The sequence below is a fragment of the Amblyomma americanum genome, chromosome 7, assembly GCF_052857255.1.
Source record: "Amblyomma americanum isolate KBUSLIRL-KWMA chromosome 7, ASM5285725v1, whole genome shotgun sequence".
NCBI lineage: Eukaryota > Metazoa > Arthropoda > Arachnida > Ixodida > Ixodidae > Amblyomma > Amblyomma americanum.
Genome location: NC_135503.1, coordinates 14,448,336 through 14,580,099, shown reverse-complemented (window position 1 = coordinate 14,580,099; position 131,764 = coordinate 14,448,336). Strand labels below are relative to the sequence as shown.

At 46.8% G+C, this 131,764-nt stretch overlaps 3 protein-coding genes and 1 pseudogene across 13 annotated transcripts in view; 2 read left to right on the top strand and 2 right to left on the bottom strand.

The window, feature by feature from the left end:
- Positions 1 to 33,970: 33,970 nt before the first annotated feature.
- Positions 33,971 to 39,396, bottom strand: LOC144096949 (uncharacterized). Its single transcript, XM_077629756.1, has 3 exons — positions 39,382 to 39,396; positions 36,023 to 36,438; positions 33,971 to 34,277 (listed from the first exon to the last, which is right to left on the bottom strand). The coding sequence occupies exons 1-3, from the start codon at positions 39,394 to 39,396 to the stop codon at positions 34,091 to 34,093; spliced, it is 618 nt and encodes a 205-aa protein (XP_077485882.1). The 3' UTR covers positions 33,971 to 34,090.
- A 5,804-nt stretch (positions 39,397 to 45,200) lies between these two features.
- On the top strand, positions 45,201 to 92,147 carry Srrm1 (Serine-arginine repetitive matrix 1). 11 transcript variants are annotated; one of them, XR_013307199.1, is made up of 19 exons: positions 45,201 to 45,293; positions 45,840 to 45,929; positions 46,021 to 46,146; positions 47,706 to 47,876; positions 54,761 to 55,020; positions 56,215 to 56,319; positions 57,570 to 57,683; positions 63,601 to 63,703; positions 66,845 to 67,015; positions 70,403 to 70,500; positions 73,983 to 74,167; positions 74,962 to 75,082; positions 76,582 to 76,726; positions 79,176 to 79,316; positions 81,556 to 81,762; positions 86,112 to 86,252; positions 88,702 to 88,755; positions 89,178 to 89,215; positions 91,025 to 91,160. XR_013307199.1 is itself a non-coding variant. In XM_077631261.1 (18 exons), the coding sequence occupies exons 1-17, from the start codon at positions 45,270 to 45,272 to the stop codon at positions 89,181 to 89,183; spliced, it is 2,208 nt and encodes a 735-aa protein (XP_077487387.1). In that variant the 5' UTR covers positions 45,201 to 45,269; the 3' UTR covers positions 89,184 to 89,215; positions 91,025 to 92,147. The 11 variants fall into 11 exon arrangements, 10 of the variants coding, with proteins under 10 accessions (XP_077487387.1, XP_077487386.1, XP_077487383.1 ...); XM_077631261.1 differs by lacking the exon at positions 88,702 to 88,755 and having other exon boundaries at positions 91,025 to 92,147; XM_077631260.1 differs by lacking the exon at positions 89,178 to 89,215 and having other exon boundaries at positions 91,025 to 92,147.
- On the top strand, positions 71,769 to 73,311 carry LOC144098538 (uncharacterized; annotated as a pseudogene).
- Positions 92,148 to 99,850: 7,703 nt separating the features above from the next.
- The window catches only part of LOC144098536 (uncharacterized), a 35,168-nt gene continuing 3,254 nt past the window's right edge, over positions 99,851 to 131,764 (bottom strand). Inside the window, exons 2-14 of the mRNA XM_077631254.1 lie at positions 123,491 to 123,889; positions 118,582 to 118,677; positions 118,339 to 118,412; positions 117,016 to 117,166; positions 115,748 to 115,816; positions 114,726 to 114,813; positions 107,566 to 107,717; positions 106,266 to 106,364; positions 104,445 to 104,536; positions 103,359 to 103,454; positions 102,584 to 102,658; positions 100,980 to 101,073; positions 99,851 to 100,090 (exon numbers count right to left, since the gene is read on the bottom strand). Coding sequence (XP_077487380.1) covers positions 100,019 to 100,090; positions 100,980 to 101,073; positions 102,584 to 102,658; positions 103,359 to 103,454; positions 104,445 to 104,536; positions 106,266 to 106,364; positions 107,566 to 107,717; positions 114,726 to 114,813; positions 115,748 to 115,816; positions 117,016 to 117,166; positions 118,339 to 118,412; positions 118,582 to 118,677; positions 123,491 to 123,820 — 1,488 coding nt within the window. The 5' untranslated portion in view covers positions 123,821 to 123,889 and the 3' untranslated portion in view covers positions 99,851 to 100,018. The remainder of the gene's footprint in view (positions 100,091 to 100,979; positions 101,074 to 102,583; positions 102,659 to 103,358; positions 103,455 to 104,444; positions 104,537 to 106,265; positions 106,365 to 107,565; positions 107,718 to 114,725; positions 114,814 to 115,747; positions 115,817 to 117,015; positions 117,167 to 118,338; positions 118,413 to 118,581; positions 118,678 to 123,490; positions 123,890 to 131,764) is intronic.

The following is a 131,764-nucleotide window of genomic DNA, read 5'->3' as shown; positions in this document are numbered from 1 at the left end:
GAATTCACTTTGTTAAACTGATGTGAAAACCTCCAGGCGCGCTTTCAGAGAAGGTTATATTGAACTAAAGAGCATCGCGATAAACATCACGGTGACCATCGAGCACGCGGTGATCGAGAACATCAGGGGGAAGAACACATGCAGTGAAACGACATATAATGGCGGCGCAAATTCCGCCATTGTACGGTGTTTGTGGACACTGTATACGCACTGTATAACCATTGTAGACAAAATGTCCCTAACACTGTCAGGTGTCAACAAGGCCAATTAGACCAGGTGTTTGTATACATCTTTGGAACGTATCCCTCACGCACTGAATATTTGAAGTCGACTGGCCTTGCTGCGCGCTCAACTCACAGCCTTATACCATGGCCGCAACTGTAGCGGTCAACTTTACCCACTGCTCGGACTTCAGTTCTGGGCGCCACGGCTTCCGGACAAGTTTGGTAGGCGGAACTTTCGCATTCAGAGAAGAGCCTTGTCAAAAAAAAAAAAAAAACACAGGCGAAAGAGAAGGAACGCGCGGAGCGGAAGGGAGGCTTCTCCTCTCCAGCTCTGTGGCTTCCTGTTTGTCCGGTCGCTCGCGCGGACGACCAAATGAGCCGCCGCATCTATTCCGGGCGGTGCGCATTTTCTTCAAAGCCGCCGCTGAAACTCTCAGGAAATCTGCCTCCTCCTCTTTGGAGGCTCGCACAAGTCCATTTGCATTTCTACAAAACTTGACTTATGCGCTCCTGCATGCGTCAGCTTTCTCTCGGAACAAGGTTTGCCGAATTGGACCTTGCACCGCTTCCCCGCCCCGTCTGTGTACTCTCTCTCTCTCTCTCTCTCTCTCTCTCTCTCTCTCTCTCTCTCTCTCTCTCTCTCTCTCTCTCTCTTTCTTTCTTTCTTATTTATTTTGCTCTTTTTTTTTCTTCTGAACATGTCTCGTTGGCTAGCACATCCTTACTTCACAAACCGTCGCCTTCCAGTGTACCCTGCAGAAACAAACAAAACTAAAAAGACTTAAGAATGCGGTGACCAAAATGAGGAACGTAGCTCGGGAAAAAGTTTTTTAAGAATATGAAAATTTAATTCGTTCTTCCGCCTCCTGTGTGTTTACTTTCATATCCGGTGAGCGCCGGAGATTGGCAGATATTCACAAGATGTTTGTAGCGTCTCGTCAGCGTGCTTTTAGAGGAATGCTCAAAACCCCAACTCTGACATTCTTCAGGGTGGCTTCTTACTCGGGTATGCATATTACTCCTTGGATCTCGACCCGAGAACAGGATGTCTCGTTAGTACGAAAAGACGTAAACTGTCTGGCCAATTTTTTCGGGACCGCCGGCGCGCAGGCGTATAAATGTCACGGAAGCGCATCTTTAAGGTGGCTGTGTTTACATCGCTCGCTCTCTGCACCCATGGTTAAGGTTTAGAACTTCAAGCACGCTCATAATTAACTCTCGTTGCTGTGTGTTGGTATGTTATGCCCATATTATTATGTGTGCTCAGCACAAATTATGAGCAGTGCGATGGAAAAAGATATGGCTCCCCATCATTTTAGTCGTCACTAACGAGGAAAGAATATGACCTTTAAAATTCGTGCAGCACATAATTAGTTCCTCTTTTAGTCCGCGTATGAATCACGACCGATGTTGATAAGCACTTGAAAGGCTGGTTAACCACAGGCTGCATCCCCTTATACGAAACCGCACAGAATAAACGACCAAGAAAACTGAGCTTTGAGACTCCTGAGGCTTTCTCAGCGTTTCCTCCTCTTCATCATATACCGAGTACGCGCGTAAGTGCGCTCCATTTTCGAAGCAATCGATCTCAGAAGAGTTCCGCTTTTAGCCGCTGTACTTACTGTGCCCCTTTTTAAGACCCGTAACGCACACGTACTTAATCGAAAGCAAACAAACACACAACGGTCACTGCACACACAAGTCTTCCTGCCAACCCGGTCCATATTGCGGGCAACCTTTCGCACGCACCCACGGCAACAATATTACACGCTTCAGTTTATTTTATATTGATTTCGGTGCCGTCCGCTTTTGCACGCTTCGTGTAGACCAAATCTCGTGTGATCTAGAAAGGAGTCCCGGGTCCGAGCAGAAAATAATAAAAATAGAATAAGTCGTGATTCGCGCGCTCTGCACGAAACGAACCTTTGCTCGCCGCATGGACGGGAAAGGACGTAGCGTGTCGGAGCTGGGCACGAAACGTTTTGAACGCCTGGAAGCGCGCGGTTCGCCTTCTCCTCCTTCCTCCTCGTACATTCGCCCATACCTTCCCGCCTACCCCCACTCGCCGATCGGCTCCCGCTCACGATGTTTTTCATTTTGTTCTCCTACCTCACCCGCTGCCGTCGGGTCAAGCAGGTGCGACATTATACTTCACATTTGCCGGAGCAATGTCCGCCGTTCCATATGTGGCGTTCCATTCGCTTCCTCGCCTTCAGTTTCTTTCTTTTTTTTTCGCTTCTCTTGCCTTCTTATTACCTTTAGCTACCCGCCACTTTGTTTCCAAAGCGACCGCCATCCGGGGCTTCCGGCACGGCAGCGAATGTGTTCAGCCGAGAACGTTTGGAACGTCAGTTCAAAGGCTGAACTGAGCGAGAACAGAGGGCCTTGATACGCGTAACGAGGACACATAACAAATACGAGACAAACAAAGAACACAGACGGAAGACTGACTGTCAGCCAATTTTTATTTAGCCAGCAGGTCTTCATAACTGTTGTGGGAAACATAAGTGTGCCGAATCGTCTTAGTTTTCTTCCGAGTAACCGGCTTGTGCTTGCTTGTGTAGCATAGCATAATTGTTTAATGAAATCATCTTTTCTTAACTTTTACACACAATTCTTGGTATTCCTTTCTGTGTGTACAACTTTAATGCACGTTCTTACGGCATGTTTTGGCCACGCCGCTGTCAGTCCCATATTGCCTAATGTCAACGTCATAATGCCTCTGCTAGCGTTTAAATACGCTCCCACAAAGTACATTTCGTTATATTTAGCCCTCAGATTATTTTCTCGAACCTATAGCTTATTCAGAACCTATGATGCCCATATTTTTCCCTTGTTTATCCTGTATTGTGTTGCTCAATTTACTTGGCGGTATACTTACTCTGTCCAAGGGCGAACGATTAGTATTTTTGCTCGTCTCTGCTATGGCATGATAACGTCAGTTTATTTTTACGGCAATAGCATTTAAGTTCTCACCTTGCAAAAACGACCCCATGTCTCAGGAGAGTGAAAAAAATTCTCTGATTGGTCGAGAGGGCTATGACGTCATCGTCACCTCCAAATTTTAAAATCTGCGGCCTGGAATGTTCGAGCACTTTTCATTCAATTATCATAGAGAACTAAACTAAACCGACGCACTAATCCGCTTTGATTGTGGAAATACAGGGGGACAAAGCCTTTCGCCCCGCCCGCACTCCCACTCCGCGGATGCAGCGTTCCCGCTCGCTAACCGCGGATGGGGTTCGTGCTCGAAGGACAAAGGGAAGGGACGACACAGCGTGAACACTCATATGCTATTTATTACACTTGCAGTTAATACACAGAGTGGGCCAGCTAGCTGCAAAACATCAACGAGGCATTCCTCGGAAATAGAAGGCTACGTAAGGGCTTCCAGCTTACCGGCTGGGGCAGGGGTGCGACTTCGGAGGTACCGGCGGCGAACGTTTGTATGCGCCGACAGTGGCGGCCGGGTTTTCCCGTGCGCGCCGCATTCTTGGCGCAAATCTGATTACCGAGCATTTGCTGGGGAAGGCGACCAGAGTGCGCGTCTGCTGCGCTCGCTTCGCTGCCTGGAACCAGAAGTCCCGCGGGAAGGCACCACGGATCCCCGTGCGCCTGCCGCGGAAGGTGACGAGAGCGTGCGGCTGCAACCGCTCGTAACGCTGGCCGGATCCCGAAGCGCCTCTCTCCGGTTCCGCAGAATTCCGCGTAACCTACGAGGTGGCGCTCCCGTCGCCGTTCCCTTTCCCCCATGAGGGAGACTTCCCTCCTCGCCCAGCCGGGGGCTGTCCGTCCCGACGGCCGACGATGAAGATGGGCCGCATCGAAATGGAGGGGGGGGGGGGGGGGGGGGGGGGGGGAAACAGGTTCTCCACATGATTCACCCACTAATCTCAACGAAATTCCCTAATCCACCCTCTAATCCCAACTATCGGCCTTAACTCACCCCCTAATCGCAACTAATCCACCTTAGTTCATTTTCTGGAATGGGCCTACTTCTAAATGCTATCACAATTTCTTCTTTGAGAACATGGTTAAGTAGGCCTCCAAATTTTTATTATCTTTTCAGTTACGCATAATCAGGCACATTTTACTTCGTGAACAGTGCCAGCAAGAGCAACGTCAAATCCTTCTTCGTAATTCTATTGTTGTATTGCGAAAATATTTTCTCTACATCTATTCCCAGTCCCGCCACAGCTGTTGCAGCAAGGATGCGAGCTCTTGACTTCGTGCTTGGTCTTCTTTAGTGTCTTCGTTCTGTATTTGCACACGTTTTCAGGTAGTTAAAATGAAAAACTCACTACAAATTTCATAAAGTTTTTATGGGCTTTTTCGCAATTTATGGGATCCCGGCACAACACTATGTCTTCACTATACACCTCACACATAGCACATTTACTCTGCCTATATGCGATGGGTCAGTATAAGTCCGGGATACAGATCATAAAACGAAGTTTTCTGCAGGCCGGCTTTCGCTTTAAAAAAGCTTAAAATAAACCGCAAACCCGTATCATCAGAGTACAGCCGCTCTTCTCGCTCACTGGCGGTGGCGACTCCGGCCCGAGCCTTATTGCCACAGCAAAAACCACTAAGCTTATCTTCCGTGCTAATGATTTCTTTCTTCTCTACTTCAACCTTATACTAAAGAATATTCGTCGTTTTCGACGCCATCGTCTTTCTTCCCACCCCCTTTCCCTTACTTTCTGATTCGTGACGCCCAACACAAAATCATACAGTGCAACGCTTGATGCAAGTGTCTGAAAGCGAATCTCTAGAAACCCACCCAGTGTTTTCACTAAATTGCTGCAGCTCATGCTGCTGTCGTCCGGAGCATGCATTTTCTTTTACAGATAGCGGTAAAAACAATTCAAGCATTTATAGCGACACGACCAGTTGTAAACAAAAAAATTAAGAATATCAATGTATTTGGTTAATTACTACCGATTCGTTATTATACATACGGCCGTATAATAACGGATTAGCGACTGAAAACAAACTCACGCGTTTATAGTGCGTTATAGAGCAGGGCGCACACTGATCGCGGCTAACTATGCAGCAATGTTACCAAGCCCAGAGAACTACCTGTTCTCGCATCAGTGTGCATGACATAATATTCTTGCGTCAACTTTACATAAAACTTGAATAACCACACCAGACCAGATTTTTCAGCAAGGGCACCTACAAGAAGCGCGTTCTTGGAAAATATGGTGGATTTTAGCGGTTATCGCACGTTGCAACTCGAGTGAGTAAAACGTCTAAGCCGAGGGAGCACGAGATTTCTCGCAGCCGCCTTAGCTCAAGCCATTTCCTTTTTAGTCATCAAGCGCAATGAACATATCCTCGGCGCTTAATCTCGTTGTTACTTTAACGACGAGATCCCGGGTCCCTTAAGAATCATTTATTTCCGCCGCCTTAGGCCCGTGAGCATATTTACTGCGGGCCTCTAATCCCAAAGGTAAAGTGCCAGCCAAGAAAAATACTCCCAAAAACAAAAAAGGGAGATGGTTTGAGACTCCGGAGTATATACGCTTCGTTGAGCCGCCGTTTCAGGGATGCCGACGCTTCGCTCCATCGCTAAGCTCTAAAGCTTCGGGGAAACGCATTCGGCGCTTCGGATCCTCTTAGGGTGCAGCACGTAATGTTTGCCACCGCAGCTTTGTGTTCCAGGGCGTACAAGCCTCTTTATATCGCCAGTGAGATCTCGCGCGCGGTCTACCTGTTCGCTTTATACTTTACCACTGCTTTGGAGAATCGCGCTTCTATTTGCCGCCCCGAGGTCGCGTGCGCGTCGACTTTCCCCCTGTGTGCGGCGGTGCATCGTTGCGCAATTGGTAGATCTCAAGCACGCCGATGGCTGTTTCGCACCGCCCGAGAAGAAAACAAAACGAGGACATATGTTGCCGGGTTTTAAAGTGCGTGCTTGATAACAGAGAGAGATAGCGGCGGCGCTGTATATATTGCTCTGGAGTTGTCGTTGCTGGTGTCGGATTTGTCTTTGCAGAAGATAACAATGTTTCCTCGACCGCTTATCAAGATCTAGGTCTGAAATTGTTTAGACAAGGGTGATAAAGCGGCTGTTAAAATATTCATGGTTGACAGCAGATTTGGAGCGAGAGCTCTTGCTCTGCTGTTCACGCAGCCCTATTCGACGGCTGTTTTCATGCGTAAATTTAAAATAAGAAAATGATAAACAAATCCAGAGGCAAGAGGCTGAAATACCGCGCTAAGCAGTATTGGGCTTAGTACCCCCCTGGCCCCCTTTTTCTTACTTGCCCTTACTTGCCTTTTTACTTGCCTTACTTGCCCCCTTTTCCATGAAACCTTCCTGCCACGTATACTTTTTTTTCATTTTTACTTTACTCATCTTTATCATTAAGAATACTGTGGAAGAATCAGAGCGTATTGCGTGGGATTTTTCATAACCGGCCAACCGGAAGCTTTGTTCCAGCATTTAGTTTGAGCTCTTTGTGATCATGCCTTCATGAGACGCTGGCGAGCCGCCAAAAGTAGGAGCTGAACAAGCTTATTGACAATCAATTTAAATAGAGCTGTGCGAATAGTACTTCCTCAAAGCCGAATCAACACGAATAGTGTAGCCCAATTTTTTCTGTGCAGCGGAAAACTATAAGGAGCCAGAATCCAATACGGATTTGTTAGAACCTCATATAGCCCCAGCCGTGAGATAGTAAACAAAAAGCTTTAGTATAGCATAAGATGCAACTGAGATTCTAGGCCACGTCGACGGCAGTTTTGGTAGACCGTGATTAACGCTCCAACCAAGAAACGCAAAACAGTGTGGCGCCATCTAGTAACAAAAGCTCAAAACACTTCAATAGCGATGCCAATGGTGCTTTTATCGAAGGGTGTACTCGAGAGAGCTTAAATCATAATAAAATGCCACGAACACCTGTGAAATAAAAACTACGGGCGATCATACGGTGTGATGCGACAAATCTGTGTAAGCTGTTTGGGTTGTTTAATTCGTTTCTACAATGATCAATCCAAGACGGATTTGTTAGAACCTCATATAGCCCCAGCAGTGAGATAGTAAACAAAAAGCTTTAGTATAGCATAAGATGCAACTTAGATTCTAGGCCACGTCGACGACAGTTTTGGTAGACCATGATTAACGCTTCAACTAAGGAATGCAAAACAGTGTGGTGCCATCTAGTAATAAAAGCTCAAAACACTTCAATAGCGATGCCAATGGTGCTTTTTATCGAAGGGTGTACTCGAGAGAGCTTAAATCATAATAAAATGCCACCAACACCTGTGAAATAAAAACTACGGGCGATCATACGGTGTGATGCGATAAATCTGTGTAAGCTGTTTGGGTTGTTTAATTCGTTTCTACAATGATCGCCATCCTATTGCGACTTTCAATGATATTTCGCCGTCTATTTATCATTCTAGTTCTGCAGGGGCTTCTCGTGCGTGGAGGTGTCTGGAGGGTGGAAGTAAGTGGATTGGCGGTGGTTAGGGCTTTCTGTAGGATGGTGATAGGTGCTTGATGGTGGGTGAGCTGCTGTAGGGGGGGGGGGGGGGGGGGTAGGTTAGTTGGTGGTGGCATCTCGAAGGGGAAGGTGGATGGGCAGTTGGCGGAGACCTGGAAGGCAGGGGTGCGCAGTGTGGTGGAGGATTCTGCGGTGTGGAGATGGGTGGAGCGAAGAGGTGGGTGGATATTGGGTGGTGACCTCCTAGAGAGTGGCGGCAGCATCACATAACAGACAGATTCTGCCAAAGTGAGTGCAGTAATGATAACGCATTAGAAAAACATTACGCACTTGACAACGTACTTAAACATTGTTTTACCGAGATGTGGTCACCCAGTGGAATTAATACACCGATGAGAGCAAGGTTTCACTGCAAGATGTCGCATCTATTTCTTTTATACATTACTCTACATCATTGTTGATTTGATATTAAAGCGCTTAATTCTTACAGCATGAGACAAGATCTTTAAATGTCCGCCTTAATATACTGACACGCTTTGGTCAGTTCTCGGTCTCTTTGGGCTATTACAATTGGCGATTGTATTGTGGGAAAATGAGAATTTGTACAAGCCGGCCTTTGGAAAGTAAGGGGGGGGGGGGGGGCTAAGGACAGCGCATGATGGTGGCGAGTCTGTTTGGTAATATAAGAGGATGTGTGGAGTTCGCTGACCTTTCCGCGAACTCGTTGGTCTTGTGTTCTCAAGGAAAGCCGCTCCAGTGGGGTCGGAAGTCCCCAACAAAGGGGCCCGTCCCGTCCCTGCCTCCCCTTCGTGCGGTGGACGTCCTCGTTTACGCCGCGCCGTCACGGGGATGACCCGCCGGGAAAAACGCTAATGTACAGCTGTCGACATGTGGTTGTTAAGGGGCTGACGAGGTTTCGGGGCGCACGAGATACGGCTGAGTATTAGCCGAGTGACCGGAAACCCACTATTCCTGTAACGACTGTCTACTTCCCTTAACGACTGTGTTCTCTTTGTTGCTGTCAACAACCTGAGTCATCGCCCTCGTCGGCACATGTTTCTAGCGTCTGTGGTGCCGTGGGTGGCGTGGGGAACGGAAGTCGCATTTGTGTTGTTTGTCTATTTGATTGCAACCTCTCCTTTCCCAAATGTTTAATCAGTACTTTTTCCCCAATCTCTGATCAGTGGGCGGACCTTGTTTTCTTTTCCCTAACCACTGATTGGCGAGATGGGTCGTTTGTTATCTTATTGGTTGCTGTCCCCGCTAAGGGCGGAAACAGAGGGTTTAAAACCAAGCGCTCTGGGTTGAGCGGGGCTGAATTCGTCTGATCCACGATTTAGTCATGTAAATAGTTTTCTCCTTGCTTTGTTTCTCCTCGTTTTTTTTACCTATGTTGTAAATAAATAGTTAACCTTCTCCTTTCCTTGAGTAATGTGAATGTTTGCGAGTAGAACCACCGGGTCATCAAGAAACCCCGATTTCATCATCAAGTAGTTTCCTCTCATCGCCACCGGGAAGGGGAAACTCAACTGGATGCATAAGGACTAGGGTCAAGTGCGGAGTTTCTTATTAAGTTTCCTTAATAACAATTTTAGTCGTAAGAGCTTCTGTCCTGAGTGGAGAGTGCAAATACTTTTATCTGTCGCTATAGTTCAGATACAGAATCGATGCGACCGTCCCTTGAATAAGAAAAAACAAACAAACGCAGTGGCCTCCTTTGAATTTTGTCACGAACATATACTTTTACATTTCCTTTCGGGCTGGGTCCCACACAATGCACGCATATTTAAACTTGTGCCTTGCAAGTGTTTGTATATGCTAAATTCTTGACATGTTCGAGCGCATCCTTCACCCATGGCTCAGTAAAGCTTGCCAAAGGCAGAAAGATGGTATTAATATGTTCCAGTAGAGGCAGTTTGTTATTGTTACTGCAAGATCTTTATATTCTTGAACTTCGGTTAAGGACTGGCTATGTACCGTGTAACAATACAGAAGCCGAATTTTTTTACTGGTTGCGTAAACTAGGACAGATTTATCTGTGTTATTTTCCTCCCCGATACCTCGCACGTGTCCAAATTATTACCAAGTCCCAGTTTCTCTGATTAAAGATAACTCAGTTTTTCGCGAATCGACGAATTTTAACAGGGTCGTGGATCACACTCGTGGTGTAATTAGTGAAGATTAGAAAATGGAGCGGCCTGAGGACACCACCCGGCGGTACGCTGGAAGTTATTGGACGAAAATGTGAGTTAAAATCATAATGTGTACGTACTGTTAGCGATTGGTTAGGCAAGCCCTTACAAAAATGCTCTATAGACTTTTTATACGCTTCTTATCGACTCCATTGCCTTCCCATAGATATTTTCCTTTGTTAAATAATAGTTTATAAACTATCTGAAGACAAAAGTTTACTAAAATTACATGGCCATAAATTTATAGATTGCCATTGCATTTGCATTGCCTGTATACACTAGTTTATAGTACTTGTCTATATAAAGTCTACAGACTTTTTGACAACATAGATTGTCTATAAATTGTCTATAGAATTTGTTTTGTCTATAGACTGGTCTGTTGCATTTCTGTATAGAAAGTCAATGGACTTTATTAACAACACTCTATGAACTGACAGTGGCTCTCTAATGAAATTTTTAAACAAAAAACGCGTAACCAGAGAACCAGAAAACTAAGGGCTCGGATTTAATTCAATCTGAAGTTTAGTCTGCCATGTAGAATGCGATCAAAAAGTTTACTGAAGTCTAAAAAAATTACATCAATTTGCCCAGCCCTATCCAGGACAGAAAACGATATGAAAACTCTATTCTATAATTATGTGAAAACGTGTTAACGTAGTCGACAAGTTTAGAGTAATTTTGAGCCTGCACGGTGTGATCCCTTCAGCGGATCGAACAATAAGATATCCGATTCGATATTAACAAAACATCCCTAAAGGAAAGCTTAAAGTAGAAACGAGCTGCCATTTTCGCGTGCTGTCACCTCTAGCTGTGGTCCTCGCTTCCCGAACCATGAAATCAAAACAGTTCAAAGTATAAACGCGCTAAGACGTCTTTGAAGCGCCCAACAGCTCGGGCATATCTTCCTCGCGAGCAAAACCACTGTCATTTACATCCAATTCTTTGCGCTTTATTTCCCCCTTTCAAGAGAGCACCGCCACCTGCCGGCGGTGTAGGTTGGCCAGCACACTTCTTATACCGTGTGAGGTCGCGACCCTTTCAAGGACGAAAACGCCAGTGAGCCAGAGGCCACAAAACGCTTAAGCCCCAAGTGTGGACGCAGCGAGACCGCTGAGAGCGCCTCCAGATGGCTCTGCAGAACACCCCGGGCGGTCGACGTGAAGCGCCAAGGCCGCCGCCACCCCTAACTTCGTGCGCGCCTCATATATAGCGCGCAGAAAAGAAATAAAAAGAAATTACGGCGGCCCGTCGCCCCACATGTTGGCCGTTGTTGACCCTCGCACTAGGGCGTCGTCGGACTTTCCTGCGCTCTAGACGTCCGGGGACGAAGTCGCTGTCAAGATGCGCGCACTCGCGCCCTGCAGCGGCGGCGCTCAGAAGTAGGAAGGGGGCGGAGATGAGGTGGTTGTACAGGTCGCTGTTAGCAGCGGGGCACACGTCACCTTTGACACCCGTCCCCAAAAAAGGGGCCCCGTGATGAGCAGATTGAAGGTCCGCCCGTCTAGCCGAAGACATGCCAGCTGAGAGAAGGAGCGGCTCGCGTACAGACATGGCCTATACACTATACACCCCAGCTTTTTATTTATTTATTTTTATAGTTTGGTTCTTTTCTCGGACCCGCAAACTGCGCCTGCAGGGCAATAGGAAGGACCGTGCACTAGTCATGGTTGGAGTCCAGTATGTATGTATTCTCCAATGTACTCGTGTACAGCGTACAGACTGGAATTCTTGGGGCTCGAACTGTTTGCCAAGCCCTTAGGGACTTTTTCCTCACGCATAACTTTGTGATGAAAACACTACAGCGTCCGATGGCACTCGTGAAGCAGTTGAACATGTTTGCGAACTCTGAAATTCTGGATAAGCATGCAAGCAGAATTTTCCTCTCTTCGCGGCGTCGGATGGTTTTGAAAGCCGTGTGCTTCAGATAGACAACTGCGGTAGTTGGGTAAGCAAAAAGCGTGACTCGCTCTAAATGCTCTCGCAAGTTGATGCACCGTATTGAGCTCGTTGAATCGAACGCTACAGAACGCTTACGTGTCATTCGGTTTTCGCACTAAGTAGACAAATAGCTTGATGTTGCGCTGATTGCAAATGTATGCTTTAAGTCAAGAGGCTATGCATAGCACTCAACGAGCGCACGATACATTGCAGTCGGTCTAATATGCAAGGATGAAAGCAAAACGTACTTGCGTTAACCTGTTCAGGGTAACTGCAAAAGCAACGATGATTTTGCAGTTCCTCTCCAGACACACTCTACGGCACACTCCACAGCAAAAGTGCTGGGGTTTATACTACGCTCGCTATAAAATATTGGGAGACGTTTCAAAAGACTTTTTCCGCGGGAAGAGAGTGTGTTTCTCAAGCACAAAGCAAACAATACGAATGGACTGGGACTAAAAAGAAGGTACGTGTATTCTTGTAACACCGTCTCCGATCGCTTCTAAAGAAAACACAGACATATGGCGGTAACATTTAGCTATAATCTTAGCGAATTTTTCATGTTAACTTTGCAGGCTTCCCATGAAGGGATTATGAGAAAGGAGCATGCGGACTTGTTGAGGGGTAATAAGCTAACAAGATATCATTCATGCATTACCTTTTTAAGCTTCGGGTCGTTTGGTAGGACAGACTATGTGACGCCTGGCTTAAAGGGACACTGACGACAGCGCCTTACTGCTTTCATTCATAGAAGATTGATTCTATGGTTCTTTCTGTCTGTATTGATGTTTGTTCAGCAAAAAAAATTGCTAAGAAAATTAGTTAATCATTTTCGGCCCACTCGATTCAGACGCGTGACGTCAAGACCGAAGAAGACACCGGGATTACAGTTTTTAAGTAAATGGCGGTTTAACTTAGCCTCAGAGATCCGCGTTGAGAGGTGGTCTTGACGCACCAGTTTGCTTGCGAAAACCGCCGGTGGTGGTAACATTTGCATTTCACTTTTTAATCTCTTCTCGCTTATAACAACCCAGCTTACAGTGAAAATAGCCTTTTTGTCATGAAAACGCGGTAATCTCTTTATGCAGGCGAACTTCTGTTAGTCCTGAGTGGCCCTTTAAAGGGTAGTGCTGCTCCGTGCTCTGCAAGCAGCAAACTATGACAGCAGGCACTAAAAGCAGGGTAACATGCGCATGCTAATGTAATCTGTAAATCTACGCTTCCGCTCTTTAACGCAAGCATTGCCTCTGAAATCCAGCAGCTACGGCCAGCTGTAAACGTCGCTTTCTTTGCTACCCGTCTGCCCTCCCCATCCTCCCATTGTCACCGTCCATAGCCACGCAACGAGTAAACGTGTTTGCACTGATGTAAATTGTGCAGCATGAAGAGAACATCCGCTTCCTGTTCACCTAGTTTGCAAGGTGCTTCTCAGTGGAGCCAAAGTCATGGAATTTCGCCAAATGAACAACACATGATGTCTTCAGCTTATTGCGCTTGTATTCGCTGTCGTTATTCTTTGGGTCACGGTAGTTGTTATTAGCATGGCCCTTCCTGTTCCAGCATTCCAGCAGTTTCTTTGAAGACGACTTCAGGATTGAACACACTTAGTGCAATGAATGCTTAAACGAGCAAAATTTATCCCCGATTTTATGTCTTCACCTTAAGTTCCGTCACATGGGCACTTCCAAGGAGGTATAACTATCAGTGGAAGGAGCGTTGCTAACTGTAAACCAGGCTACAGTTTTTCACACGGCTGAGTGCGGCTCAACTATTCCCGCTACGTTATTGGCCGAGCATTTTTTTTTTTTCACAAGAGCAGCAGCACTCCCTTTTCTCAGTTTAAAAGGAATACTGGTTTCCCATCAAGATTTTCATCCCCTTCAAAGAACGGGGTAGTAAGATCTTCCGAGTCGTAGGGCCTGAAGGAGAGTATTTAGGCTCCAAAGATCATCAGGCCACCTCCGGGACGCCTCTCTGTGCCTGCCTTCGCACAAATAAATCCAGACCAAACGCCTTCTTCGGAGGCCTCTTCGTCACAGCGAATGAAAGAGAGCCGTGAGACCTCCCCGGTAATCGGGTTCCGTGCAGCGATCCCTTATCTCGCTTGTACTTATTTCCGGTACATCGCGCTGCAGCCTGATTGCTTTTAAGAGAAATACAACAAAAAGCAAGAGAGGCTGATCAATAAAAATTCCCCTGCCACTATTTGCCTTTCATTTGTGTCCAATGCAAGTTCCTCACAGTCAAGATCGATGTTTTTTCACACGCAGCTTTCCTATGCGATAGCGTCGCCTACAGATGGCGCGTGAAGGCAAAAGCAAAGCTGTTCGGGTCAGCGCGCGTATGGAGAACACCCAACCAGAAGCAATTTGGTCTTCGAGCCATAGAGAGCGCCACACACTATATACTCCCGCGCACAATTTGGATGCAACTGGGTTACTGGTCGATGACGCCGGCCTAAGCCTTACTCTTCCCGGTCTGCCAGTAATTTGTACCAGTTCGTCTTGAGACCGCGGGGGGGGGGGGGGGGGGGGGGGGGCTGAACTCAAGTGTGCGAGCGCGCACCTCACTGTTTGTAACCAGGTGGTATTTTTAGACTGCCGATGACAGGCGCATCTCGCCTTTGCGTTGGTTTGATTCCGGGACCGACATTTTCCGAGCACTTATCTGATATTCGCTGCTCCGCAAAAAAGCGCTGTACAAATATTCAAATCGGAAGCTATACTGCACACTCTTGCGGCGTTGTTTCAACGTTTTAAAGGGGTACAAAATTTGCGCCCTATTTGGAAACCCGAGTGCTCGGACTTCTCTGGCTTAATACTGACTTGAGTTAACCATTTACACGAGAACGAATTTCTAAAAACGAAACACACTGAATCGTTCGATACATATTCCTCTATTTCCACGCATTCTATTTTTATTCTTTTTTAAATATGCTAGGATTTATGCTCCCATTTTTTGGTTTCTCCGTCTACACGAACTCAGCATGAAAGCGGCAAGAAGGTGTGACCAGAACCAGCATATTCTACACAGGCGCGGAGGAATTGTGAACGGCGCTGTGTTAACTTTATAGACTGCCACTAGATTGTTAAGTGAGCAAGCAAGAAGTTTAAAGCAGAAGGTTTGCAGAGCGCAGACAAGACGAGGACGTACAAAATAACCACAGTGGTTGAGACTTGAGTGGCTTCAACGATACATGTGCGTGCGGTTTCTATCCAACGCTTGGCATTTCAATGCGTGTCATGACAGCTGAGCAAGCAACTTGACCGATTTTTAAAAGCAAAATCTTTTCCGGCAGCTCTGGATCTTTTTTTAGGCGAAAGCCTTACTAGCCCCATCATGAGAAAAGCCGGCGGCGTCTGTGAGTATACGGAGATGGTACAAAAAAAGAGGGACGTGCCTACGTCATCAGAAAGTTCCATTAGAGTAAATTATGGTGTATTGCTGTGGAATAATGGTAGATTATGATGAATTGCGATGGATTAAGAGTAGATTGTCTTGAATTAAGTTTGATTACGGTAGATTGTGGTGGATAGCGGTGAATTGGATTGGGGTGGACTGATGGCGGATCATATTGAATTAAGTTGCAGTAGCGTGGATTAAGTTTGATTACGGTGAATTGTGGTGGATGTATTCTCACACACAGCACATTGTTGACAAATACAATGTTATCCGGGTTACCAAACTGTTCGACTATATTTTAGGGAAAGCTCCTAAAAATGAAAAAATAAACAAGAGCTCCTCTCTACAACGTTTAGCCAGCTTACAGGAAAACCGTACTCCTCTATAGACACGCAACACTGAGCGCTGAAAAGTGGAAACATTCCAAATAACGTACGTTTTACAAGCACAGCAGAACAATTTGCCGAGGTTACTAACCAGATTACATCATGAACACTTACAACTTGAAAACATCACATTCAATGAACTTCAGCTGCATTTTAAAAAAATTCTAGGCCGTTTTCCTGTCTTATTCCTGTCGCAATAATAATAATTATTAATTATAATTAACTAATATAACAAATAATTGTAATTATAATTGTATTATGATACTAATAATAATTATGGTTTAGGGGTTCAACGTCCCAAAGCGACTGAGGTTATGAGGGACGCAATATTAATATTTAATAATTATTAAGAGGGAATTACACTGTATTAAGACGCACTATGGTGGAATAAGTTGGATTACAGCAGATTGTGATGAATTAAGTGTGGAGTGCATTGTATTAAGTGGCCGTAGTGTGGATTAAGCAGGATTATGGTGGACTGTGGTACTTCGCGGGTGGATTCTGGAGGATTAGGGTATATCAAGAATGGGTTACGTAGGAATAAGTTAGTTTAGGCTGGATTAAGTTGCATTAGGGTTGATCATGGTGGATTACGCGTAGATTCTGGCAAATGTGGGATGGATTAAAGTGGATTCCGTTTGATTAAGTTGGATTAGGACAGTTAAGTTGCCGAGCTGTTGCTCAGGGACCGATCGCGCGCACACCCCGAAGCCGGTAGCTTGGCACCCTTGGTTTTGTATGAGTTAGTTTTTTTTGTTGGGGCTCCTCGAGAAGCCGCCATCCCGGCGCCGCCGAAATGGGTTTGTTTTGAGACAAACGCGGCAGATGGCGGTAACGACGGTTAACCGGCAGTGAGGAGGCCCGTCCTGGTAAAGTCGCACTCGAGCCGCAAGACGCGGCTGACGCGCGGACCCCTGGGGTTTCGAGAGGGGGTCGCGTATAAATTTATTGCTTTCAACGGCGGACCGGTCGCGGGACGGGCCGGACGCATCGGAGCGGGCAGCAGAAGGGGGGAGCGCGACCAGGGCAGCGCGCGGTTCGGACTGGGTGTTCGGTTTCCCTGAGCTTCCGCTGGCGTTTATAGTGTTTTTTTTTTCTCTATGCTGTAACCAAGTGGGAATGCGCAACATCTTCGTGGAATTCGCGCGGTGCCCGCGAGACAACAACAACGTGAGCACCGGAGTGCTATTGGCCCCTTCAGTTTCGGAACGAAATTCTCGTGATTGGCTACAAGAAACGCATTTCCTGTTGGTTACAAAGAAGGTCCTCAGAATGCTGGGAGAAGGGATTTAAGGGCGAGTTTTTGGTGCCAAGGGGAGATCAGAGGGCAGGTCGCCTGTGAGCGCCCGTGCAATAAAGGCATAGTGTCCCGAAGAAGTGGTCCCGTCTGTTCCGTAACGTGTCGCCGGATCACCGAACCATCAGAAGACATTCATGATCAACACCATCGATCTGTCGTTCACCGACATCGATCGATCAGACATCCATCACCACCCTCATTTCAAAATTAACTAGAACGTATTGTGGGAGATTTAGTATGGAGGTGGATTACAGTATATTAGAAAGGATTACGTGATTAAGTGCGATTCAATTGGATTAGGACGATTAGAGTGCATTAAGAGTGAATTACAGATCACCGAACCATCAGAAGACATTCATGATCAACACCATCGATCTGTCGATCACCAAAATCGATCGATCAGACATCCATCACCACCCTCATTTCAAAATTAACTAGAACGTATTGTGGGAGATTTAGTATGGAGGTGGATTACAGTCCATTAGAGGGGATTACGCGATTAAGTGGGATTCAATTGGATTAGGAAGATTACGGTGCTTTAAGAGTGAATTACAGTGGATTTGTAGGAGGATTAAAAGAGGCCAATGCTTTCACCTTCATAGCACGTAAGCAGTCTTAAGTGCCGTCTGAAATATTTATTTTTTACGCTTGTGTCTGCAGTGGTTGCATGCAGGTGCAATTCAGCTAAACGATTATTCATATACTCAGAGTTTAATTCCTTCATGACCCAAATACACTGAGCAGCCGCATAAATCCCTAATCGCTGGTGTGGTAATTTATCATCATCAGCAGCAAAAGCGCAATGAAGTCCATTGCACGACAAAACCCTCTGAGGTGTAAAAATAGATCTGGCTGCTCAGAATAGTTCTTACTGCTCCTAACCACACTGGCTGTCAAAGTACAAAAAAACAACAACAATGTAAGCAAAAACCGACAAGCACGGTGAGCAACCCACAGCGCTCATGCCATCTACTTCTCCAATTGAGCAAACTGTAGCACAAGCTTGAATCGTTGCTCCATGCATTTCCGGTCATGCGCTCGCTCCCCTCACTTGTGCTTCGTCCCGCTTCCGTTCACGGGCCGTCGTGTAATCGCGCCGGACCCCCGCAATAGCGCATAATCCCTCAGCATTCGCGGCTTTACCTGCGAATCGCATCGTCCTCATCGTGCCACGTGGGGGACCCCGCTGATCCCGGAACACGGCGCCGGAACCACCTTGTGTCTGGACGCAGTCAAAGGGCGCGACCGCTCCTGCACCCCCTCCACCGCATGCGTCACGTCCAGGTAACACCGGCATTGCACGCCTGATGCAACGCGTGCAGCGCGTGAGTCCGGCACTCGGCGACCACGCGCGCAACCCTTTCTGACCGAAGCGTGCGCACGGGAAAGAAGAAGGTAGCGAAAGAAAGAAACGGCAGAAAAGAAGAAGCGAATGAAAGGCTTGCTGCCTGTTAAACCAAAGGCGCAGGGCAACAACAGCAATGAACGCGCAAACCGTCGCGGACTTCTTTGTACGCGCGCACGCGCGCATTACTCTCAATTTCAAGGTGCAGTGCGCGCCAGCTGTGAGCTTTGTATACGTGCACTAACGACGAGCACGTATTGCAGACTCGAGCGAGCGTGAGAAAAAACGGATGGTGCTTGAAAGCACGAAGAAGGTGCACGAAGAAGGTGAATTCATCCGGGAGGCCAGGAAGGTGAAACGCTTTACAGACAAGGAATGGGTAAATAAGTTTTTGCTCTGCGGTGGTCTCTGGAAACACTTTCGCGTCCAAAGTGGTATGCACTGTCCTTTGTTCGAAAGGGTTAACGCTGTGTGAACTCTGCTAGAACTTGTTTTGGTGTACAGTAAAAAATAATGTGCGAGAGGGTGTGCCCGGGTGATCTGGAAGACGTGTTGTTAGCGTCGAAGCTGCCGGCTCCTTACTGTGCTATTTAACGTAACCCTTATAGACTAAGGCGCATGCAAGACTCGTCCCCCACTGACCCGTTTGGCGGCGTGATAGGTTTCTGCTTAAATAGCTTTCAACGGAGCGAAAAGAGCACGGAGAAGGTGGCGCCCGTGGCTGCAGAAACGTGCATCAAATGCTTAAGAGCGGTTTTAAAGACGGGGTAATCATCATCATCATCATCATCATCATTGTCATCATCAACCTGACAGCACCCACTGCACGGCAAAGGCACCTCCCACGTCTCTGCAATTAACTCTGTTCTTTGAGAGCTGCACCCACCGTATCCCCACAAAATTGTTAATCTCATCCGCCCACCCAACCTTCTGCCACCGCCTGCTACACTTGCCTTATCTTCGAATCCACTCCGTTGCTATTAAGGACCAGCGGTTATCTTGCCTTTTCATTACATGCCCGGGATAGTTCTGTCGTAATCGACTGCTGCGTATAGAGCCGTTCAGGGCCCATGCTTCAATCTCACGATGAAGGAGATTGTGAATCAGTTAAGCTCACTTGGTATTGGCTCCTTCACGTGAGGACAGCATCTCTGCGCGAAATCATAGAGCGCCGGGCGGCTTCTTGTTTCCTTCAGGTACACTTCGATTACCTGCCATTATAATTAAAGAAGGGGATATAGAATGCTATATAGTATGTGTCCGTGCTGGTAACACAGTTGGCCAATAGCACAGAGGTTCATCCACAGAACACGCGTTACAGCGCAGATTCGTATAAAGGGAAGCAGTTCGGGCCATTACATTTCCTCCTTGCCCATTCGCGTGACATTGTGCCATTAGCCGTGACTGTGTTGCCAGCAGCAGTCACTTTCAGTAGGGACGCGCCCAGCGGCTTTAACTGGCGACTAAGGCTTTCACTGACGGAAATAACCCTGCAGCAACCATTCTTACCACCTGCCTCTCACACCTTGCAAGGCGGAAATGCATTTTAAGCCTTGCACGCCACACTTTTCATCTACTTAGCTGTAGGTCTGCGCTGCACACTTCACTTGGACAACAATGAAGAGCACATGTCTTTAAAAGCGTACACTGTACGCGTGGCCACGTACAGCGTACACTGAAGGTCTCGAAGGTAATAGGACGGGTTATTCATGTTATCCTATCTTAGAAGAAAATAAAGAAATAGTAGGCCAAGAAGTACAGACTACAGGATACAGCACCTTCAACGGGTAAGCTTCGATTCAGCCGCAGGCGAGCAGTCGATATATAGGAATGCGTTTCAGCAGCAGCCGCACCTATAGCTTCCGCGTGTGTATCTACACTTTTTTTTCTTTTTTGTCAAGAGCACTTGTTGGGGTCTAATCTACAATCGTCTTAGTAAAGATTGACCGAAATCGCTTTCAGAAGAACAGAACCCAATTTCTTGTCAGCTTTAGTTTAGGTTTTACGTCAGAAATGCTTTCTTAACTCACTCGGTTAGAAACGTTAGTAGAGAGCCGCCGCGTTGGCTCAGTGGTTATGGCACTCGGCTCCTGACCCGAAGGGCGTGGGCTCGATCCCGGCCGCGGGGGTCGAATTTCGATGGAGGCGAAATTCTAGAGGCCCGTGTACTGTGCGATGTCAGTACACGCTAAAGAACCCCAGGTGGTCGAAATCTCCGGAGCCCTTCACTACGACGTCCCTCATAGCCTAAGTCGCTTTGGGACGTTAAACCCCCATAAACCAAACCAAACCAGAAACATTAGTCCTTGAATGTGTTCTCCAAGACTCTTTGACGGTACAGTGAAGCCCGTACGTTGCGCAATACTTGTCGCGCCCTCTGTCACGTAGTCCCACCGTCGGCTATCTGTACACACAGTGCAGGTCTGCGGCTGAGTCCAAGGCTTCGCTGCCTGACACCGACGCCGCGCTGACCATCGCGGCCAAAGAAGACGCTGGCTCGGCGGGAGCTTCCCCGCGTACCTTTCCACTTCCGTTTCTCGGGCCTCGGTCGCCGGCGCCGAAATTGGGTCAAGCGAATGTAACCGTGCGTATGTCTGTGCGTGAGTGTGAACGTGCGTTCTGTTGCAAGAGCGTGCGAGGGAGCGAAGCCGTGTTATGCGCTTGGCCTCAAGTGTACACGATTGCCGAAACATCAGGAAGGAGTGCGCTGGATGCGTATGCAGGCACCGCCACCGGCGACTGCCTAATGTGCGCCTGACCCCGCGTAAGCGGCGTCTCTGTGTACATGTCACGGCGGGTTTTATATACAGCGTGCTTTTATATAGTCCGGCGGCCACAGAAAGCAGCGCTTTCTCGCTATGCAGGGTGTACTGGCCCATGCATGACTCACCGTCATGTGGTTCAAGGCGCGCAGGCCTGTCTGTGCTCGCCCATTACTGCATTCCAGCCCGCGCGATTATGGAGTGCCTTTGAACAGGACATGGAGTATTTTGGGATGAGGTTTCCCAAGGTGTATTATTTTCATACAGAGGGAGACGTGCATGTTGCAACCACAAAGGATTATGTGCACAAAATGATGCGCGTTGTCACTCATCACTGAACCCCTCTCCCATGCCTCTATAGAAAGCACATGGGAACAGAGCGGTCTTGCACAGGAAAAGGCACAGTAATCGGCATAGGGCACATGTAAGGACTGAAGCGCCAACTCCAAGGGCCCTTTTTGGGCGTACGCGCTCATCGTCGGCGCTCTTGGCGTACGCTAAAACCGGTCTGCGCATGCGCACTGCAGGAGACGCCAGCAAACCTCGGCGAGGCGCCGATATCTGACCGTGCGAGATATCGGCGCGCACGGGCGCTCGCGTACGCGTCGGAAGCGGGGTCCGGTTTAGAACAATGGGGAACTTGCACTGAAGTTTGTGGTGCCGATTGCAGCGCCATAACACACTGCCCAGCGAGAAGAGCGAGCAGTTTTGGGCAGTACTCTTAGTATTTTTCCGCGCCACCTTCAGGCGCTTATTGGCGTGAGCCTCCGCGATCTGTCGAAGGCGCACGTGCCGTGCGTCAGCTATCTGGGCTACGCCGAGAGAAGCTAGGCAATGGATGCTGACAGCTAAACGTGGGTATCTAATCGCGCAGAATGTGTTATCGCCTTTGCAGCGGCCCAAGCGGCTGACAAAAGCAGTTTTGAGTCACCGAATGGAACAATTGCAGTGCCACCTTGGCAGCGCAGGTTCCCCATAAGAGGGTCGCGGGGCTTTCGGCGGCTCTTCATGGCTTGAAGCTCTTTCAGGTTCCCCGAACTTTTCTTAGCGGTTTAAGTTCTCCTTTCATCGCCCCCAAATCCCTTCTCTCCACGGCTTGAAATTCTCTCTGGCGGCTCGAGAGGGGAAGAGAGCCTGCGCCACGAACATGGAGGTGCATGCCTCTTTTCGACGCCCGTTCCGGCGTACGCCAAGAGCGCCGACGCTGGGCGCGTACGCCCAGGAAGGGCCCTTGGAGTTGGCGCTTTATTCGGGCAGAGAGAGAGAGAGAGAGGAGGAGGAAGAGAGGGCAGGTACAGAAGGGGAACAGGATGCGAGTGCATGCTCTAACACGGCTTTCGGCAGCTTTGTATGCGTCATTACAATACGCCTAATATGCGCACCTACGTTACTGCTTCCGAAACGCTGGCGCGCGAGCAGTTAGTCCGAAACGAAAGCGCGGTACGCATGATATACATATACTACTCCTCATAAGTTCCCTGCAGCGCTGGAAAAGCTATACATCTCGTCCAATCAGGAGAGTGTGCTAAACATGTTCCTGCGCGCCTTATTGTCTGCCCGCGGCTTATGCAGATACGGTTGGAAAGCAGAAATTGGGAAACATTAAGTAGCTTTAGATTAGCGTATGCGCTCTTAAGTACGCTAAACGCAATCATTTTGGCGGGGCGTTACGCTGTTCGTAGCATCCGCATTTTAGTTCTGCCTAGGACTAGTTTTTAGAATGGAGACTACTTTTGTGAACAAACCGACCCTCTTGTAAGCGCCTATGAGCGACAGAATATTAACTGGATCTAAAAAAATAAAGAAAATGAATAGTTCGTGGTTGATGTTGAAGGTGAGATTAGACAAAACCAATGCTTCGTAAAAACGATGAATTTCCTCGAAACGAGGGGACTTGCTTCGAAGCGCGCCGCCTTGTTGGAAATGCTACTGTAGCGTACGCATGTTGCACACGCTCGAGGAATGGCGCACGTAACCCGAGCGTAAATTAAGGCTCGATTCTAAAAAGCGTTTGACGCATGCGCACTTTAATGCACACTATCCCAACGCCTATATGCCCATTTTACTCAATCACTACATTGTGCGGGGTCAGAACGTCGCCTCTGCACTCATCGCAGCTTGTGTAGTGCTGCATTTAACTACTGAGATGTAGTGTAAGAAACAGAACCAGGCATCACCTCCAGCTCCTACATACTTGTACGTGCTGCGGCAGAAATGAGTACAAACTGGCCGTCTAAAATATACGGGAAATGTCAGCGTAGACGTGTCTGCTTACACTCACTAAGGGTGATCGGCGCCGTGCTCACCGCTCATTATCAGCTGCGATGAGCTGCCGTTTAAAACTTTAGCGGAAATTTCAATTTGTAAAATTTATCCGTTGTTTTACGCAAGACAGAGAGCGTCTTTGTGGCTCTCCACACACTCCCGGCTTCGCTTTCTTTTTTGCTTCTGCGCTGAAGGGCGAAATTTGCCGGCGCATGTCTCGCAAGTTGTGCGAGGGGACTTTTCATAAATCGAATTCGCATTAAAAAGAAACAGTGACCTAAAATCCGCAATGTTTGTAAGTACCCTCAAAGGTTAAACTAGAAAATAAATTGGTAAATTTTTCATAAGCGAGCTGATAGCTGGCTTCTTGAAGGTGTTGATAATAATAATAATAATAATAATTGGTTTTTTGGGGAAAGGAAATGACGCAGTATCTGTCTCACATATCGGCGGACACCTGAACCGCGCAGTAAGGGAAGGGGTAAAGGAGGGAGTGAAAGAAGAAAGAGGTGCCGTAGTGGAGGGCTCCGGAAGTATTTCGACCACCTGGGGATCTTTAACGTGCACTGACATCGCACAGCACACGGGCGCCTTTTGCGTTTTGCCTCCATAAAAACGCAGCCGCCGCGGTCGGGTTCGAAACCGGGAACTCCGGATCAGTAGCTGCGATGGCTCAGTGGTTAGGGCGCTCGACTACTGATCCGGAGTTCCCGGGTTCGAGCCCGACCGCGGTGGCTGCGTTTTTATGGAGGAAAAACGCTAAGGCGCCCGTGTGCTGCGCGATGTCAGTGCACGTTAAAGATCCCCAGGTGGTCGAAATTATTCCGGAGCCCTCCACTACGGCACCTAATTCTTCCTTTCTTCATTCACTCCCTCTCTTATCCCTTCCCTTACGGCGCGGTTCAGGTGTCCAACGATATATGAGACAGATACTGCGCCATTTCCTTTCCCCACAAAACCAATAATAATAATAATAATCAGTAGCCGAGCGCCCTAACAGTGTTAATGCCCGCCTCGCCTTTCTGCGATTCATCCGTTTGTGTTTCTCGAATAAATTTTAATAGTAGAGTTTTTCAAACCTGAATTTCGGAAAGCGTGCATAAACTGGCCTTTGAAGAACGACAGCATGCCTTAGAAGGTTCTCGTCAGTTGCCTTAAAATTCGCCTGTGCGTGCATCTTTTCCACGTGAATGCATTTCCAATAGCCAGAAGTCTCAGAGATGCATGCAGTCGAAACCAATTGGCTGTGTTTCACATGCCCTTTGCAGTAACAAGATGGGAAGAAGTGAAGTCACTAACCCGAATTGTTGCAGGTACCTGTCATGTTTATAAGCGTGGTAGGTTTGGTAACCTGCGAATTTGATTGGCTTAATAACTGGGCTAGCGGGCCCGTTTGACGGGTTATCATAGGGACTGGACAAAGTAAGAAAAGAGGTGGCACCTAACACGCTCGCCTCCTGCACACTCATCGTACAAAACCAAGTTAGAGTGAACACGTTGTAATTTAGGTACTGATTATACAAAAATTTTCATTTACTGTAACATTTTAGAACGGTGTTGTTGCAACAAAAAATTACAGAACGGTGCCTCAATACAAAGAGATTCATTTCAAAATTCTTAATTCCTAATCTCTGCTGATAGAAAACCGAGTACTTGGTTTTTATTTCAGTGAAGTCCCTACAGGGTGCGCGAGAACCCACAAATAATGACGTAGCAGAAGATTTTGTGCTTCGGTAATTCTCATCACGAGGTTGTGACACGCGGCCAAAGAGGACCAGGTTTATCCAGTTTTCGAAGCTACCATCGTTGAAGGCAACAATGTTTAAAAAACACACACATAAAATGAGTGCTCACTTTTGTCATCTTGTGTAAACTGTCTTATTTTTCGTCGGATAGAAGAACTGGCACGTGCCTACTCCACTCCAACACCAAAGCATCCAACGTACAAAGCCGGGTGCCGCACGTACTCCCTTTATCTCCAGACCTCGCGTACACACGAGACACTGCGGTGACGCTCGCCGGAACTGCTCAACTTTATGACGCGTGCGCGCGAGTCCCGCTTTCTGCGTGCGATCCCTTTTTTTAAAGCTGTCGCGGCACCGACCTCTATTCCCGGTAGGGCTACACATATATCCACACGCCGCTCGTATAGGAGTAGACACGTGCCGTTTGCATACTCCCATGAACACAAAACACAAACACGCGGACACGCACAGACGAGAGCAGCACGCGGTATACTCATGCTGCGCGCGCATATATGCTCCTCACAAGAAATAAACAAAAAGCAAAAGAAAACAAAGGCGAAATGAAAAGGGGAGAATCTGGGCGAATCCTTTTCTGGAGAACGGCTGCTGGCGTGCGCACAGTGGCACGCGTCGGAAGCTGGCGATGCCGTGCTACGGAAAATGTAGATTCCGAGCCTGGTGCCGCAGCAGGAGGAAGTCGGCCGAATCAACCTGGAACTGACGACCGCCGCCGCACTCTTGTTTTGGGCAACGCGCTCTTTATATTTTTTTTTACGGTCACGCACATATACGATATTCCATGCTCTGTTGCTGCCGCAGAAGCCGGTACTGTATGCGCCAGAGTTTTATTCCTTGCATGTCATGCGCATACTGGACGAATTTGCTCGTTATATATATATATATATATATATATATATATATATATATATATATATATATATATATATATATATATATATATATATATATATATATATATATATATATATATATATATATATATATGTGTGTGTGTGTGTGTGTGTGTGTGTGTGTGTGTGTGTGTACGTGCGCATACAGGCTCTTCTATTCTTGACGCGTACTGCTTTCCGTGGCCCCCGAATAACCACTCGGCTCTTTTTTTTTTTGAAGCGATGTTTATTGCCTCAGGGCATAAAACTACTGAGTGAGAGATGAGTAAGATGCTTAAATGAATGAAAAAAGGTGGGCTGATTTGATGAAATCAAGAAGTGAACGATGATATTTTCTTTCGCCCTTTGTATTCTTGTGTTCTCCTTTAGTTCCTTACTCTACATTATCCAGACTCGGTAATACTGGTAAGTAAGAAAAGGCGAAAGGGAGGTATCCGCCATCAAAAAATAAGGCCGGTGGTGCAGTGTTATCTCGCGACGCAACAGCAACTTCCCCTTCTGTGTGTCTTTTTTTTTTCTTTCTTCTCGTTCTTGAACTTTCGCACAGTGGCCGTTTGGTTTGCCTGCCATCCGCGTGGCCGTTAACATTACGCTCCGTTACCGAGTATAATTCGCGTATTACTTCAAACGCTGACGACTTAACTAGATATGCTTTCTAGTTGTACCGGTTCGAACCAAACTTAACCAAACTTTTGAGGAATCCTTCAGAGAGCCAGCGCATTTCATTTCACACGCAACTTGCTCTCGCAGGCTGCCGCCTAACGTGGAAACCGCAAGCACCCACCTTGCATTATCTCCTTGCCTTCGCTCTTAGGAAAACAGAATCGTCCCTTCGAAAAGGCGTGGAAGGCCGTGCATGCAGAAGAAAACACTGCGGAGTTAACGCAGTCCGCATTCTCGTTGATATAATCGCGGATGGAAAAAGTCGTAGATACCCTCCCTTTACGAGCCTGTGGCGGCGTTCGAATAGGTAGTAAAAGAAAGGACAAGCCAGGAGTTTTATCGGAAAGCTAACTCTTCCACTGAAAGCTCGCCACAAGGAGAAAACTGGCCCCAGCCATCGCAAGGTCTTTTCTTATTATTATGTTAGTTTAGCTTAGGGGTTAGGTGCGTCACAAACGCGTCTCAGCAGGACTTAAAATATAGACAAAGTTAGCAGCAAGACCCTCGGTTGGTGATACAAAATACTATAGCGCAAAGAAACATTGATTGATTGATTGATTGATTGACAGCCACGTCATTTTATTAGAAAACTTTTCTTGCGGCCCATTCACTGCTATAACTCATAGGACACTTCAATAGTGGCTATTTGAGCGTGTCTCCATGGCGTCCGTTCGGAGATGAGTGCGTTGTATGTATTGGTTGTGGCGTATTCTAGGACTCGTGTCGCCCTTGTTGTTGGTCCTCGAAAAGCGTTAAGTTGGATACCTTCTGAATTGAGCGGCATGCATGCTCGTGCAAGGTTCCTTGATTTACGACTTTTGAGCAAGTTGCATGTCAGTTGTGCACATATTAAGGTTAAGGCAAGGATATTCTAACTTTTAGATGCAATGTTTCAGAAACGCTAGAGTGAGAAAGAAGGACATAAAGAACAATGTATTAACGTTTGACAAAAAAAAAGTAACATTGTTGTAACGTTGCTGACCTTTCAGGTTATGTATAAACATTATAACATTATAGTTAGGTCCAAATGGAGAACAGCGTACAACACAGAAGGCTCACGTTGTACTGGCCACAATTTCTAAATACGCCATAGTCCTCTTTACAAATTAGTTTTACGTGAAGCATGCCGTATACATGGCAGCCACTAAAAGGATAAAATGCCGGGAAGCGTACTCGAGATTTATTTCAGACGGCTTTGTTCCGGATAAAAGAAAATGCTATGATACGGATGAATTCTGGCTGAGGTAAGAAAAGACTGTGTTCGATTTCCGGTTCGGCGCTACGACAATTCCCACTCTCACTGGTTCGTGCATCCTTTTTTTTATTTCCGATGAACGAGCAGTTTGTATGTCTGCAAACCTAGCCTCAACGCTACGCCAGCGGTAATTTGACCAGAATCGTTCTTTTTAGCACAATGAACAAGGGTGGGAAGGATCGAAGATTCATTACGCTAACCAGCGTTTCGACAAACTTGTCTTCGTCCTGCCCAGAAGAAAACAAGTCCTCTTGTCAGAACCTTGGCTAGCGAAATAGGGCACTCCTCTCACCTTTTGCTCACTCTGTGCTGTACAGAATTCCGCCTTTTCTGTTCCTTTCCATGTTTCGTTCTTTCTGTAGTTTTGCGATGCGGACCTCATTTAGTTCCTCTCGAACACCGCCACGCGCCCGTCCACTTTCGCACTGTAACATAAGTCTCTCTAGGCTCGTGTATAAGTGACTGCACCGAGAGCAGGCAAAACGTGTTAGCCTAATCACTTATCAATGCTAGCGCACCATGCTGACTTCCAACTCAAACGTGGCGCACCAGTCCAATTTGTTGTACAAAGGGGTCACCGCTAGAGCCTGCAGGAAGACTAAAGGAAGAAAACTGCTCTCCGATTTATTGAACACGAATAAAGCATCAGCATAAATCACTACCTTGAGACGGCGAAAATATCCACTCCACGGAGACGCAAAACAAGGAAAAACAAACACTGAGCGCGGTAGTCACGTGCATCATCCGGTATTTCCGGGTCGCACTCGATTATTCCGCAGTCTTTTGGGTCCTTTCCGCTCGTGTTGCTTCCTGACCGGCAGCTCAGTAAGCACAGGAAAAGAAACGGATAAACAAAACGGAAGCATAGGACAGCTTGCTTTGTTTACTTCCATAAGCCCGGGAAAACCGGCTTCCCTGCCTACGTCCCTTACATCGGCGCTGAAGAAGGCTCGTTTCCGCGACATCTGCTGCCATCTATCGGTGGTCAGAGAAAACTCTGTCAGAAAGGCTCGGGAGCCGATGCTCCATGAAGTGCGTATTAGCGGCCTTCGCACGAAGCACCGACTCACTGGCGTGCCTTTCAGTTTCTAAGACAAAAGGCGTGTCCCGAGGGGTCTCCAGGAACCGGAAGCCTCAATTCCCAAAACGTATCTTGACTACTGATCCGGAGTTCCCGGGTTCGAACCCGACCGCGGCGGCTGCGTTTTTATGGAGGAAAAACGCTAAGGCGCCCGTGTGCTGTGCGATGTCAGTGCACGTTAAAGATCCCCAGGTGGTCGAAATTATTCCGGAGCCCTCCACTACGACACCTCTCTCTTCCTTTCTTCTTTCACTCCCTCCTTTACCCTTCCCTTACGGCGCAGTTCAGGTGTCCAACGATATATGAGACAGATACTGCGCCATTTCCTTTCCCCCAAAACCAATTATTATTATTAGTTGAGCTGCTGCACAGTGCAGCGGCTGAGTACAGACGAGCAACGGGAATTAAAAACTGCGAAGTCTGAAGAATAATGGCCAGCGAGAAATGCATCGGAATAACTCTGTTGTGCTGTTGAATTTTCGTGCACGAGCTCGTAAAGAAATATAGAAAACATGTAATCTGAGGGTTTATCTGCATACAAATTTAATGTACGAAGTAACCAATATCGTTATCTAAGAACCATAATGAAGTGCGAGTGGTATCTGGCTTATTTTGTTTATTCACTGTACATTTGAATGCCAAAGCTTGATCGCAAGTAGCACTAGAACAACAAAACAAAACTAGCGTGCAACTTCGGGAAGAATAATCGACTATTGAGCTGAATGGGCTTCGCTCAAGTTAGTGTTGGTACAAAAAATACTCACAAGCCTTCATCTTCTTTACGCCTGCAAAAATAAGTTCCGCAAGTCCGCAGACTGACGTGTCTGTTCAGTGCGCCAAATGTGGCTGCGAACCGAATGCACTTCAGTGGCGAAGAATTGAGCACAGTACCTTCTCCTGACAACGCGAAAGCACTGCAGGGGAGCGCTGCGTTCATTTGGCTCCTGGCATGAGAGAGACTCTTTCATTGCAGTTAAAATCGTTCAGTATTTCCTATAATGAAATAGCTCTTTAGGTTGACTTGTTTATAGTGGCAATAGTCAATACTATGTGAATGTTTTGTTTTCTTGTTGTTGTAATTCATGGAGAGCCTAAATGGCATATGTTATGGACTCGCACGATAAAAAATCGGCAGATCGCTGCAGTGCTATCGTACGATTGCGAAACGTCCTTAGCTCTGCTTTCACCCTTTCCGCAATAAAACTTCCGCTTTTACAGGTTGACACTGGTCTCCTTTTGCTTCAAGGCCCGTTTTGCTTCTTCATGTGATATTTTATTACAGGTAGCTTTCACGGTGTACCCGAGCATACTTCTTTAGTCTCCGAAGCATGTGCTCCCTTAATACAATATTTTGGGCGAGTTGGTTACGTACTTCCATATTAAGAGCGCAAAGACGGCACAAAGTAAGGGGAGGACACATTATCGCTGTTGTGTCCTCCCCTTCTTTTGTGCCGTCTTTGCGCTGTTAATATGGATGGGCTTCCGAACTTGTGAACTGGCATACAGTAGTGAGGATCATGTATACTGATGTGATATATATGTACCGTGCAATGAACACGTGATAATATTCAATTTAATCTGACGAAAAAAACTAGGTGCAAGCACGACGTTCATGTATCAGCTGCTTGCTTTACCACCACACGCTACGAGGGTAGTATTGAAGTTGATAGAAGCAAGGGTTATAAATGAGCTTAATGGATATAAAAGTTTCATTAATATGAAAATAAGCTGCATTTTAAAAATTACGAAAAGAGAAAGGTAAAAGAATTATGTGCTTTACAGTAAAACCTCGCTAATTCAACCCCCGTTGATTCGGAAATCCGGATAATTCGAACTGTCGGTGCTGCCCCTGCCAACGCGCACCTATGTGTATGGCGTCGGGCGCTCGTTAATTCGGACGCTGGTGGCTCGCAGCGTTTAATTCGGATGACCTCCTGAGTGGGGGCCGTGTCGAGGTAAGACAGGTAGTCACATTAAGTTATCGTCCGAATATACTTCGTGAAGCTGAACCATGCGCGTCATCATGGCATATAGTCTCTCAAGGTAACTTGGAGGATGCTTGGGGTGAAAAGTGGCGCCACCGTCTATGCGAAGAATGCCGCGGGAATTCCGGGACGATGTGGTTTCGTGTTTGGCTTGCCTTTTGTTGGGCTGGAAACTTGGATCCTGGCGTGATACTCTGCCTAGATCTAACCACCGAAGCCGCGATGATTTGCACTTGTGGAGATTGAATTCTTCTAATAGAGCGTTTTAGTGTCCCAAACTATTTTAGCGTGAGTAAATGCTTCGTATTAGGTTCGTATGGAAATTAAAAAAGGGGGTTTCCTTGATGCTTGAGTCGGAAAAAGTAGTGCAGTAACGACTGGATTCGCGTTTTCGGACCAACGCTATAGCCAAACCAAACACGAAACCACCGCTTCTCGCCACCTCACAGTTGATGAAGTTCTGCGTCCCCATTCTATCCCCAAGGCATTTATGAAAAACTCTATGGCTGGTAGTGTCCCTGACGAGCGCGCTACGGCAGGGGTGGCGACGCTTGGAAAGATCTCATCTCAAGCCCGAAAAATATTCCGGCCGCATAGTTTCGTTTTCTCAGCTTCGACGCCAGCCCTTGGCGACGGTGTCTATCGGCCCCGCATCAGCCTAACAGCCGAATCCAGCTCCGCGCCGTTCGCGACGCTGATTGGCATGTCGCTGGTCTTTTGTTTCAAGAGGGTGTCTCTTAAAAATGTCTTTTCCTCCCTTCACTGAGCATGGATTGTCCTCTCTTCAGAGCGCCGAAAATGCGTGCTGGTTCCATGCTGGTCGCTATTGGTGCGGTAAAGGCGCCTCTTGTGAGGAGATGCAACCGCTATCACGTGGTACCGCGAAGGCGGCCGCGGAAGGCGCCGCCTTTACCGCACCAATAGCGACCAGCAATAGTGTCGCCACAGGTCTACGACACTCCCGACAATGCGTCCGCAGCCTTGTATTTCACGCAACTGTAAGAAATCTTCGTTGCCGCGCAGTTATACCACGACAGCGTTGAGGCTTCCGTTCTGCGGAAAATCTAGCGTCGTCGTCGGCGGCATTCTGAACGAAAACTCCCCGGAGAAGTAACCAAGGTGGGCCACCTCGGTCACGTGTCCTTCGGGCGTAATCGCAACCTGCCCACCTATGTGTGAGCAAACTGCCCACCATGACAGGTGGCAGTTAAATGAGTGATTGGTCGCGAGAGGTTGATCGGGAAGAGCAACCTGGGTCTCACAAGCCCCACCTGTCACAGCACCTGCCATCATAGGGCAGTGGCGCATGGCTTAACCACTGCACCGCTGCACCAGGAGCGGTGTGAGGGCTCCCCGGTGTCTATGATTGTAAAATAGAGAATGACCAATCCCTTATTTATGGGCATAAACCCATTAACGCAGAATATGACGATCATTGCCCTGTTCACCAAACAAATTTATTTTGTTGCTGACGGTTTCTAACAGTTTTGGGGCGCGCATTCGATAATTCGTTCATCGGATAATGCGGACGCTTTTTCGCGGTCCTTGAAGTTCGCATGAACAAAGTTTTACTGACTGTCATTCCTGAATAAATTCAATGAATGGTCTGGCTTGGGAAATAAATTCCACTTAATGCAATTTTCGTTCTATGAAGCAAGAATTGGTGTGTGTGTGTGTGTGTGTTTTTTTTTGTTAAGCGGTCTCAGTTATTGAGACAGATAGGATACTGATGTGCATGCCAACAAAAAGGAGGTTTACAGAAGCAAATAATAAATTTTTTTTATCGTACTCTAGACCAACTGGCGCACATCTCTGCTTAAATATTAGCATACTGACGCCATTCGTGCTTTTTATTGCAAAAAAACAAAACAAAAAACGAACGAATGCATTATCGTGTTTTTTTAGAAGTTTCAAATGAAATCATACATTTTGTGTGGCTTTAAAGGCTGCACTCTATCAGAGTGGCTATTAAATGAGGAGGCGTTTAACTAAGTGATACAGTGAAGACTAAACGTCAAAGAGAGCGCACCCTTTTCCGGGCCCTCTTCTGGTTTTCTTTCCTGGAATATAATGATCCCCTCTGCGTTATAATAATCTTGTTAGTGTTGCTGCTGCTGTGTTTTTTGGTGTTTGTTGTTTTAGCTCTTGTTGGTTGCGATAGTTGTCCTGCGTTGCGCGGCTCACGTTTGGCAACACCAGTCACCCCTTGGCTTAAGAGGAAACTTTAAAAAAAATTCTTCGACAAAAACAAGTACAACACATCCTATCAGATGTAAAAAAACTTCTGCGCAGCAAAGACTATATAGCGAGAAATATTAGAAGGAAAACCTTCTATCCTTCAAAGAAAAATCTAAATGCTCATTACATCACGCAGTATTCATCCCAATAAAGTGACAAATTCAGAAATAGTATATCATGACTATACAACATATGACAACACAGGAGATAATGAACGATTGCTTTACACATTACAGCCAAAGTACACTCATGAGGGTAGCTGTGGTGTGAATTACAAAATAAATAAAGAAAAGAAAAGGTCTATACAAGTTGTAATCAACAGGCCGTGCGCCACATGACGGTCTAGAAAACAATAACAAATGTATCAAAAAGCTGATTTCATGCATTGAAACATCTAAGCATTAACAGACGTTCAAACTGCGTGGCTGACCAGGCCCACCTCAATCGGATTGTGCGCCAGTCCCAGACAGACTTTCATGTCCCAACATAGGTAAGGCTTTATGTCCTCCCTTATACAGGTAACGTTATTGAGGCGCTGATCGTCGTAACACTGAGAGGTTTAGTATAGCGCTACCGTGAACCATTACCGCCACCGCCAACCACGCATGCGCATTGTCGACTGGTGGTGGCAGTAGTGGTTCATGGTAGCGCTATGCTAAAACTTTCTTTTAGGCGCAATGATCGTCATCACGTTTTTATCATACTATTTGCTATGTCAACCGTGCACTAAAAAGTCACAGCGGCTGTTGCACTCTTGCCCAGAAGACACGTTCTCTCTAACCCCCCCCCCCCCTTTTTTTTTCTCTCTGCAATAGCTGCACGGGCGGCGGAGCCATCTGTCAGGATCCCGTGGTTTTACAGTGTGCGGCGTGGCCCCCGTCAACGCGTGGTCGTGTCGATGGAAGCAGGTAGATCGGAGGAGAGTCCGCGGAGCTGGTCCTCCATCAGTGGTACTTGGGCGCGTGGTTGTACTCCCAGTAGTGTTCGCCGTAACCACCGTGCTTGTCCCCCCAGCGCTGCTTGGTGCGGAAGTGGGGCCCGTGACGCGTCTCGTGCCGCTCCTGGAAGTGGTACGGGTTGCCCTTGCGGTAGCCGAACTCGTACGTGTTGTAGCCAGGGACACGGGCGTACCTGCGACCAAACGAAGCTCGCTTGTGGCTGCAGGCACTCGCTCAGAATAAGGGCGAGGTGCTTTTAGGCGAAGCCGGCCACGCTACGATAAAGTTCTCACGTATCTCACAGTTACGTCGCTCACATACGGTCCATCACAAGTCATCAGCTAAGCGATGGCAATAAAAACTGTGGGAACCCTAAGTCCTCTTAAGAGTGTAGCGCGATAGCATTAGATTTCACATTTGTAGCAGGTTCTGTTGCAACATGTGTGTGTGTGTTCGCGCCAGTTTCTTTGCAATTTTCACTCCATCAACCGGCATTTTCGGACTGCTAGCTGCACTAGAAGGTATCCGCGATGCTGTGAAGGTGCCGACATTTGCATATACATTCGAAACTTGTTATAACGCAACCATTTATAACGAAATATTACATATAACGGAGGCATGACGATTCCTCTTAGGAGTTTGGCCAGCACGGGCTATAACGAACTAATTGTCGGGTGACTTCAACTTATTTATAACGACGTTCAACAGTACCCTAGTTTTCTTCAGATTTTTTATTTCGCTTATCTGTATACGTTGCTGTCTAGAAACTACGTTTGTCACAAACCGGTGGGCAGTTTGTGATGACGTCACAATGTCGCGTGAATTTTCTCGCTGAATTTTCTGCTGAGAGGCGCTCTCTGCATATAATTTTGAATATAGAGGCTTGAGCTCTTCTGAAGGGATGGGGGTAATTATGATACGCTTCTTCATGCTTCATTACCTTAATGCTTATTCGATAATAAAGAGAGAAAGGGCTCACAACTGAGCACTGGTCTTCCTGACGGTTTGTTCTCCTGCTGCATGGTTTTCTTATCGAAATTTTATGATGACCGGTGACACTCGTCCTATGTTAGAACGAAATTCTGCGAGACATCTCAAGTATATACCGAGCTGCGCGTTGGCTGCATTTCTAGAGTGAAGTCCCGGTACTTCCAGCGCTGGCCACACGCACATAGGCATATCCTGCTCGACACGATGTCAGTTACCCAGAAAGGGACAGCCATTTGTTCGCCTAAAATGGTGGCATCTTACGGTCGCCAAGGGCTTTGGGCGATTTCAATACGGTTTCTTCCTCCCTTAACAGGTACAGTCTTGAGAACGGGCTCTCATAGTGTCGCGTCAATTTCCTGGTCCGCGCTCGCGACTATATTAGGCAATTTCCTGGTTTGCGAAATGCAGAGAACCACTGACGTGGGCCTAGCATCAACCCTAATTGGCAGCGGTTCGTATACTGAGTTCTACCCGTAAGCCGTGCTGGAAATTTGCTTTCGGAGCGGTCGGAGAATGTGCACATCTCTGTCATTTCTAGCACGTGTAGGCACTGCGAAAACGTGCAAGAACTCTGGGACTCTGCAAAAACTCTGTTGAAGCTCGTTTGATCTATCTATACGGCTTTCGGGATTACACCGATGGACACTGGCTCTTGCCCACTCACAAAGAGTAAAATCTTCGGACGGTACCTTGCTGAGCACTATTTCGGTTCCTGAGTACGTCGTGAGTGTTTTACAGATTGGGATTTTGCAGTACGCTTTACTGCATCCCTCTTGCTCTTTTTACATTCCCTCTTCCTTTTCTTCAGTGCCATGCAATGTGTAGCCAGCCGGAGCAACCTTCTGGTTGACCTCCGTGTCTTTCTTCTGTCCCTGTCTTTTTTTTTTTGTGGACATTCGCATGAATACATAATTTTGCAAAGTCAATAGAAATTTTATGTCAACTTACTGGAAGTATCCGCCATAGCCTCCATGGCCCCCGCCGTGACCACCACCGTGACCGCCACCGTGACCACCGCCGTAGCCGGTCGCCGCTGCTGAAGGCTCCGCCTTGGATACCGTTTCTGTGGACATGCCTTGCACTCCGGTTGGCTCGGTCAGGTAAGTGACGCCCGAAGCCGCCGCTGGCCGCAGGGCTGCCTCCGGATGGACGAAGTTGGCAGCCTCCGACGAGCTCGCGTATTGCCTGGAGGGCGCCCCGTACCGCTTGGCGACGGCTTCTTTCTCCGGGTCTGCGGCGACTCGTATCGACTGCGTCAGGACAGCCTCGCCCTTCCAGTCGTTAGCGGCGAGCAGCACTTTGGCCTTGCTTCCCGGGCCGGCGCTGCAGCGGACTGAGCCCAGCGCTACGGCCAACGCCAACGCCTGATGCAGACAAGAAAAACAATGCCAATTTTATTTTGTTCGCATAACCAGTGACAGTTGCCACAACGAAAAACCCCCTTGATTCTCCGCTCTACACCGAGGTGAAGAAGCGAACGCAGTAACTGCCGCCTCTCATGCATGGTGGCACATTCTTAGGCCACGTTCTGGCACATGGCACAGATGGCACATTTTCATTGCTCAGCAGGTGTACGCAACATGGCTTCGCTCTCATTGGTCCTAAGATGATCAGGCGGTGACAGAGTGGGGACGTCTGTGAATATTATGTTTTTTTTTTACATACTACTACTACTACTACTGCAATGGCGATGTAGGCCTCGGAAAACCGCCCTTACAGAGATATTGTTGTGGTAACTGCCAGTTGGGCTTTGTCCTATATGAAGAGCAACGTTCCGGTATAGTAGCCGTCTACACGTTCATTGCATCGTGGGTCACCGGTGGGTCACATCGTGTACTCCTGCTGTGCGGCAGGTATAGTGCGTGGCGCTATGAAGCCGTGGGGCAGCTCAGTTCTTCAAAGAGCCGGTGAAAAACATACATTCCAGGTTGCTGTTGCCGCCTGCTGTCGGTTCCAATAAGCTGGCTTTGCCAGAAGCTTATTGGTGGGCCATGCCCCACCCAGGAAGATCTGAGGGTGGCCCACCGGCGCGCAGCACGACGCACTGATATTGGGGCCCCGAAAGTCGCTGCCGCTGTTAACGCGGCGAAATACTCCGCATGACGATTCCCATAATTGCTCTCCTTTTCCGCATGGCTCATAATGAAAGCATATGGACTGTATGCGGAGTCTCTATACACACTATACATAGGGCCCTTCGTTTACAGATTCATGCACCCCGAACTGATTTATCCTCGAAAATCGGATTAGCCCGATTTCTACCCAAAAATGTCCCCTCCATAGAACAGCAGAAAAACGATGGGCTCGTTATGTGCATGTATGAAAGCACCTAAAGAGCGTACGTTCTCCACGGCACGAAGCTGAAGTCGCCGCACGGAAATTAGCGGATATGCCGTGCTTATTGCCGAGGAGCGTGTTTATTCAAATGCTGACCTTAAACCTTTCTTAACGCTTTTTATTAATGGCATGATTGTATCAAGCTCTATCCAGGTTAAAGACTCCCTGCTCCTCGGCTCTTGCGCATTTAAAACGGCCGCTGTGATGTTTGTGAATATTTTCGCAGTGTGCAAGACAGGCATGACTTGTACCCACATGGAAGTGCTGCGTAGAAGATTGTTATTGTACGCGAAATAATCGTTGTACTTGAGGAAAAAAATCTGGCTTGGTAAGTAGAATTTCAAGGTACCCTGCCATTTCGGTGCTACTTGGGAAATAGTGAGCAAAAAAGGGGACATTTTGTGTACAACACAAAAAACGGACGTTCATAGGAAATTTCCTTTTGCTGCAAAAAAAAGGGGGGACCTTAAAAAAGCTTAATTATGGAATTTTTTACTGACACGATTTTATTTGAATATGGACTAGAAAATTTATCGCCAGATTTTTATCCTCCGAATTCTGGAAAAAATAAAACCTGACAACGAAGGGTCCCAAGTCTATACCGGACAAGCATTCAGAGAAGAAATACAGATGAGCACCTTATGGCGTCATACATATCATGCGGAAGCCCTACGGAATTAAGGATTTGCGGGCGCTGTGTAGTGACGACAAGACAAGGTTAAAGGAAGGGACAAAAAGGACGAGCAACATGGTTGTGGTACACGCAGTAACACGGAGTTCCTTCCTAACCTTGTCAGTCACTATGCAGTGCCCGGAAAGGCTTCTTATGATCAACAAACTATCCCGAACACAAGCTGTACGGAAGGGACACGGAAACCAAACGTAAAACGTAGAAAAGAAGCATGGCTTTCCATACACTTTTCATATCATACAGACTATAATTCATATTCCCACAGAGCCGCCGCGGTGGCTCAGTGGTTATGGCGCTCGGCTGCTGGCCCGAAAGACGCGGGTTCGATCCCGGCCGCGGCGGTCGAATTTCGATGGAGCCGAAATGCTAGAGGCTCGTGTGCTGTGCGATGTCAGTGCACGTTAAATACCACGTAGGTGGTCGATATTTCTGGAGCCCTTCACTACGGCTCCCCTCGTAGCCTGAGTCGCTTTGGGACGTTAAACCCCCATAAACCAAACTAAACCAAACCAAACCAATCGTATTTCCCATAGAGCCCCAACAGAGATATGTGGCATTTACGCATATGTACGCGTCGTCTCGATGCTTCATGTCGACTCCCCACCTCGTCATAGGTCTGGGCACCCCTCCGCAGCAGCGGGTTTCACGCCGTCCCTGCTCATCTTGTTGGGTGAGAGCAGCCCACTGCATACACTGCGCTTAGACCCGTCCGTTTCCGTTCCTCCTCTCTAATCGACACAAATGTTCCCGCCTATTCAACGCGTACTGCAATTCGCATCGTTTTTCGCTAGCCATAGGGCCACAGCACAAAGTGCTTCACTGAACGCAAGGCGGAGTCAGATACCCATTTTTCCAAGCATTTCACCACAAAGAAGCCATGCACGCACCATGCCAGGAGAAAGCTCTTTGTGTAGATGGATAACCGGTGAGGGTAACCGCCTCCACTGAGGATTGATCCCCGGACCTCCCGCATACGAAGCGGATTCCCGAACGACTAGGTCACCGCTGCGGTATTATTACGCCTATTTTAAGCCCCATTTTGGTCTCTCGTAAAGTACTAGCTTGCCATCAGCTTTCCTCGGGGTACTCGGCTCCATAGCTTGCTGCCGCTTGAAACTACACTCGAACACTGAAACGGAAGCTGTGGTGGCCTTGGCAATAATCAAGAACAGCCTGAAAACCAGCACACGCTCTATCCTGAACTATAACGTGGCGGAAAACGTCGCTTGCTGTTCATTACGGGAAATGATTACTTCATGAAGAAATAAATGAGGGTTACCTGAACCACCCTCATAATCGCTGCCAGACACCCTGTCGTTCCTGGAACCTCTGCCAGCCGCACTGATCGCTGAAGTCACTGCGGACTGATCGAGGAAAAGTCTGACGAGCATCTTTCTTTTATACGGGGCCCCATGCTTGACTGCGCGTGGGCACTGCGGCTCACGGCTTCTCCGCGTCGTCCTAAACCGAGCCTGGCTCCGGGGAGGACGGGGGCGAAGGCCTGCATCGATGGTGCATGAAGCTGCCTTCACTTCGCCGCCAGCGGTTTCTGCTTGTTCCCCTTTCTTTTGAAGCGAGAGGAAAACGAGCTCGGAGTTAATTTTGGCATGCGCGGTTCGCTGCTTTCTCTTACAACTCCTCGCTTCGTTCTTTGCGTACAAAAATCGAGTAAAATGTACACGAGAAAATGTCTTTGTACGTGTCAAGTCACAGCGCTTTTGTTTGAGACGAGGAAACGAGGTTGTCGCCTTCAGTTGCATTAAATGCCGTATTAGCTAAGATGAGCTGGCACTCCTATATATACCGTCGAGCGTAATCTGTCGGAAAAAAAGGGGGAGGGGGGCAATTAGGAAATTAGCATCATCTCTCGTTTTATTTCGTTCCCCTCCCCCACCGCGCATGCTCATTGGCAAGAGATTTACAAAGAAGGCGATGTTATTATGTAAACATCCCTTTTATTCTCTCTGTTGTCTCTAGTCTCTAGTCAAACGGATATGCTAAAGAGGACTCCATGGTTATTGAGATGTGGCTCGGAACTCAACAAAATACAATGAATAGAGGCGGATGCAACTCAAGAACGCAGCGGCGAATGTCCCTTCGAGGAGACCCTCCAGCCAATGCTGTTGGCCGATTGTCATGACACCGCGGTTAACACCATTTCACAGATGCACCTTCCATTCACCTGAAATTTCATTCTAGGGGATAAACCGCGACGTAATGAGAACCGGTCGACGCCACTGGCGGGAGGGCCTCCTTTGAGGGCCATTCGCCGCTGCGTTCTTGAGTTGCATCCGACTGTAGGTTATCTTGGTCTGGGAGATATTTTTCTTGTTTCTTTTTTTAGTCCCGATATAATCTATGTAGGTTATCTTTCACCTGATCGATAGTGTGAATAAGGTCTATTGTCGAGTATCCTTCACGAAAGCCTGCGTGATCATTTGATTGATTGAAGTCTAAGTTTGTCCTGATGCTATTAGTGATTACCTTTGTTGATACCTTGTAGGCAACGGATAATAAGCTGATCGGCGTGTAATTTTTCAAGTCCCTGGCGTTCCCTTTCTTTTGGATTAAGGTGATGTCAGCGTTCTTCCAAGCTTTCAGTACGCTAGAGGTCACAAGGTGTTGCGTATTATACAGGATGGCTGGTTTTTCTAGCACAGAAATCCGTAACGGTTGCACAGTCACCATGGTCCTCCAAAAAGTCAGCAACAAAGTTCTAATTAGGAAAGGCGTCACCCAGGGAGACACGATACCACAAATGCTTTTCACCGCCTGTTTGCAGGAGGTCTTCAAAGGCCTGGATTGATAACAGCTGGGAATAAGAGTTAATGGAGAATACCTTAGTAATCTGCCATCCGCTGATGACATTGCCTTGCTAAGTCACTTAGGGGATGAATTGCAAATCATGATCATTAACTTAAACCGGCAAAGCAAAACAGTGGGTCTAAAAATTAATATTCAGAAACCAAAATAATGTGCAAAAGTCCAACAAGAGAACAGCAGTTCACAACTGGAAGCGAAGTGCTAGAAGTGGTAAAGGAATACGTCTACTTAAGGCAGGTAGTGACAGGTGATCCGGATCTTGAGAGGGAATTAGCTAGAAGGATAAGAATGGGTGGAGCACATGTGGACGGTTCTCTCAGATCATGAATGGCTGTTTATTAATATCCCTCAAGAGAAAAGTATATAACAGCTGTATCTTGCCGGTACTCATCTATGGGGCAGAAATGTGGAGGCTAAAGAAAAGGATTCAACTTAAATTGAGGACAATGCAGCGAGCTATGGAAAAGAAAATGATAGGTGTAACTAAGAGACAGGAAGAGAACAGAGTGGGTTATGGAACAAACGCAGATGAATGACATCCTGGTCCAAATCAAGAAGAAGAAATGGGCTTGGGCAGGGCATGTAATGAGAAGACAAGATAACCGATGGTCGTTAAGGGTAACGGACTGGATACCAAGGGAAGGCAAGCGTAGCAGGGCTGGGCACGATATTTTAAAAAAATTATATTCGATACCGATACGCGATACCTCCAAACACTGTATTTTCGATACCGATACGAGATACTGAACCAGAACTGATTTTCGATACATATACTCGATACTATATCGTTGATGCTTCGATAGACCACTGAAATCGCCAATGTTAATAATGCTGGTAATGTGATTTGTTAAGTTAAGAAATTTCTCGTGGTTTTTGGAATTTTTAGTGTCTTTGATATAGCGCACTGTATTTGAAAGGGTTTCAACGAATCCCGCCGCATGGATTTCTTTAAGCTCTGCGGCAGGCGAAGCATGTTTCTTTAAGGTTTAGCACTGGAATGAAGCCATGGTGACGTTCAAATTATCAATCCCTTCAGCAACTTAGCAAAACCTTTTTTTGAAGCTAATGTTCGTCATGCGAACCGGTCTCTAAGCACTTGACTATACATACGAAAAAACTTGAAACTGTTTCTTATGCGCTTCGTTTATTACTGTAGTATTTACCAGTTGCCTCTGGTGTTACCTTCTGCTAAATGATCCGTGTTCCGTGCGCTTGGCAAAGCAGAACAGTTATTTCCCAAGCACTATGTTTAACAGATGTTTGAAGATGAAGATTCTTTGTTAAAGGCTAGAAGAAAAACAACAAAATATAAAAGTGCGAAAAGTTTTTATTAGGCAAAGCATGTTTTGCTATCTTTGTTATTTAGATATTTTTTTTATCGGTAGCAAGTAACAGCATTTCCTCAAATCGCTGATCCGAAAGAGCCCCGCGATGCAGCCGTGCCTTAATTGAAGAAAACGAAAAGGGCCTTACAGGAGCACACGAGCGCGTTGCCATGTTGTATATTATGAACGTGTTTTTATCAACGGATTAGAGTGATGCATATTGACTCGAGGTATAGTTAACGTCGCCTCGAGGTATCCTCGACGTACCCGCCGCGGTGGCTGAGTGGTTAGGGCGCTCGACTACTGATCCGGAGTTCCCGGGTTCGAACCCGACCGCGGCGGCTGCGTTTTTATGGAGGAAAAACGCTAAGGCGCCCGTGTGCTGTGCGATGTCAGTGCACGTTAAAGATCCCCAGGTGGTCGAAATTATTCCGGAGCCCTCCACTATGGCACCTCTCTCTTCCTTTCTTTCTTCTTTCACTCCCTCCTTTACCCTTTCCTTACGGCGCGGTTCAGGTGTCCAACGATATATGAGACAGATACTGCGCCATTTCCTTTCCCCAAAAAACCAATTATTATTATTATCCTCGACGTATACGAAACTGAAGTTTCAATAGCGCCTCTTGAGAACTACGGCTGGTTGTTGCGTTGCTCCTCCGGCCAAGCGAAATGAATGCGTCACCTGATGCATTGTACGCTGCCAGCGCTGATGACCACCTTTACTCGCGTGTGGAAGAGCCTGTGGCTGTTATCGCGCTTACTAAGTGAACAACAAATGTTCTGCAAGCTCCTGAGAATGAAGGAAAGTCTACCATTTTTACTCGAAGCCACCGCAACCTGAAATAGGAGGGAAAGGGTGTTGTTTCTACCATAACTATGAGCCTGTCTCCTCGTCCCTTTGTCACCGAGTATGCAGAAGCACAGCATATAAGTTGCCTATCCACCAAGCAACGAACGTAGGAAGAAAAACGACTGACCGCGCAAACGGCATTGGCATCTGCCATCAGTCTTACAATGGAACATCTTGCGGTCACGAATCGATTGTTGCGCCGAATAACGGAAATCCAGACCTATGTTCTAGGCAGGGGATACAACTGTGTTCTTTAAAATGTATAAGCGACTGACAATACGGGGCAGTGATCTCTAGCCCAGTGCTCTTGTAATCTGAACACTGTGGCACAATTTTAAAGTGACGAAAAAGCGCACAGAATCTTTCAAGCAAACCCTGATTAAAAGCACGATGCCTTCATATACGAAAAACAAAACGAGGTCAGTGCATCTCCTTCTTTCTTTTTGTCCGCATGTAGTCAGCTCTCACGATGCGCTTCCTGCAAGTTATGATTTTTGTGAAAGTTAGCGTGATGCACGGCGTTTTTCTAGCGCATTTGATATGACAAATTCCCGTGTGCGAACGAATGACTTTTTTTAACATATCCGCATGCGCACGTACTATCGGCAGCAGAAATGAATGGTGTGGGAGTTCTCAGAAAAAAAAAAAAAAATCTATCGCTGCCTTGCGACCAAGTCGACTTATATTATTAGCAGGGATGGAGCATGCATGTTCTCATGCCTTCATAAACTCTTAAGTGATCGGCTTGTGTGACTGCAGCGAAATAATTGTTTTCCGCTCACCCTCTTCCCGAAACTTCTGCTGCCAATTGTACCTTCCGTGCAATTACGTTCTTGAACATCCGCTCTCACCAACAAAGTTTCGAGAACAGTCATGAGACGCGACAGGATGAAATACGTTTTGTTGGTGCTTGTCATCCAAAAACGCCCCTCATGTGCGAAACGGTGCAAATGAAACAGCCTGCACACATGCCGCGGCTGTCGATGCTCTTCGCCCTGTTCTGGAGGTCATTTCTCACGCTCCGGATAGTTGTTGCTACAGCTGACAACACATTGGTAGCCGGACGGCTTTAGGACTCGATTCGTGGCGATATCTAGATGCAGAACGCTTTTCAACTCTTTCGTTGGGCAAAAGACCACGCAGCACTCTTGTATACTGTGCGCCATGCCTTGGTGCCCCTGCTGCTGGCACATACCAGAAAGGAGGAGCGGCGCTGCGCGTGCCGAGTACGAGGCTTTTTTTCTCCTCGCCGCGAAAACGGTCTATATCTAGTCGGTCACTCGCTGAGGTAAAGTGTACTAGAAGACTAGTACACTTTAGCTGAGGGATTGAAGAATCGTGCAAGGTTGTCGAAAGTAAACTGAACCTTCAGCTACGGCGGCGGTCTCATGCACAGAGGGGGAGGTACCTTGGAGACGAAACTATATTCTTTTCGTAATTCGACAGATAATGTGGTGATTATTGTATGACTATTATTTATTGTATGCCTGCTCTTATGTTATTATTCATAAGCGGATTGTATAACCATGGGGAATGTGAGCGGAACATAAAGCTCGCACTTAAGAAAATATTCTTATTCTAGCTTATATTTAGCAGATACTTGTGACGAAATAGAACCCGAGCAGGAGAGGGCAATTAAAAAAAAAAATGAGAATAAGAAACTGTGACCCTGAGAAGAAGCACTCATATTGACAAAGCAGTCAAGGAAGAAAAGGAGAACGGAAACCATTTAAAGAAGATATATTCACTTGTAAGAAAATATACTTGCGTCAAAAGCATTATTTTTCACTGAACAGTAAGACAGGCTTTCTTGTAATGCTTACGCTTGTTGTCAGTAAAATAATTATTAATGTTTATTATTTTGATTATTTTCCCACTTTGGGAGCGAAACTCATTTCTGCCACAGCAAGAAAAAAAAAACGCAGAATTTTTTTTACATTTTAAGTAATCACAATATGGAGACGCCGGAATGCAGAAAAATTGTAAATTGTCTTGAAAAATCAGTACTTATTACAAAACTCCTCCTTGACCATTTTTCTGAGTTGTGCAATGAGTGTCGGTTTCGGTTTCGCGTCTTGGGCATCTTGGGATTGATTTGATACTCGGTGCGGCGAATTTCTCGCACCGTCTGCCAACAATGCGTTGTACCTGTCGTCGTGACTGAAAACAATGACCGATGCCGGTTTTTTTCGCGTAAGTCTTTCCACTTTCACCAACAGTTTCCCCTGATCACACGGTCAAGAAATGTTCTTAAAGGTAGTATCGTTAAAATTATTCTTAGATATAAAGTACCGCGAGTAGTGTTGCACAGCCATTTTAGTGTGTGCACGGAAGCCACTAGGCCTAACCACTGAGGCACTACGTTGCGTCGTCGACGTGCCAGCAAACTTATTTGCTGCCTTATCGCTGTCGTGGGCAATCATTGCCTAAGGTTTGGTGTGAGTGAACTCGCACTTATGATATATTACATCAGTATGATCAAGGCTTGGTTCGACCATTAAAGGCTCCAAAATACCAGAGCGTACCGAACGCTCTGAGTACCGCAATGAGCGGGATTCCTGCGAACCGACAACTAAACAGGAGGGGTTTGCTGGTCGTTATGAGAATTTCATCCGACGCGTATGTGGTGCCCAAGTAGGTCCGGCTTCGCAGTGCGCGCACCGTTGCTGCATAATATGCCTGTTGCTTTTGGTTTTGCAAACCTGTGGGTTCTTCAGCACGTAACTGCTTTGTTTACAGGGGACTAGCGCTGAGCAAGATAACCGCTTCACTGACAAACAGAAGAAGCTTTTGAAGCAGCTGAGATTTCACGATGTTCTCACCAAAAGGGTGGGTTGCTCGGCTCTTTCCCGCCAATTATCTTGACACGCGCACTAGAAGCCAAGTGGTTAACACGTCTTCAATCAATGCTGTTATGTAGGTTGACATGACCAAAGTGAACCTGGACACCATCAAGCCATGGATCACCAAAAAGATAACGGAATTCCTTGGGATGGAGGATGAAGTTGTCGTCGAATTTGTCTTTAACCAACTAGAGGCAGAGAAGGTGGGTGACAAGCTGATACAGAGCATGACTATTTGCGGGCACATTTCATTGGAGTTGAGCGGTAGTGTGTCTAGCTTAGTGTATACACGTTGTTATAAGTTCGACTTAATGTTCTGAAAAAATGCATCCTAGTGGAGTCCGATGTCAAATGCAGTGCTTATTGCTTATACTACATATGACCGTGAAACTCTCCTGTCGTCTTGTGATAGAGCAAGAATCTCACAGCTTTGCACGAGTCTCTAGTTTTTAATGAATGAGTTGCCAAGAAGCTAAAATGTAAGGAAAGGTTACGCCAGTAATGCACTAGAGTGTAGGTGTTTTGTGTGGAGGCCAGCCCAGGCAGCTGATGCTTGGAGCAGAGGCAAACTAATGGGGTCTGTTGAATCTTTCAGTCCAACACATTCACAGCTAAGGACCTCTTGCATCCAAACTAAGATTCCTTTGGACCCCAAGTGCCCATGTATGTACTTGTCTGGTGGGGGAGGAAAGAAAAAACGTTGCCCTTACGTAGCCTTTGTTCAGTCTTTTTAGGCTATGTCTGCTATTGGCCACGGGCGCCTCTTGTTTCCGGCCTTCACAGGTGGTGCTCGTCTGATGAGGTGGTAATGGTTCTCTTTCCCAGTGTTGCCTGACTGCATTCTGCACAGGCTCTGCTGTTTCATTCGTGTGTGCTCAGCTTTGACTGTGGCCAGCCAAATGATTTGCATTTTGTTTCTTTTAAGTTTGTTGGAGAGAGGAGGAGCTTTGCATTGTACAGTTTAAGGGGAAGGTACACACAGGCTTGCTTGCTGTGCATTTGTTTACAAAATTAACTTGTGTGCCTGGAACAATAACACGTTAATGATAGCTATCTGATGTATAATGAGGGCATGCTTGATTGCGTGCTTTGATATTGGGCTGAATGGAAGCAGTTTAGTTTCGTGCAAATAAAGTTGCTGGCATACTGCAAGTGTGAGAAAAGTCTGTTCTTCAATTACTTCCAGGCTGCTCTTCTGCCATTAGTGTTTCCAGTGTGTATAAAGCAAGTATGATTACTTATTGATTTATAGGCCGGAAGAACCGGAAGGGTTGGGAATTTATACTGATGTATTCCCCTATAGGGTGCATTAAAGTCCCATTGTGAAAGGTTTATTCTTTTCTTGAAATATTGCACACCATGGAGCTAGTCGGCAATACTGTGGCCCTGGTATGATTGGTTAAACTGCAGTCCTTGCGAAAGTACAACTCTCTTTAATGCCAACCTAGAAGCATTTCTCTACTCGGAAACAAAAATTACCCAAGCATAGCATACAGGTCCTTGTTTTGACCTCCTTGTAAACATAAATTCTGTGAGACTGCACCAGTTCTGCCATTCGGTGGATGAGTAGGGGCAGTGCTTTGAAGTAGCACATTGTTGTGTGTGTCCAGACTTCAAGTCTGAAGTGTAGTTGCCCGACTGCTGCTCTGGTAGTGCACTTTGAGTTACCGTCCGAAATTTTAGGGAGGGTGCTGTTTGTTCTTCCCAGCTCTTGGGAAAAGGTTGGTGACTGTCTTGGGACTGGCCTGTCTTCTATCCCCAGCACCCTGACCCGCGGATGATGCAGATCAACCTGACAGGCTTCCTGAATGGCAAGAATGCCCGGGACTTTATGGGCGACTTGTGGGGGCTGCTGCTTAGCGCCCAGGAGACTGTTGGGGGCATTCCCGCAGAGATCCTCGAGGAGAAGAAGGCAGAAATCAGGAGGCGACAGGTAGGCTTGCCCTCTTGCCAGCCTCCTAATGGGCTGTTAGAGCATTACAGGAAGTGCTGTTGATGCCAGGCTGTTGACGTTGAGCTTTTCTGATGCTACATGCATGCTAGAGTATAGCCAGCCAAATGTCTAGCTGTCATGCATGACTGCTGTCTTTTCTGTGCTCCTGTAGGTGTTTATAAGGGACTTTGTCAGAAGCACTTTAAGACAAAGCAGACTTGAGGAAAGCTGAAGATTAAGCATGGCCTTGGCGAGCCTGTGCTTAGATTTTATCTTTTCGCAAGTTAGCTCAGTCACAAGGTGCAGGAGCGCAGACAAGGCTGTCACGCATGATAGCTAAAGATTTGGCTGACTATACATGCCATATTTACTTGCATAATTTGCATACATTTTTTTCTTAGGGTTTCAAAAAGGGAGTGTGCAAATTACACAAAGATTTCGCACAATATATAAAGTGTGTTGCTGCCTGTGTGCGGACCGCCCAACTCTCACCCTTTGCTGGAGCGAAAAAAGTTGACTCAAAATACAGGATATATACCCCGCCCCTGCCCAGCCCATTTTATGTAGTTCCCCGCAGGAGGGCATGACAGCACATGCGAAGCTTTATGCAGTAAACCCGCAATGATAAAATCGCAAAGCCAGCAGTCGGAGGCAAATGCAGATAACTGGTGATAAGCCAGCACCTTGCATGCGGCCCAGCTGTCTAGTGGCAAACCAAACAGCAAACTGTTCAGCATTTTCGGATTCTGGCACGCACCGGCGGTTCGCAACTGTTCGTCCAGGAAAGCGACCGCCGGTGCGAGTGAGCTGGGTGAATGGCATGCAGTTCTTTTCCTCGCCACTCGGGGTTTTCGTAGCCGCACACGGCAGCATGGCTACACCAACCTTCTCAAGCCTGCCTTGCGTTCGTGCTGGCGGTCTGGCGCAGCAGAGAGTGTAGAATGTGAAAGTGAAAGTTATTTTTTAAAAACCCAGGTGATAAATTAGTGGCGTGCATATTATGCATATATACAGTAGTGAACCTATAGCTTTATTTTTGACATTGTGCTGTGCCTTGCGTGAATTTCCTTGTTTCAGGTGAATTGAGCACTGTTCATGATGTAACTGGGGTATTTCTTCATGTTAGCTAGTGAATGCAGTAAACAGTGCATTTCACGGAACGAGCTGCTCATGCAGTCTGATTTTATACTATATTCTTGGTTTCTGATCATTGTCTGCTGCCACGACTAGAATAAGGGATTGCATGGTTCTTTGAGTGCCTCTTGTATTCACTCCTTAGCAACATGTTAATTTCAGTCATTGTGCTGGTTTTTATACAGTTGTGTACATGCCTGTAGAAAATTGCCGGTGGGTGCAAATTAGCTTTCCGGCTCTTTGAGGAAAGGAAATTTTCTCGCATCTCAGTGGACATGGAACCGCACCATAAGGGAAGGGAGGAAGGTGGGAGTGAACGAATTTAAAAAGGGTTGGCCCAGTGGAGAGCTCCAGAATAATTTCGACCACCTGGAGATCTTTAATGTGCACTGGCAGCGCCTTTGCGGGTGCCTTTGCGTTTCGCCTCCTTGAAACGTGGCCGCTGCGGCAGTTGGTGTCACGTTTAAAGGTAAATTAGCTGGCTTTCATTAGGCTTGCATAGATCGACTTTTTCAATCAAAATAGTCAGCAGCGTCTGAAAGGGTCAAGAGGGCTACGTAGAAGTCAGATTTCTTCAGATTTCAGATGTGCCAATGCTGTACTGATATTACCATACAGTGACTGCCTGTTGAAAAAGGCTAGAATTGTTTTGGAAAGTGCAGCTTTAAAGTCGTGTCTAAATTTAGCCAAGTGCACTTCCTGGCCATCATGCATTTCCAAACATCACTCGTCCAGTTCATTCCTACGGCAGAGTGATGACATGGCACAAGAAGGTTGTTGTGTTCAGACTCTTACTTGGGAAAAGGGATTTTTGTGGATTTTGGATTTGTAATCCAAATTCCTAATTAGGATGCGACTCCAAATAATGAGGCTGAGAAAGTTCACATCATTCATAATTTCAACAGCTGCAGCTTTTATAAGTGATCCGTCATTCTGTGCTCACTCGGTTGACTCGGCATTGCTAATGATTTTCCCAGCGAAGTCAAGACATTGGATGGCTTCTAGTCATTACAGCGTGCCAAGCTTCTAGGTTGAGGAAATTAAAACCTAGATGGTGGGTTTATACATATTCCAAGTATCTCTCATTTGGCACTCTGGCAGGTTAAGCAGCTCTGCATTTGTCCAGTGGCCTGCTGTTGAGAAAAGTGAGCAGTCTTTTCACTGGTAACAAAATAGTATAAGCTTTTGGTTGCAGACGTTTAGTCATTTGTTTCCTGAATTCTTCATGAAGAGGCAGGTAGACCATATTTACTCGTCTTTAGCTTTGCCTAGTCATTGGTTGTTTAATCATAGTATGATAAGGGAGCAATTACCGTATTTACTCGCGTAATGATCGCACATTTTTTCTTTAAAAAATTGACGCAAATTTAGGGGTGCGTTCATTACATGGAGTAAATTTCCCACAAAAAATTTTTGAGCATCGAAAATGCAGACAAGTTGCAGGTCAGACTTCTTACAATAGCTGTCACAATCATAACCAAAAATAGAAGTTGAGTAAGGCTTACCTTTGTAATAAACACACACACTGCGCAGGCACACACATGAACTACACACATGAACACACACATGAACTACACACATGAACTACACATTGCCCTTTATTTTTTCTTATTCAAAACCTTATTCCGAGTCCGAATCCTCATGTCGTTGCTGCACGATTCGTTGTCGGAAACAGCAGTGTCATCGCTGGGGGCATCTTCGTGGTCCCAAAGAAAGTCGTCTTCCGTTCCATCCAGATCGTTGGATATGCCAGTTTTCTTAAAACTCTTGGCCACTACCTGGTCGGGGATACCGCTGCACGCTTCGACAATCCACGAGCAAAGCATCTCCAAGGACGGTCTTCTGATTTTGCCGCTCGGCTTCAAATCATGTTCGCCTGCTTTCAACGTGAGGAAACTTGCCTGTTCTGGGTCTGCGGAAAGCCTGGCGAGTTTTGTTCGTAGTCATCAGCTTCTCATGCTGCTTTTTCCAGTACCGTATTTGAATTTTGTCGACGCCAAAATGTCTGGTGGCAGCACGATTGGAATGCTCCAGCACATAATGAATAAACCTTGAGCTTGAACGTGGCCGTGAAACTTGCATACCGCCTCATGGTGAAATGGCATCGAAACACACACACGATCACACAGCACTCCGCAGACATTCAAAATGGCATACACAAGCTTTCATAGAGCATGGAGGAAGGAAAGAAACTTCATTTCCATGCGAGTTTTTATATTATTTTTGTCAAGAATCATGGGAACGTGTTTGCTGCGGGATGACTGCCAGTCAACCAATAGGCGGCTGCCGCTGTAGGAGTGCGGGACACCAAAACAAAAATGGCGGGTAACAGAGCAAGCCGAACGTAGCGCGGCAAGTTCAGGGTGCGATGATTACGTGGGGAGTAAAAAGAACAGAATTTTGAGGACAAAATTCAGGGGTGCGGTCATTACGCAAGTGCGATCATTGTGAGTAAATACGATACTGGCATCCACCCAAGTGCAGCCGTACGCCTACAAAGGAAAGCTGTACAGCTTCCACAGAAACTTCGTAGTTAAAGAAAAATTTGTACTGGTCCGGGGCTCGAACCCGGGGCCACCGCTTCACCGGAGTAGTCGCTCTACCAACCGAGCTAACCAGGATGTTTTTCATAGCATAGCATGTTGAAAGCCATTTTTGGGTAGTATCCAGAAAATAAGCTTTTTCTTTAGGATTAGTCAATGATTAGTTTTTGCAGAGCCATTGAGAACATCTACAAACATCCTTTTAAACAGCTCATTGTAAACTCTGTGAGCTGTGTTTAAAAATCCTGTGAGGTCAGTGCCACTCCCAGTTGTTGCTACGGTATGGCAACACAGCATCTCAGAGCTTCCTTATTTTTCTAGTTAGGGAAAATGTGTGCTGTGGTAGCTGCTCAGCTACAAAGCCCAAGGTCCTAAGATTGAATCCTGGTTGTGGCTGCTGCATTTCGAAAAAGGAAGCTGCAAGGCAGAGACGTCTGTGTGCTGCGCAATGTCGGTGTATGTTGAGCCTTTAAGCATCAACCCCGAGCTGTACTCGTCATGGGAGATTGCACTAATATCGTCTGTGACCAGTTGCACTTGTCCAGCTCGATGTTGCGCTGCTCCCACCGCCAAAGACTAGTTTTGGCAGGTTTTTCGGGCATTTGACGATTAAAGGGCTAAAGAACCCCAGCTGGTCAAAATTATCCAGAGTCTTCCACTATGGCGTGTCATAACCCATGCGCAGGTGCCTTATTTACCGTATTTTCACGATCGTAGGTCGACATTAATGTAAGTCGACCGCCCCAGATCGCATGCCAGGAAAAAGAAAAAGGCATGCCCGTCTGCAATTTGACAGGTATCGTACATTGTAGGACTGCTCAGATGTTGGTATTGAGAAAAATATTTCTGCTAAGAAAATGATTCTGAATTGTAAAATGAAATAAACATTTTATGTAGAAATATCTAAAAAATTTTACATTTTTGAAGTCTCAACATATGTGGGTTAAGTCAGTTTTCGAAATTTGCATTGCATAAACTTCTGGCAGTTGAACAAGTGTTCTGTTATACCAGCTACTGTCATGTTTTTTTAGAGAAAGACCATTAACCTTTGTCACCCTGGGGGCTTTTATCTCTTCATTTTTAGTTACTGGAATATTGTGAATACTGTTTTCACTGCACTGAACGGAGAAGAAAAAGCAGAATGTTACTAGAATCACCGTCAACAAGTCAGCGTGTAAGTTTATGTAATGGGAGCTGCATGCCCTCTCTGACGTCATGAAACCACATGGAGTAGTGGGACATTTTTGTACTGGTGGTCTCAAGAGAAAAAAAAAAAAAATTCACAGGACGGTTACGATTGTATAACGCGAGATTCAGCGATAGCTGTTTAGGCATTTAGTTTTGGGGATATTTTGAGGTAGAAAAGGTACAGTGACCTCTTATCGCACTGGTGTAATGGTCAAGTGATGCATCCCTGCACTGGCAGGTGGCTGTTCCAAACAGAGCCACCCGTAGGCTTATGCGACCTAGTTAAGGGGGGACACGGCTCTTTGTGGCTGAAAATTGGTGAAAAAAATCGGATCTTTAACCTTTTCGTTTTCGCGATCCTGAGGTCATTGCACAGCTAACTACAAATTTTCGCTGAAAACTACTGCCTAATTCATGCTTTATAGCGTTTATAGCGTTTCTCGCTGCAGCCGCCACACCGGTATCACCTGTTGCGATTGTCGAACTTGTGGCCCGGGGCAGTTGTTCGTTTCTTCGGCGTAAAGAATGGCAGCCATATTGAATGTAGCCGTGAACGAGCTCCGGTCGCTTACCGGACACGGGAGCACAAATGATGACTGACGAAGCACTACATTAAAACTTGTGAAATGTGGCCGGCAGCAGTCAAATGCGTCAGAAAAATGCGTCAGCGAAAGAGGAACCCCCCGTGAATGGCGTCGCATCTTCCGTCGGGTATCGACTCTCCCCGGCGCCGCTGCCGTTCCAAGTGGCGGTGCTGCCTTGATTGGAACAGTGGCCCTTCTATCAACTATCAACGCTCCCTTGAGCACCGAGCGCGCATTTGAAAGTAAAAAAGAAAACGTGTTAAATGCTTGAGATTCCTGTAGTACACGATTGCGTTATCGGGCCGGCAGTAGTCAAATGCGTCGGAGCCAAAGAGAAACTACGCGTGAAGGGCGTCGGCTCTTCCGTCGGCTATTGACACTCCCCGGCGCCACTGCCGTTCCCAGTGGGGGCGCCGCCTTGATTGGAATAGCGGCCCTTCCACCATCAGCACTTGCTTGAGTCCATTTGAAAGTAAAAAGAAAAGTGTTGGACGCTTGAGCTTCCCGTAGAAAGCGTTTGCGTTACCGGGCCGCCGCCGCTTATCAGCAGCCGCAGTCTGCAGCCACGTGTGGGTAGTGTGGGGTGCCAGTTCGCTGCTTATCGATAGCTGCCATCGTCCGCCGCCTGCGGGGGGAGGGAATGCCAGTTCTGCGCATTGAGATAGCAGCTGCTCAAGGCTAGCACCAAGAGCGATGTGACGGAGCCGCGCAGCAAAAATTCATCCATGCTGTAGCATGCCCGATATCTCATGTCCCGCCTTTACTTATACTGCCATGTTTTCGTTTCGATTGTAAGTCGACCCCCCTACTTCGGATTTTAAAATTTTGAAGAATAGGTCGACTTAAAATCGTGTAAATACGGTAATAGGTATTGAGGGGGCTTGAAACTTTGTCTTACTGGGACTTGTGCTTCTCTCAATGTCTCGGCATCTTTGTCTGCTCTCGCAGTGTTGGGAAAGCATTTGTTGCATCACTGATGAAAGTGCATTCGGAGGCATATTGCTGAAAAAGAATGAGCAATTAATGTGCATGGTCACATAAGGTTGGACAGGCATTGAGGGCATACAGCATTTGTTGAATCACTGATGGATGTGCATTGGGAGGCACATAGAATGAACAAATAATGTGCATGATCACTTAAGGTTGGGCAGGCATTGAGGCCATTTGTTTTGAGTCCCTGTGCTTTCTTTCCCTCTGAGTCACAGTACACGACTGCTAAGAGGAGAGGGAAAGTACTATATTGGTTACAAGGCAGCAGCATCATTTTGATAGCTGCTCCGGGGCTGCTTTGATGAAGCTCTTTCTTGTTCAGATAGTAAGTCCTTGCTTTTCCTTTTATCAGGCACTTCACATACGAAAGGAATGAAACCCAACTGATAATTCTTCATTTGACTGGGGTTACTGGAACTCATTCGGAAATCGTTTTATTTTCTAGGAGGAGCAAGAGAGAATGCACGATAGTGCAAAGCGCGCAGAAGAACGAGAGCGTGAGAAAATGGTCGAAAGGGCGAGAGAGGCGGCCGCCGCTTCAATGCGGGACAGGACGCCTGAGAAGCCAAAAGAGCGGCCAAATCATGCCGACACAAAGCCAAGGGAGAAGCCTGTCGAGGAGAGGCCACCGAGGGTGTTTGTCGAGCGAGAACCGGAGCCTGCACCCAGGAAAGAACCAGTGGTTGAGCCAAAGCCCCGAGAAAAGTAAGTTGGCCACCAAACTTACGTCCTTTGATGGGGCTGGAATGCAGATATTAAATTTAGTGTTCCTGTGTGCTGGTCTCTTGAAACTTATTTCTAATTTCCTTGGTTATTCTATTGAAGTCCGCTTCTCTTTGTTTTTGCAATATGATTGCTTCTTAGGTATTTCTTTTTTTTTTTCTCAAGCTCAACATATTTACTCTGCTGGTTATTTTTGAGGCCTTGAACAGCATGCGTCACGACTACCATATTTGCACGATTGTAAAATGACGCTAGGGAGGACACTTTCCATTTCGCTTCAAACTTCCTTAGAGGCGAGTGAGTGCTGTTCAGAGGCTGTAAGGCAGCCTTTGGCTTGCTTTACAGGCTCGCACCTACCGAGCCCTGCTGAAGAGACAGAGAACTCATGCAGCACAATGCAGTGCAACGCAATACCGTGCAATCTGCGATCGTGACTTTGGCGATGTGCGGGCTGTGCATCGCCACTCACTGTGCGCGGTGCGTACCATGCGATCGCGACGTTGGCGATGTGTGAGCAGTACTTGGTGCTCGAGGGTGCGATTGCGGCTCGTGCGTTCGTATCATCCTTAGAGGCGAGGGAGAGAGTTCGGAATATTCGAAATTCCGCATGTTGTACACAATGCACTCTGATCGGGGAATTTCGCAAGTTCGTGTCATCGCAGAATTCGTATCAACCGCGTAAGTATCACCGAGATTCTACTGTATTTAATATGCTCAGCAGCCTTGGAACCGGGCATTGTTAGCGTGGGTAGCGCATGATACAAGGATGTCAGAAAAGCGTTCCTACCTACTTTTCGAACTTGTCCACAGATTGAACCGTTCAGCTTCATGCACTGGCAAAGTTTCATTTTTGAGGAGAAATATTTTTTAACTCTATTTTTACTAATACAGCTCAGGTTGCAAGAATTCGGTGATATCGGGTTTTTGCCAAAAATGAGGGGCCCCTGTCTATGCACAACATGCAAAGTCAGATTTGCTTTTGCTTGCCACACACAGACATCCTGCAAGCATGTTTAGCATGGCACCGGGTCGGGTCTAAGGTTTCTGCAGACTGCTGCAAAGCGGCACACTACTTTGCAGAACAACTGATGGGCATGTGAACATCAACAGTCAGAAAAATGACTGCGTCTACTTCATAGGTCATTTTACACAGTCATCACGCTGGGTTTTCCTTAGGCCTGTCTCGCCCCCTGTGGAAGTGCGGAAGGAGCCTGTGGAAAAACACAGAGCCGAGAGCCCACGCAAGCAGCGAGCTTCACCGCCCAAGGAGCGGCGTCGCAGGTATGGAGCATCGATTTCTTTGAGAGGCCACTAAAGTTGAAGGCAACTATAAAGTGTTAAAAAAAATTTGGCAGTTTTACAATGTGATGCGGCAAATCTGCGACAGCAGGGTGTTAGCCATCTTGCTGCTGCTTGCACTTGGTGGTTTCTATTGCTTCTAATTTGGCCGCACACACCGCTGGGCCATCACGTCTTTTATGCTTTGGCCACTCGCACCACTGAATCCTGGCATGTTGCTGTTCTGATTGCCACTCTTGCCATAGCCACTGCAATTCTGCATGCCAAGCTCGCCAGGCTGTTTCAGTGTCTTCACTAGTGAAGGGATCAGGGGTATTCATCATGAACGCAAGCTCGAACATGGCTAAGCGTTGGACTCGTCGCTGAAGTCTATGGTGTGATGCAACACACCAGACTGGTTTCCTCTTTCCTCTCCGCATCCTCCTCTCGCTGCTCCGGAGCAACGCAGGCACTACCCCTAGTTGAGTTCGGCTCAGCTATGGGTACAGGTGTGGTTTACACAGAGGACACACCACTGGGCCATAATTACTTCCGTGTTAAAATTATACGTCATTTTCTGCCACTCTTTTTATTTCTTGTAAGTGCAGCATGCTTCTCTGCAGTTTGCAAGTCTGTGGCTCTCGCAATCATTTTGCATGCACAGAATGTCTGGAACTACCTGTGGTGGCTCAATCTGAGCAAGCTGTTGATGGAAGGAAAGCATGCTGTAGGGGCAGAATTGCAGCACGCATTCGCTTCTGTGCTATATTCGCAGTGGGGGCTCTAATTTTACACAGTCCTCGTTTATTGGAATCTGCAAACTGTTTTTTAGACTGCTGGCAGCAAGCAAGAAAAGAAAGCCTCGGAGCCACCTTGCGCAGCCGCATCTCATATAGCTGCGTCTCGTGCAGCACTGTCCACTCGCGGCATCTGCTATGGCATAGTTTCATTTTTGCACTGTTGGTTTGCACTGTGCTGCAGCAGCAGTGGACTGCATTAGTAGCTGCAAAAAAAAAAAAAAGAACCCGCCACCTATTTGTATGCATGGTTTTGGCATGGACACAGCACGCCAGGAGCCGCCGAACACGGTGACAGTGAAACACTGTTGATGTGTTGAGTCAGTGGCAAGGTGACATTTGCAACATACCATGCAAAAACAGTGCCACAATTTGAATTCAGCAGCCGAGTTTGTATTGCATGGGTTATTTGTAGCTCACTGTCTGTCTGAGCTGTTGTTTTGTATTTGGCCACAGGTCACGTTCTCCTCAGAGGAGGTCACGCAGTCCACGCAGGCGGAGGTCCCCACACCATGGAAGGCACTCTCCTCCCCATCACCGCAGGAGTCCCGACTCTCGTAGGCACAGGCGGTAAGTTGTACATGCTATTTTCTGTCAGCCAGTGCATATTTGCATATTTGGAGTGCATATTTGTTTTTAGTGTCTTTGTAGGAGCTTTATAGAGAACCATGATTTATTTACGTTTTAAGTCTGTATTTTTGTTAAGGATACAGCTCATGGGGGTAGTTTATACAAAAGGAAGTTCTGAAGTAAACCTCTGTTGTCTGATCTCTTGTGCGAGTGCCACACATAAACCACTAGTTACTGCGAGCAAAAGAAATAATTGTGGAAAAGTTAATGTAAGTTACAGCAGTAATTTATTGACGCATTAGTGAACATATTGATGTATTGCAAACAGTGAAACACCTGCACTGTAGTGCAGCAGAGAGCAGATATTGCTGAAATCAGAATCTAGTTTTTCTTGCTTTTATGCCATGTTTGCATCGGAAGGTGGCGGAAAAGGTTTGGAGAGGATTGAAAGAACTGAACATTGTTGTTCTGGCTCTCATGACCTTTCCACCTTGTCGCTACGTATCCATCGGTGCACTTCTTTCAGCAAACTGTTAGCATGGATGGATAATTGATCGCTGCAATTTCAATGTCAAAACTAAGAGACCAAGACATACAACCTTGTCAGGGGTGACTTTCTGTGGCAGTGCATTGGAATCTGCTAACAGCCAGGTCTTAGCTCCATGTGTTTGGCTCAAATGCCAAAGGCTCCAATTTCAGTGCTCTTTCAATTTTAAGTTACTATGAATAGATATTTGGTGTGTTTTGAAACAAAGTATGCATGCACTGCAGCTATATATTTGTAGACACCGCTTCCATCGTACACAATTTTCATCTACCAGAATCCATAAACTGCATATTTTCAGCCATGCTGTACAAAGAGAAGCAATCGACAGAAGCAAAAGCTTCGAAGTCAACCCACACTATTGCATCTTGAGAATGGTAGAGGCCTGCATGCACGCTGTCTCACAGCTGTGCGCTCACTACTTCAGCATGGCAGTAGAACTGCATCATCAGCTGCAACAACATTCATGCGGTATACAAGCACGCAGTGCTTCATATGAAAAATTTCCTCTCAAACTGGCTGCTGCACTCTTCTGATGTAGTGCTTATGGCACCATTGGATATAACCACGGTTCCAACGCAGCATGAAAAATTCTATGCGAAATATTAACTGCCAAAGCTAAAGGCTCTGACCACACCTGCATTGTTGATGTAATGAGAAGAGAAAATAGCTCCAGAGTGATTGTGTTGATTCTTGTTGAAATGCGGCAGCATTATGGGCACATTGCCAGTATCCAAGCACTAAGTGGGCTGTGTCAGTCACGTGTCATCTGGATTTTCCACTGCTGGCACTTTTAACCAGGTGCTTTGATGAAGAGCAAAAGTGGTAGTCTCGCTCGCATAGTAGCCCAAACTGCCGTTCTCTGTTTCACGTGCCGTCTTGCTGCATTTCTCTAGTAATGCACCGCACTGTGCCCCTCTGATGGCAATCCCAAAAATTGCATTGTATAAGCTTGAAGCATTGCAAAAAATCAAAAAGTAGTACAGTAGAACCCCACTCTTACGTTTTTCGTGGGACTGTGGGGAAGAAACATACCAGCCGGTAAATTTAGTGGCCAGCAAGCGCACGTGAAAAGAATTTGCAGCCATGCCTCGTTAATTCGGAAATTCAGAAAATTGGCCTCCCTGCTCCCTCCGATGAAAAATGTACATCAGTCAATTACACCACACACTCTTTAATTCGGAGTGAATTTGCATGCACACCGGTGAATTTGGACTGAAGACATGGCAGGAGCGGCGCTAAGTCAGTTTTCGAGGCGCATCGCTACTGTCATCATCTGGAAACCAGTGCCAGGCCGGCAACCACCCTCCAATCCGAAACTGAAAACGTATGAGGGGCAGAACTGATACAGTAAAAACTCGTTTATTCTGGCCTCGTTGGTTCAGAAATTCGGAGTGCCACTGGAGTCCCGCCAAATGCCTGTGCAAGTGTATGGCGTCGGAAGCTTGTTTATTTGGATGCTGCAGGGCTCACATCGGTCAATTCGGACAGGCCTCCGAAGGGGTGCCATATTGATATATGATGGGCTCAACAGGCAGTTGTCCAGATATTCATCCACTGGCCTGAATTGCATATTGCATTTTCTCGTGCGCCCCTCTGATCTGCGCACAAAAGGAGGCGTGTTGACGGTCGGCAGATTCCCATCGATAGGCCGAGGGAGTCCGGCTGCATAGTTTCATTTTTGGAACTTCGTCGTCAGTCATCGCCAGCCCGCGGTGACGCCGGCTATCAGTGGTGCATATCAGGGAGCTAGCCAAGCCGCTCATTGTTTGGTACGACGATTGCCTTGTTGCTGATACATTTTTGCTTGTTTTTCGAAGGCGTCTTGCCGCTTCGGCGCCAATGTGCATTTCCGTCTCTTCCATCCGCATGGTATTTCCGTTCTTCCAGTGCATCGCACTCGTCACGTGCTGTTCGCAGTTTGTGCGGTGGAGCCTCCTCACAAGCAATGCCACACGCCAAGAAGCTCCAGCTCTGCCGTTTTGTACACTGAAATAAGCCGCAGAGAACATTACCATTGTGGAGCAGTTCTGCTTCCACCACTTCCTACAGCGTGCACGAATTGAAACATTTGATGGAACTTCGAGAAATCTCGGTCGCCACCATTTTACGAGGAGCGGGCAAGAGAGGGAGAAATACTCTTAACACATGCGCTGCGCGGTGCTTCGTTTTTCTTTTTTTTTTCTCCGCCTCATAGCGCACTTTGCGACAGTCGAGACCAAGATGTACCCCACAAATGCTGGAACGATAGTAGCTCTAAACACTACAGAGAGGAGGTGCATACCTGCCAACCCTCCCGATTCGCCCGGGAGACTCCCGATTTTTGACTGAACTTTCCGATTGTACGACCACGTCCTTATATCTCCCGAAAAGCTGTCTCTGCCCGCGCAAGAATGGTTTTTGGGAAACCGGCCCACAGTATCAGCAACCGCGACATAATCGCCAGCATCACTATCAACGGTCGCACTAGCATCATCGGCTAAGCAGCCAATCAAAGTCAGAGTAGCTGTGGCTGGTCAAATTTCATGCATGATTTCGTGCTTGCTGTTGCTCACTGTACTGTTGCTGCTGCTTGTATGTTTAGGGTTAGCTAGGCCGTCTGTGTGCGGTGCGCAGCAAATTCTTTCATTGTGCTTGATGTCATGGCGCTATCAAAGCTGAAGAAAAGATACAGTATTTACTCGCAAATTTTTTACAGCCCCAACTTTTTACCCAGATTTAAAAAAAATGTTACTCGTATATTTTGTGCACTATGTTGCGCCAAGCCACCAACACGTACATGGTTGCGTGCAAGGCAGGTTTGGGAAGATTGGCGCGGCTGCGTCGCCTAGTGTGGTTGCGAAAGGTGTGACTGACGAGGGCACGAATTGTGTGCCGTTTAGCCGGCTCTCGCGTTGGCGGTCGCTTTCCCAGGCGGTTAGTTGCGCGCACGCCCGAATCTGATACTATAGAGCAGTCTTCTGCTCGGCTTGCCACTAGTGAGCCGGGTCACTCGCGAGGGTGCCGTTTTATTTCGCTCGTTATCTCCTTTGCCTCCCACTGCTATCTTCGAGATTGTATTGTTGCTGACTTATTGCTGTGAGCTGTACATGCGCCGTCATGCCATCCCGTGGGGAACTACGTAACGTGGGTTGGGGGGATCTGTATGCGTGTTATATTTGGAGTCTTCTTTTTTTCTGGCTAGTGAGGGATGCTATAGTTGGTGGCCAGGTCTACATATACAGTATATGTTGCGCATTATGACCACTGTAGTGCTTTGTAGGTTTAGGTCGCGTTCAGAAAATGAAGCCTTAATTTAAAGAAAATAAGTGCACAAATTATGTGAGTGCGGTATTTGCACAACTTTTTGGGATCTTATACTTCTGAATTTTACATAAAAAAAGGTGAACAACCCCCCTTCTCCACTCACTTTCTTTGGCACAAATAAAAAGTCTGATTTTTGATCTCGCCAGGTTGGCAGGTATGGAGGTGTGCTGATCTGTGGCAGCTTCGCTGGCGAAAAGTGTACGCTTCTGAAACGAAGTGTGTATTGCTGTTCATCGCCGCCCCTCCAACGCTGTCTTTATATTGTGCTGAACTGTGAACGATTTGAATAGCTTCATCTTCAAAAAAAAAAACTGGCAATTTAAATAGCACTTGCTCCTTCATTCGGCTTATTTTACTCAGCTTCACTTTGTATCTTATTTTCAATGTTGCTACCCCTAGCGTTATCTGCCGGATCGCATGCTCACTACTCACTCAATGATCATCGAAATTCGCCATGTGCTTGTGGTGCACCTGGATGACGCTCGGAAATTTCGATGGCCATTGGCTCAATAGGCATTGAGATTGCCAATGTGGTGGGGTATTTATCTGGCTTCTGAGGAATAGCTGGTTAGTGTATGCAGTGCAGGCAGTAACTGGCACTAACTGATGGAACGCATGCCAATGCAGGAGATTGTGTCTCTTCCCGTAGTTGTGTTCCAGCGCCATGAGGCCTATTTTTATAACCTGCCATAAAGGGATTTGCAGAATCCGGCATTTGAAACGGAAGACTGGAACCATTGTCAGTCCACCGGAGTACCGCTCCTTCTCTGCCACAAAGCATTTTCTGGAAGCCAAGGTGTTGGTGACGCCTGCGTGTTCACTGTAACTGAATTTTGTGCTTATTGATGTTCATTCTATGCAATTTGTGACCATTTCGTGGTCCTTGTTCATACTAAGCAAGTGGGGCCGTTATAAGTGGGCTCGAGTTGAAAGGGTTGATTCAAGTGTTTACAAAAGAAATTAAGAAAATGTTAATTGCCTCCAATCTCTCTAGCGTAATGAAAGCAAAATGTAATGGTTGCACGGCTTTATGCGAAATGAATTTTAGTGCTCCAAACTTTTTGAACAACACTTCACAGCAGTGACTGTTACGCTGCATCATACAAATGTGTGATGTCACAAGAGGATACTAGTACTATAGCATCCTTTTTTTTTTTTTTCTCAGTAAAAATAAATTCTGTGGCTCTGTCTGGTAACGTTCATTTTATGGCAAAGGACATATTCATTACTGAGAAATTAAATTTACTAAGAAGCATTTTTTTTTTTTCTGCTGCTCGATTCAAACTTTTGGTGGCATCAAGACTAAAACGACTCCGTGGTCATCTTTTGGAAGTTAATGGTGCTGGAGCCTAGCTTCAGGGATTAGCAGCCAAATACGGTCTTAGTATCACTGCAGTTTGCTTTGGAAAACTGCTAGTGGTAACAATCGAGTAGAATATTGATGGTACGAATGTCACGGGGTCATGGAAAATATTCGTGTCATGTGAGGCTTGTATCATCCAAAATGAACTAAATCTGTATGTACAAACACAAGAAATGCATTCACACAGATTCTGGGTTTTTTAATGTGACCACACATCACTGCTTATGGTGTGTACCATATGACTGGTGATATCTGTGTTGATCATGCGCAAGCCATGGGCTGCCGCTCACTGCCCGCATTCCATACTGTATCAGTAGCAATTACGGCTTAGGCGATATGTGGGCATCACTTACTTAGTGCACCAGGGTGTGTGCAGTTGAAGCTTGTGCATTCTTCTGTCTCATAGGGGGGCGGAGAGCGTTTAGAACATGTGGTATTCTGCACATTGTACACAGTATACTACAGCCAGGAAATTTTACAATTCTTAACAGATTTTAAAATTGGGAATTTTTTGTCTAGTTGCCAACAAATTGTGCTGTATCTGTACTTCGTTTGACATTTTCAGCTTATAAAAGCTCCGTTTTCACAAATAAGTGGTCTGTTGTTTCGAACAGTTAGAACTGCAGGCATTTAACAGCTTGATATGTTCAGATCATTCCATTTAAATTAATTTAATGTTTGCTTTTTTGTTTGTTTCCCGACAGGCGTCATTCTGAGACCCCAGCAAGGTCCAGCTCTAGTTCCTCTGCTTCATCGAGTTCAAGCCATGGTTCTGTCAAGAAGGCCAACCCTGAGAAGCAGCAAGCGGTATGAGCATGTGCCACAATCCTCTTGGGAGGGACTGCTCTGGACTGGTGGGCTTGGTGGCTGCTCTGCACGTTACTCGCTGACAACTCTTCACTGGATCCTTCTTTCCTTCTCACCTCATGCTTCTTTGCCTGATTACTTTTTTGGCATTCACTGACTGTAGAGGTGTCCTGAGCTTTGGGACTTGGAACTAGCACCTGGTACGGGGACATTGCTTGCAGCCTGCTTTGCATGCTTCTTGGTTTGAATAAACTGCCATTGTTAACCATTGTGCCTTGGGCCTCTTGATGTTACTTGAGTGGCTAGACAGTGTTTGCCGAATGCGGTTTGCATATGTTATAGTGCTGGAGATGGGCAACATGAGGCATGCAGGTAATTTGCAAAACTATGGTTGTACATTACTGGCTATTGTGCTTGCCTGCAATGTTTTATTGACAGAAGCTAATGTTGGGTTTTTTGTAGCTTTGTGGCCACTGTACGGCAGAAACCAAGTCAGGCTTGATGCATTTTGTTCTGTTTTTGTGTGTCATCACCTACTCTGATGTCTAAACGCTTCAGGCTTAACACGTAGGTCATATGCTGTCTTAAGAAGTATGTATTAAAGCAAGGAAAGAGTACTAATTACAGCACTGTGGAGAAAATCTTACTTGAATCACACTTCCACAAGCGTAGCATTCGTATGTTTGTGTAGTTCAGCTTTGTTGGTGGCTGTTTTGCGTCTAGCCAAGAAAAATGGTGTTGCAGGTGAAAAGACGTATCCGTAATGCAAGGCTGTGTAGGATCTCAATGTTTATTCTTGCTGCGTCATTTAGATAGCTCACTGAACCCTTCCCTTTGGAAGCTATGGTTTAATAATAGCTATAAGCTGAAGTGCAGTGTTTAAAAGGATAGGCTTCTTTCAGTTTGTGCAGTGAGCAGCAGGTAGATGGTTATTGGGGCATAAACTTATGCAGTGTGGTCTTTGTTAGTCCACTGAACATGGGTTATTTTTTTCACTGCTCTTATGTAATTATTTTAATGCTGAATGGTGCGACCTCTGCTGAGTGCCAGTTGACAGTAATTTATTCTGTAGTGGTCTCCTTGTGATCAAGTTAAGGCAGTCTCAGCCTTTGCTACAGTGGGTGCTTTTCAAAGCATTGTTTATGAGTAATGTTTAGTTCTTGCTAATTAATGCGTGCCATATGTAGCTTTTGTCGCATACATAGCCATCATCAGCAGCAAACCTAGCATGCGCATTTCGAGGTGCAACCTTCTTTGCATTCTTAATTTTTTATCATTACCTAAAGCGTTCAAATCACTTTGTGCATGCATTCTCCTTTCATCACATTTTGTTCCTATTTCTTCATAGCTTTTTTTTTTTTCGTGTAGTGGTTGCTAGCACCAAATGTAAGTTGAATTTCACCATGTCTTAGGAAAAGTTTGTGTTCACTAGCGTTGAACAGCTGAAGAGTTTAAGTTCTCATAGCAAAATTTGGAGGCCGTGGTTTTTGTAGCAATAGTTACATTACGGTAGCGGCGCCGCCATGCTGTCACGGGGTTGGTCACGTGACCAAGTTCCACTCGGCCAGCTGTAGCTATTGCGTCACTCCAAGTTTAGCCGGAGCTAAATCACTGCCAATTTTTGGCCACAGAATGCATTTTGCCTTTGTCCCGCATGTTTCTTTCGAATGAGCTGCATGCGGCACTTTTATTCTCTGGTGCAATAACTTCAGACATCTCCTGAAGTGTTGCCTGCTTGCAAAGCTTCTCTGTCTTTTCTCTGTAGTGGGAAATATAAATTCTAAGATGACACTTTACTGCTGCCTTGATGGTTGTGAAGTTAGGCTCCTACCTGGGCAATGCAGGAACGTATTTTAATTCGTGGCAGTAGATTTTCAGACACGCCTGTTTTTTTCCTACATTGTCACTATGTATGTATTTCACTATGCATTTTTATCACGATGCAATGTGTTGACATTTGAGCTGTGCTGAGATCCTGTTCTTGGCCTGTGGGCTTTTATGAAAGACTGCATAAGTAATGGATTCTCTTGGAGTGGGTTTTTGCTACTTATTTCATCTGTGCGGACCATTGGCAGCCTTCATTAGTGTCGGCAGTTCTCTCACTGAACACAAGTAAAAAAAATTTGCCAGTGAATGTGCTTCTTGGCAGTAGGCATCATTTTAGAGCACAGCTGCTGCGGCCCTCGAACTGTAGGCGGCCACATACAGAACACGTAATGCTGACGGAGGTGGCTGTGAGTCAAATGAGCCTCTCCTCGTACGAACGCCAGCGTGTATACAGCGCGCTACTCGGACGCCATCTCTGGAAAGTGACGCATACCTTGCCGATGACGTCATTGGCGAGCAGACAACAGCGCATACTATTTCTCTGGCGCCGCAGGTCGCCGCTGCTCAACCTGCCTTCACGCTACTGCCGTACCTTCCTCCACTTTCCTCCTCCACTCTCTTCGCTATTGCAGTCTTTCATTCTCCGCTGCATTCTGCGCTCGGTTATGCTGACGGTGAGGCACGCCACTCAACCCGGGAAAAGGCACCCAAGAGCTGTACTCTGATATTAAAACTTCTTAAACTGTTGTGTGCAGTATAGCTCTTTCACCTTGTAATGCAACACGGCATTTGGCTGCCTATCGTCAAAGCTGTTGCTGTTGGTTGCACAAGCTGTAATTTGAAAAATTGTAATGTAAACAAATAGAACGGGATTATGCTTGTTCATATTTACAATGCTCTTGCGACATATGTTTTCTTGATGAATCTGAACTGGAAAACAGCTCATTGATAGTGACTTGTGCATGTTGAAGAACCCCAGGAGGCCAAAAAATAGTCCAGAATCCTCTATGCAATGACAGGACTCTGGGAAAAGGTGCAGCTTTCACATTTTAAGTACTCAGATTTTTGGTTTACTTGAATAATGAATGCATTTTTTTTATTTCAAAGAATTTGTAAATATTTAGGTGATGTGTTCTGTATGAAAGGTAATACTTGAGCAAAAGATTGTATTTCGGAAATGAAAAATGGCAGGTGTGTTTATTGCATGCACAAAGGGAGCAATTATTCTGTCCTGGCTAGGACAGGAAGGCTGTGCTTGCACTTGATGATGGGATGGACCGGAATTATTTTGTGCGTTATTGTGGCTGTGCACAGGTCTCACCGCTTTTGGAGAAGCTGGGCCAACGCAAGAACTCTGTGCAGCAAAAGCGGCACTACCGGTCCCAAGGCCGGGAGGAGTCTGGCAGCAGTTCGGATGAAAGTCCGGCTGCTGCTCGGAGGCAAGGGGGAGGCGACAAGGCTAGAGGCAGCGGACGGTCGAGAAGGGTCAGTGCACACAGATTCATATTTGAGTGATTTGATTGAAGGTAGGCATGCAGCATAAAAGAGGCTTTCACGGCCTTGGCATATTAACGCAAAAGCTTTAATAACTTGTATTGCAGAAAATCCGGCGTCAGCGTCATTGACCGTGAGTGACAAATCCACGAAAAGTCCCTAGAGAAGCAACTTAGGAGGCAGGTGGGCTGCCTGGGTCACGTGACCTTGTGGCGTCATCGCAACCTGCCCACCGGATTGTGAGCAAACTGTGCACCGTGGCAGGTGGCAACTAAAATATTGATTGTTTGTGAAAGGTTACCCACGAAGAGCAACCTGGGTCTCACAAGCCCCTACTGATGGCCAGCACATGGCCAGCACCTGCCATCGCGGGGCAGTGGCGCATTTCTTTAGAGGAGATGCTTCTCGAAGACACTTTTTTCTTAATAATTATGAAACTTGGGTCATTGATAAGGTTTCAATGCAGATTCTAAATATGGTCTTAGTTTTTATGTAGCTTGCATAGATTTGTGTAAAATGGTCCACAAAAGCACAACATAAGGCCTTTTGTGCACACTTTTTTGATAATGAAATGTATGTTTAGAGCAGCTGCAATAGCTCATTGTGTTGCTTTGGTGATGTAGTATGTTGAAATCTACTTCAAATTTATTCATTTTATCCTATAATTGTAAAAAAATTCAGGAACACCAAAGTGTATATCTTATTTACTCGAATCTAGGCCGACGCAGATTCTAAGCTGACCCCCTTAAGTCTGAAGCCAAAAAAAAAAAAAATATTACCTCGAATGTAGGCTGAACAAAAAAAGCGAGGACAGTGTTCACAAAATGCAAACAGCATTTTTTAAATCTGAACGTGCAGAGCTCATTCAACATCGTCGTTGCTGCTGGACTCGTCGCTGTGTTCCTTGTCACTGTCACCTTCAAACAGTGCACTATCTTCGGTACAGTCAAGCGCATTAGATATGCTGCACTTTTTAGAGGCGCGCACAATCAAAGTACCTGGGATGTCGTCCCACGCTGCAGCTACCCAGACCGCCAGCTGCGATAGCGATGCACGTTTGATGCGGCCCGTTGCCATTAGCATGTGCTCTTCATCAGTCAACCAGTCCGTGTAATATTTCCGCAGACGATCCTTGAAAGGTTTGTTCATGCAGACATCAATTGGCTGCAACTGGCCCGTCATGCCGCCCAGTATGACAGCGAGGTCAGTGTTTGCTTGGGCGAGCGCAGCCTTCAGATTGTCGGTCAAGTGCGCACGGTAAGAGTCGACGACAAGGAGCGATTTCTTTGTGAAAAGGGCTCCTGGACGCCGTCGCCACACAATCTTAACCCGCTCTTCCACCATCGCACCCGTCATCCACCCGTTCTCATTTTCCCACACAATGACATTTCTTGTGAAAGTTTCACGAGCAGGCAGTGTCTTCCTTTTAAATATCATATTAGGAGGGAGTTTATGTCCATTAGCTGTGCAGCTCAGCATCACAGTTGCACGCTGCTTCTCGTAGCCCACAGAGCGCATCTTCACCCCCTTGGCACCCTTTTCATTCATGATGTACGCCACTGGCATATCAAAATACGCAACTGTCTGGTTGGTGCTGCCGATTTGCCCAGGGTTGTAGCCTGCCTCTTCTCTCTTTCGCAGCACGTAGCGCTGAAAAGCTATCAGCCACCGTGGCTCAATAAAATGGATCTTTTACTAATTTCGCGTTCGAATATTGCCTTGATTTTTTTGGAGAATTGTAGCTGAATGCCCAAAGATAATTTTAGAGTCAAAAACCCAAAACTGAAGAAGTTCGCGAAAAACCCGCTTTTTCGACACGCATATCCCCTTATTAACCACTGGACCAGCAGTGGTATAAGGACTGCCAGGGGTCTATGAATGTTAAGTAAAGAATGATCAATTCTGCATGTATGGGCATTAACTCATTATAGCTATCGTGTCGTACCGTTAACGGAGAGCTTAAGTGCCCCTCTCATTTGTTTTGTAGCTTCTGATCTTCTGTAGTATTATCAGGCATGGAACAGTGAAGCTTTTGTTGGCTTTCTCGTTGAGGGTCAGGACTTGAGTTGAAACCCATGGCTACATTAGTGGAGTGGCAACAGCAGAACTCTGATATAAGGTTGGGTGCTCGTCATGTGTGTTCTACCTTTGTGCTTGTGTTTTTCACACTCTTTAATTAGCCTAGCTTGCAGTTTTACGCGAAAGCGTAAAGGCCCCATGTCGCAGAAAAGCTGGTGTCTGCGTTGCCATGACGGAAAACTTAGGCCTAGACTATTACACACCAGTGGTGCTCTAGAAAGCCCTGACCCGCTGGCCATTTGGTTGAGAGTCAGACGCGCTACTGCTACGCTGCGCAGACATGTTCATATGGCTTGGTTAAAGTGGGGCTTTCACGTAATGACTGTGATTGTGAAAGAGGAAACAGTGTTCGTGTCTGCGTGGGCAAGAGGAACCGTTGTCGCATCATACCCTTAAAAGAAATTACTAAAGAGGAATCTGAACTCTTTTTTTCACCGCGGGAGCTCGATGTACACGTCCGAGCAGTCTTAGAAACGGCGAATGTAAATGACAATAATTAACATCTGTGAAAAATTGTTTCCTTAAGCCTAACAGTTCCCAAGAAGAAGGTACACAAACCTCCAAAAATGTTTTGAGAGAAACTCTAATAAATTTTCTGAAAATTGTTTTATTCATCAAAACTTCCCTTGATAGAGGGGCTATAGGAGGAGCCCTAGTGGCTGAAAAATGTTCTACGAACAAGGCCAAATTCGAAATCGAAACCAAAACCTGAGTTCCTGAGAGCAATTTTTGCAAGTATCCGAAATGAAGAGACCACGTCGAGGTGCACCCCTTTTCCAGTTGACAGGACGAAGAAAAAAGACAAAAAAATTATTTTCGAAATCGCGAATACCCAAGTGTAATATATTCTGTGAAATATAAAGAAATTCTCCATCAGATCACTTCAAAACCTTGAATCGAATTTTTGGACAAAACAAAGTCTCACCTCACCTACTGCGTCTAATCAATTTCATTGATATTTGTGCTATGAAATTCATAATGCACCTTACAGTGCCTGTCATCCATTGGAAAGTGGAGATATTCAGCAACAGTGGTTAATGTTGAGTAGTGATGTATTGTTGTGTGTTGGGTCTGGTGCCAGGCTTTGTTTAGCTGAATGGTAGCAGTGGCGTCAGTTCACTTTATTTTAATGTTTGCTAGATGCCTTAATTTCTGTATAGGGTGGTATGCGTTAGAGACAGAGAGCATTAGGTGGTTTAAACCTTCTTTGGATGATGAGGTGAGCTAACAGCTTTCATCCCAGATGAGCTTGCAATGTTTACTTGAGCTGGGGGTTTCCTTGGTATTTGTTTGGTGCAGGGTGGCCACCGACGGAGTGGCTCAGCATCTTCCTCTGGTTCTGGGGCCTCCGTGTCACCGGAGAGACGCAGGCCGCGACCAAGCCCTCCACGTGGAAGGTATACCTGCTAAGTCAAGTTTCAACGCTCATGCTTTTTGTGGCAACTCTGTTTCTCTCACTGGAGTCCTTTAGAATTGTTTAGTTAATGTATGGGGCGTCATCATCATCGATTTGGCTGCACTTTCTGCACATTGTCATAAATGTGCCATGCCAATAAAGCGCCAGTTCTTGAGGTGCGCATGTAGCCTGACACGAGCGCTCTCGGTGCAGCTGCTAAATCGCGCATAAAAAGTGCAGGTATGTTCGTTTGCTGCGGCCCTGTGATGGTGCTTGTCACGTGGTTTGACACGTGCACAGGATCGTACTAGTTCTGTTGGCTGTGCATTTGCTTGAAGTGGCGCATCTCATTGCAGCGGCCATGAAACTTTTCAATTCCAAAAGTGATGAAGAATTTGACTCCGCCCTTTCTGTTGCGTTTTACAAGGTGGCACAGGTTGACCGTCATCAGGTCAATGGGCATTTCATTGAAGAGGTGATGACGAAGTACATGTATTTTGAATCCAAAAGGATAATCAAACTGTCACGCGGGACCTTGGACATTTTGTGTTCATGGTACAGGCTGTTGCCGTTCTACCCCGAAAAGTTTCTCCGGTTGTCCGCCGATTACTGCAGAAAAAGTTATCCAACAACCTTTTTTTCTGCAGTAATCGGCGGACAACTGGAGATACCGATTAGTGCAGAGAAAAAGTTATCCAATAACTTTGACTTATTTGAACTCCACAACTTGTCTTCCCTATCAGTGGACGGTGGCGACGGAATGAATGTCAGAGGCTGACTGGCAAGCGAAGCCATGGGCAGGCAACAGGTGAAGGCGGTGTTGATTGGCTACCTCAAAGCCAGTCGCTAGTGAAAGCAGAGGTGCAGATGATGTGTCGCAGGGAGTCATCACAAACGTTGTGATCACCTACGTATTAAAAATTAACAGCACTCACATTCTGTCTCTCATACATTGTTGCATCAGGCTGCGTGTAATAATAATAATCTTTAATGGCACACAAAAAAGAAATGCCGTGTACTGTAAAATGCTGAGCAAGTGCCCCCACTCGAGTAAGCACCCCCTCCCTTTTATCCGCAGATTTCACGTTTCACTAAACTACCAAGCAAGCGCCCTCTCTCGGTCCCAAAAAGAAGTATCTTTCTGAAAGTTTTGATTTATAGTGAGAGATGTTTGTCAATCCAAGTTAATCCAAGTCGATCCAATCCAATAGTGAACGAGAACCAGGTGAGCTGCCTCGTTTGCCATTTTGCTGTTTGACAGCGTCGAGGACAGTCGTGTTTCTGCGTGTGCTATGCATACACGGTGCATGGTGCAAAAGAAAATCGAGGTCATCGAGTGGCACAGGTTGAATGGGGAGAATGTGAATCGAACTTCAAGAGAGTTCAAACGGGATCGCAAGAGAGTACGCGAATGGGACAAGAACTACGAAGTTTTTCTACAACAGAACTTGGGAAGTCTAAGGTACAGTGCAAGTTAGTAAAAGGAGCCCCTGTTTTCAGCAAAGAAGTGGACGACGCACTTTTTGAATTTCTGGACCGCGAAAGAAGTGCTGGACGCACCGTCAGGAACAGACTGCTTTCTGAAGAAGCTTTTAGGTTAGCGAATAACCTGCAGCTTGGTAACTTTGTGGCCTCCAGCATGTATTTGAAGAGATAGAAGGCACGGTTCAGTGTTTCTATGCGGCAAGCAACGAATGACAGCCAGAAAAAAAAAGACAAGGACTGCGTGGAGGAGACGAGAGCATTCCGTGCTGCTATCAGCTCTCTACAACGACGCCACGACTTGACTCTCTACAACATTGTGAATATGGACCAAACCATGGTTCGAATGGACACTCCGGCGAACCGGACTAACAACCTCGTGGGGGAAGGTACTGTCCGGATTGTCAACATCGGCTGCGCCAGGCGGGGTTTCACAGTCGCCTTAGCAGCCTGTGGCTCTGGGCACAAGCTTCCAGGGTTCATCATCTGGAAGGAGCCAAGCGGAAAAATTCCAACGAGGGCCTTCATAAGCCTTCATGTACCAGGTGGGAACAACATTTGGCTTCCTATTTTTCCACAGGGATTATAGTGTGATCCATTATCAGCTCTTGTTAAATGCAGTGTGTTTTGTTTCATCTTTAGCGAATCGCTGTGTGACCGCTTCAAATGACAGCTGGATGACGTCAAAGAAGTTTAAGGAGTGGCTAATGAAGATATGAGGCCCAAATAGACGTACGGCGGTTCCTCGTGTTGGATCAGGCGCCTATACACAAGACCCAAGCCGCAAAAGACGCGATTCAGGAATGCGACACTGACATTGTGTACGCGCCAGCCGGTTGCACCGGTCTTCTTTCACCTGTTGACGTGTTCTGGAACAATCCGTTCAAGGCCAGTCTTCGGAAGGCCTGGGAGGCCTTTATGCGGAAGGGGGGGAGAGAACGCCGAAGGGGAAATCTGCAGACACCATCACGGCAGGACGCACTGGATTTTGTATCTGAGGCGTGGGCTGTTGTCCCAGAAGAAATTCTGGCATGCTCGTTCAAGGGCTGCGGCATCACGAACGCGCTTGACCGGTGTCAGGACGGCAAACTGCACGATCGGCTTGCATACATCGGCGCCCTGGTCCCTGAAGACCGTGACGAGCTGAGAGAGGAGTGTGCAAACCTCGTTTTCGGGTCAGATTCCGAGGAATCACTCGATGGAATTGATAGTGAATAAAACGATACCATTATCAAAAAAACGGTCTTGTTCAATAACTTTTGCCAAAAGAGTGCAGACTAGAGTGATTATTTTTAGTGGCCACCATTTTGAATATAGGTGCGGAACCGAGGAAGGCCCCCTCCTTATTTTGGTTTAGTTATTTCTCGAATGTGTGTGGGGTGGGGGGGGGGGGGGGGGGGGGGGGGGCTCGGTACTTTACGGTAGATCGACGTGCGAGACTGGACAGTGAGGTGAAAACCCATACTCAGTGCATCTGCCAATCAGTTTGTTACACGGGTGCAGACACAGACGTGTATGAATGTGCAGACATGCATGACTGCATGCACATTCATACACACATGCACACACAATGTCATTTCAGCTGTGTGGCAATGGCATATCTCTGAACTCGTGCAGCACGATGTCTAATGAAGTGCCGTAGTGCAGGTGGCACATGCTCTGCACTGTCAAATTGAGTGCGAGAGTGCTACACCTCCTGAACTGGAGCAGAAAGTGCAGCCAAATTAAGGAGACCTTTTATCGTTAACCAGCACAGACAGGGGCCTTAACTTCCCCCACTTTCTTTTTTTTTTTAAATCAGATTTGTGCTGCATCTGGAATCTGCGCTGTGAAATGAATGCACGAACACCCCCAGCAATAATGATTATATCAGATTAGTGCTGCTAAGTTTCTTTGTTACTGTAGTATTTCCAGCTGCCTTCCACGGAGCTTTTCACGCTTGTAGCTAGTGTCGGCAACCATACTGACATGCTTTCTTTTTCTTTATTTTTTTATGGACAGGCCGCATAGGAGTCCATCTCCAAGGCATCGCTACAAACATAGGAGAAGCATGAGTCCTGGTAGGAGGTACAGGATGGCTCCTTCACCCTTGAGGGAAGACCGTCGCAGGATGCCCTCGCCTCCTCACGAACGGGAACGGAGACCACCGCCTCGCGGAGCCATGAGTCCTCCTCCTCGAGAGCAGCGTGAGTTTGCTTTTCTTTGCATCTTTGGCTTGAAAGGCTGAAAATACTTGCAGGGACAGAGCACGTGCTGCAGTTGGGAAGAGTAAGTTTTGAGAATACGCAACTGTAATTTGTTTGGCCAGGTGTTGAGTGAGCAGGCCCCACATTCTAGTTGGTTGCAGTTACCCTTGACAAATGTAATGCTTTAGTGAGACAACCAGTTGATTTTAAAGGCAGCATACACTAGCATTACAGATGAATGTACTGCTTTGAATTTCAGGGTAGTCCTTAGCATCCCTGGTATAATTACTGTAACGGCTTCATTTGTTCCTTAGAGTCGCCGCGGTGGCTGAGTGGTTACGGCGCTCGGCTGCCGGCCCAAAAGACGTGGGTTCGATCCCGGCCGCGGCGGTCGAATTTCGATGGAGGCGAAATTCTAGAGTCTTGTGTACTGTGCGATGTCAGTGCACGTTAAAGAACCCCAGGTGGTCGAAATTTCCGGAGCCCTTCACTACGGCGTCTCTCATAGCCTGCGTCGCTTTGGGACGTTAAACCCCCTTAAACTAAACCATCATTTGTTCCTTGCGTGCAGTTTAGAAAAGAAGGTGCTGGGAGAGACATTCTTTGTTGCAAAAGCTGCCAAGGCAGCAAGAATGCTTATGGGGAGTCTTATCCAGTATGTTAAGCTGGTCTTGTAAGCAGTGGTAAGGTCAGCACATTGCTCTAGGCAAAAGAAGCTGCGAGTTGCACACGTTGGTTGAAGTGTCATTTTTGTCCTGATTCCACCCCAACATTGTTTCTCCTTTGTATTACAGGTGCAGCTGCTCAGTTTTCAAGAGGTCAAGCCCGAAGATCTCGTACCCCATCCGAAGCCACCGAACGATACAGAGAAGCAAATTCAACACGACACGCACCGCCTCATAACAGCCATCCTATGTGAGACGCCTTGTTTACCATGCCTGTTGTGGCTTGAGTGCACAGTTTTTTTCGCAAAAGGCAGCTTTCGTTACCTATGAAAAGTGAGACATTGTTTCTTGTCTAATACAGTCGAGCCCGCTTATAACGAACATGAGCGTCACGCGGTGTCCGTTCGTTGTATCCCGAAGTTCGTAGTAAGTGGACCACAGCTTTAAAGGCAGTTGCTTGTCAAAACAAAATTTTTTCTTTGCGAAAAAGTTTGTGATGGACGTCTGCTTTTGCAGTGCAGATCCGATGAGGGAGGTTTCCAGTTTATTTAAAGCACAAGCGTGCTCTTCGCCGAGGCCCTTGGCATAGACAAGTTGTCCGAGGCTCTCTATGTTGCCCATTGTTACAGGCGCGCTTATGGGTGCTGGCTGTGAAGTTTCATCCTCCGCGATTCCTCCGCGTCACTCTCGTCCCGCACTTTAGAAACGGTGCCCTCATCCGTGCATGGTTCTGCGGTGCCGGTGTCGTCATCGACAGAAATAAAATCATTCCAACCAATGTCATGACCCCCCATGTCGGAGTCGACGACACGCTGCCACAAATCGCCGCCGAGCTGGTCATTTTCCGAAGCATCAGGCTGGGCATCAGACACTGTGTCGACGAAGCCGGCCTTGCGGAAGCAGTTCCGTGCGCAAGTGGCCGTCACCTCCGCCCAGGCCGCTTTCATCATCTCTACCGCTGAATACAGTGGAGATGGGCACGGTGTTCCCGTCCGCCATCCTGAATTACAACCAGGCCTCCAGATTCAAACAAAGCCAACGAAACGTGCGCACCGCAACAAGAGTGACAAAAGCGCTACAGGTCAGACTTGCAGCGTGCACAAGCAGCAATCAAGCTAAAGATATAGAGACGCACTGCGCCAGCGGAGAGACCAATGAGGGGCATCCGTCAGCGCAGCGCCACGCTCGGATTTGCGAGAGAGTGAGGAGAGGGGAGCGGAGTTACGAGGAGGGGCAGGAGGGCGATCTTGGAAGGCGTGTCGTTGGCAGAGAAAGGGCAGCTCGCTTGAGAGCAACACGAAACGGGGCGGGCAGTTCGCCTGCGATGAGGCTCGGGAAAACACACCGTGTGCCCGGCGCACAGAGGTGTCGAAGGCAGGTTATCTCGCATCGTGGCGCCGGGTTTATGCCATTCGTTCGCTGTAATTGATCAGCAGGGCTTAATGACGTTCGTTATACGTGTGATTTTGTGCCATTGAAATAATGCATATTTTGAAGGTTGCGCAGGTCTCGTTCGTTATAAGCGAAAGTTCGTCTTAAGCGGGCCCGTTATATGTGGGCTCGACTGTAGTCATGTATTTCACAGAAGTTGGGCCATGAGAAAGAAGTGTACTGAGAGTATACATGCGTTTATACAGAGTAATGCGACCTTTGAGATGGTGTGTGTTGCCAGCTGTGGTAGACACTTTCATTCTCAGATGCAGCAGCTGTTTTCTTTTAAAAATCTGCAATGTTGGCATTTTCTTGCAGTAGTCAACAGCAGAGAAAGCCAGTAGTTGTAGAGCCTTCAGAGTCATCGTCGTCGTCATCTGCAGAAGAAGAGCCACCGCACAGGAATGCGGACGATTCCGGTTCAAGTTCTTCCTCATCAGCATCTCCATCCCCTGAGAGGCCGGTGAGCTGTTTTTTTTTTTTCTTACGGTAACAGTCATGCAGAACTAACTATTCCCACCCTGGTTTGAGGGGGCTGACTTGGTTCCTTGGAATTGTTAATCTGTGTGAAGGTCGGTCAGAGCAGTCTTTTCATTCTTGCACCGCAGCAAGGGCCTAGTGTTTTGATTATCCACCTCTCATGCGGGGTGTGGGCTACCAATACCCTTCACGAGGCCTGCAGGTTATGCCAAGAACCATGTCATGAACGTACCAGCAGTTCTGTGCTGCCACGCTGCTGTTCTCATCACCTTGCCGCCGCTCTGCATAAACAGGCTCCAGGCGAGATCGCAGCAGATGCGTGCCGCTTGAGTTAGGGGCAGAATTCATTTCCAGGGCAACGTTGGCTGGATGGACCAAGATGTTTAACATATGGGAAGCAGATGGCTCCTACAAACTCCCTGCCCTGCAGCATCCCCCCCACTTCTCCATTCTATTGGCGGCAGGGGTGTCTTCAAGATAGCCCATTGTCACGTTATGTGCGTTATTGCGGGCTTATTTTCGTAGGCTGTGGTCTTGGTGCTGCCATTGCTACATGGAACCACAAAATCGTAATTACCGCGTATATCTGTGTCGTTGCCTGGAGTCGCAATAATGAAGCACAGAAACTGTGGTGCTCCTCCAAGCCAATCCATCAGCACCTTGAATCCAGAATAGTGCATTCTTTGGTGGCAAACAGTCAACTAGACTGCAGCAGCAGTGGACCCTCGCGAGTTTAGTTAAAAAATATATATATATGTAGGACTTTTGGGATCTTACAGCTTACAGAAATTTTGTCGTGCATATGTATACTTTTCTGTGAGGTGCGTGACTGTGCCGCTGCGAATTTCGAGGTACCACACAGGTCTGAATTGTCAGGCAGTACTGAATTATTGGAATCCAAAAGATCAGTCGGCTGCTGTACAGTATAATCCACTTATAACCATACTAGATATAACGATATATCGCTTATAATGATCAAATTGTTTAGATTTATCAATTCTCCCATTGCCCCTATGTAAAAACAAACTGTATATAACGATACATAAATAACGGATACAACAATAGGATTTTGGCCGCCCGGATGGTGTTTGCCACCAAAATTTGTCCGAAAATTTGATAAAAAATAAAACACTTTGAAGCGAATGACGTAGAAACTTCAGGAACGGATCGGCCTGGTGAATTGCCTGAGGGAGCGTTGCCTGCAGCCTTGGGAACACTGGGCTATGGCACTCCATCATGACAATCGCTGGAGGAAGGAGCTTGCTTGGCCACTGCCGTGCAATGCTGTCTCACACTAACACAAACGTAGTGTGCACCTGAGATGGTTGATAATTTATTCTTTTCTTGCGTGCTCCCCTGTTTCCCTGTTTGGTGCAGTCCTTGGCAGCGCTCCACGATGCTGTGCGCTGATAACATCCTAGTGTGTTTATCTTTTGCTGAGAGCTCCTGAGGGGGTGTAGGGTTGGCTGGCTCAGCAAAGTGCCAAGACACTTGCCCTTTACAGGAGCACCACCGGTGGTGGTGGCTACATGCATGGGGTAATACCTACATGAAAGGGGGAATACATGGGTGTGTTTTTTCTTGCCGGTCCAGATATAGCAATAATCTGTTATAACAATCAGATTTTCCAGTTTTCTCAATATCATTATAAGTGGATTGCTTTGTATATCATTGCTGTCACTTGGTCCGTTTTGAGGATAACCATGCTCACGAAGTTCACACTGTATTTGCACAATCTTGTTTTAGTCATTCAGAAGTGGCATTAATTATTCAACTGATTACCACTCAGTATTGGCATATTTGTGCAACCTTATTAATGCATTTATTGCAGCCAGATTTTTGCCCATGAGAAAAGACATGAAAGTGCCAGCTATCGTATTTTTTAAGTGGAATACAAATAACCAGAAAAACATATTCAGTGCTTATCTTGAAGCCTTAGATACTCACACACCGCTTGTTTTTATGGCACTTCTACTGAAGAACTATGCATGCTTCACACATGCTTCATTTACTGCGTCCTGGCCGCGGCCCATGACGGTTGCATTTTGAAGGATGCAAAACGTAAAAGGCGCCTGTGTGCTGTGCAACGTCAGTGCACATTAAATATCCCCAAATTAATCCGGAGTCTTCAACTATGGTGACCCTCATAGCTAGACGTTAAACCCCACTTACTATTCATTTGCTGCACTTAAACGCCCCCATGCCACCCACAAAACATCTACATTATGCTCTGGTATAATGTAGATCGATATAATTACATTATACCTCTTACGGATGCTTGGCGCTTTCTGCTGAACTGTGTTGTTGAGGTGCATTGATTACTACTTAATGTGCTAATAGGGAATGTGCCGACTGTACGACACATTTTTCGGGTCTCTTTTTTTCTGGTCCCAATATAATATGTGTACATGTTCTGCTATGCCTGCATGCAGGTGAGACCTCCAGACTCTGGCAGCCGACGGCAGCAAAGCTCACCTCCGCACCGTAGGCCAGCTCCTAAGGAAGCATCTCCCCCAGCCAAAAAGAGCAGGGTCCCCGAGAGGCAGCCCAGCAGAGACCACGGTTCATCACGTGTAAGTGACACCTCACACACTGATCACTTTAGTTCGTTCTCTTTTTACTCTAGAAATAAACAATAGATGTGGTTTTTTCCAATTGTATACTACCCAGTGACCCAAACTTAACAGAAGCAAAATTTAGTCATTCGAAAAGTTATGCAGGAATGCACAGAAAGACATGGGATTTTTTTTAATAATTAAAAATTTTATAAGGCCACCCAGTGGTTCAGTGGTTATGGTGCTCAGCTACTAGCCCGAAAGATGTGGGTTCTATCCAGTTGTGGCCCGATTAATTTGCCCAGATATTGTGGTTTTTTGGCCATGGCCGAATTTATGGTTGGCATGGTATACGGTCGCTGCTGAAAAAAAAATATATATTTTTGAATATTTGGAAATTCTCGAATATCAATCTCTTGAGTACGAATGTGAACCGAACATCAAACATATTTGATCCGTATTCGAAATCTTGGAATATTCGCACATTCCTAATTTTGACATTTTCTGGCCAGCGAGGGGAGTGAGTTGTGGGAGAGGGGGGGTCTACATACAGGCAAAAACACATGGTATTTATTGCATGTTCCAAGCTTGTAGATGCATTTGTGAAATCTTTAATTTATGCACCTTCTTTTCGGAGCCCTAATTGAAAGAAAAAAACGGCGCAAATTACATGAGTAAATACAGTATGGGTCCACACGAAAAATAACAGCATTTTTGAAATCTGCATAAAAAACTGCTTAAGCATATGAAGTTCTATTCATTTTGGTTGAAAATTTTAAGACCAGTTTTCCCCCCCCCCCCCTAGAAAAGAATCCCTGGAGTTTCTGTGCATTCCAGTAAAAAGTGCATTGCATTACTGCCTATACTTATTGAATTATTGAATTTTTTTACTTCTGTTACTTTAGGAGCACCAAGTAATTTGTCAGCACTCCGTTGCCACTGTTGCTGGACATGTTGCTAGACAATGTCTCACAGTTTGAGATGTATGAAATAGGTATAAGAGACGAGTAAAAGAGAAGACGACACTATAGTACTCCGCCACTTTCTCTTTTACTTTGCCTGGTGTCTCTATTATACGATGCTGCAGAATCGACGAGTTTGACTTGGATGTGTGAGACTTGCGTCGTAACGGGAAGGGTATGTCTGGCTTGTCAAGGTAGTACTTATTGCATTGGGGAGAGTACTCTTCAAGGAAGTTTTCCAACTTGTATGTTAAATAGAATTGCTAGAGCATGAAATTGAGTACTGTACAAACGCCTGTAAGGGCCGCACCCGTGTATGGGCCACACCCTGTTTTCCAGAAGGAAATATTAGAAAAAAGTATCTGTGTAAGAGGCGCACCCATACTTTCCACACGACCTATGCGAGAATAGCCTTCGAAATGCACGCGCCGTGCCCTCCGCGATCAGCATTGGCTGCGAGCAGCAGCGCACTTCATTGTGAAGGCGATGCATGCGCGCAGATGCTTCCAGGTGCCGCCCACTGATGGCACCAGAGGCTGCGGCTCATTATTGTCATCGTAAACTTTTTGCTCCGCCGCGAGCTCCCGCCAGCTCCAGCTCTAGCGTTTTGTTGCATGGAGGAAAATGTTTTGTTACTTTGCTGTCAAAGGCACGGTTGTTAGTTGTGGCTTTCGTGTGCTGCCACGGAGCGTTGTAGTTTTCGCAGTTTTAGCACTATAAGGTAAGCACCTTAATAGCTACACGGCTGGGAGTTTGCTATCGAACACGGCAAGCGTGTGGCGGGCAGGAAATTCGACGTGGCCGAGAAGTGCGTCCGACGAGGGTGCAACAAAAAGGATGCATTGAGGAACACAAGCTGCAAAAAGCACGCTTTCCGAGGCAATCCGTGTAAGTTTCCTGAACTGAAAGAAGAGCTGCTCTGCTAAGTGGTGCAAGCGCGGAGCAACGGCTACGCGTTGACAGCGGATGTGCTGCGCGACTTCTTGTGGGATGAGTGTGCACCGGAGCACAGCACCAGCTCGGAGTGGGAATGCACCGCGAGTGGCAATTGAACATAGAATAAATGCCGCTGATTTCCTGATTGGTGTCTTTTTACTTTCAAAGTTTTTTTTCCGTAAATCGCATGTATGGGCCGCACCCCAAAAATTGGCCCTCAGATCTGGAAAAAGTGCGTCCCTTACAAGCGCTTATACGGTAATATGACCATGTGAAGAGTGTACTTGCAGAATGAATAAAGCTGAAGTGGAATGTGTTATTGCCAGTCAAGACATGAAGTTTTGATGCTCTGTGTTTAGGAGCGAGAAACTGCTGAGGTGAAACGACCCGCTGTAAAGCCAGAGCCTCCAAAGCCAGCAGTGAGACCGGAACCAGAGTCAGAGTCCGAGTCTGAGTCTGAATACGAAGAAGTGGAGGTGGTTGCCAAGAGCCCGCCAACGTCTGCTGACAAGCATTCTTCGAAGAAGTTGAAAAAGAAGCGACGAAGGGACTCGGAGTCAAGTGACGTGAGTTTTGTCCTTTTTGCAAGTTTAGCATTTGGCTGATATCCCAGAGTATCCATTGAATGAGCTACCGTATTTACGAGCATAATTTGCACACTTTTTAATTCAGAAATTAGGGCTCGAAGAAGGGGGCGCGCAAATTACGCAAGGATTTCGCGAGCGCGACATAAAAAACTCCACAAAAGTCATAGCGCGCAATATAGGTATAGTGTATGTTGCTACGTATGCGTCAGCACCCGGACCCAAACCCCACACTGGCCGCCCCCCGGAAAAAGCTCTCTAAATAAAAAGCCCCCCCCCGCCCCGCCCCCTCCCCAATGCGGTATGGCATGAAGGTGCATGCATGAAGCTGAATAAGACGCTAAAACAGCGTCATCGCTTGCGGCCGAGCCAATTTTTCGGTAGTTCCGGATTTCGTAAATTTGCTTTCGCAACTTCGTCTGGGATAGTAAGCGCGAGTTAATAAATCAATTATCACACCACACAATTCTTTAACAGTACCGCGCGAGCGTCGACCAAACTGCTTGTCGGCGCCTTATCACGGCGCGGAGCTGCGAAGCCAGTGAGAATAGCCATGTGCGCACAAGGTTGTCATCTATGGCCAAACTAGTGCGCACGCGGTTATTCTCGCTGGCTTCGCCGCTCCGCGCCGTGATAAGGCGCTGACGAGCAGTTTGAAACTTGCCGTATAGTTGTGATATCCCATCGCAAGACACAACCGAACAACCAAACAAGCCTTCAGAGCCACCAAGAAAAGCATAGCTGGAAGTCGAGTCACATGCATCAGCCAAACAAACAGCGGTGTTGGCTCTTCTATCAGCTGCCGATCCTCCCCGGAAGCGCTGCTGGTCGTTTCGAGTGGCGATGCCGCTGGTGCCGCCACGATTGTAACAGCGGCCTCTGACACCACCATGAACGCCCAGTGCACAAAAGATTCAAAAAGCCTTCCGAACAAACACGCGGAATAGCCGAATACTACTGGGTAGAGCCATAGGGTTGAGCCCGTGTGCATGATGGTGGTGGTTTAGCGCAGCGCGGTGCGTAAAATATGCGAGTAAAAAATTTTTTTTGTAAACCCGGGTGATAAGTTAAGGGTGCGCAAATTATGTGCGTAAATACGGTACTTATGCAGTTTAATGTGCCTAAGGTGAATGCACAGATGGGTAGCTCTTGGTTGAAAAGGAGACGTGGTGAAAGAGTGCATGTTCAGTCCATCCAACCAATCTTGGCATGGTGTTTTCGGCTAAGTTTCAACAAAGAAATGATGCTCTGTGTTGGTGTCAGCACGGTCTGGGCACGTCTAACGCCGCTGAGTGGTACTCGGGCATCAGTAAACTGCAGAATGCCACTTTGTCTGACATGATGCCATCATGTCTTGCCATATGTTCTGAGTGGCGCCGCTGCCTGCATGGCAGTGTGTGAAGCATTGAGGAGTTCGATAAGCATCGCTTAATGTGGTTGTGTACGTCTGTATAAGCAGCGTTATGCTTTCTTACTACAGCACAGACCGCTAATAACGCATACCGTGGGAGTCTGAAAAATCCGCATTATAAGCAGTACTGCACTGTAACCAAAAAGTAGCTTTTACATGCATTCGCGTTTTCAGAATGTGCTAGTTTATAGTGAAATAATTTTGTTGATACTAAACACCTTTCAGCCACGGCCGGATGACGCTACTCCTGAGGGATTGGTTGAGGGAGGTGTTGAAGATGCTTCCTAGTTTTCGTATGTCCACTCACTGCCTGCCTAGCTGTCATTGCTTCTGGAGCAAATTCTGCCCTTAGTCTGTTCCAGGCTTCAGAACTGGGAGAGGAGGCATCGGGGGTAGGTGCGCGTGGCAGTGTTTGCGCAGAATTGCTCACTTCACGGTATGGTTGAAGGTCGTAACCTGTTAGCGGTGCAGATTTGCTAGGACACAGCCTCTGTTTTTAGATTTCACAAGCCAGATTGGATATCCTAATTTTGCAACGAAAACCTTGTGAGATATCATATGAACTCAAACAAGGCCACACTTTTGTTTAATTTGGGTGAAATTATGAAGTTGTAGCCTATACATGAATGTAAAAAAACTTTTTCACTTTTTTCTCGATTATCTAGTCCGAAACAGGGGACGTGGTCCATGCACAGGTGGGATCCTTGCACGAGATTATACAGTAATCTGTGACGAATGCACAGTGAGTGTGCCCACTGGAATCTATTGTGCGACACAAAAATTTTGACTCTGCAGATATTTTGGGATATGAGAGTTTTATGTTGGGGGGCTCACTGTAGTTCAAAGTTCTGACTATCGTTGATACTAAGGCACTTTGTATCCAAATACGTTTTCTTCTATTGTTCGGTTAACTTTTTCCGTACTGTGAGAAAACGGCCATATTTTCTGGGTTTTTTAATTACCGTAAAAACCGGACTATAGCTCGGACCGAAATATAGGTCGACCCCTATCGAACCAATTCTAAACATGAAAAAAGTTTTTTTCAATGGAAAAAGTACTGAAAGGCACCCTTACCTTGAAACAAATGCGACTCGACAGGTTGCACAATGGTGATAGTATTTATTTTCATTTAGATCCTGCTCGAATGTACACCCGGCCAATTTTTTAACAGTATTGCGTGCCCATCGACCCGCGTATTTGTTTCTGGCACACAGAAGTACGGCACCGTAGAGCAAAGCCTTTCCTCTTCATGAATCTCCGCAACCAGGATGGCGAGCCCTTGATTTGCGCTCTCGTGAGTCTAGAGGTACGCGCGATCTCTATCGCTTTCACTCTGATGCATTCGGCAGTCACAGGCAGCGATCTTGCACACATTGCAACCTTTTCTTCCAGTTTTGGATACACTGCGGTCCGTCCACGAGATGTTTTCTTCTGGTTGCTGCAAGTGGTAATATGCAGCCTCCGCCTCCGCCAGCACGGAATGCTCTTTTCGGATACTCCGAATTAGTGCTGTGCCGCCAGGTTGCCATAAGCCTTCGCGTTTTTCTTGAAAGCAACTGTGAATTGCCGTCGGCTTCCGCTCATTTTGAAACAAAATGTGGAAAAGCAGCCGTTAACCAAAATAGCTTTGCAACTACTGACACGCAAAATGGCGGCACTGCTGCTGATGGCGGTGGTGGTGGAGGCTGTTGACTTCAGCCGCCCATTGCTGCAAGATTTCCGCAGTTTTTCCGCCAATGACCAGTATATAAGAACGGGGTCGACTTTTCACTGTGGTTTTTTTTTTTTTAAAGTTCAACATGTATTCCGGTTGTTACGGTAGCATCCATTCAAGTCCTAAATTTTGAACTGGGTAGGGCCAAAGTTTTTCTTACATTGAAAAATGTTGAACTTCAAGGATGCATAGATAGTACCACGACACCACCCATACGCAAACCTAAGCTGTAAGCTTTTGAAAAAAAGTTGTACATAAGTTTGGCAGACTTGCTCAACATCTGAGGTGGCAGCGATGTCGCACGCTAGTGGTAATAACCTGCTGGGGGCGTAGGAAAGCTTGGCACTGCCACTGTGTGCAAGAAGGCGTTCTTATTGGGTTTCTTAATATCGGTATCTGATGTAATTTTTGGCGACATCGGACTCGTATGTTGTGCAGTTTTTCAATGGCTCCATGCATAAGGTCACGACTCGTTTAAATGGTGGTGAGTACAGCCACTGGCGTTCGGAAGGCATGACTCGCCGTGGGGTTGAGCAACTGGGAGAAGCTTCGTTTTTGCAATGAGGTCTCTAAAGCACATGGTCGACACGGTGACGGTGCTGCAGGGCTCTGCACTTATCTTTGTATCAGTATTACTTGATAATTTTTTTGTGCGGCTCTCTTTAAACAGAATGAACGTATGAAAGCCACTTTTTAAAGTACTTTTGTTTGTAAACTTCTATCAATCTGTTCGTATGTTGTGGCCTCATTCTTTGCATTACATTATGTTTTTTCATTTTTCCTTTATGCATCTGTTAAGTGGACCCTCGCATTATAATTGTGTCTAGTTTTTTCGTCTCGTTTCATGCTCCCAAGGGCAATCTGCACGATACAATTGTGGTCGCGTTGTAATCAGGTAAATACTGTAGTTGCTAAGTTGCTGAAAACATGTGCCACCAGTTTTATAGTATATTTATACATCCACAATGCTGTTAATTGGCTATTAATTTGCGAATTGTGTGAGCTTTGATGTTTAGAGGATCCCCTTATGTTCTGGCTCTGTCATTCTGGCCCCCTTAGGGTTTAAATTAACTAGATTTCATTTCACCTCCAATGCTTCAATGCTGCAAGGATTGCATTTCCTAGTGTGTTCCTTAGCTTGGACTATTTGCTCATAGAGGCATCTCTTTTAGTTTGGGAGTGACACTGATCTCTGTTGGCATGCAGTCTGATGGGAGTGCTCGGAAGAGAAGGAAAAAACACAAGAAGCACAAGAAACACAAGAAGCACCGGAAACACAGGAAGTCAAGCCGGAAAAGTGACAACGAGGACAACGAAGATGATGAGGAAGCTGAAGTGGACGAAGAGGTGAGTACGCCCTAGTTGTCTCTGCTTTGTGCACAACCTGTACTGTTAGTACTCTGGGCTGCATGGGAAAGGTGGTCATTCAGCTTTTGAAGAAGTGCTTAATAATGTATCGGGCAACAAGGAGAAACAATCTTTGGTGACAAAAATAGGTGCCCCTGTCATGTTTGTTTATTGCTGACACATCAGTATGCATTTTGGGTGCCTTCATATTTGTATTACATACTCCTTGTGGCCAATGGTAATCTTGTTAAAGGTGCTGCGCAGCTTGACACTGTTGAAAAAATTGGGCTTTTATTGGCCAATTGCAGCATTATATTTTCACAGCATGCATCGTCTTCGGTTAATAATTCGTGGCATAACTTTTTTTTTTTTAACCAAAATGAATCCAGTTTGCCATCACGAGGTTTTCTTCAGGCACTACTGAGCTGCCAATATGGTTGTGGTATGGCAAATTCTGCTGGTTGATTTAGAGCAGGGTGCTGAATCTACAGCAGTGGAGCTCTGCTGCAGAATGACCCCATCCTGATATCTCAGCGAAAGGAAAACACCTCAGCAGGGAGCTCTGCAGGAGTTACCATTCGCAAATGGTTCCGGAACTCTGGCGTGGCATGTCTTTTAAGGTTTTCATTCACAGCATTGGCTCATAATTACACCAAACAATCATAGTCTGGAATTAACTCGTGAAGTGTGCCGCATTCTGTCAAGTAGCTCACATCGACCAAGACTCAGTGCTAGCAATGAATTCCAGCCTCATGTGCTGGTCTGAATAGTTCACACTGTGACATGTATATGCCGTAAAAACCGGACTATAGGTCAGACGGGAATGTAGGTCGACCACCGAACTAACCAATTCTTAAAATGGAAAAAATATTTTTCAATGGAAAAAGTACCGGAAGACGCCTTTACATTGAAACAAATGCGACTCAACAGGTTGCACAATGGTGATGGTATTTATTTTCATTTAAATGCTGCTCGTATATACACCCGGCCAATTTTTTAACAGTATCTCGCGCCCATCGACCCACGCGTTTGTTTCTGGCATACAGAAGTACGGTGCCGTAGAGCAAAGCCCTTCCTCTTCATGAATTGCTGCACCCAGGATGGCGAGCCCTTGAATTGCGCCCTCGTGAGTCTAGAGGCACGCACGATGTCACCTTATTCACGCGGATGCATTCGGCAGTCACAGGCAACGATCTTGCACGCAGCACAACCTTTCCTTCCAATTCTGGATACGCTGTGGTCCGCCCACAAAATGATGTTTTATTCTGGTTGCTGCAAGTTGTATTATGCAGCCTCCGCCTCCACCGGTACTGAATGCTCTTTTCGGATACTCATCCCGGCCGCGGTGGTCGAATTTCGTAGGAGGCGAAGTTCTAGAGGCCCGAGTGCTGTGCGATGTCAGTGCACGTTAAAGAACCCCAGGTGGTCGAAATTTCCGGAGCCCTCCACTACGGCGTCCCTCATAGCCTGAGTTGCTTTGGGACGTTAAACACCCATGAACCAAACTAAACCAAACCATCTTTTCGGATACTCCAAATTCGCGCCTTGCCGCCAGGTTGCTGTGAGCTTTCCCGTACTCAATCGCGTTTTTCTTGAAGGCGACGATGAATTGCCGTCAGCTTCCGCTCATTTTGAAACAAAATGTGAAAAAGCAGCCTTTTAGATTGCAAAATAGCTTTGCAACATCAGAAACGCAAAATGGCGGTGCGACAACGTTGCCAGGCCACGCTGCTGCTGATGGCGATGGTGAAGGAGGCTGTTGACTTCAGCCATCCATTGTTGCAAGACTTCCGTAGTTTTTCCGCCAATGACTGGCACATAAGACGGGGGTCGACTTTTTGCCATGGTTTTTTGAAAAAAAGTTAGGCCTCTTTTCTGGTTTTTATTATAGTTCGTGACCCAAATGTTTTTGAGGCGGTCTTTTAATAAACATCATTTATGTCACATCATTCCCTCATCTTTGCTACCACTGGTCTCCTAACTACTTCAACCACTATGCGGATTAATGGAGACAAAGAGCACAACTACTCAATGTGACGACAGTGTAGCAGCAGCATTAACAGACGCCCAGGTTTATCCGGCAGTGTTTCAGGTCAAGGTAAAAATGGGCAAACTTGGCTGCATCATTCTGAAAGCGATGGCACCGCACCCTCTGTGTTCCAAACAAATCTCTCTCTGCTCGGCAGATCAAGATAGAGCGTTCTGCCATGGAGCAAGTTACTCCAAATTGGCCAGTGGAACTCGCGAACCTGATCCAAACCGGCCAATGGAATATTCATTCTGTGCCATGGGGCAAAAAAACTTGCCCTGGGTCAGCCAGTGGAATTTGCCATTATATTCAGATTGCTGACAAGTGAAACAGATGGGACGAAATGTCTACTAGTTTGTGCAGCTTACATAAGAGATTCTGAGATGAGTGTCCATGTGTGCATGTTCCATCACATGACAGGTGGGGAATGTTTGACCACGTGCTCCTGGTTCGTTCTGTCCTTGGGCTGTGCCTGTAAGTGGTGACATCAGATGTGTAGAAAGGTCTGATGTGGCTCAACATGTCTTGCGGTTGGAATGATGTGAAGAGTTTTGTTCAAAGGTTTACAACAGCTCAGAACAAATTTAGCTAAATATGAAACGTAAGGTAATGCACTGTGCTCATGTTTGAACTGTTTGTACAAAATGGCAGTGTGAAGGTTATGTTTGGAAATTTGTTTCTGGAAAACCCTGAAACTCTTTTTGGTGGGGTTTTTACATACAGCTTTAAGTTTCAGATGTCGCATTGAAAAAAAAAAAAACCATTTCAGTACAGGTGTGCAAGGCACAGCTCACTGTTGTGCACCCATGAATGCTAGGGAAGCATGCTTGTCAGTTCTTGGAACAGAGCTGTTCTGCACTTTTGCTGAAGGTGGCCAAATTCGCTATTTCTTTCAGATCTAGATAACGGAAGCCTTTCATCAGACGTCACCCAGGTTGCGCCTTTTTTGTTTATTTGCTGAAGCCATGAAACAAGTTTTGTACAGGGGTGTGGGAAAGTATCTTGTATGTTCAGTTGCGCCCTACTTTGTGTGCCTTGTACACATCACTCACAAGCACTGGAGCGCTGGGCTGTCAAGAATTTTCTGTCAGCATGAGTATCTTTTAGGGCATTGTTAGGCTCTTCATGCTGTGTGCGCTTCGAACCTTATATGCATACACCTATAGATTTTTGTGCAGTACTTACTCTATATTGTTATTGAAACATGCAGTGACTTACATGGGCACATATCATTGGCTGCTACATTGAAAAATAAGGTATTTCTGGTTTTCTTGTTTATAGCTATGTGTGTAGTCTGTGGTAATGCGTGCGAACAGGAAGCTGTGATTAAATGCACGCTTCAGCATTGGGATATGTTAACTCAGATAACTGGACTCTCAATGATTCAACCCTACTACATGCACAGCCCCATCAATGGCTTTCAAGTAGAATATTGCTTACAGGCCATGTTTTGTGCTTCCTATATTGCCAGAAAGCTTGTAACCTGTCTGGAAAAAAATAAAAATGCTGTGGCTTCATTTGATTTCATTAATGAGGTAGTCTGGCAGGTAGCCTTGAGTGCCCACCCCATTGTAACAAATTTCACCAGGTGGAGGGAGGTGCATATCCATCTTGTTTTAGTTCCCGCTGTTCGTAAACAGCACTTGTTGCTTTTGTTACTAATTTTTGCTGATGATTGAAGAACGTCAGAGGTATGCGTGTTGGTTTTACTTCTACAAACTGTTTTACAAATGCCGGAACTATGGTCTGTTGCATGTTGCACTGCATACTGCTCCCTGTGTGACACTGCATTTTGGTCCGTGAGAGGAGAGCTTGGTATAGCAGAAAGTGGCATTTTGATGGAAACTGCACTGTGTTCCAAGCTCTCTCGATTTACATCCAAATCAACATATGTCAGCGTCTTGCTGCGCCTGAGAGGTACGGAAAATAATTGGTTTGCTAGTTTCTGTACGTGTGTATGCCTTGCCCAACAAATGTATGGTTGGCGTTTACTTGATCAAGAACTTTTGGCTCAGTCCTGTTATTTGTTTGAAAGCCTTGGTTTGAGAAGAAGCTTCATCTCATAAACTAAAAATTTTCCTTTTGCATGCATAGAAAACAGAAGTGTTCAGATTGGCTAACCTCTGCACTGATTTGAATGAAATTTCTTGCTTTCATAGGAAGACTTATACCATTTTACCTGACTGAACCAGATGTATGGCATAAGTCCTCATTGAACAGCTGAATACCAATAAAAATAAGCACTCATTTTGATGAGACACATTGGAATCCTGCAATGTACATTTAAGAACGTATGTAAAATAGCAGAACTTCTATCATAAATGTTACATAACACAGTTTCACTTGCAATGTGGTCTGAAATGCCAGTTTTGGCTGGGTTAACGTGATCTCTCGGGCACAGAATTTCTACATTTGCCTATTCCCTGGATGCCAAACTGCGTAATATCAAATGCTTTGGTTTTTGCCTGTTTGTCACGGTTATAAGATTATCCCTGCTTTGGCCATGCAGTTCTCACTTCTTTTATGCTACAAATTTTATTCTGACTGAGAAGTTCTGCATTCTCTACGAGCTAGAAAGCAAAAACAGGCTGCAGTTTCATGTTTGCTCAAGTTTCCTCTCAGCTCAAGGTTCCTCTCAAGAGGGCTGGCGTTTTGAGTATGCAGCAATGGTTGAGGATGTTAAAAGTTCTGCAGAAAATAAAAAAAGCGCGTGTGTCTTACGGGGAGCCGCTCTTCCTTCCAGAGGTCAGAAGAAGAGACTACCGAGGAGTTGGAGCGAAAGTTGCGCGAAAAGGCCCTCCGGTCGCTGAATAAGGCCCGGGCCAGCAGTCACTCTTGCGATGATTCGCAAGGCAGCTCTGCAGCGGCGTTTGTGAGCGTGGCTAACTGAAATTAGGAGGGAGAGGAACTGAGTTGCCGTATGGGGGGTGTGCTGTTTTCCTGGGAAGCGGCCATGTTCACGGTCTGCAGTGGATGTTGTGTGTGTGAGTGTGCAGATGCGGCTTCTTTCTAACCCTTTGTTGTCTTTTAGAGCTTTTTGACTCTTGTTAAACATAAGAATTTCTCTGAAGGTTTGAGACCAAAAATAAGCCTTGTTGTATTTGTGTTTGTGCTGTTAAATTTCTTGATGCTGACGCTATACGTCTGTGTGAAATAGACTGTACTGCTGTAACACGGATGTCTAAAAGATTCAGTACCAAGAGCATTATATGCCTTCTTGGTATTTCGTCTTTATAGCCTGGCATAATATGTGGACAGGCCATAGCTGTTAATTCTTAAGGTAGTGTATTATGTTTTAATATGCCTGTGCTGCTTTTGCAACTTCATGTGTATAGCTTCTAATACTACAATATTTCTTCATCACTTCGAGCATGTGATGTAGTACATAGAGGCCGGTGCACATCTGAGAGAATGTGATTCTTGCTTCCTTTGTAGTAGTGCACATGGTTAACTGCTGGCTCTGACAGCATGTAGGGGTGCCGGCAGGGCCTACTTTAAAAAAAGTCCTCAGTTGTGTTTTACAAGGAAGACTTGTTGACAGGCTCAAGGCCTGTGCTCTTCATTGTGGATCCTGAACATGCTGCTTCCCTTAGGTGCGTCTTCTAGTTCTTGTAAACATTGTAAGATGAAAATGAACTGCATCAATGTCTCTTGTATAAAGCATAGAGTTGGATGGAGTGCTTGATGGAGCTGCGCAAAAGACGCATGCTTTGGGAGTGGGCCATCCAGTTACACGCACATAAACATATGGTCATCACATTATTACGTTAGACTCCTGGTCCTTTTCTTTTTTTTTTCACTCTCTTGTATGAGTAGGGGAGGGGGGCTGATGATTTCACAAATAAAGGCAGTTTTTCTGCGACTTCCATCATTGTTGTTCTCCTCTCTTGCCTGCATTCCGTTGAGAAACATTGAATGGAGAGGGCCTAGTACAGCAAGTACAGCTATCTGCTGAGTTAGTGGTTGGCCTCTGTGGCCATATTGCAGTACAGTTAAACCGAAATATAACGAAATTAAAAAATTCCAGGATTTTTTATTACATCCAGATTCTCGTTACATGCAGTTTTTGTGAAAAGCCTCGAAACGACGGTGCAGAACAGAAACAGATAAGTAAATCAACCTGAAAATGTTTATAGAAAGCCAGCATTTCTTAAACGTGGAGAAACGTTCCGCGATCGCGTTGATAACGCGACTGTGGCACCACCTCCGGCGCGACTGGTGCAATGCCACTGTGAGTGCTAGAGGAGAGCGCTCCCAGTTGCGCCGCCGCAGATAGACCAGACGTGGAGGCTCCTGCTTCCTTCATCTTCCTTCTTTCTGTATGTCCGCCGCTGTTGCCCTGGGAAATGGACTCTTCGCCTAGAGTCACTGGTGCTCACCGCAGTCCCTTTTCCCAACTCGTAAGAACGATCGGAGCCAGAATCACACGAGCAACTGCTTGGCGGCAGTGGGCGCACACTGCTCGTGCCATCTTTTTTGCTATGGCCTATTATTTTTCGCTACATTTGAGCATGAACTATTGCAGTGCCACATGGTATGACATTCGAAAAGCGAAAGCAGTGGAGATGCACCCGACTGCGCTGGAGCGTGGCACGCGTTGTGTCAACTGCAGTCGCTCGATCGTTGCGATAGTAGACGTTCTTCTCGTGTCAGTTTGCACTTTATTGTCGTGAAACTTTTCTGCCAAATTTCATAATTGAGCACAAGCTAACAGACGGTCCGCGTTGAGAGTTCGTTGTATAAAGGTTAACCGCCGCAACACTTTCGTTACGTAAGTCTCAAATACATACCCTTGGATTGGGGCGGCTTTAGGGATTTGAGAAACTTCGTAATATCGAGGAATTCTCTATGTGGAGGTATCATTACATCCAGGTTTAACTGCACACTGCATTAGAACTGGGGGCGCAATGCAACCTTTCTGGGGAGGGAAACGAAGTAGATCCTGCCTTATGGTGCAGTTTGTTTCAGTATGAATCAAATTGCTGCAGTAGCCTTTGGATTTTAGGTGTCGGTTTCTTCACTGCAGAAAGGCTGGACGAGCCAGTAATGTGAACAGTGAGAGAATTGAAAGAAACAATGCGGTTGGGTTGTTTGCTGCAGCATTGAAGGAAGAGCTAAGTGGCACTTGCTAGCAGTGAATTTATTTGCCTGCTGCTTTGTTGCTTTCCATTCTTATAACTTTTAGCGTGGCACCAATTTGAATCAAAAGTATGCAGAAAAATAAGACTCGAATCCTGGAAAGCCTGTATGTCATTTTGGGATGTCTAAGAAAAGTGGAATCTGCTTGTGCAAGGGTGACAATGTTGAAAGAAGTCTTTTTTTTGTAGCGCAACTGTTGCTACATTTTGTGCATTGCAGGCTCAACCCGACTGAACGGGCACTTACGAGCTGCACTCTAAAAACATTTATTTAGGCGACCCATGTCTGGGTCTGTTCTTGTGGAAGAGGGAGTTAGGGTTCCTCCGTCTAGACTGTGAGCAGGTGCTACAAGAGATCGCCCCATGAAATGAAGATGCTGTTTTATCGAGGTAACCAACCCAGGCCTCCTACGTGGGTATGTTTCGAGACAGTGAGTGGCGTTGCGTGGTGTTGGCTCCTGAGCAGTTGCAGTATGTTGACAAGCGTGGGTATGCAGCCACACACTTGGAAGTGGGGTGTATTGGGCTCCTGTTGTATTTTGTTTGAGGTGTAGTCATTGGGTAATAAGCACGTTTGAGCTTGTCTGAGCAACGATGCGTGCTTTCGAAGGACAAAGTCGGGTGGCCTATAGGGAGTTCTCGTCTGGCTATGCTAGGACTTTGAGGTATGCCCATTGCCCTTTATGGCATTCAGCCCTGTCCACCAATGAAGTCTGGTTCTGGCCAAGCCTGGGAAGTATGTGAACACCAGGAGACTGAGGCCACATAGTGGGAGAACAGGAGGAATGCCAGCTAGAGCTCAATGGTATGATCTAGAGTAGTTTGGTCCGGGCAGGCCCAGGACGAGTGAAGGCTCTGGACTCTAGATCTTTCGTATGTGCAGTTGGTGGGGAGAGGTGCGTGTCGTGGAGCGTATCAGTGAGCTGAAAGTTTAAATATTGGCATCACGTGCTTATGGAGTGTACCAACTGCTGAAAGTGGCTGTTAAAAGGCCTTTGCCAGGAAGACTGTGTCACTCTGCTTGTGGCACTGTGGGCATGCCGTGTGACTGTTAAAGGTCCTGGCATTCCCTGCGGTGTGCCCTCTTCAGGTTTTTTGGGTCAATGGGAGTTCTGCACGGGAATTATATTAAATGCTGACTGATCTTTTTTTTTTTCATTACATATTTAGGTTCGAGCGGAGAGGCGTTGTATTGTAGGCGCTGCCCACAAATGTTTCTTTGAAGTTGCACGCGTTATACTCCTAACTTCGAATGCGAATTTGTTTTGTGGATGGCGCGCAGGTAATGCAGCCGCATCAACATATCACTCTGCTGCCTATGACCTTCCGCGGCGGCTCAGTGGTGAGGGCACTCGGCTACTAATAAATAATTGGTTTTTGAGGAAAGGAAATGGCGCAATATCTGTCTCGTATATCGTTGGACACCTGAACCGCGCCGTAAGGGAAGGGATAAAGGAGGGAGTGAAAGAAGAGGTGCCGTAGTGGAGGGCTCCGGAATAATTTCGACCACATGGGGATCTTTAACGTGCACTGACATCGCACAGCACACGGGTGCTTTAGCGTTTTGCCTCCATAAAAACTCAGCCGCCGCGGTCGGTTTCGAGCCCGGGAACTCCGGATCAGTAGCCGAGCGCCCTACCCACTGGGCCACCGCGGCGGGTACGGCTACTAAGCCGGAGTTCTGGGTTTGAACCCGACCGCGTTTCGATGTAGGCGCAACGCAAAGACGCCCATGTGTTGTGCTTTGTAAGTGAAGGTGAAAAAAGCCCAGGTGGTCAAAATTATTCGAGCCCTGCATTGCGGCACCTCTTTTCTCTCTCCTTTTATGCTTCCTCCCTTTACGGTGAGGTTCGGGTGTCCACGGAGATGCGAGGCAATTACTGCGCCATTTCCTTTCCTCAAAAAGCCAATTTTCTCCACTGCTTATCGTACTTCTTGAAGCCTTGGAAATTTTTCTCAAAATCTTCACGAATGGTATGATGGTATAGTATACAATGAGATGGTGTAAAAACGACATACTTAGCATTGCAAATCACAAGACAGTCAGGCGTTCATTTATCACTGATCAATTGCTTTTAGGGCGCAGATAAATTTTTAGCAAATAGGTGTGGCAGCCGCGTATCAGCTCCGCCGCAAGCCATTCCTGCTTATTGAGCTCTCCGAGAGGCAAAGCAAAGTGCATGATGTTGCCAGTCGCTATACTTTAGCCGTGTCACGAAAGATCCATGTCTGCACTGCAGACATAGCAAGCGCGACAAGGCGCGCTAGCTTTGACAGCGACAAATCAACAGCGAAAGGACGCACATGTTCGACACCGGAGTAGCTATATGGTAGGCACTGCGTTCTTGTCTCTGTCATGGGGTAGAATTGTTTCGGTTTACTAATTTTGTTGTAGCCACTTCCTCTGCGCTACGGTCCGGTGACTGGTGGGCTGCACTTCAAAAGGCAGTCAAGTGCTTCCCTCTGATTGCATGATTGATTACCACGTGCGGATGACAAAGAGGATAATTAAAAATGCAGCTTATGTAAATTAGAAAACAAAAAATGGCGTGTAGGTATCGCCACCACCGACCGTTTTCGCAAGCAAACGGTGTGGCACAAGGCCCGAAATGCGAATCCCTGAGGCTCCGGTTGACCACAATTTCAAAACTGTGATCGCGGAGTCCTTATCGGTCTTGACATCGGGAGTTTGATCGAGTGGCGGGATAGTTTTTCAGATCCCAAATTTTTTCTGCAATACACTTTTTCTGACAGGCAAACATCAGCATAGCCGGGAGGAGCCACAGAATCGGTTTTTACGAAGAACCAATATCGGGGTGGGGCAGTACTCGGTAACCTTTAAAGCGTGCGCAATTCCCGGCCACAATGCGTTCACCGGCAGCATTGTGGAATGTTTCGTGGATTGGGCCTCCACGATTTTCTACATTATAGCAATTTTCTGCCTGATTTTACATGCTGTTAGGGCTGGGCAGTTTTCGGCTGTCACGGCACCGTTCTTTCAGGTGTTTCACCTAGATTTCTGATGTCATTGCGGCTGTGGCCCTTCTGACTAGCGAAACTGTTTCCGCAGTGCTTATAAACATGCCTTCGCTAGGTCCACAACGGTCCTCGCACTCACTTGAGGGTAAATAAGGGATCTCTCTAAGGCCTGGTTGCCCACGAAACCTGTGTCTTGAACGTCTTGTGCGCGCGAAACCACGGCGCACCTATCCCACGAACAGCAGTTCACAGAACTAGACATAATGCACAAGACTGGCTTCCAAGAGCCTGGTTTTCACTAAACAGAAGCCTGCAAGCGCAAATCCCTTGTCTCTTGTGGGGATGCCGACTGCGAGCGCATCGACCCCAAGTCTCTGCACGAAACTTGCTTCCGGTAGGAAACTCCGCCGAGTCAAGAGTGCCATGCAAGACTGCTGCACTTGTGTGCACGCGCCTGTCCATGCAGCAGGCAGCAGCAGCGCCATAGCTCCGGGCCACGTGAGGCTTCTGCAAATCGAATCTCTCCCACGCTGTCTCGGACACCGGGATTAGCCCGCCGCTGCCCTCCTCATGGCCGGAATAGACGACGACGTCTCCGACGAGCGACCTTTTTTCGGCTCCGACGAGAGCCACTACAACATACTCCTGCTCCTCGCGACTCGGATGGGCGGCGCGTCGTCGACGCGTTCGGCGCTTTCCGCCTGGCTGCCATCGTGCCGGCGACACCACGGCCGTAAGCACCCTGTAGCTAGGGCATTCCGTACCCACACTTGCTACAGCAGCGTGGACTGCTTGCTGGCCATCGGGTCGGACCCCGCGGGCAACACTTTGCGGAGACAGCGTGCCACAGCCATCGAGGCTTACCTGGCTTACTCCCTTTCTGGCCGTGATGCCGAGATCAAGGAGCGAAGCCTCGGCCTTCTCCTCACGTGTACAGCGTGCATGAGTGAGTTGTGCACCTTGACAGCTGCCAGGAGCGAAGCCCTTTACCGGCTAGTCCTCTTCACCTTCTACATGCCGCCGTCAGCGCCGATCCGTGTTCCATACACGAGCACATTCGAAGCAGTGCTGAGCCGCGCCACCAAGACCTATCTGCCGTGCTACTACGGCGGCATGTGCAGTCTGGTGGACTTTCCATGCGTCATCCTCGGCCTTTGCGAGTGCATCCTACGCCCTTTGTACACGGCCATCTACTATGGCAACCTGGAACTGCTCAAGCTTCTTCTTCGCTACGGCGCCGAAGTGTGGCCCGGGGATGCTTGTGGGTGCGCCGACCCGTTCCTGTCTCACCCACTGCTGCGGGTCTACAGTTGGCTGAGCAACACTCTCTCGCAGCCCTCGCTGATAGATAGAATGGAATTGCAGGGTCATGACATGGTGAGGTGCCATCAGCTCGCCATGCTCGTGATGCCTTCCGAAGCGGTTGCCCTAAACGAGGCTTGCCTGACTTTCGCCCGGCAAGTGTCGCCCAAGTCCGAGTACGAGTGTGTGCTGCGGGTGAAAAGCAGCCTACAGCACCTGTGCCGGCTGAAACTTCGAGCGGTGCTGGCTAGGCGCCGAGCGATGCCTATGGGAGTGGGGCAGTTGCCCCTGCCGCGGTCGCTGCAAGAGTACATTTTGTACGAGGACTTTGAAGTGTGATAATGAGGTCATCGCCGCCGCGGGTGTTTTTTTTCTTGTATTCTTTGTTTATTAAAGTGCCTTGTTTTTGTTGACTGGATGTTTATTTCTTTTTCCTCTTAAATGTTTCACCTCAGATATATAATGCGAATTATAATTGTGTGATTCATGAGCAAGTGAGGGCACTAATTCAGAACGCTGTTGACGAACTAACGTTAGCGAACGTTGTGGATTAGTAAGCGACACTTCTATCCTTAGGTTCTAGCGTCTTTAACTGTGCCGTCTCATGCGCTACGTGCAGTCATACTTAACGGTACTACACACCCCTTGTACTTGACGCGGCCACCCTCGCAGAGCCTTGTTCATCTGATGATCCATGCATCGTGGTTCTGTTTATTGCAGAAATTCTGACTGTTGCTTCCTGAATTTTTAATTCATTGCGAAAGATATTTGCCAATTTGGTTTAACTTTATCGTAAAGTGTTCATGAGTGCTGTACGTTGCCTGTCTTGTCTATGCTACGTAGCTATCCACTTTGCGTCTGCGGGGTCGATTTCTTTAGCGCAGTCTTTTTTTGGGAGCGTAGCATCTCATGGCAGTCCAACGTCTGTCAGCTATAGCCGCGAGCAGCATTGCCCGAAATAATAATTGATTTTTGGGGAAAGGAAATGGCGCATTATCTGTCTCATATCGCTGCACACATGAACCGCTCAGTAAGGGAAGGGATAAAGGAGGAAGTGAAAGAAGAAAGGAAGAGAGGTGCCGTAGTGGAGGGCTCCGGAATAATTTTGACCACCTGGGGATCTTTAACGTGCACTGACATCGCACAGCGCACGGGCGCCTTAGCATTTTGCCTCCATAAAAACGCAGCCGCCGCGGTCGGGTTCCGTTGAAGTTTTAGCGGAATTCGTAACTGGCGCCTTAGCGTTTTGCCTCTATAAAAATGCGGCGGCTGCGTTTTTGTGGAGGCAAAACGCTAAGGCTCTCGTGTGCTGTGCGATGTCAATGCACGTTAAAGATCCCCAGGTGGTCGAAATTATTCCGGAGCCCTCCACTACGGCACATCTTTCTTCCTTTCTTCTTTCACTCCCTCCTTTATTCCCTTAGGTTTGGGTGTCGAACGATAGACAGATACTGCGCCTTTTCCTTTTCCCAAAAACGAATTGTAATATAATGTAGTTCTGTGGCGAGTTTGTGTGAACTGCCGCTTTCACTTTGCTCTGGGGGCGGGTGATTTCTTACTTTTTTAATAGGTTTCTTATGGGCGTGTGCCTCAGCGCGGCAAGTTTTCAACGCTGGCAAAATTAAATGGGATAGGGTTCACTAAAATTCTTTTAAAAAATCTGCCGCTGCTTTTACAGAGGAACAAATATATGTCGATGATGGGCTTTGGAGATTTTTTGTGTTTTGCCCACACCCGCTCTCTTCCCCCTCACCTCGTGCGGCCGTAGCCGTCTTGTACGAAAATCCAGTCCGTTACGTTGACGTTCAGTATGGCCGTATTCTTGCGCTGCAGCAGGGAAACGTTGTGTGGCAGAACTGCAAGTGCAGTGCTTTTATCCACTTTTTCACTACCTTTGGGATTGTCCTTCCCCACAGGCAGTAACCCCTCCCCAATCCCACTCATTCTTCCTAGGAGGCTGCTTTACGGACCCCTCAGCCCGCCGGCCAGAAATGGCTGGTGGATCGGGCCTTATGTGAAGCACAAGCCCGTGGACTCCTGGACCTGTTGGAGACCACCCTGGAAGATTTTTTCTTTCCTTTTTTTCTAATAATAGTTGTTTCCATCCATCCATCCTTTTCTTCACAAGGAAGGAAAAGTCAGGCAGCTCGTTTGATTTTCAACCTTTATTGGCAAATGGAAGCAAACTTCTGTGCACACAATATTTCTTCTACGAGAGCTCGAAACGAGTGCCACAGACGGCGACAGTGTGGTGGCGGAACAACGAGATGGTCGACACGTGCACGGCTGTGCAGCCCAGCAGGGGCAACGGGTGCAATTCAGGACAGCATGCGGCGTGCGTGAGCGTGCATCGCGCACTCCGTTATCCACACCAGGAAACGGGCCACGGCCTGTAAGAGACGGCGCAGAGCGAACCACAGTCATGCAGGTGCGACCGCACTGGCGCTGTGAATTATAGGATTGCTGCTGCCTGGAAGTCGGTTCAATAAGACCACTGCACCGCAGGTGTTCTGTGGCCTACTACGCCTTCCACTATATTTCACGAGAGGTGATACCTGTTCTACAATGAGTGGATAAAAAAGAAGCCATTGCTTGTAGCCAAAGGCGGCACAACTTTCCCTTTGGCGGGCCTGGAAGGCTGTCTACGCCTTCCAATGGTCGTTAGGGGTACCAGACTGGATTCAAAGAGAAGGCAAGCGTTACAGGGGGAAGGAGAAGGTTAGGTGGACGGATGAGATTAAGTTAAAATATGCGGGGATAGGATATGGCCGCAGCAGGCGCATAACAGGGTTAGTTGGAGAGGTGTGGGGGAGGCCTTTGCACTGCAGTGGGCTACCTGAAGTAGACGATGATGATGACACCATAGTCAGCACTGAGCTGTGAGGATCATATAACCTTGTGGCTGGTGCTTTTTTAGCCTTAGCTGCTTTCCCGCGATTACATTTGGCCATCAAGTCTGAGTGCACTGTAACATATGCATATACTGCCGTTGGAATTCTCAGTTGGATCACCGTGGTTTGATACTTCAGAAAGTGATGTATATCTGAGGCCGGTGTTTAGGAGGTGTATCGGTACATTTTCCTCATCTTAAAATTCCACTAAGCTATGTGTTTCGTCAAGTTAATCTACAACCTACGTTAATCTACAACTGCAGACACTTTTAAGTGTCTGCGAGGAAGTGGGAGACTATATACTGCCCACACGTTTTCACGAGTGTACATGCTGTCTCATTCATTGGCTTCTACATCGTAGAAGAAAGCAAATAGCGGATGCCCTTACCCACGATGCCTGTATGATGAGCAGAACGGTGCAGGCAGCTGCTGGACCGCTGATGTCGGCTATATACGCCGAAAATAAGGATGATGCCAGGCCTCTGAGAAAGAGTGAATAAAAGGAAGAAAAAAAGATCGCGCGTGAAGTTACAGAGGTGAATATGGTTGTGCGAATTCTATTTTCTTGCAGGGCAAGAAAATAGCTGGCTTAAAAGCTGAACGAAACCACCGCCAGCGTCAAGGAGGCGCCCAACTGGCTAGCCTTTCTTGGAGTTCAGAACGCACTTCGCATGTAAGAGTTGCGCATTTTTAAAGGGACAGGGACAGCGCCAGCAAGCGGCCTAGTTCCCAGAATATTAATGCTATTGGAGGACGCAGAGTGATGGAAGCGAGATCTTGGCTAGATCTATATATATATATATATATATATATATATATATATATATATATATATATATATATATATATATATATATATATACACGCAGCCGAATTTTATCGAGCCACAGCAGTGAGGGTAACCGTGTTTTAATAATAATAATAATAATAATTGGTTTTCGGGGAAAGGAAATGGCACAGTATCTGTCTCATATATCGTTGGGCACCTGAACCGCGCCGTAAGGGAAGGGATAAAGGAGGGAGTTAAAGAAGAAAGAGGTGCCGCAGTGGAGGGCTCCTGAATAATTTCGACCTCCTGGGGATCTTTAACGTGCACTGACGATCCCCAGGTGGTCGAAATTATTCCGGAGCCCTCCACTACGGCACCCCTTTCTTTAACTCCCTCCTTTATCCCTTCCCTTACGGCGCGGTTCAGGTGTCCGACGATATATGAGACAGATACTGCACCATTTCCTTTCCCTAAAAACCAATTATTATTATTATTATTAAAACAGGGTTACCCTCGCCGCTGTGGCTCGACAAAAGCAACCCATCCAGTGCACTTATCTAGCCGGAAGAGCCAAATTTCGTCGAGCCATAGCGCCAAGGGTATTCGCGTTTTCGAAATTCTAAAAACTGATATGACTGTTACTAACGACTGGCTACAAATCTCTAATTGCAACTAGGCGCCTAACTCTACTAGTTTAAAAGTTATTTATTAAAAAGTGGCTAACCAGCTTACTAATTAGGACGATTCACCGGTTTTCTGGTGACCGCGAACACTGGTTATCCTATGCCGCAAAAGACATATTTTTACTCCAAGAAGCTTATTTTAAAAAAAAGTTTGAAAGTGTTGATTGAAACACCTGTATATTCTGTCCTGTCTCAGGCCGGCTAACTTGTATTCCGGCAAAGAAAATAACTGTACAGACAGTGCGAACTACAAAAATGTCGCAGGTAGTGTGGTTTTCGAAGATGCAGTTAAACGCACATTTGGGGCGATTTTTTGCGAACGAAGCGAAGTGGTGCTTTGTAGCCTCGGACGCCTGTTTTTTCGAAGGCGCAACCTTTTCTAAGCGTGAAGGCTGCTGGGCTTTCAAGATGGGAGAAGCCGCTCTGAATGTATTACCGTTTTACTGCTAAGCATGCAAAAAAAGGAGGGGGGTGGGGGGGAGGCTGCGTGTCAGCTTTAAAGAGTAGTTAAAAAGTGTTCCCGGTTGAGCATGCACATACCCCAGTTGGTAGGAAGCATAAGAAACGGCAACCGCTGCTGTTATAGTCCACAGATCACTAGATTGGCTGCGCCATCTGCCGAAAGAAAACACACACAAAAACGTTTATTCCCGAAGGGCCGCTGTTGGTTAGTTTAAGCGACATTTTTCTGATTGCGGAGTGCAGTGCTACATCCGTAATCAAATAGGTAATAATTTCTGAGCTTTAGAAGTTCGAGATTGCAAACGTTTCTTGGATCGTTACCAACTGCGTTTTTTTTTTAGTTGTATCCTACTATAGGCTTATTTCCACAGGCAGAAGTTAATGATCTAGCCTATCTCCTATAGGGGCTTTTGATGGCTTGTTAACAACACAAGAAAGTAAGCTGACCGGAAAACGTGTCGTTGATCTGACGTTTGGAAGCAACAAATTAGCTTTTTTTTTGTTACTAACGCATTTTGAGGACCGGCCCGGAAAAGATAGGGCAAGGCGGAATATCACATTAGAAACGCTTTGCCTGGATTTGCACAAATCTTGAACGTAAATCCGACAGTTTAGAGTTATGCGAGGAATTATTAGCTAAAAATGAAAAAAAAAAACAGAAACACTCTTATAATCTTAAGATTGTCTATGTGTATTCTCTCTCTCTTGGGAGAGAGTAAGCATTTCATTCAGTAGCTTGGGTTAAATCTCAGACGAGGAAAACCCGCTGTGAAAAATGAGATCTTCTGTGACTTACTACATCGGTGTCGGCGTCATAGTTAACACATAATCTTGACGACACTGAGAGACTTACGTTGCGCTGTGAACAACTCTGGCGATGACGGGCAGGAACTGACCTGCCGCTGCGAAGCCAGCTAAGCCTACGCCAAGGCGCGTAAGCCACAGTTTCCTGGGAAAAGAATGGCGCGTCATTGGGATTTGGCAAGTAGCTGCTGCAGTACTCCGTATAATATACACTTTCGAATAAGAGGTGTCTGGCGTGCACACATTACGACAGCTGTTCACGACACTCCGGCTACTGCAGCAGTCGACGCAAGGAACAAGAGCTGTCGCGAATACAGGACATGGGCTGGTTCAGTGAGCATGAACGCCAAGGCGAAGCAATTGCTTCCGTATAAAAACAAGCCTGGGTGTCCTGGAGTGACACAGAAGGCGATCGAAACGCTATGTCCTCTTCTTACCTGGTCGGAAGTCCGGTTTGTCATCTTTTATTAAGATATATTTCTCAACTGCGTGTGTGTTTCCAAGAACATACAAAAATTTTGCAGCCGTAGATCTTACAGCTCTTTTTCTATGAACTTCTTCCATGCTCTGAGCTATGGGTCTCTACGCCTTCAGAAACATGAATGTCTCATTACGCATATTTAGTTACAGACGCACTCTAAGAATACATATTCAATTATACCCTTACAAAACAAACCGTAGAGAACAGTCTATAGAAAATACAAGTCCTACAGACAGCTATAGACAATCTATAGATTTATGACCATACACTTTTAATAGACTTTTGTCTATAAACAGTCTATAGATTATGAATAGACAAAAAGAAATATGTATATGGAGGCATTAGAGTCTAAAGAAGTCTACAGACTGTCTTTAGACTAAAGCAGCCAGCCAACTGGGAAGGCTGCTCAGTGCGCCTCTATTGGAACTACATCCTTGAAAAGGTGGCTATGGGTGTACAGTTACTCACTAACTTCCAATGACACTTGGGCTGCAGAATTGGTACCTTTTTTTAAAACCCCAGTGAAATACAGATATGTATTATAATGTCTGCGGGGTTTGAGGAGTATTAATAGCGCGTCCTACTCGCTTATTGCCAATTGTGTACATTCTTTCCCTGGGATGGAGACATGTGCGGGGTGGTTTTCACACTCACGCTGGAATCGGGATGAAATGGACCGGGCCGACAAAGAGGAATGCCACGCAGGAAACCAGTTGGGCGATGAAAACGACGAGGGCGTCGGCTTCCTGCGAACGGATATATGGTCTTGAGATAAACCTGGATGAGTTTTTTTCCTGTTTGGCTCTGCACCAAACCCTGGCCAATCCCCCACCGTGGGTATGTGCCATCGTATTTGAGGGCAACAACAACAACAACATATATGGTCGCTGTGTATCGCTACCGTCTCTACTGGTTATCGGCAGCAAAACAACAGCCGAATGGCGAATGCCCATCTCATTAGCCTTGCGCAGCCGGACGCGCAAGTCGAGACTGCCTGCTCGACAGCATCGGCATCAGAATGCGGTCTTCGTATTCCTTTGATGTGTTCTGTGGTTGCAGAGCAGGGTATATAAGGGTGCTTTACCGGCACTGTCTGCATGTAGACATTTCAGGACGCAGGACGCAATATTTACAATGCCTCAGTTCACGATGAGGCTTACGGTGTTGAGTGCAACGCATGCTGACACAGGACGGTGTCAGGCTTGTTTATGGAATTTAAGCCTAATTCAACGCGGACAATCTTGCTTTTGGCACAGAGCTATGGTGGGATTGGAAAAAAAATAGTGAAATCTCCCTCCTAACAAGTGATGGCCCGTGCCACTGACTGTAACGGGCCATCATTTGTTAAAAGGGAATAAAAATTATGATGAGACAAAATAAAAGAATTAAAAATAAAGTGGAATGGGAATAAAGGAAGCATGTTGTTGGAGCACTTCAGTAACGCAGTTTCTGGAGGCCACACGGGTGTGACGCGTTCAACTAACCAGCCAAAATTCGATGTCATGTGCCAACTGGCCCGGCGAATTTCTCTCTTTGCAACGAAAAAGAATTGAAGGAAAAAAAAAATAAAGGGAGTGAAGGTAGCGCGTATTGTGATTTAAGCGCATCAAGAACCACAGTGGTCGAAATTAATTCACAGCCTTCAGCTGTGGAGTCCCTCATAGCCTAATGCAGTTCTGGCGTGCTAAAATCCACATGCCATGCTGTGCTAACCATACCATACCATACCATACCATACCATACAATACCATACAATACCGTACCGTACCGTATCGTCCGGACAGGAGCTTTAAGTGTGGGAAAACGCATGCTTATGCACCATAATGCGATGTAGGAACAAGAACTTTCTCTCAGTCCCCCAATCCTTCTGACTACGGTCGTTTTGACCTTTGTCTACAACAGTGCCAAGTTTGTCAGGCTGTGAATGAGGTTTGGGATAGATGTAACGTGAGTAAATAAGAGAAACTACTCGGAAGGCAGTCGTTCAATACATTACGCTCATAGAATCGGTGTCACATTGACTATGTTTGCGTGAATGCTTTGAGAATATTCACTCTTATTGTTTTCGCCAACTGAGTCATTTTTTTTTTCCTTTTTGCGTGCGACCAATGTTAAGTTTTCTTCAAGTATGACAGTCATATAGTCGGAACAAGATGTAATGGGATGTGATCCCTGTCGATATCCACTATACTTTGTCGTCAGTAAACTGGGCCCCAAATGAAGCCGTTCTAGCCGACATACTTGGATAAGCCTCCCTCAGCGAACATGGCAGCTTGTAATGTCGACGTCACTGTTGAGCTTACATTGCTATGACGACCAGACCAAGCCATATTTCTTCCATTCTTCCATACGCGGGATGCCAAGGCCTGGGACACTGCCGTAAACTAATACTGATCTTATCACTAGCAGAAAAGAAAGAAAAAAAACTGCGGTGCCTGTTACATGGATCTGTAACAGCACAGCAGGTGGACTTACGAATTTAGCTGTGATGAGACCGAAGAACATGGCTCCTATGGCATAGGCTCCGAAGATGACGGCGAAGGAGTAATCAAGACGATGGTCGGTTTCTTTCATCTATGAAGTTGATAACATTTATTAATGCAGTTGTGGTCACCATTCACTTGAAGAATTTCCCAACGAGGTACATGCCTACAATACAAATGAATGGCGGCGTCCTTAAACTCTAATCTTGGCAGGGGCTAAACTGCGACCATCTAGTTAGGCATTGCGGTCCTTATTCGTCAACATGCCTTCAGCGATGACAACGAACCACAAACTTGACACCGAGGCTCGTTCCTTACTTCTTATGCGCCGTTTTGAAGGAGTGCTCTGAAGTGAACTTCGATTCTTCCTTCGTGTTGAGCTTAAACCGGTTAACTCGGACCCGCTGCGGTAACTCAGTGGCTACGGCGTTCGGGTGGTGAGGACGAGGTTGCGGGATCGAATCCCCGCCTTGGCGGTCACATTTCTATAGAAGCGAAGCGCAAAAGCACCCTTGTTCTGTGGGATAACAATGCGCATTACAGAGCCACAGGCAGTTGAAATTAACCCGCATCCCTCCACTACGGCGTTCTCTATTTCCCTACGTGTAGCTTCTGGACGTTGAACACCCCGTATGTACCTGTTTTACCTCAGCGCTGTAGTACAGAAAATTTGTTGTTGCCGAGAGGCAGCGGACAAAACCTCCGCTGAGTGCATGGGCTCTGTGTTGACGTTATTTCTCGCGCGCTATTTCAGCTATGCAAGCTGAGAGCAGAGCAGCTGGAGCTAGTATCGAAGCCAGCAGCAACAACAAAACCGGTGCCATGCAGACGGCTCTTGTCATCGTAAGTACCACCTGGATCTCGCCCAGCAGTGCTTTCACAACATTGCGTCTGAGTCACCAATCGGGTTGAGAGTACGATAAATACAAACAGCTTCAGTGATGCGCCTTTCCCGAAAAAAAAAAATGTGTTCACCTACGCGCGGAAAGCAATGAATTTAGTGTAGACCGCAAACTCAAGACCCTGGATTCAAATGGGTCATGTGTCTATTTAAGGACTCGCCCTTGGTCTCAGGCATTTCATTGCCTGTATGTTGGAAACCTTATGCCTTCTTGTGTCACGCACAAAATGCTCTAAATAAAACAAAAGCAAATTGAGTATAGCGCCCGTGAAGTTACTCCCACCGACTGCCCCCCCCCCCTTTTTTTTTTCGGAGCCGATATCTATAGCCGTCGTTTTGCTGCTAACTCCGGTGACCGTGCTGATTAATGCTTCTCAGGAACAGCACTCACCGAGGTGAGGTGCGCGATGAGCGTGGTGTCGAAGTGGGCCATGGTGATGCCTCCCAGGGCCAGAGTCGCCAGATCCACTAGCACCCGGACGTCGCCCAAGAAAGCAATGGCGCTGCAGGAACCCAGGTTCAGCGTCTTCTCGTAAGGAACGCCTGCGAACCACGCCCCTCTGGGTCAGTGCCAAGAACGCCAAGATGTCCTGATACGCTGTTCTTCCTTTTACGCACCCTACCGCGGCGGCTGCGTTTTTATGGAGGAAAAACGCTAAGGCGCCCGTGTGCTGTGCGATGCCAGTGCACGTTAAAGATCCCCAGGTGGTCGAAATTATTCCGGAGCCCTCCACTACGGCACCTCCTTCTTCCTTTCTTCTTTCACTCCCTCCCTTATCCCTTCCCTTACGGCGCGGTTCAGGTGTCCAACGATATATGAGACAGATACTGCGCCATTTCGTTTCCACCAAAAACCAATTATTATTATTATTTTACGCAGACGACACATCTTAGGGCATCCAGCGCTAACTGGCAGCTTTCACTGAACCTCAGGGGTTTTGGCGTTCGGCTGTTGAGACCAAGGTCGCGGGTCGAATCGCGCCTGCGACGGCCGTGTTTCGATTCAGGCGAAATGCTAACCCTCTCGTGTCCTGTGCGATGTCAATGCACGTAAAAGAACCTCTCATGGGCGAAACTTAACCGGAGCCCTAAATTATGGTACAGCAAGTTGGACCCAAGCTTCCTTATTTCACTCACCGCCGACGCAGCATGCAGAGCAAGAATTCTGTCTTTCTGCATCAGAAAAAAGGTTTTGCCACCAGACATACGAGCACTTTTCGGGTGCCTAAATCCCTCCAGAGGGCACGCTGCCAGAATCTGCAAGCTTCTTCGTTCTGAATGGCAACGACAAGCACGTATGTACAAGGATTGCCTATACGCAAAATTAAGCACTCATGGGTCGCCGTCTACGAGGAAGATATTGTGGTCACAGTGGAAGAAATGCCTGGACTGTACTACTGAATTCTTGTGGCAACCAGTCCTTCGCGGGCTTCGGGACTCATTGGCTCCAAGGAACACCACAACACGAAACCAGGTCCACACAGAGGACGGTGTCCGCCTTCCGGAAGGAGTTCGTCGAGTGCTGGAAAGAGGGCCGAAATTCGCCATAGAACCAAAACTGACCGCCTCCGAACAGTTGGCCTTAGTGAGACGGATTTCTCGACGGGCAACGGACCGCAACATCGATGGGTGTATTTGGAGTGGCGTAGATGTGCTCGACCAACACAAGCAATCAAACTCCAGGGTGCCATTTCGAAAGACGCTATCCTTCCTTCAAAAAGAGGCACTGTGTGTTCTGCCTGCCGATAAAGAAGGTGGGTTTGCAGTGTTTTCTGTGGGGACCTTCTCCCGTAAAGCATCACAGGCTGTGAATGCTGCGTTTGACAGCAAAAATGTTTCACTAAAAAGAGCGAAATCAAAGGCAAAGAAACTGTGCAACAAGCTCAATCTAACAGGACTTGTAACCCACATAGACAAGAGTGAGAATTTGTCATTACAAATGTTGTTTGCCGCCAAAACGCACAAGCCAGAGTGCCCTTTCAGGGTCATAGTGTCGGAGCGTGGGACGTGGCAAAAGAACATTGGAATTTTCTTGCAGGACCAGCTGAAAAAGCTTACCTTTGATGACCCGTTCCTAATCAGAAATTCCAATGAAGTTGCTAACTATCTCAATTCTGTAGAAGGAAAATCAGTGACGGCTTTTTCTATTGACATCAAGGATTTGTTTTATTCACTCCCGCATGATAGATTAATGTCGTGTGTAGAAACGTGCATTGATAAGGCAGGAGCTGTTGCATTCCAGAATGAGTCGGGTATAGATGTAGGGGGCTTTTTGGAACTATTGCATCTTTATCTGACATCTACATATGTAGACTGGGGAAAAAACACGTATCTACAAAAGCAAGGTGTGTGTATAGGCTCATGCATAGCGCCCTTGTTGAGCGATTTATTTCTGGCTGAGTGTGACAATGTGTTGTTAACACGTCTGGACGGCTGCCAAGTTTTAAACGTGGCACGATATGTTGACGACTTTCTGATTATAATAGAAAGGACAGACCGACCTCTTGACGAAACATTCGGGAGCATTCTAAGAATATTCGAGGAGTGTTTAAACCCCCTAACTTTGACCAATGAACTGCCTCTGGATGAAAGCATCCGTTTCTTGGACTTAAGCCTCCGGTTTACGAACAACCATGCCTGTTGGATTTATGATCCTAGGGGAAAAAAGCCGATACTTCCGTACGATTCGGCACACTCGAAATTGGTGAAAAGGGGTATAGCTAAGCTTTGCTTTCGTAATGCATTAAACAAGTCGTGTTTTCACACAGTTGAGGAAAGCCTACTGAAACAAACTGCCCGTCTAGGTGCGGCTGGCTACCCCAGTGAATTGCTAGTGTCAGTGGCGGAAGGTGTTCTAAAAGAGAAAAAAGCGGAAGGGCAGACGGGATGCAATCAACAAAAGGGACAAAGAGATGATAAACAAAAAGTTGTGGTCATCCCTTATATGCATAAGATCTCGCACAACCTTAAGAAAATAGCCAAGAAGGCCGATGTTAAGGTTGTGTTTTCTGCCCCAGAAAAACTAATAAAACTGTGCAAAGCGACAAATCCAATGAAAAAGCCTCGTCCTGGATGCAAAATCAACCACCAGAATCCTTTTGTTGCATGTGATCAGGGTGTTGTTTATGAAATTAAGTTACCGTGTGGAAGCAGATACATCGGCCAGACCGGTCGGTGTCTTAACGAAAGATTACTGGAGCATAACAACAATGTAAGATCCATTGCTTCATCAGGTTTTCTGGCTAAGCACTGTCACCGTTGCAATCATAAACCTGCCTGCATACCCGACCTTCACGGCTGCAAAATCCTGGCACGAAACAAGTGCACAATAACAAGGGAAATTATCGAGGCCAGGGCGATAGCAAAAGCGGAGGACTCATGTGTCAGCACCCCGTCTATCCTTCTTTCAACAAAAGAGATGGAATTCTTGGATATGCAACGTTAAGCGATGATTTTGGATGCTGGCTTCTTATCCGCCTTTTATGTGCTGTTTATATGTTTTTTGAATGCTGTATGCTGTGCTGTATATATTTCGCCATGCTTCTCAATAAAACCTCAGTTGCTAGTTCAGCGCTTGTCCCCTTCTTTCTGTCTGTGTCTGCTTGTGCGCTGTTTTTTCACCAAGATTCACCAAGCTTTCCAAGTTGCGCGCAACACGAGTCCCCCTTCTAATCGCTCACTTCAGTAAACTAATTGAAATTATCTGGAGGGCAAAGAAAGAAAATATGAATGCTTCTTAACTAAGGTGTGACGGCGGCCAACAGCAATGGCTTGGTTTCGTCTCTGTCGAAAGCGAAAGTACAACTACCAAAAAGCATTGCCTCATCGTAAGATGAACCAATCGATGACTTCCCCCCTCTTTTCCATTTGAGTCCATGCCGCAGCTGGCTGCCTTCAGCTGCGGGTTTGGAACACAGTCTGAAGCCTGACTAAGATAAAGAAGCACCGCGGAGCAAGCTTCAATGGCGAGCCCGAGTTTCTGACGCAAGCTATGTTTCTTTGTACGACGCCGACCGGGCACTTACTGCTATCCGCTTTTCGATTTTCCATCCAGAGACCGTGAGAGTCGCCCATCGCTGTTCTGTACTCCACTCATACCAGTCTGATCGTAGAGCGGTTGCTTACCGAGCACTCAACTGAGAGCTTTTTTAAGGCAGGACCGAATTTTACAGCGACATTTTGCGCCTTTCTGCCTGCAAATTCTGTCCGTCCGGTTTCCGTCCATTCCTGACTGTTGCAACGCTAAACGCTAACCATAAAATGGTTCTCTGTGGTAAACCGCTCGCTTATTCGCGCTGAAATTTGACGTAGAGATGGCATACGACAGTATTTCTGTTTCAGTACGAAGTTTGTATCATGCATTTCCCTGCTTCTATCAGAATTAATTATAAATCGGCTTCGTCTGCAGCATCGGAGACTGAAAACAGCTTTCACCTAGGTGTATGGAGAAAGGAAACAACGTCCTCCATGCATAGGTGATATTGGTGGCGCCATCTGGTGCCTATCCAAAGAATGATTGTTTTAGCACTGAAGGTGAGATGAAGGGTGAGGGAGCAATGGGGGACTCATCTGAAGATGATTTATGGACTGCTTTTGCTCAATATTGTGAAAAATATCACATGGACCGACCATTTTGACTCGCCTCTGAACATCGCTAACTCTGCTGCTATGACCAGAGCAGACGCAATGGCGTCGACATCGACGGACTTCCACAAGTGCCGCTGTCTATCGCTGAAAACGCGATCGCCTTCGGAAGCGACAGGCGGGATCTTTAACCACGGCAGGCCAAATCTTTGACAACAGAAGACCAGCATGAATTACGTGTCGTACTTCAGCTATCGCAAGCCGTTACTTGCCGCCCTAGGCGACAGCACAAAACACACGAATGAATAAAAGTACATTTTCTAAAAAAAAAATTATGGCAACGAAACACGGGTCAGCACGTCTGCATTCCTGCATTAAGTAGTCTAGGCGTAGCACGCATTATACCGATACTTTTCTTCTTTTCAGACCGTCTTTAAGGCTCTTGAGAGCTCCGCATTAATTAAGACCACCTAGAATCCTTTATAATGCATCGAAGTTCCAATAAATCCGTGTTTCTGCGTTTCATCTGCCATGAAATGGGGTTTAATTCGCGGCTAATCTAGCTGTTTGTTTTAAGCGAGATTCTTCGAGCAATATGAACAACCTAATCTCTGACCTTGAAATTAAGCAAATCATCTCTTAAAGCATGTCACTGGAGTCATCTTCTGAAGTACTTTAAACTAAACATTTAGACAGGAACCTTGCGTACGATTTGCCTACTCTGTCCTCAGCTTGGTCTACATTACGTAAACTATGGTACTCAGAACAGAGATAACCAAATAGCACGATTGCGTAGTATGTTTTGCTGCACGATAGACTGAATCTAGGAAAGTAAAACCATATTTCTCAATTACAAAAAACAGTCAAGCGCACCTTCTCCCCTCGTACTTCTTTTGACAATTTTTTTCTCTCTCTCTCGGCATGAGTGACTACAAAATAGATGTAACACTTTTTAGTTTTCTTTCCCTTTTAGGTAAACTGCCTGAGTTCTGTACGATATAATGTATGTGTGTTGTAAAATCAATAATCACTTGTATTTTCTTAGACAGCCAGTGGTCGTTGTACTTTATAAAATATTTTCGCATTTTTCTATGTGTCGTGAAGTATAATATTCATAGAGTGCAAACGCGCTCTCATGACTTGCAATCCCGAGGCGGAGCCCTTGTCAGGAGACAGGCCGTCTCCGTTTGACCGTCTCGTGGATGTACGGTACTATTTATATACGCATGTGCGAATAAGTGAATGAGAATCGATGAAATATTTTAGGAAGCAGCGGTCAATCATTACTTGTTGCGCATTGTTTTGTAAACTGGAGGCGATACAATAAGGAAGAACTACACAATTCTCAGTGCCGACCGGTCGAGCTGTATACTGTCCAAATCTTTCGAGCAAGCCATCTCCGGGCTGCAGCCTGTGCCCGCTCGGTGCTGTATTCATAACACTGACAGCGCGTAGGACTGTTTCCTGAGTGTATGAGACCTTTTACCCGCCGCGGTGGCTCAGTGGTTAGGGCGCCCGGCTGCTGAGCCGGAGTTCCCGGATTCGAACCCGGCCGCGGCGGCTGCGTTTTTATGGAGGAAAAACGCTAAGGCGCCCGTGTGCTGTGCGATGTCAGTGCACGTTAAAGATCCCCAGGTGGTCGAAATTATTCCGGAGCCCTCAACTACGGCACCTCTTCCTTCCTTTCTTCTTTCACTCCCTCCTTTATCCCTTCCCTTACGGCGCGGTTCAGGTGTCCAACGATCTATGAGACAGATACTGCTCCTTTTCCTTTCCCCCAAAACCAATTATTATTATTATTATTATTATTATTATTATTATTATTATTATTATTATTATTATTATTATTATTATTATTATTATTATTTATGAGACCTGCAATCTGGTCAGTGACCACATCCAACCTTGTATAGGCAATGCCTCGAGCAGCTATGAGCGGCAGCGTATGCGCCAACTGCCGCCTGTACAGCAACAAGGTTGGCAACCCTATTTATGGAACACGGGGAAATGAAGAGTGTCACAGGGGGCTTACCTAAAAGCGATAACAAACCCTAGAGTGTATATAAAATTGTATATGTAGCCCGTAATTTTTCGGTTCAAAACCGGAGTTAATTGGCCAACAGTGAGACCGATCCATAACAAAATATGGCAGAAAACAGAACGCATCCTAAATGACGTTAAAAGTCACTAAGCATTCCGATTTTCGACCTAAAAGAATGGACACACCCAAAAATAGTTACGTATTAAGGGTAAAAAAAAATACAGGCAAGAAAGCAGACTCTAAGCGCTGTCCTCCACGCCCAAAACGCGGCTCTAATACGCTACTCCACAGCGCCAACGGCAAGCCAGCGTTTTGAATGTATTATTATAACCAGTTTCGATGTGGCTGACCCGCTGCGGTGGCTCAGTGGTTAGGACGCTCGGCTACTGATCCGGAGTTCCCCGATTCGAACCCGACCGCTGCGGCTGCGTCTTTATGGAGGCAAAACGCCAAGGCGCCCGTGTGCTGTGCGATGTCAGTGCACGCTAAAGATCCCCAGGTGGTCGAAATTATTCTGGAGCTCTCCACTACGACACCTCTTTTTTCTTTCACTCCCTCCTTTATCCCTTTCCTTACAGCGCGGTTCAGGTGTCCAGCGATATACGAGACAGATACTGCGCCATTTCATTTCCCTAAAAAAACCAATTTTCATTTCATTTTTCACCCGCCGGTTAGTGGCGCTGTCATCGCTGGCTGTACCGGCTGCATTTGCAAATAAGCGAGCCGGTACTACACGTGGAGGTCTCAAAGCACATGGCTGCCGACGTCCAAGGGCATTGAGCAAGGTCTGTATACGCTGCAGCATGCTGGCGCTCCACTTATACTGTGTCATTCGCCACGCAGTCCAGGTGCGAAAAATGTGGGTAAGCACGCGCTGCGCATGCGCGCTGCACTCGACAGGCATGGCAGCTCTCACGTGCCCTCACATGAGTCCAGGGGCAGAGCGACCGCAATCAGGACGCCGAGCAGCATGCAGCCACCGACGGCGAAGTAGGGAAGCGGGTAGATCCACACCTGCGCACGCATGTGTGTTTGTGACGTCACAGTTCCCGCACATATGCCCGGCAGCGACCTTCGCGCTGTTTTCGCGCGTTCGGCATTGGCAGTCTCGCTACAATCATGTTTGTGCGTGCTTTGGACGACTGTACTTCGGAGCACACGTCACTGGAATTTACTGTTGCAGTTGGGGCGAGACATTTAAGGAAAGTTTGCGGCAAGGCTTGAGTGACTCAGCCTTGACTCACTCTGCTGTCACCCCCCCCCCCCCCCCCCCCACTGACAGTTAAAAAAAAAGAGAAGAAACATGACCCCTCGGAGGTACGGCATTGCGGGCTATAAAATCAGCATTTTCAGGAAGGCAGGTAAGTAGGTATGGCGAACAAAATTTTGTTGAACTCCGGAAACATTCTTTGCTCTCATGCGCAGGCTGTATACTTTTCGAACATGGGTGGACTTTTTTTAAAAATCAGTTTCATATGTGGATTAGACAGATGAAATAAAGAAGTACTTTTCATCTGTTGATGTGACGTAGCACTGATATTAACACCTCTTTTTGGGCTAGTTGGTGCATACTTGAATTAGAGAAAAACTAACGACAAACCGTGCAAACCACAAGACAAAAACGAAGATGAGACACGAGCGCTCGTGTCTCATCTTCGTTCTTGTCTTGTGGTTTGCATGGTTTGGCGCTAGTTTTTCTCTAATTCAAGTAGCACTGATAATTGAACCGCACATCGAGACTAAAAAAAAACATTCAGTTTCCGATGCTGGTATCATGTGGAAAATCTGAACGTAACAGTAACAGCAAGAATCCTTGTTTGTTCACACGTAAAAGGATGAGGTTATCATTGCTTGTTGTAAATAACATTCACGAAGGAGTGTAAACTAAGTACAAATAGCGTCTTCTTTTGAGTTATTTCATTTCGAAGCGGGAAGATTTCGTTCTCACCTCAATAAGTTCGTATCCCAGAATGGGCCCCAGCACACCACCGATGCCGACTGCGACCTCCGACAAGATCTGCGCCGAGAACATATAATAAAAATAAGGTTTCAAAATCTGAAACTTGGGATGGTTCAAGGATTTAAACCCTTGCTTTATCGCGCTGTTCTGATTTTAGGGGCGCAAATGCAGAATACGAAAAATAAGATAGTCGACATTTGCTCAAGCATCGCCGAAACGTATCATCACGGGTCGAAAAGCATGATTATGCATGGAATAGACATGCGCAGCGAAATGATCGCTCAGTCACTCATCACTGATTACTTGATGCACTACATCCGGGGAAATTGTGTCGGAATCGTCAGTGCTCCTGCTTCGTTGAGAGTTCGCGGACCTGGTCTTATTTTCGTTTTGAGCGATACAGCTACGCAATCCTAATAATGCGACAAGGCTGAGGTTATTGCCACAGTAGTGCACCTTAGCTATTTGACATATCAGAGTTGTCTCTGCAGATTTTTTGTTATTGTGAATTGAAGAGATATTGGCATCCGACCATTATGCTTCTTCTTTCGTAATGTAACAAATGCGTCTTACGGAACGAAACACAATTTCGGAATGAATAAGCGAGTTTCATCCTGTCTTTTCGGACTAACGAATTCTCCAAGCATTCAGAGCAGACACCAGGTAGCGAAACCAGCCGAAACAGGACGCGTACACAAGAAAAGGAATTCACAAGGACGACGCTGGACACACAATTGAAAATTTTACTTGACCAAAGTTGACTTTGATCAAGTAAACTTTAAAGATCAAGTAAACTTTAAAGTGTTGATCAAGTAAAGTTAACCTGATCAATTTAATTTGACTGCGTCAGCGATACGTCAGTCAAGTTCTCTTCTAAAAAATACCGATTCATGAGTGGGACATAGTCTCCATGTGCAAGATAGCAGTATTTTTAATGACTGACCTTTCATTTGCTTTCGTTTTCTTTCTCTTTGTCGCGTTGCTTGCTCACGCGCATGTGTGCCCTTCTCTGCTCGATCCTTTGATCAAGTAAAACTTTCAGCAATTCCTTTTCTTGTGTACGCGTCCTGTTTCCGCTGGTTTCTATACGTGGAACAACAAGCTACGCTTCTACAATTCAGAGCACGATTTCATGCACTGATAACTAAAACATATCAGTTTTCAGCGCAGTTTACGACGTCTTGTCTTGCATTCTGTCTCTTCGCCTAGTTATCCTCCCGACAGAACTCACCATTAAACTCACGCGCAGAACTCACCAGTGGCACGATGTAGGCGCTTTGGTGCTTGTAGAAGAGGAGGCTGTACATAGCCGTGAAGTACAATGAGAGGCCCACACCCCCGATGGACTTCATCGTCGCGGCCAGGGCCATGAACATGGTCTGGTTGACCGGCAGCCAGTGCAGAGCGCTGCGGACCACTTTCATTACCTGATTTCGCTCGCTGGAACCAATAGCTTCATAATGCGCCCGCGGCATGGACATTCACGCGGTGACGGCTACCGTTTTTTCTAGCTATACGATGAAAGTGTATGTAAAATAAAATGATATTAGGTGGAGGAACCCAACGTGAACACTGTGATCTCTTTCCTTCTATGTCCTTTGCTCGCCTGCGAAGCTATCCTAATTGTATTCAATACATACTTATTGGCTCAGTTCAGAAAAGATTACGGCCTGTGTGAAAGACGAAATGTGTGCTGTGGAAGAATTCGCTTTGTGAGAACGTGGAATAATACGTTTGCATGTTTTGCTTATTTAAATACTCTGAACATCACGAATAAATTAAAGTAGAGAACTTCTGCAATTCATTCTTCCTTCCCACTTAAATGCATATGTATATAATAATTTTTGTCTATTCAGTTCATCAAACAGTTCTTTGCGTGCCACGTATGCAAAAATGTAAGCTTTGCTCTTGTTCATTTTTAATGCCGGTGCCTGTGTTTAAACAATGTAAATACTGTCTCTGTATTCTATAATTTAGATTTTTTCTCTTGAATACCTCTGCACCGATGAAACTTCACTTTTTATGCTATTGTATACCTGTTATTACACTACACAATTGCCTTTGTTTTAAAAACCTTGCTGTCAAGAACCTGCCATGTGAATAGGGGCTGCGGCTTTGTTTAGTTGTATCTGACAGATTTTTATGCACCTCCTCTGTCTTTATGTCAACAGGGCAGAAATAAAATAGTTTTAATTTTAATCATAGTTCGTCCTTTAGTTACCCTATGTTGTACGACCGATTTATATTCAGAAGAAATCATTGTCGCGCCAGAAAACCCATGTTAGTCGGATTTTGTCTTTGCTCTACCGATTAAGTCCACATCGCTATCGCTTCAGATTTTACAACCTCCATGCTGGAACAGCATAAGATTTCTATATCAGATTTGTTTTAATGTTTATTATTTTTGCCCATTGCCATTGCCTAAAGAGAAATGATGCGCCTCTGCTATCTTCGGGCCCTTCTCAGAGGCTCGGTGGTCAGCATGAACACAATAATATTAGGCGGAGAGTCGTTATATTATAGAGGCTTAACTTTCTTCTCGTTATCGCGCTCGTTATCGTTATGGCGGAGATAATTACCCAAGTGCTGCGACAGCCAATGCTTTCAGCACTACTCCACAAACCAGAAGATGACTCGGGTAGATGACAGACATCTGACGAAAAGAAGAAAGACATGAAAGAACCGAATAAGTAAACAGCGCAGCAAAGACGCCATTCATCTTACATTTTGAATGTTGTGAAGCTACAGGCACATCTAGGTTAATGTCCTGAATAAACGTTATTTCATTTCTTTTCTATAATAAGTATATAGGCTTGACATACCAAACAGTGGGACAGGAGGGCCCCAACCATGGCGGTGGCTCTAGTTGCGCTGAAGAGGGAGCCTGTCGCGAAGTAGTTAAGTCCGTGACGCATCGCCTGAAAGGAGTGGACGAAACTTTAGTTTGTCATCTTGAGAATTCCTCTGCTGCGTACATTCCCTGGGGGCGCGCGCACCGAGGCACTCTAGGAAGCTGTAGCAAAGCTTCCAGTGACTCTAGGAAGCTGTAGGAGTGCACCTTTGAAAGAACGGAATCACGCTCCAGCACCGTATATAGCCTTTAGGCACTGTTCGCAGCCATAGAGACATCGCGATAATAAATTCACGCGTACTGCAACAGCACATGCAATGTTTGACGGTTTATCTCGCTTAATTAAATAACAAGCTATTTATTTACTGGCTCACAGCCGGGATTCCCCAGCAGTTGCGATATTTATTTTTTGTATCATCAGTCACCTGTGATATGTCTGGACATTGGGGAAGGCAGATTAAGAATAAAAATATAAAGAGCATCTCGCTCCAAAGGCTCAATTGAAGCAGTGCTGACAGCTATCTGACAGAGTCACTCACTCACCACGCAAACGCACGCACGCACACATACACATATAAAAAATAAGTAACCTAATGCGTATGTAAGGAATTGTCGCACTTTTCGCGTTTTGAAACGATATAAGTAAAACACTGTGCACACTGTTCTCTTAGATCGTGTTCGATGTTAGCTTGATGTAAAGGTTCGATGCACTTCATTCGCAACGCCAGTCACGGCTAGCTGATAACAAGTAAACGTTTGCCGATAACTGATTGCTTGGTGGTAAGATTAAAGAAAGAGAGTCGGCGCACATTCCTGGGTACTTAGTAATGGCTAGGCAGAATGTGCAGAGGCCTCGCTGTGCGCTAAACTAGCTCGCAGGTGGCACCTTGACGTCAAAGGCGCATTTCGGCCTCTAACGTTATCAGTCTGCACAATGACGTCCATGGCGTGTAAAGTTCAAGAAAAAAAAAGTAAAGGAAGGCTCACACGGCGTTAGCGCACACACAGGTGCAGGAACTCGTTCTGGTTAGGCACGAGGTCAGAGCAGCACCCTTTCATTGCATACGTTTTACATGTCGCCCATGCGACTACAACGTTATCTCCAGAAAAATGTCTTCATATCATAATACAGGTGCCATCTGAATTACTGGGCAGAATGCTACGCGTGAAGTTCCTCCGGTGAGAACACATGAAAAACCGGCGACAAAAACACACAGACGCACACACGCAAGCGCGCATGTACGCGAGGGTCGACAGAAGCCAGCAGGACGAATGTTGATTTTATAGGGTCCTGATGCCTGGTCCTACTTGCAAGTTACCTGGCATGCTATCGTAAGCACTTTTGTCGAGGCCTTGTTTACCACAGAGTCAGACCACGTATCTTAGCTAACACGGCCTACATCAGGCACCACAAGCCCTCATGATCCCCTGTATGTAAAAAACAACAACAAAAAACTGCAAGTTACATGACAATGGCGAAACGCTTGGTACAACTCCGGCAGAAATGCATTCGCACCGAATATCCACAGCAGCCCCCTGTATTCTACCGAGGCTATCATATATGTTCTTCTTCGTATACTACTGCTTCCTCGTCTTCAGCTTTCTCTTGTACAAAGCTCACCTGGACTACCGGGAAACCTAGCTAGCCTCCTACCAACAAGCCCACACTCGTAACGGGCACTTACGATATGATCTCAGAGCTACTCGAAGCCCAGCGAAACAACCGGATACTTCTACTAACCCGCACAGAAACCGACCAACACCTCCTACGTCATCTTCACCTGGCCGCTAACTATCGAATCATCCAACCTGACATTCAATTCAACTCAATTCTTTATTTTTCCAGAAATAATGGATCCTGGAAAGGATCAAGAGCTAAAACCTGTCTCGACAGCTTGACTAGGCCCATGACCCTTCTACAAGGCAGTAGTGATTTACAACAACAGGTAGTGTCCATATTAATTGACATCAGAAAAGGCGAACAATGAGTTATAACGTAGCAGAAGTGCAATTAAATTATAACTAAACAGCATAGGATTTCAAAATGTGTTTACAATAACTGTACCTATAGTTGTGAACACAGAACAATACCAACAAAAGAAGTTAAGCAGACAGAATATCCAGGGCCAACTGCGCATCAAACCTCTACCCAGAAATATGAACCCTGAGCTACGCAGGGGCAGACGCCAGGCTCGAGTTGAATGTTACACTAGACACCACAGAGGCAGACCCGACACACCCTACAGGGCTATTAATATACCGCTGTCGCCGCCCGCGAGGATGGCTCCTCCACGCCAGCCCTACGGAGGCTGAGGGTGCGACCATCGCCTTGGCGGTCATACAGGCAAGATGCCAACATCACGGAAATCTGCACCAACTCCCAAGCTGTACGCCGTAAATATCAGCAAAGCACTGTCACACCAGCCGCCCGACGTATTCTTGCATCAGGACACACGCTTACCTACGAAATAACCCTCCCGTGGGTTCCTGGGCACGCTTCGATCCCCGGTAATCAGCGCGTTCATGCGCTGGCTCAAGAACTATCCCTCTGGGCCCCGGAAGATCGGACACCCAAACCCAAGCAGCAAACCTCGCAGGCACTACTCACATATCGTCAAATCATCACTCAATACAAAAACAGCCGCTTCACCCTCCCACCACAACTCCGTACATTAGATTCAAAATACAGTGGGGTCTGGCGGCAGATGCAGACAAACTGCTACATCTCAGTTTACCTCCTCCATCGCTACCACCTACCTTGATCCTCTCACTCTGTTCAACATGTGGGCCGGCCAAGGCCACCCTCATACACTACGTATGGAAATGCCTCCGACTCATGGCAGCTATCCCATACCGGACCCATACCACTGCTTATGGGAGGCCGCTCTGAGAGCTGCTCAACCAGCTGGCCAAACATGGCTAATGGACAGAGCTCTCTGTGAGGCCCGTGCACTCTAGGACAAGTAGGAGCCACCCTTCAGGACCTTTTGTTTTTTCTTAGTATAAAATTGTTCCTGCTTCTCTAAGCAGAAAGGAGTGCGCTATCTCCTAGCACACTCCTTTTCATAAAAGCCGGGTGTGCGCCAGAGGGTAGCTTTCTTTTTTTTTACTTCCATATAGGCGTATTCGTTTTTGTAGCGTGAGCTACACTGGCCGAGGTTGAGCTGTTTCGCGTGGCTCCTGGAGAGCCGTGCTGCGCATGCGCGAGGAGCAGTGACGTCACACGGCGCACAACTGGCGCGCCGCAGCCGCCGCGCGCGCCTCGCCGGTCTGCGCATTACAGAGGAGTGAATTCATAGCCGCGGCAGACGCACTGGCGCCGGCGCGTGCCCACCTGTGCGCCTCCGTTGCGCAGTAGCCAAGTCTGACGCTGCGCCGGAGCCGCTTGATAGCGCCTCTCATTTTGTGCGCATGCGCAGAGGTATCAGTGGGGGTATACATATAGCGGAGAGTTTGATAGTGTGGTATAGCCATGGAGAAGGAGTGCGAAATTGCTGCTCAGCGGCTCAGCGTAGCTAACGCTACGTATATCCTGGCTTAGCCCAGCTAAGCCACTGCTAATTTTTTTAGAGGGCATGCACGCTGTATGATCTGTATACGTGGCGCAAAGGCAGCTGGCCAAAGAGCATCCTGGCACAAGGTGTTTTGTTATACTCAAGATGGGGTCGAAGACTCATTTTCCAAGCTCTTCACCCCAGAAAAGCCGAGCACCCGGCCAAGTGAAATCTAGTACCCATTGGTTCACCGGTGGGTACCCAGCGGCACTGGGGATTGAACCCCGCACCTCCCCTATGCGAGGCGGATTCTCAAACCACTAGGCCACCGCTGCTGCTCTAACGCGGTACTCATTGATAGCTGTTGAGGTATCTTGATTTCGCTATTAAATGAGGTAAAGAATTTGTAAGCGACATGCATATATGTACAGTTATAGGGCACTCTCTAGTTTTTCGCACACACTCGATCTTCGACGCTAGTCCACCCTTCCAGGCACGCGGCGCCACTCCCACCGTTTCGCAGCAGCGGCTGCAGAAGGACCGTGTCTCTTTCCTCCCCTCTTGCCATACGCTCCCTCCTTCTTCCACGGTAGCCACTCTGTGGATGGTCCTCTTTGGCAGGCAACCTCCAGTGGCTCACTTCTCGCACTTCCCACGGCAACCACCCTCCCGTTACGACGACTGCTGCTGCTACTACTAGTACTACTACTACTGGTGCTGCTACTACTGCTACTACAACGACGCGAAGCCCATGGAATGGGTCCTTAACATCTATCGCTGTAAAACGCGGTACGCTGTTCTGATTCAGTACTTCAAAGCCAACGCAGGCAAGGAGCAGGCAGGTGATCAGGCAGCTTTGGACTACGGCATAGGTTCTAGGAATAGCAAGGTGGAGTTATTAGTAGAGTTCGCAGAACGAAAATGTTTTCGGACCATCAATACATTCTTCCGGGAAGAACCGGGAGTGAACCTGACTTGGAAGAGTCCGAACGGCGAGATTAAAACTAAACATACTTCATATTGTGCACGCTTCCTGGTACAGAGCAGGATGCGGAGACAGCTGGCACAAGACAGGGTTAATAGGAGAGATACGGGAGAGGCCTTCGTTCTACAGTGGACTTAGTTGCTGATGATGATGACAGTGGTGATGTATTTCACAATGTTCGCTTAATATACATGGAGTGCTCTTTGTTGTTATACAGGTGAAGTTATCTGAACTGTTAACCAAATAAGCTTTATTACTACCCAGGCGAGCTGTAGTGCGGCCGGAAAATTGCGTCCACAAAACAATTTGAAGAGCAAGCTGTGTTATGAATTTCATGAGCACAAACCTCTGCGACCCATCGAGAGAGCTTGGTCTTTGTTCTCACACAGAACGCTGCTCACCATAGTGTCGAGGCTGAATCCCTGAAGCGCGACGCCCATGACGATGAAGCAGTTGCACCACACGACCATCCACAGCCAGGCGATGCTGCTCTCGTCACCAGGGGCGCAGTTGAACGAGGAATCCCGGTGGGTGAACAGCTTGCCATCGTCTTCGCGGTAGATGCTCAGGAACGTGCGGTGCCCCGACCACAGCGGGCCATGCGGAGGGTGCGGATCTTCCGGGGAGGCTTCGCTGGCGGGCAAGGCGGAGTCGTGCGCCGTTCGAATCTTAGGCGCTTTGACGGCGCTACCGCCGGTACCACCGGTACCGTTGACGCCTTCCTGCCGCATGGCTGTTTGCTCGAGGCTCTGCCGCGGGTCACGCGTTGATCTGGCTAGAAAGCGTCTGGTGCTGTTTTCCTGCGGGTATGAATACAAGGTAAAAAGAAGATCGTGGTATGTGGTATGCGTGGTCTAGCTTCCAGAAACTGCACGCAATGATTTGAGGGACGCCGTTGTGGAGCGCTCATGGTTCATTTCGGCCACCTGGCGCTGTTTAACGTACACTCGCATCAAATTTCGCCTCCTTGCAAAGTACGGCCGCCGCGGGCGGGATTCGATCTTGCGACCTTGGGGTCAGAAGCCGAACCACACAGCGTCTGAGCCACCACGGCGGCTTTGTACAAACAAAAGCCAAGGAGACTAACCAGTGAATGGATGGATAATGGGCGCGTCGTTGAACTGAATTCTTTAAGACAGTGCAAAAGGCCGAGACAACGAAACAACGGAACGAAAGGAAAACTGACATGAAGAGCTAAGCTGCCGCTCGTTACATCGCGTTCTTTTTTCCGGCCTATTATTTTGCGTTGCTTTTGAAGAAAAATAAAAGGTGAAGCAACCCTTTTCTGGCTAGTTAACGCTCACAAATGAAGAAGGTGAAAGAGAGAACGAAGGAACGAAGGAAGAGTGCGGAAAATTTGAGCACAGCGTGTCTTCAAGCCTGGTGTTTCAAAGTAACGCAGAAATCCTCTCGTGACTTTCTGGAGCTATGAAAAAATGAACAAACCCTTTCCTTCTTCAGTGTGTTCATCTTGTGGCCCTACAACATAATAGGCCCTTACTAACTCGTCCAAATTTCCACCCTTTTGCGCTCCTCTAAGGCCTTGGCCTCCGTCAGCGGTTTAGTGTCCTGTTAACACAATGCCAATTGCCAAAGCACTAAAAAGCTATTGATATCTGCACATGCGCAGGTAGAGGCCCGCGTGAATGCACTCAAACCTCGCGTTTGATTGTGTACACTGCAGTTCGATGCGCGTGCGTCTCTCGCTAGAATGTGCGTCTGTAGTGCCGATGTCAGAATATGCAGTCGCACAAGGCGGGCGCACGGCGCACAGCTGTCGTCTCCCTGGGTGTGCTTTGAGGTACAGTTAGATGTCATACTTGTCGGAGACCGTGTGCAAGTTCGGCTTGTGCAGTCAATTCGGAATTATGTGAGAGTACTGTGTAATGTATGCAGGCGTATGATGGCTTGGACACTGCATGTGAGACCAGACGCCATCCCTAGAGCGTTTATAAATGCTGGAGGTGCAATATTTGCGTGGCAAGCGTACATTCTGTCTTGGACACCGTACACCGTGCGTGCAGCTCACTGCGTCATCTCTCTCTCTCTCTCTTTTACTGTACTCCGCTCCCCTCGCACAATGTGGAGCAGCGGGGAAGAGCCCTGTTCCTCTCCTCTACCTCTTAATCCTCCCAGACTTAAATGTTTTCGCTCTCGGCGGCATTGTGAAGGCAACTCAGAAATGTCCTGCCGCACAGTATTGGCTTCCGCAACAGTTTCAACACTGTGCGACTTGTGCGAGTCTACACCGTCAGTAACTGTTCGCGTAGTAGGAAACGTAGCCTGGCGAGAAGCAGCGTCACAGATCCTGTCCTGCTTGTAGGCAACTGGTTCTGAATGAGGCCTGTGTTCAACCAGAGTCCCTAGTAGTTGGTTTACGTTGTCACGCGCGGTGCTATGCAAACACGTTTACCTGGACAAATAATTAAGATACGTCTCTGCACAAAAGTGAGACGCCGAATCTGCTCAGCAGAGGAAACAGCGAGCGCAAAGAATCACGTGCTTTTCCTTTTAGCAAGAACCTTCGAGGGGCGCGAGGATAACCCACAATCCCATCACCTTGGGCTGATCACTTCACAGGCTAGAATGCTTCGTGAAGTACACACAAACATGTTACTCATTACCGCCCGACTATCTATTAATACTGTTTGTCGCCTGCCGGCCCCCACTGGTTTCAAGAAAAAGCAGCCATAGAAAAATTGTCTATTTGACACGCCTAGCGGGCCTGACCACGTCTTTCTCACCATACACCCACCCAACTTTGATCGCTTGGCTTAAACCTTGAACCAGCTGGAACACCAGTCAGTGTTGATGGATCAGGCCTTAGTGCCTTCCCTTGAGTTCCTTAGTGCTGTGCTCCAAATACCATATTTTCTGTCTTCAACTGAAAGGGCAGCTGAAGAGGTTTAATAATTTGCTGAGGTCCGAATGTGTGAAACATGTGGGAACGCCTGCAAAATCGTCTTGCGCTAGCGTTTGAAATGGCGTAATCGCCTATTAAAACGGTGTCGGCGTTCAGGCTTCTCTGCAGGGCAGTGCGACGGGCAGAGGCCGCGATAATGACGTCACGTACGATGGAGCTACGTTTCCAGCGAAGAAACGCTTGTTTTATGAAAGAAAACCGCCGCCATAAAAGGTGAAGGTCCCGAAGCATTCATTGTTTGGCGGTATCGGACGACGCAGAGCAGCATGCAGGCGAAGGCAGCGAGCATCTGAAGTTTTGGCAACAATGACGTCACTACGAGTTTCCCCACACTTCAACACAATGAGAACTCTGAACATCGTCGCGGCTTTAATCGACGATTACGTCACCATTTAAATGCTAGTTCAAAAACACTTTGCTTGCTTCACCTAGAAGCTTTATGCATTCGAATTATTGAATAACTTCGAATCCTAAAAAAAAACATTTCAGCTTTTCTTTAAGATTAGCACAAAGCAAACGTCGCGCAGCTCTAAATAACCTTAGGAGAAAGTAAGACCTTGCAACTTTCTAGAATTTTATGTGTAGTCCCAGTTTTAGAGGTCCCGTAATTAGACTGCCGAATGAAATAATACAAGAATATACGACAACTTATCTTTAAACAATTTGTCTACTCTCTCGCGGCGTCCATCAAGCAGCGTGACACTATCCTCCTGCTCTTCCTGTCAGTTGATTAACGAAAGGAATACTCAGGAATCCGGCTTCTAACTTTCAGCACGCAGCGCAATGCGCACGTTTCGATCCTGTCGAGGTTGCCATTTGTTTCGCTCCACGTTTTCCTGATGAGAGCTGAATAAAAATGACGGCGGAAGTGTTTTCGTAGCTACAAATACGTGAAAAAGAAAACACATGGCATTAACCCCTTGAGCATTTTGTCTCCACTACATGTGCTTCCTTTCGTTCTCCGTTCACTATTGTAAGCGCACTCTTTCTTTCTCTCTATATGCTAAATTGCTCTGCGTCGGAATAGGCCCTGTTTATAGCAGCGGTGCCTGCCTTTCGTATAACATACCACGTTATTTTTCCATATACCGCAACCATCCGAGCAGAAAACACAGGTTACTACAGTCACAATTCGCGCATGCGCAGTGAAATCATCCGCCTACGTACTCGGACGTACGACACGGCGAGAAGTGTTTGTGTTCGCCGGGAAGGGCTAGTAGACGGACCACGCCGTGTCAACCCGGCCTCATTCCCGCTAGATCAAACGAACCATGCTTCCGCTTTGAGCGGGCGTTTGTAGAGTCGCGCGTGGTTGGTACCTCGCTCGAGTAATCAGCCGGATCACGCGGACTGGAATACTGGGGTCAAAACATCGCCGTCAGCTCTAACGAAGCGTCACCGCTTGTTGCCCGCTAGGCGCGACGCTGTGCCGTCCCGCGCACGCCGTAGTGAACGGAAAAACGAATAAATGAGCGAAGGAGAAAAAAAAACTGATATATTTGTCGTCTGTCGTGGGTGGCAATGAAGTGATGGAGACATATATAACACACCTCATTTCCTGCCGATATGAGCGTACCCAGTTCCAGGTGCTTGCGCACATCCGGACCTCCAGACACACGAATCTGGACCCACGGGCAGCAACACCGGACCTTGTTGGTATTTATAGCCGACACCGGCTGCATATGTATATATAACTCTCTTATGCTGAAGAGCATATTTGCGCAATTAAAACACGAAGTGCCCGGGTTCGAACCTGAACGCGGCGGCTGCGTTTCGATGGAGGTGAAACGCAAAAAGCGCCCGTGTGCTGTGCGTTGTCAATGCACGTTAAAGATCCCCAAGTGGTCGAAATTATTCCGGAGTCCTCTTTTATACGGCACCTCTTTCTTCCTTTCTTCTTTCACTCCCACCTTTATCCACTCCCTTACGGCGCTGTTGGGATGCCCACCGAGATATGCGAGACCGTTTCTGCGTCGTTTCCTTTCCTCAAAAACCAATTTTCATATTTTCAATCAAAAAGAAGTTCGAAGTGTATGTGGAACGTCCTTACAAAGTTTCTTTCACCCACGTAGGCTCAAGTGGGCTCAGGCCAACCTGGGTGCTGCTATCTTTGAACAGCAGATGGAATAGCCTAGCTTTTTTGTTACGACATACAGCGACGGTAACGCTGGAAGTGCTTCCGTCACAGTTTAGGCTGGAGCCAGGGACGGCGCTAGGATATTCATAGCGGGCTGGCGAAAAGAAGGAGGGGGGGGGGGGGGGAATTCAAATTTCAAGTACGGGCAACTGGTCCGCCACACTGGGCCTTGCTGGCATTCATAGCCGACACAGGTCTGCATGTGTACATATAACACTCTTTCGTCGAAGGACACACTTGCGCAATTAAAAATAAAAATTAGTAATAAAGAGAAAACAACTAAAATCATCAGAATGCAGCGAAAGCAGCTTCACGCATACAGTGGAGGGGGGGGGGGGGGTGGCCTGCATTGTCAGGTATAGCTCCTTCGTAGGGGTTTGAAAGAATCTGCAAATTTTTTATGAGGTCCGGAAAAGTTTTGGGGTGGCTGCTGCCCTTCGCCTCACCTCTGGAAAGTTCCTCTTTACCGGTCACTGCATAATGAATGAATGAATGAATGAAATTGTCAGAGGCGACAAAAGAGACATCTGGCACGGGAGAGTAAGACCAAGGAGAATCGGTAAATCGAATCGAAAGTCTGGAATCGAGAAATATCTGCTAGGTCGAATCTGCTTGGACACGTGAAACGGGAGTGACGCTGACCCAGCTTTAGCGGAGTGAAATGCCGTGCCCTCCAGTTCCGGAGCTGCGCCCGTTTCCTGCAGGAAGTGACAGCTGCACTTGTAATGGGAGTTTTGTTCCCGGGGTTCCTGCTTAGAGGTCGGCAGGAAACAGCCGATTCAGTGAGTGCAGTGCTTTCGATCCGGTATTTTACTGGGAAACGCGGCTCACGGACTTTGCTGAGTATAGCCTTGCTACGCGTCGCAATTCGTTCGTTGTTCGCGCGCGTGTAGTTTTGGTCGTAGCGGAACGACCGGTGTGCTGCGACACTGTTAGGTGAGAAAGCCTAATAGTGTGTGCCGTTAGAGCGACAGAGCAGCGTAGGAAAGCAGTGATTGTGAAGCGAAAATACAGGGATACTGGCCTGTGGTTGCGACAAACCTGCCATTCGATGAAGGCAAAATACAAGAACTCTCATGTGCGTTCGATCTCAGTGCAAGTTAAAGAACCCCACGCAATCTAAATTAATCCGGAGCCCTCCGCTACGACGTCCCTCATAGCCTCTGTGTCGCTCCGGAACGCTAATCCCCACATAACACTGCCATCAAGAACGACACATTGCGAGTTGAAAATGGAGACCTTTGCACAATTGCCACTGGCAAGTAAATGTGTATTAAACACTCCGCCCCGCCCTTCTTAGCAGCGCGCTTCATTTAACTTTTATTTTCACTACCTGGAGGATACTGGACTTCTGAACAAATTTCGTAGCTTACGCGTATCCCTGCTTAAGATGTATTCACCGCAATCCTGTGATCACGCTTGTTTTTCTCGCACCCTTCTGAGAAGTGCTATCTCGTCCTAAATCCCCTCTCCATCGCCGAGTGGCATGTTAGCAGACTTCATACGCCAGCAAAACATTTTGTTCTTTTTCATTACAGATGCTTCTCTTTGGCATGGTTCGCCGCTTCAGCCAAGAGAGCGAGATCGAGGAGGATAAAAAGAAGTAAGAAAGCTGATCGGGAGGTTAACCATGAAAGCATAATCTACATTAAGCTAGCCCTTCAGACACCAAAGAAACTTGATTAAAGGGTCAAATTAAATGTTTGAGAGAGTTACATGGACAATACAAAAGAAGTGAGAAAAGCAGTGTGCCTTGGGTGGGCCACTAAAGCGCGCACTTTCCACCATCTTCAGGCGTTTACATTAAAGCAGGAATTGGTGCGCCTTGTTGGCCGGCGAGAGGTGAAGCCAAATGATCATGGTTCCAGTAAGAAACGTGCAATTGGGACAGTATTGGCTCGAGGCAGTAGCATTCAAGAGTCGAAGCGCACAAAAGTGGCGTAGGAGGTGTTCGGCGATGTTGTCGCACACGCGTTGGGCGGTCAGCTATCCGAACACAAGACGAACACGCGCGAAGCAGCAGCTAACTAGGCGGCCATTCTACCTACCGACCCTTTGTCTGGATAGAAACAGACGCGTACCTGCGTAGACTAATGAAGAGCATTCGCTGACGCACGACTCCGAGCCTCGACAATGCGAGCCAGCTGCGCCTTCATCAGCGCGGGATCCCTGCCGCTCTTTTTGTTTAGTGCCACTCGGGACATGCTGCATGTGTTTTCGCTTTGCCCCGTGCCTGTGTGTGAAGAACGAGAGTACGCTCTGGAGTTTGACACGCGAAATTCCGAAGGTGTCAGATGTACTAAAATACTCGGAGTGGATTGCACGTCTGCTGAAAAAAAAAAAAGACAGGGCAGAGAAATGAACAGAAAAGTAAACACAGCGGTGGCTGGCTGACACCCGTCCAAAGGCCGAAAGTTCAGGTTCAGCTTGATAGCGCTTGTTTATAAGAGAGCGGGTACTGCTGCTTATAATTCGCACAGGTAAGCCAAAGCGGGAAAACGTCTCATTAGCTAAGTTTACTCATTGACCGATGATCACTCCTCAAATAAAAACCAAGAGCTGGAAAAATGCATTTTGTTCTGTTTTTTTTTTTTCGAATAGCTTTCCTCTGGACGAGTGATCCTGTGATATTTCTTTTGAGTGTAACGCAGAAGTAAATATAAACTTGATTCGTATTTCCGAGCTCTAGCGCATCAAAAGAAAAGGGACAGCGGACAACATGGAGGAAGGAAAACACAGGAGAGATCCTCGCTATCCGAGCTGCGCGTCAAAAAGTGTCCCGGAAGTGATGTGTTTTCGCAAAGACTACTGGGAGTCTTTGGCCGACGGCGCAGCCAATAGTAACGCTGGGCGCAGCGGCATCGTCTGCTGCACTGTCTGCTGCGCATGCTCAAGCACGCTGAGATGGCTGTCAAGTAAGGGGGGAGGGGAGTGGGGGGGAGCAGTGTGCAGCCGAAATTAAAAAAAAATGCGACATTACCGCCTCTCCTCTTTTCTATCCTTCCTCCTAGGCGGACAAGATGGACATGCACAGCGCTCTGTGTCCATCTCGTCCACCGTCTCCTTCTTTTGATGCACTGAAATTCGTAAATATGAGCCAACAAGCCGAAGTTTAGACGTTACTGAAATAAAACCGGTTCTTTGGCTGTTAATCTTGCATCTGTACATCGCGTATTTCGGCTCTGTCAAGCACGACCTGTCAATTTTGTCTCAACGGGTTTCGGGTCCGAACCTCGTATCCTGTCGATGCCTCGCCGAAGATTTCTAGACCATTGGAATCGTCGTTAAATGTATGGTGCACGGCTGATGAAATGGGTCATTATAGAACTCGCAACTACGTTCAATTGGTTTAGAAAGAGCGCCGTTTACCTCAAGCGGGTGTTGACGAGAGAAACGTTCGGTGATTGAACCCGCTCAAAAAGCAAAGTGGCTACTCGCACACACATTAAAAGCAAGGGTTACTCAGGCTTTCAGTCTCGCGCTGCCGTAGCATTGTTGCGAAGTCTATTTTGTTCCTCTGAGCACTACTCTATCTTATCTTCGTCACGTAGTCATTAAGCGTCGCCGCCGCGGTGGCTCAGTGGTTATGCGTTCGGCTGCTGACCCGGAAGACGC

What these genes read in the sequence shown, in the direction of transcription:
- LOC144096949 (XM_077629756.1), bottom strand. An exon ending in GGCTATGGCGGATACTTCCA is followed by an intron (nt 34,278 to 36,022) that starts GTAAGTTGACAT and finishes GTTTGGTCGCAG; the next exon opens with GTACGCCCGTGTCCCTGGCT.
- Srrm1 (XM_077631255.1), top strand. Translation starts at nt 45,270, where the DNA reads ATGACCGATGCCGGTTTTTTTCGC. An exon ending in ACCAACTAGAGGCAGAGAAG is followed by an intron (nt 46,147 to 47,705) that starts GTGGGTGACAAG and finishes TTCTATCCCCAG; the next exon opens with CACCCTGACCCGCGGATGAT. An exon ending in CAGAAATCAGGAGGCGACAG is followed by an intron (nt 47,877 to 54,760) that starts GTAGGCTTGCCC and finishes TTTATTTTCTAG; the next exon opens with GAGGAGCAAGAGAGAATGCA.